Source organism: Anopheles cruzii, chromosome 2 (assembly GCF_943734635.1).
Source record: "Anopheles cruzii chromosome 2, idAnoCruzAS_RS32_06, whole genome shotgun sequence".
NCBI lineage: Eukaryota > Metazoa > Arthropoda > Insecta > Diptera > Culicidae > Anopheles > Anopheles cruzii.
The window spans coordinates 34,198,917-34,312,947 of NC_069144.1; the positions used below are offsets into that span (position 1 = coordinate 34,198,917).

The window sequence follows — 114,031 nt, forward strand, 5'->3', positions numbered from 1 at the left end:
ATTTGCTTCGCTCAGTGTGTTGGCTGGCACAGGCAAGATCTATATATCAGATGCTCTACGGAACTGCTACTATGTATCTTCGCGCGTTACACTCTGTTGGTGACGTGACATTGACATTCGTCTTATTTTAGACATCCAATCGACCGCCACACTTGAGTCAATGGCAAATGCCATCGGGCTTTGGTCGATTTGCACCGTCGATCTTATCGCTTGTTCGTAGTTCAACTCATCACTTGCACCGGCTTTAGAAATCGGTGCCTCGATGATGCGAAAACTCTCAACGAATTGGAATCTATACTTTTCCGTTTTATCATGTTTTTCTTATCCTCTCGGGCCGATGGTCTCTTGTGAAGGGTTTTCATTCGAGCTAAGAATAGCGGGGATCGTATTCGTTAAACATTCAGTCTCAATCGAATTTTCACACGCACCTTTGCCTAGCTTCTCGTTGGCGTCCGACGAAGGACTACTTCCAACACGCATTTCGAACTTGACGCGAACTACACACACAGTCTGCCGCCGCACCGCCTTGAATTGTTCATCGTGACGTAGACTTCCCTGCCCACTGTCAAATGTATCCTTTTTCAGTGTCCACGTTGTATTAACTATTTTTTCTCTTTTCCAGATTGCATGAAGTTTGGTCGCTCTACATCTGGTGGTGGTGGAATATTCTGTCCAGGTTCTTAATTTTTTTTCTTTTAATGAGATTTTTTTTTCGTTTCTCTCTGCTGCGAGAAGTAACTTGTTGTGCCTGAGTCTCGTATGCGATTGCTTCACGAGTGTGTTTGCCAAATTTTATAACACGCGTCGCTTCACGCATTATGCTTCTGGTCATTAGATTATGTTACATCGATATATTTCCCCACTCCGGCCATCGATATTCATACAGATCCGACCTTACACGTGTTTGTGGCAGTGCAAAAATAATAGAAACTTCGAGAAGTCTCAAGAATTTCAGGGCACAAGGCTTACGGCCGAGAAATCGAAAGTGGACTCGTCCTTTTTGCTTTCCTAGGTCACTTCTTCGATCTCAACACGCGCTGCTCTGATGCTGGGTGAAAGGTTGTTGATTGTCGCACGAAGATATAAAAATCAAAGTAAAGTCAGAACACGACACGGATTGGTTGGATCGGGCGTTGCGGCACTAGGAGATTCGCCGGTGAAGTATTTATAGAATGTCAGTAGCCGAACAGCCAGATCAGAGTTACGATCATTACGACGAAAAGAAACCCTTCATTGATAATTGTTTAATTGAGATTGTTTATTATTCAATTTTTTCTCGTTCCGTTTTACTTCATCCACGAAATGGAAGCAAGTCACGAAAAGTAATACAAAACGCCTCCGCAATCTCTACGCCTCATAAATAGCATAGGCAACAACGAAAACATGCGCTATCCTGGCGACGTAATGGCCTACAGAACGCACACAAAGTAACGTTTCAACAAACAAAGAGCATCAATCGGTTAGAAAGGAAAACCAAGCGCCCCCGAAGATGATCGATGATGTTGGTCGATCGACGACAAACCCCAATTGGGTGGATATGATTGCGCTTATGGCAGTTGATGGCGATACAAGTAGATCGCTTCTTTCTGTGCCATAAATAAATTTTATTGAAAAGTAAAAACGGTGCCGTGGCCGGTGGAGATGAGCTCGGTTTGATTGTGCTTTTTTTATTACTTTGGTTCATTCGGCCGTTCGCTTTGGTTCGTTTTGTAAATAAAAATTCTTCATTTTGCTCACTTTAAACTATTTTCCCTACCAATCGAATACATTCGTATCTGGCAAAAATGAAGCAGCTTCTGAGGAGGAATGAAGACTGCGATGGGTGATGTAGTGACGTCGAACGTACCATGTGATCTCTCGTGTTTTCAATTATAGTACAAAGGAACACAAGAACGGTCTACAGACGACACACTCTGCAGGTTTTTAATCTTAAAGTACAGGCTGAGCTGTATTATTACTAGCTTACAGTTTTTCCATACACGTTAGTGAATTTTCAAAGTTCGAACTTTTGTAATGCACTACTCATGACACACGAATCAAACGGAATACTTACATTCCTCAATGATGGTGAATCTGGCAAATTCCTTCACTCAATCGTCACAACTGTAGTTAATTAATTTTGATTTATAACTATTTATCACGGTTCAGGAATCTTTGTATTTCCTTGTAAAAACTGAAGCTCAAATGCACTTAATGTCGCGTTGAATATGTTGATGCTTACTATCAATCTGCTTGATGATAGAAAATGATGATGTTTGTGATCGTGTTCTATTCTCTATTTGTTTCTTCTGTTTCGGAATGGATCACTTCTGATAGAAACTGCCTCACTTCCATGACAACGCCGGGCGATCCGTCAGCGACGACTGGACCTGACAGACCGTGCGGCATCACAGCCCTGCTCCCGATTGGTATGTCGTGCCGTGGCCGCGCCGAGGCCTTCGCTCGGAGCTTACAATCACGCCTTCGGAATCTTGGTGTGCAGGTAAGATAGGCATGTTGATAGCTGACCATTTTGTCCCAGCCTGAGCCGTGTTTCTATTCTCTTCATTCAAAGATCCAACCATCTACATTATCGAGCTATTGTTCACCACCATATTTATACTAATGTTTTAACTAGTATTATGATACAGTAATAAAAACCTCTTTAATTACTTGTTTACCATTATTATTTCATCATATACTTACCACTCCTATTTTGGTTACAGGGAAGTGCCGGTGACGATGGGGACCTTACGGCAAACGATGAGCAGCAGCATCATACCGAGAACACGTGGCTATCGGCAACTTCAAATGACGAGCAGCAGACGGTCATAACCAGCCCTCTCCAGCCCCTACGAATTGTCCCTCATGAGGCCGACTCTTTCTTCGACTTTGGCCTGGAAGCGGAAAGTCCTAGCTCGCCAGTCGAAGAATGCGAATATATGAGACTGATCGAAACAGCATCGGCCACACCCACAGGACACCCATCAGAACACGCTCCGTCGGTTGTTGATCCTACAGCACAAGCACCCGAGTCAGGGTACGTCTGTTCTTCACCTTGCTCGACACCACAGGGGTCGGCCGCAAGCAGCCACAGCAGCTCATCCGACTGTCAATTCTACGATCCGGATAGTTCAGATCCCGAACAGCGTTCTGTGGGAGGCTGTGAGTACTACGACTGTACGATACCGGCGCTAAGTGCTAGCGGGTTGGTTGTTCCACGGCTGCAGACTATTGGTGCTGTCCACGCTTACGGTTCAGCAACGATAGGGACAGACTCAGTGGAGGGTACAGGGGCTAAGTCTACCGCCGACACACGAAACGATGTAACTTCATCTACCTCACCATACAATCCATTCACTAGTCAAATCGTTGGCCACCGAGCTTACAGCGCCAACGGACATGTAACCACAGGTTTCTCCGCCAGCAACGTCGACAGTGACAGCTGTTCAGAGTCACTTCCGCCGTCACAATCAACGGAATCTAATAACTCCACCTTTACGGGACTAAGTTCGAACTCCAACAGCACGCTACAGGACGTGACCATGGAACCGCTCGAGGAAGCACAATCGGATTGCCCTGGCACTTCATCGCAGGAACAACACACAGGGACGGACGTACCGGATGGAGGCATACGCCATGTCGGTAACGGTCATGCTATTATGCCACGTGGAACGATCATAAACGCTGATACCGAGATTGAGCTAATGGCAAGCGGGTTGAAGTACGTTGAACAGAAGAGGTCTGATGCAGCTCATCAGTATAGTGATGGGAATGGGCAGCCGGGGGCTCCGTGTGCTGTTATTCAGATTGCGGAAGTTGAGAAAATTCTTAAAGATTGCACCATTAGCGATCGATCGTATGAGCGAACAAACTCAAACGATGATGGCGTGCAGGAAAATAAGAGTGAAACGAAATACGATCGTCGATCGGGCCTTTCTTCGGGTGATGAAGATGAAGAGGAATCGAAACCACAGCGCATTAGACGCAGTTCGTCTCTCAAAACGGGCAAAACTCCTCCCGGAACACCGGGCCGAAAGAAGATAGTACGCTTTGCCGACGTTCTGGGGCTTGATCTAACCGATGTACGAACGTTTATGGACGAGGTGCCGAAGGTGCCGCCTTCTGCCTTCGAGGACCTCACGATCGTGCAGGCGACTGAACCGACCATGCCGGAAATTAGTCTAGGGCCGAAAGCGGACAGGGTTCTAGTGCCACTCTTTCAGCAACCTGGAGCCTTACCATGTTTTCTCGATCGTGTCCGCGAGAAGCAGGTAAACCTGGAGAACGCAGCCGTCACCGATCCGATCACATTGACGATCACAGGAACAGTTCGCGTGCGGAATCTCGACTTTCACAAATCGGTGTACGTGCGCTATACACTCGACAACTGGCGCAGCTACTCCGATCTGCAGGCTACATACGCTGAAAACTCATGTGACGGGTTCTCGGACAAGTTTACCTTCACACTTCACGGTAACTCAGTACAGGTTGGTCAGCGCATCGAGATGGCAATCCGGTTTCACTGTCGGGGCGAACAATTCTGGGACAGCAACTACGACACCAACTATGTCTTCCAGTGTTTGCCGATAACGCAACCAACGCCGATAACTGCGAGCCGGCCTGTACCACTTCCGTCCTCCATCAGTGCTGGTCACAATCCGCTTAGTCCCGTAGGTTGGTGTAGCAGTTTCTATTAAATGCCCGGTCAGTGTTTTGTTGGTTCTTTGCTGACCAACAAAAGATGTCTGAGAGAAACGGAAGCCACATGAAAGCACCGCTAATATGGAAGTCGTTCATACCAACATTAAACCAGGCTCTACCGAGCTGAATATACCTTGTTCAGCGTTCGTCTATGGGTCTTAGTATTATTGGAATGTTTAAAAATTCGCTTACGATGATCATTGAGCATCAGCGATACTTCCAGGAGCTGCTAAAAAGATCATAACACATTTGAAAGAAAAGTTACAAAACGATGCCAATAATGCCGGAAAAATGTGCAACAGTAATCACTAAATCGAACCCAAAACCTTTACTTGAACAAAGTCAAGTATTGGAATAATCAAGAACATTGAGCAGCAAAAAAAGATTCAGCGATTATATATGGTTTGATAAAGCTTTAGTAGACTAGCGAAAGTGAAAATGTAATGGAATGTAGGAAAATAGTGACTGAACTCAGGATGATTGTGGGCAAATAGCAAGTAATTGCACCGCCTGAGAAACGTAAAAAAGTAAAAGGATTGTTATGTTTGCGAAAATTATATACGAAGAAGCAATGTGTGACAGATAATTCAAATGAAAACCAAAAAACTGAACCGATCGACGCAGCCCATTACTATTTTTTTAAATACTTAGGAAACTAACAAACGAAAACGCAATGAATCGACAAATGGCTAGTGCTTTGAGCAGGACGATGTCACAAGTGAAAATTGATAATGTTTGTTTGCCCCAACGGACGGTCGTTTGTGTGTCTTATGATCTTGTCCCTAGAGTCTAATATCATCCCAAAGTTTAGTAGTAATAATAAAGTTTATGGGCGACTGTAGCAAATAGTGCCGATGAGCCGTCTCTCGAGATCGATCGTCAAGTGTAAAGAAGAGCAATCGACATTGTAAAACATGAACGTGCTGTTCAACATTATCATAGGGGCTGCATGTTAGGAGCATCGTTGGTGCACTGAATATTCTGTATAAAGGACAGTTTCATTCAGTTTAGAGTTGAATAAAGTGGGCATAACTTAAGACTAGGGAACGTGTTTGAAATATTTTAAATCAAAAAGGAATGCTTGAGACATAAACTACAATGACTTTATTGCCAGAATCACTTCTTTCTAACTTATCAATCCTTTCTTGGTCCCAGCATTATTCTTCTCTTCCCCACTACTGATTGCATCCAGATCTATCTTCTGGATATAATGTAGCTTTTTTTTCTTATGACGAAGCTTCAGATTTTTTACATTTTCGTACCCCGCAGCTTGCGGTTCCTTAAACTGTTCCCAAGGATGACTGCGTACGATTCCTAGTGCCTGGTCCAATGCTAACCCATGCAATCCCATGTGCTCACGCCACGCGTCCAGCTGCATCCGGTAACGGTTGTACTCCATTTTAAACACCTCACGGTCCTTTTTGTTTGGCTTTGACTCGTATTCACGATCTCGCTTTTCACACACCTTCGTAAAATCTTCCAAGTGGCGCAAAAACTGTTCGTTCGGCATTAACCGTTCGCGCTTAACGATGTTGAGAATCTCGGTGATGTAGCGAAAGTTTCTCCGTGCACATCCCTGCCGTAACATAGCACCAAGGATTTGTATGTTAACGCGCACGTCTACTTCGTGCATCATTTTCAGCAGCGACCGTGCTTCGTCCTGTGTCTGGCAACCGAGCGCCAGCACACCGTAGGTAACGATGTCCGGTTCCAGGTTAGCAGCCTCGATCATATGCAACACATCCTAAAAAGAACGCATTAGGATTTTTTTTAATTTTTAGCAAACATAAGTCAGTGCAGATGCTAAAAATCTTCAATTCAACTATCACTTGCCTTTGCACCTTCGTAATCAAACCGCATCGATCGCTTCTTGATGAGAATATTGAAAAAGTCAATATCGCAGCGAAGCTTTAGCTGCTTTATCGTTGTTAGTATATGTTTTTCTGCTGCGTACGTCGGTGGAATGACATCCAGAAGTTCGGTCATGGTTCGAATATCTGGTTCAGCACCGCATTTTGCCATTTCGGAAAGCACTTTCGCAAACCCACCCAGCAGCAGCAATCGATCTTCCGGTTTTCGTACCTCACCTAGCTTTACCAAGCTTCCCAGATGAGGACTAGGTGACAGTAAATCCGGAACTCCTTCAGATTGAAGTGGTTTGGTAATGTTCGTTTGGACGGCCGTCGGTTCTGCTATTCTAACATTAGGTAGGTCGTCCATTACGGATTTTTCGCTTCTTGTTATCATGTTTGACCCCAGGTTTCCAATGCTATTGCTGAGGATCTGTTCGATGCACTCTTCCATTGTCTCGATCGGTCCCATTTGGCAATCGCGAACACATCGCAGTAACAGGTTAAACGAGTAACGGTTCGGTGTAACCTGCATTCGATGCATCCGATGCCATACCAACAGTGCATGCCGAAAGCCGTGCTCGTTGTCGCTTATGCATGCTTGCAGAAGAAAATTAAACGTGTCCGTTGCAATTGGCAGCTGACGCGACATCATTTCGTCAACCAACTGGAAAGCCGTCTTCAAGTCCCCGCAACGCCCGTATGCCTTTATCATTGCGTTGTAGTTTGTCTCATTCGGGTCGTACCCTTTTTCCAGCATCACTTCCCGCAGCTGATTGGATCGTTTCAATCCGTCTCCGGGGAAAGGTGACATGGCGCACGCATTGAAGAGAGACGTGTACGTTCCGCCTGTTACTTTCAACCCGTGTTGTTTCATTTTGTTATACAGTTGGAAGGCCTTTTTACTGTACCCCACACGAGAGCATCCCCCGATTAGCAGGTTAAAGTGATAGTTTGTCGGTTTCACGCGATCATTCTTCATAGTAACCGCCACCACGTCGATGGCCTCTTGAATGCGGTTGTTTTTCAAATGATCCTTGATCATATCGGCGTACTGGCGTATGGAGAACCTTTGTCTCCGGAGGGTTCCTCGCTGAAGAAACTCCTCCTCGCACAGGTCACCTTTATCAGGCGTTTCCGGTTCGTCGACCTGTGGTGAAAGCGTCCCGAAACGATCGGCATCATGATGTGTCGCTTCCAGAAGCGAAAACTCCTCTCGCTTGTGTTTATTCTGCTCAGCGTAAGGATGCCTGAGCCCAGCGTTCTCACGAAACTCTCTCAACACTATCACGGTGGTGGGTCTGTGCTGGACGATAAAGGTACGAAACCGACACAAAGCCTCCCTGCGTAGCGTATTCAATACTATTGACGACATAACTTGAAAAATGTTCTGATAATCACTTATTTCTTGTGTAAAAACATTTCTTTAATCAAGCCTGAACAAATGTGCTTTTGTTTACGTTCAAATGACGTTTAGAAACGGCAATGAGATCGGCTATAAGCAATGTTGTGCCGTGTCGACAGGCTTGAAGGTAAATGTCAAAACACTTATTTTGAAATATTATTATAAATCCTTATTATTAATCTCGAGAATCTTAGTTGCGCTGTTCCGATGCCCACACATAGTTGGTCGGTAATTAACCGCTCGTTCCAAAGATGGCACAGCACAGCACGGTCGATGGGTTCTTTGCAACGGCTTACAATCGGTCGTGGAATTGGGATCGGTGTTTCCGGTAGTGTTGCCGCTGGAGTTGCGATGGATGGTGCGTTAAATGGCTTTGAAAACGTACAAGGTGCGCAACGGTTCCTTCGCTCGTTCGTGATCGGACTGAGTATATCAATCGATTATGCATGGAATCTGCGGCAGCTTAAGGAAGGCGATGTACATTATGAGACGGTGCTGTCAGAGATTCATAGACGTTCGGCGAAAAAAATACTGGACGGATGCTTGGCAAACGGTGGCTTGTACATCAAGCTAGGACAAGGTGTAGCAGCCGTGAATCATATCATTCCGAAAGAATATGTTGAGACCCTGCGGCAACTGGAGGACCGCTGCTTAACCCGTGCACCGGACGAGGTTCGCACGATATTTGTAGAAGACTATGGCGCCCCACCCGAAGAGGTGTTCGATAACTTCCACTACGAACCGATAGCGGCTGCAAGCTTAGCACAAGTATTTCGTGCCGTTACCAAGTCAGGAAAACACGTAGCTGTGAAGGTTCAATATGCTGATCTGCGGAAGCGATTTGATGGTGATCTGCGAACAATCAGCTTCCTGCAACGACTAGTCGCTCTTGTTCATAAGAACTACAATTTCGGGTGGATCATCGACGACCTACAAGGATCGTTGCGCGAAGAACTAGACTTTGTGCATGAGGGCAACAACTCCGAACGATGCGCCCAAGATTTACAACACATACGCGCCGTATATGTACCGAAGGTTCACTGGGATTTAACAAACGCGCGTATCCTTACAACGGAATACATTGATGGTTGTAAGGTAAGTGATCGGCACGCTATCGAAGCGCTAGGCCTGAACTTGTCGGACATCGATCAGCAGCTGTTCATAACGTTCGGGCGGCAGATCTTTTCAACCGGTTTCGTGCATGCCGATCCCCATCCGGGAAATGTGTTCGTACGAAGAAACCCTGACGAACCGCACCGCATGCAGCTTGTGCTATTGGATCACGGATTGTACGAGCATCTGGCCCCGGATGTGCGACAGAATCTATGTCGCTTTTGGGAAGCGATCGTGTTGCGCGATTACGAGGCAATGCAGCGGTACTCTAACGCGTTAAACGTAGTTGATTATCGTACCTTTGCTGAAATACTGTTACAACGACCACTTGAGTTAAAAGGAAAAGTATTCACTAGACTTACAGATCAAGATGTAGCATACATGACGAAGCAAGCCAAGGAACATTTTGATAGAGTCATGATCACATTGAAGAATATGCCACGTAATCTGATTTTGGTCATACGGTAGGATTACCGGTGGCAAAAGAAATGGCGATGAAATAATCATTACAAACTTCTCTTCATTCTAATTTAATTTTAGCAACCTAAACACAGTCCGTGCGATCGCTTGTGATCATGGAGACCCAATCGACAGAGCCCGAATCCTAGCTCGTTGTGCTCTGGCGGCCCTATGTCCATCGAGACGGAATTTAGCTAATTTTCTGTGGGTCAGCTTTCGGGTGCTACGTTTTGAGTTCTTGCTCTGGTATGTATCTAAGCACTGCGAAACGGCTTTGATAGGTATGGTAATATTACGTTTTTTTCTCTTCGGTAGGCGACAATCATTGCATTACTGGATAGTTGATAATTATCTAAAATTATTGACGAAAATTGGCCGTTCGCCAGATACTTCACATTTGATGAACTATCATCTCGGCGTATAGAGCTCAATCGATTAATTATATTGATAGGATGATTGCGATTAATCAAAGTGGATTGAATCCCATTATCGGTCATTTGGCCAATGGCCATTATAATAAATAAAATGGCCAGACAAAATAAAGATGTACCTATCGAAAAATATGAAATTATTGATAGAGCAATTGATTTTATTTTTGTAAGGAAATCATTCCTTCCGGTAGTGGTTAATAGTTGTCTGTTGGCTTTGCATATTAGTACAAGAAAAGGAAATTACTATACTCCACGATTCATACTTCCACACAAACTCGGCAAAATAACCGTCAACGACGGTTAGCAGTTAACGATGGTTATATGGAATACGGTTTATATGTTTTATTTTTGTCCTGTTCTATTGCGAGTAGCATAAAAAGATGCATTCAACACATTTAAAGTATTGTCTATCTGTGACGCAAGATCCGACGCCTTTTCGAAGATACTATCACAGATGGTCAGTGCGCTCAAAGAACGTACTCAAAGGTATCCATACACCATATGCACTAGTAGTAAACAAACGATTAGTTTTTTTCCACTAAAATAAAATACTACAATATATTGTCCTTCAAAACTGCAATATAGTCTTAGAACGCCTTTCTATTTATATTGCTACCTATGTACGCTACTGGTGTTTTGCAAAAACACCATAACCAAGCACAAAAAGATCTCTAATCCATCAAAATTCTCAAAAATCACACCGCAAAGCATATATCATAACCTTATCTAATCAGCTCTTTCCACCCAGCGAGCAGTGATCAATACCATTTTCAGTATCACAATGGCATTTGAGTGGAGCACAGTGTTTTCGTCCGTTCCGGTACCGGTTGCACTTTTCGTTTGCATACTGTTTCTGTGGACAGCTTGGGATGCGTTGGACAAGCGTGGAACAACTTATAGGGCCATGCGTCAGTTTCCTGGGCCACCGGTTTGGCCACTGATCGGTACAATGTATTACGCGAATGGGATGGATCCATCCAAAGCATTCGCCACACTTAGAAGATTTCGTGACCTATACGGTGATTCTTACATATTTTGGCTCACTAGCAAACTCTTTTCCCTCAACATTATACGATGTCAAGAGGCAGAACCGTTTCTGAACGGAACGCGAAACACAGACAAGAGTATGCTGTACAAATTTTTGCATCCGTTTCTCGGTGTCGGCTTGCTAACCAGTGGTGGCGAAAAATGGCTTCACCGAAGACGTATTCTTACACCTTGCTGCTTGATCAGAAACATCGATGGGAGTGAAGCTGGACGCAATGGAAGGATCGCTCGAGTACCGAAAAGGACTGTACAAGGTTGGCGAATCTTTGCTACACCGTGTTGTGCGGCCGTGGTTGTACATAGATTTTATTTTCTGGATATTGGGATATGCTGGTAAGCTGGCCCGTCTGCTCAAACCTTTGCATCAGTTTACAACCGCAATCATAGCTCAACGGCGTCAACTGTTTCGAGAAGGCCTTCTCGATGATGAAACTAGTGCTACAGCCGGCTTAGCTGATAACACTTATGGCATCTCATCGGCCAGTGGTAAGAAACGATACGCTATGCTGGACACACTTCTGGCTGCAGAAGCCCAGGGCATGATCGATGATGCCGGAATTCGAGAAGAAGTCGATACGTTTACATTTGAAGGTCATGACACCACTGCAGCCGCTCTAGTATTTATCTTCCTAACGTTCTCTTGGGAAGCAGAGATACAGGATCGAGTCTATCAGGAACTATGCCAGCTGCGCGAAGAACGTTCATATGGCGATGATCAACACTTTCAGCTATCTGACTTTGGTTCTCTTAAGTACTTTGATCGTGTAATCAAAGAGTGTTTACGGATGTGGCCGCCAGTAGCGTTCATATCTCGTACCGTATCCGAAGACATTTTACTCCCAGATGGTCGTCGTATACCCTGCGGATGTATTGCAAACCTGCACATTTTCGATATGCATCGAGATCCGGAATATTTTCCCAATCCAGAACGGTTCGATCCGAGCCGTTTTCTAGCGGAGAACGTGGCCAAACGGAATCCATACGCATATGTTCCATTCAGCGCCGGTCAACGAAATTGTATTGGACAAAAGTACGCTCTACTTGAAATCAAAGCTGCTGTGGCTCATCTGGTTCTACGATACCGAATTTTGCCCATCACGAAACTGCACGAAATACGGTTCATCGCGGATTTAGTGCTGCGGGCATCCAACCCACTAAAGGTTCAATTTCAACGACGCCCTGCTTAGCATTTATGTTATGTCCACATAACATCGATCAGAAGCGTTCATTCATCAAATTGTGAATATCGTTGAACAAATATTTCAATAACAAGAAAATAAATCGATTGAATAATGTTTTTAAAATGATTTATCGAACTTCTCTATCGAAATTCTTTTGTTATTTCAGAAACTATAGGCAACTTGCCTTACAATTATTTATCGTAACTATCCAAACATATAATGGGTTCTTTGATTTCGTTAAAATAATACCAGGAACTTTTTGCAAAAATTATCAGACCACATATGATTGATTTATGAGTCATTGTGTTCAAAATGAGTCATGGATTTCCCTAGGGGAATGGTTCGAAAGTTTCAGGACAACATTGATTGTCGAATTATTCATAACCACAAATGCCACAGGGATGAGGGTGCCCTAATCGACACTGTTTGCTGACTTGCTGAAAATATAAATCCTGCACTCTCGGGTCGCATGACCCACAACGCCTTATGTTGGTAATCAAAACTCTAAGAGCCTACTATCATCCCCGACAGTGCTATCATGTGTTGTGGAGGAACATTCTCATTCGTCACGCTCTTCTATCAATCCGAAGTCCGTTGAAGCATGTACAAAATTTGGTAAGCCTATGAACAGTTTTGCTGTGCAATCCGAATAAGATGGACATCTTAACGGTGGTTCTCTTCGCCATACTACTACTGCTCGTGCTGTGCGAACTGCGCTTACGCACGTCGGCAACATACCGTGCAGCAAAACATTTTCCCGGGCCCAGGATGATTCCTCTGCTTGGCAATGCGCACAATTTGATGTTCAACGATCAGCGGCGCACATTTCAATTACCTCGCCGCTGGGCAACGTTGTACGGCGATACTTACCGCCTGGTGGTACGTGGATTCCTTACGCTGAACGCATTCCAAGCGAAGGACGTCGAACCGCTACTATCGAGCACGAAGTTGATCGAGAAAGGCATGATCTACCAGTTGACGCACCGTTTCCTCGGTTTAGGGCTCCTAAACAGTGGCGGCACAAAGTGGCAGCACCGACGGCGTATCCTAACGCCGGCTTTTCATTTTAATATTTTGCCTAGCTTTCTGCTAACATTCCAGGACGAGTGTCGGAGTTTGATCACACATCTTGGCACGACTTCTGATAAAGGAGAGATTGTAGCATTACAACCGGTTGCCACAAAGTTTACGCTCAACACTATTTGTGGTAACGAAAGGATTCCAATTTTAAGAAATATCAGACCGTCGGTGAGATTCCTTTTCGTTTTCCTGCAGAAACGGCTATGGGAATTAAACTCGATTCGGTGACAATGGCTAACGAGTATCGTGGAAAAATAGAAGCGATCGGAACTATGCTTCTGCAACGACTGATGAACCCGTGGTTATTTGAGAATTTTAGCTACAAGCTAACTGGTCTCGCCGCTAAGTTCAACAAACTACTTCAACCAGTTCACGCCTTTACGCGCTCAATAATCAAGCAACGACGCGAATTATTTCATCAGAACGTACGGAACATTGGTGATTTTTCTGAGGAAAACATGTGAGCGTGGCTAGAATTTTGTTTATAGGATATGAATTAAAATATGGTTTACTTTTAGCTACACTAACATAAAGCAACGCTATGCCATGCTCGATACGTTGTTGGCAGCCGAAGCGAAGCAACAGATCGACGAGGAAGGAATCCGTGAAGAGGTTGATACGTTTATGTTCGAGGGCCACGACACCACGTCGGCTGCCCTTATCTTCACGCTGTTTCTCGTAGCACATCATCCCGACGTGCAGCAGCGACTGTATGAAGAGATTCAGCAACTTCAGCGGCCGGATTCGATACAAGAATTAACGCAGAGTGACTACAGCGAGATGAAATTCATGGATAGGGTACTGAAAGAATCGCTCCGCTTGTACCCACCAGTGCCCTTTATTTCCCGTACCATCACCGAAGACACACTGTTTGGCGAGCGCCGCGTTCCGAAGAAAACCCTTTTTAACGTGCACATTTTCGATCTGCACCGCGATCCGGACGTGTTTCCTGATCCGGAGCGGTTCGATCCTGATCGATTCCTGCCTCAAAACACCGAAGGCCGTAGCCCATATGCGTACGTACCGTTCAGTGCGGGTCCGAGAAATTGCATCGGACAACGGTTCGCCATACTGGAACTTAAGGCGGCCCTATCGGCCATCCTGGTGAACTTCCGCGTCCTACCGGTTACAACTCGCGAAGAGTTAGTGTTTGTGGCAGATATGATTTTGCGCACCGAAAAGCCAATTTATGTGAAATTTGAACGTAGACGTTGATCTGTCGTTGTTCTATTAAATGCGATCATAAAAACACAAACTGTGCCAGATATACTTTGATTGGTACATTGATGATGATTCTTTCAGATACTTATTTTGCAAATAGTACATACCCCTCTGGAACAAGGCAATGAAACACAGAAGACCAACACAACTGCTTAGTACTAAAACGTTGCTAGCAGTTGTACAAATTTTGACAAGTGTGGCTCACTATACACTAAGTATATTTATCGTTCGATGCTCGAAAAGATAAAACATTTAAATAACGAACATTCACGTGGTTTAGGTGCTTGTAGTATTAAAATGTATCACTTGTGATGGAGATATACGGAAAACTTAGTGATGGGACTGCATGCCCTGACCAATCTGCTGATGTAGCTGCTGCTGGAGCTGTTGCTGCAATGTTGTATTTTGGTTAGCCATCCCGACTGTCGACTGCTGAGCGGCAGCTGCGGCGACTGCTATGCCTGCCGCCCCCGGTGCACCGGAGGGTACTAACCCTGGCGGTGCACCTGTCGACCCTCCACCGGTGGACACTGTTGTGGATTGTTGAGATGATGTCATCGCACTGCCGGAAACTCCCGGTGCCACAACGACGGTTGCCACACCACCAGCACCAGTGGTTGCCATTCCCGTGGCTATTTGATCAACAGCGATTTCTTCCACGTTGAGGCGCGTTATGAAACGTAAACGCATCTGCAGTGCTGGCCTCAAACGGCGTATGATCGCTTCCAGCTCTGTTTTCATTGTATCACCAACAAACATGTACTTGATGTGGTACAGAAGATCGCAGATCGGGTCCATATAGCGCAATGGTTGTGTTGGCTGCGACTTGTCCACCTGCTCGAGCAACTCGTACAGCATCAGTGTAATATCCGAGACGGCCCGTGCTCTCTCCACACTTAGCCGGTTCAAGAACGGACCAACCACGTGGCATAGGTAGATCAGCTGGTACTCGGTGTAAACAAGCGGCTTCAATTTTTCCTTTATCGAGCTTTTGAAAAAGAGCGAGAAAAACGTGGTTAGAAACGTGGTCGCTTCAGCCGAAACATGGCTATTAAATCCTACTCCGTAATGGTTGCCAGCTGTCCAATGCCGAAGTGATGGAAAATGCTGTGCGCAATTGCCAGCACTGTAACGTAGCTGCGATCGAGCATCGCTTCACGCACCACCTTGAAGTTAAACATTTCAAACGGGCTTTGTCGGAACACCCACTCTTTCATCGCCTTCGACCCAAGCGCTTCCTGCATTCGCTCGTAAATAACGCTCCAATACGCTTCGGGCAATGCCGCCATGAGCAGACCGATTGTGTTGATCCAATTGTGTAATATTCCTGTGGGCACAACGGTGTACCCTTTCACGAGCACATCTATGATGCAGTTCGCTACGACGGTCGGACCGACCGGAAGTCCGAGCAGTTCGACACAAGTGACATACAAAGCGTGTGCTGGTGGATTCGGGAACTCGTTGAAGCGCCAGTCCGTACCTGAAAAGATGTTTTTGCCGTCCATTGCTGTGGAGCGAATGTAATGTTAAGGAACTCATACAACTGAAACGAGATGCTTCGCATGCATTTAAACTATTGCAAAAAGGATACTGTCTTGCATTCTGCGCACTAAATTGATGTAGTAACTCAATTCTGGCACCCAGTTAACATTTTCGGTGTCCTTATTCATCATATACGCCTGGTACGGTTCTGTGAGCGACCAATTGTCGGGTCGTACATCCTTCAACGAACCAACCACCGTTCCAACCTGCGAACAGTACAGTAAAATAGTGAATACTATCAAAAACCCACATTTTTCAGCACACACACTCACCAGCCGTTTCTTCAGCACCGGACGGTCGCGAAGCTTTCGTTCGTAGTAGTGCAGTGTGTTATAGAGATAGGTGATCGGACGGTCATGAAACTTGTATAACGATCCCAAGTGATCGAGAATCACATCGAGCGTTTTGCTCATTTGTGTCGGTACCTCCAGATACCGATGCACAATGATGTCCAGGACGGGCAAAAATCTCAAACATACATTCCCAAAGTACACCGGCAGCGTTGGGTGAGAGACTGATTCGTCCGGAGCAAACTTTTCCGGAAACTTCTGATGGAAAGCCAGATGGCGTTCATGCCAGTTGTTTTGTTTCCAATGCTCCGGTGAATTGATACTGATAAACTCCTGGACGCGATTACGGAACTCGGACGTTTTCAGCAGCAGCAGCTGAATGATATAGAAGCTAACCTGCGCCTCATTGCCGTCGAGCGTACGCAGTATCAAGCACAACACCAACCGATCAATCGTCACGATGTTGTACTTCCAAATCATGTCGTTGATCGTGTCGACACATTTATTAACGTGTGCACCTCCGCCGGAGTTGGCTACTTCGAAAAGCAAGTAATCGCACAGTTTCCGCAGATGCGTGGACAGGGCGCGGGCACCGATGCGTTCCAGTATCCTGTGGGGTAACCAAACGCTTAGAATATCCCTAAAAGGTAGCACCAACCAAGCACTCACTTGTAAGCTACCGGACTGATTGCATCCGTTTCAATAATCATCTTGAACACGAGACACAGAAACAGCGGAGGATTCACGGCCATACCGAAATGGGCAATGATATCGTTTTCGTTCGTCATCGAAGCCCAGTTGCGAAACTCTTCGTCGACCGTTTTCTTCAACAACTGCTTGCTTTCTTTCGGTATGCCGTGTTGCAGGAAGAACTCATTCAGCACCTGCGGAAAGCAGTACAACGTATGCTGTGGCCAGGCGTGCGGCGTGTTGGCCATAATGTTTTGCAACAGATCCTTGCACCACGCACTCGATTGCGGATCGCTGCCGGTGCCCGTGATGTGCATCGAGCGGGCTAGCGTAAGTATGAGTGCACGGTTTAGTTCCTCACTTTCAGCCGAAACGATATTGCCGGGCGGTTTTGGCTCGCTGACATAGCGTGAAAGCTGAGCTTGCACCTCCACCGACCCGAGACCTATGATCAACCGAAGGGCAGTGGACTCCACGCTGCAAGAAGAGCAAAAAACGGTGACAAAACGTCTGATCCAACTGATCTGCTTGGGGTTTTTTTTAACATTCTTACCATGAATGCAGTTGCATTTGGTTCGTGTGCGGTACGGAAGCCAGCGAATGCAAATGGGTTAACAGCTGCACTCGGTAGTGAGAGTGAATGTGGTGCATCCGATAGGAGAACATTTCTAGCAGTGTGTACAGTATTCCCCAAGCATGCGATTTGAACACTTGCGGTAGGAGTTGACCAAGAAAACCCTTGATACCGAGCGATTCAATCTCCGTATAAACGAGTAACCGCGAGTAGGTTTCCACCAGTGCGGGCGCCATATTGTTTCCGTTCGGAATCGAGTTTTTATTCTGCGCCTGCTTGATCATATGCATCACGATGCTGTGTATCAACGACATTTTGCTGTGAATGGTCAGACTGTCCAGTACGCGCATGGACAGAGGTGCCGTGGGCAGTGGTTGGCCACCAGCACCGGCCATGTTTGCTTGCGGATTCTTACTGTTTCCGAGGATCGTGTCGATCAGTGCTTGCATCGGGCGTGAGAAATAATCAGTTTGCGTTGAGTAGGCATTGCACAACAAAGCAAAGCGATACTCGGACCCCATGAACAGCGTCGGATTATTGCTAGGCATCGCCAGCTGCTGCAGATAATCGAAATGTGACCTCAAAGCAATGGGTATCGGCCGGTTTATATTGTAATTTTCCGTTTGCGCACGCTTCATCAGATGAATCCAGATGCAGGTCGGTGCCATCTGGTGCGTGCAGTACGGATTGTTATAGTCCGGCACTGGCAGAGGTTCCTTCTCCGGGTACAGTATGTCGTACAGCTTCAGCACTGGCAGGAAGTTAAGTATGGAGTGCTTTTGGATGCTGCCCGAAATGTATTGCAAAAACACCCACATCAAATGATCGCGGCCACGACGAAGGTTGCGAACGGCCAGCTTCTCGTGGAGTGTGTTCACGATGTTCTGAAACGTGGCAAATTGAAACAACACGAAGTAGATCAACTGTGAGCTCAGGTGTAGCCAAACCCATTGCGTGTGGCTCGAAACTCCATCATCGTGCTCGCCATTTGGGCCTGTTCCGGCCACCGTTTGTGATTCCTTTTCCGAATATTCCATCGCGTTCAGAACTAGCCACACAAGTTGCTCCTCCAGTGCCGCACATTTCTGCTTTTGCTGCTTCTGGAAATTCAGCATTGAACACACCATGTCCCGTGAATACGGCTGCTGGAGGACAAAGCGTAACAGTCGAGCCTGGCACTGTAGCAATTCGTCGTCATAAGGAAGATTACCACGCAACGATAGCTTCAGCGTGTCCGGGTCGAGTTTCCACGGTATTATCAGGTTGTCTGCGTAGGATGAGTGTTCCACGATCGGCAGCATAGACGAGTGGCCAATGATGGAGAGCATCTGGGCGACCGCAACAAATTCTTCGATAAAGTTCGCAATCAGATTCGAGACCCGCCAGTGCATATTTTGATAGTCGGTCTTTTTAATCTCGTTGATGATGAAGTATGCCGGCAGTAGGCACGCCGATCGATTGAAGATGTGCTCGATCAGTTCGATCAACTCGTGCAACTGAGGCAGAATGTTGACGCTCACATTAACCGGGAACGAAAGCGCTTTCTCTTTGCAGCATTTCATGATCTCCCGTACACCCTTGTAGTCGACGCCACCGATCACCTTACGCACCAGCTGAAAGGCCTCAATCCAGAAACACTGGTTCTTGTAGGTCAGCTTTTCTGAACCCATAAGCTGATCGCACAGAAGCTTTGCGGGTATGATGTTTAGCGCCACCATACGATTCATCACCTGCAAATATGCGTGCACCCGGTTCTGGTGGTTAACGGATGCCACATATCCGAGATATGTGCGGATCGAGGCTTCTTTCACCTCCGGTGTCATCGCACCGAAAAGTGTACCAATCTTTTTAAAACCCTCCTCAGCCCGCTTCCGTTGCTCCTCTTCATCGCAAATTGGTATAATATTTTTGTCCTCCTTGAAGAGAAAACGTAGCGTCAGGGAGAATATTGTGCAGTTTCCAGCTGGAGAATTAGTTTTCCTACCAACACTTCCTCGAAAAGTTTCACTATTCTCGATTCGGACGACATTTTCATGCTTTTCTTTGTACAACGTTTATCAGATTAATCGAATTTAGGACATCTTTGCAATCGATTACGGACCGGCAGAAAACTAAAACAAAGCGCAAGCCGGCACAACACAAAAATATACTGAATCCTTCACACGAGACCAAAAGAGACGCCCGTGTGTGTGTGTGTGTTACACCCGTTGGCTTTTTCTGCTCATGTCAGAAAATATGGCTAACTCGATGAGTGTTTGTAAACAGAGAGAAACTGTCAAAAGCCAGGTCAAGAACCAATGCTGGCTGCGTCGTTAATAGTTTCAAACAGAAAGCCTGTTGGTTTTGGTTTTGGTTTGGATTTTATTTTCATAGCAAACCACTAATATTATCATTATACATTGTATGTTTAGGTTCGCACTTTGCGTCAGTAAGTGCCGAAAGGAGAAGGAGGAAAGGATGTCGCTTCACGCAACCTTTTTAAGGCCAGTGGCCGTTTTTTCATTCGTTGCAACGAAAGTTTTGGACGACGAATGAATGGGAATCTCGGCAAGATGATCGTCATCTGAGCGGAACGTTTTAAAACTACAGTACATAGCTGGTTGGCCGTTGAATGAGATGAAACAAGCTTAAAGTCTCTCAAATGCTAATAACAATAACAATTACTGCCCACCTCTTTTTATACATAAATGCTTGGTTACATAGGAGTACAGAGATATTCCACATTGGGATTGCAGCTATTCAATTATTCTAAGGCATCAAATGAAAATGTTTCGATTTAAACCTATTTAAATTGTATGTTATGCCGCGTGGCATTGAGTAATTTTATCCTACTTATCACTAATAACTAACAACATCTTACAACTAGTTAACTTTAAAAACTTCAGATAATTAGCTCTCGAATTGCTGATCTCTAATATTGCTTTGACTTCTAAACTTCTGACTGGTTCCACCGTAATTCGACAAGAAGAGACCAGAAAGGCAGCGCCGAGAAGGTAGCAGAAGAGTGAAATAACAAAAAGGGAAGAAAACGGAGGAACCGAATGAATAACCTGTTTTCTACCTGTTCAACGTATAGCTGTGATTTTATAGCCGATTTCGAACAGAAACGCGCTGTTAAACAATGTTTTCAAATCACAGAATCAGCTAGCAGGTGTTTATAACTGTTGTAGTAGTACGACAACGGTAAAATAAAAATATGCAACAAAAAAATGTGTAAAACATCAACACAATTGTCAGGACACGAGCTACACAAATCACGATTCCCTGAACCGAAAACGAATAGCTTTATATTCATCCCGCCTGAAGCAGCATGATAATATTCTATTTCTTACTCTTTAGAAGAAAAAAACAAGTCTATCGTCGCTCATCGGGTGATCGACTATCGAACTCTTGCAATGTTCGATCTCGCCCCTGTGCTAACTCTGTGCTGTTGCTAGCAATAAAAGGTAGAGCGAAATACAGAGGCAGACATTAAATATGAGAAAGCATAGCACAAAAGAGAGTTAACAATTCTACTTGATCACCTGCGCGACGGGAGATAAAACGTCTCAAATCGGTTCAGCACAAACTTTGCGTCGCTGGTTAAAAAATGATTTAAAATGTTTGGCTGAATATTTATTTTGCCCTTAAGCGACGGAACCACCGGGGGCTGTAAAGTTTATTGGTATTTTGGAGGAACCAACCTAATAAAAAAGACGATTGAGACCGCATCATTGAGTCATGTTTGCGTTTATGCATTGTACACTGCCTGCGGGTTGTAAATCCTCGTATTTCTCATGCAATGGGACTCTCGCCGAGTGGAGTTCGACCGATCAGCACTCACGCCGCGACTGAGCGTCGATAGTGACGCAAAAGCCTGCGTTCTTTTCTGTTCGATTCAGGGGCATTTAAAAAACCAAGAAGGAGCGAGAAGCGCAACATCAAAGTATAATGTTTGAATAAAAACATACAAAAATAGAATATACATTTGTGTCGCATGTGGTGCGGAAAGCTAGTTTTGAGGACTCACAAATTCCGTGAACTTCCAACGCCTTTTCTCATCATTTTATGTCTAACGATTATGAATATTCATTTTTCAATTGCAATCCGAAGAGATCTTACCAAGAGGTTTTGTATTAGTTCAGTCTTTGCAAGTGTACGAAGCCATACAGTAGAGAGGGCCAGGGCCTGTTCCGATTCTGCTGCCCCGTGGCTGGTTTCACTGCTAACGCTGGGCTACATGAAAACGCGAAAGCGCTAGTGCTCCCCAGTCCCGGAGCGTCTCTCAACCGCGTAAGCCGTGTGGTAGTACAATTAGGGACACAGCGAGTTGTGTCCAATAATTCTTGTAATCGGTGTGCATGTTGATCACGCGCAATAGAGTATATGTGCTTCTGGTTTGTCTGAAAACTAGAGTAGTTGCTAAATTAAAGCGCATTTTTTCACAAGCGCTTGATCTGATCAATGCGATCAATGCGGTGTGGATGCAGTTTTTAATTCATTTTTATGAAATAACTCTTTGGAAAATAACTTTTATGGAAAAACAAATAATCCGTCCCTGCAAAACACAACACCACGTCAACAACAACTCGAAGCAATACGCAAGCGAAGAACGTAAAAGGAGAAGAGAGCCAACGAAAACACACATTAGAAGGCGTCAGCGAATCTGGCCGTAAGACGAAACAATCAGCAAAGCGGGTGTACGAAAGAGTGAAAAAACGCTAAGCCACTTCTGAGAGGAAAGGTGTACTGTCGCCGCGAGTAAATGTGTGCGTGGGGCACTGTCGAGGAAAAGATAAAGCCACACAGAATGAAAAAGTGAATAACAGAATCGCTACGGTTAGCAAACACACCGTAGAAAGGTGAGCTCGCGAGTTGGACAAAATACAAGACTCGACCGAAAGATCCTCTCCGCACGCACTGTCTCCGTGGGCCGGTGAGTGCCGCATTCGGGGCTCCGATCACGCTAAGGTGATCAGTCGCTTCGAAGACTTCACGTCGGTTGGCTGTTCTTGGTTGGTGAGCGCTGCTTTATTTCGTGGTCGTGCAATAGAAATGAAAAACCTAACAGGCTCCTACGTCCAATCCGGTTTATATTGTTGCGATTGCGTGCGTGAGTGAGCGTGTCATTGTTCGTTCATCGTTGGTAAACTAATAGAGTGTTAAGGAGGAAATCACAGTACCGAAAAAAAAGCAAAAACAGACAACAATGCATTCTTCCTCAAACCAAGAACACAGTGACGAAGAAACGACGTGGAAGAAAACTGACCAATAGAGGGCAGAGAAGCCGAGAGCAAGAAAAAGTAGAACAGAATAAAAAGCGTGCGAGATGTAAGTTGTACACATGTGTGCGTCGAAGGCGAGGGTCCACAGGCCACACGAAGCGATGCTGCAGATAAACGAATCAAAGAGCCAGCGTTAAAGATGACGGTGCAGAGTGCTATGAAACGATCGCTTAATCATGCGCACGTCATCGACACAACTCTTTTGACGTTGTGCAGTAAAGTGCATTTCGTAGGGTCGAACATCCTCCTTTGCACTTTTCTTGTGCATGAAGCAAAGGTTCAGATTTTGTTGTGATCAGCTTATATCGAACGGTAATAGTGTTAACAGTTGGCGTGAAGCAATAGGAGACCCTATGTAATGATTTAGATAAATGTGAGCAGTTGTTGTATGTCCAAAAATGTCGTCTCCTTCCTTGCGGCTCACTTTTCGTCCTGCTGTGGAACGGAGCTACGATAGTATTGGTTGGTCGCGCCCAGGTCGCCCAGGTTTTTGTACGCAAACCAATGCCTGGAGCAACCCGCCCAACAACCACCCAACGATCCGCCCTCCGCCCTTCAAACGCTACGTCGCATACGGTGCTTTGCCATACCACAGACCTGTTTCGAGTTGACTCAAATGGCTGTGGTTGGGTGCACCCTTCGGAGCGGCATTAATGATGAAGCTGCTAATACTAATATCTAATATTGTAGTGTTGATCATAAGTGGAACTCGCTATTTCTACTACCCTTAACGCACACACTCGCAGACTGGTGACTCGCGGCGTTCTCGCGCAGAAAATGACTTACACCCACCACCCCATCTGCTTCGTGGTGCGTGACTCTCTCACTGACGCGTTTACTGAAACCCTTTCATTCTCTCTTCACCTTTCATAACAGTTCCACAGCTCCTTCATCTTCTCTCTTTTTCTGGCCCATGCTGCCCACTCCTTTTTCTCTCTCTTGTATCAGTTTTCTAAACCCGAACGGGTTCTCGTTCATTAACGAAGGCGGTGTGTGCGTACCAGAAGTAAATAGTAGCTGAATTAGTAGGTAAACCCCTTTCAGTGCTCGCTGGTGTGAGTGCGACGCCAAATCGGTTACGGTGGTAGTAGTGAATCGGTGGACCATCATTTGCTCAGACTTTTCCTCCCCAGAGTGTGGATCAGTTTTGTGTGGACTACGGTGGTGATCGAGAGCGTTTTTGTGCTACCATCAACCGGTTGATCGCTTTTCATCCCTCCATTTGCTCCTTTTTGCGCCCTCTTTTTTTGAAAAGTCAATACCATTCGTCATTTGCTGAAAATTTGGCGATACTTTCAAGTGAGCAAAAACGCACTTATGGGGAGCGCGCAACACCGTCTCGTCTGAAAAGTGCGCAAATTCGAGTTTAAAAGAGTTCGCCTAGGTATTCGCCTCGTTTGGCTGCGGCACTGCTATTTAGTAGAACTTCGCAAAAAGTCCGTGACAGTGAAACTTGCAGACTGCTCCTAAATCAACTGATTCGACAGAGATCATCAACGAACTAAGCATCTCGGTATATGCTGTTCTGCATACGTGGAGCAAACGTTAAATCAAGTGCGCAGCACAGTAAAATAGCGCTGTACTAACACAACACGGGAAGTGGTATATTGTACATGAGGTGGAGCCATCGGGGGAATGATTACCAATTTCCTTTGACATCCCTTCGTTGAAATCGTAAGCTTCACAACCAATAATCTCTAAACGTAAGGTGCAAAAAACAGCAGAAACATTCTTGGCAAGTGTTCGTCAATAATTCGACATTTTCTCCTATATATTGTTGGTCATTACGAGATATCAAGCTGGAAAATGCGTAAATCCGTAGGCGGAGAAATTCATTGTTACTGCGAAGGTATCAGCAACCAGTAGCCTAGTTGGTGTGGTGTGGCCGTATGGAAAATTATGTCGAAACGTGTTGTGGCTAATGATAAAGTAATCGACGATCGCGAAGAGTATCTTAGAAAGCGAACGAAAGCCGAAGGCGCTTTGGAAAATTAGTATCACAGCTTGTGTCGACTTCCGTACTGACGCCAGTGAAACGAAACCCAGAACCACGCTTCATAGCATCAATTGATGTTTTGTTCCCCAAATGTGTGCACAGTTTTCGTGATACAGAATTTGTAGGCCTACAAGCACCAAGAACGGCAGGAACGCGAAGTCGTTCCTTAGCCAGCTAACCAGCCCACGGAAGCTCTCCCAGGACCGGTGGGGCCAGTGGGAGCGAGCAAGTGAGAGATAGACACAAAAGTGCCGCAGTGCAAAGGTGACAGACAAGGCAAAGGCAAAAACGATCGTTGTTCAGTGATCGTTGTGCGTTATCTACACCGAAGTGAACAAGCGGCGTACCGCTCGTAAGTGAAGAAACGAAGAAATAAGGTACCGACGGAGGAAGATAGTGGAAAAACCAAGATGGCGTTTAACGGCAACACCGCTGGGGGCAATGCGGCGGCGGCAGCGGCCGCGGCGGCAGCTGCGGCAGTAGCCGTTGGTGCGTCGGCCGCCAGCGAGGATAATGATACGGCGAGCGCCACGAAGAAGAAGAACCTGATCATTCTCGTCGACAAAGATTCGAACGATAAGCTGAACGAACTGTTCGACAAAACGCTAAGCAATAAGCTGCCACTGCAAATCCCGTACCGCATGCGAAATCTTCCGGAGTCCTTCTTCCTACCGCCGTCTTCCGGTTCGAAGTCACCGTCGGTCTCGCATTCGCGCGAAAACTCGGCTGATTCGGCGTTCGGCTCCGGCACGACCATACTCGGTGGCGTTGGCGGTGTGGCGACTGGCCCGAACGGACTTCCGATACACCACAGCAGAGCGCACAGCAGCCCAGCATCGCTCGGAAAAATCCCGGTTGGTCTCGTGGGCCTAGGGGGTGGAGCCGTTGCGGCGGCGGCGGCGGCGGCTGCTGCAGCTGCAACCGGAGGTGGTGGTGGTGGCAGTATTGGAGTCGCCGGTGGAGGTCCAAGCGCCGGAGGTTCTGGGAGTGGGTCCGCGGCAGTAAATGCAAAGGTGGCACAGAGCACCTCTCAGCAGAGTGCGGCTGCCTCCAGCGCCAACGATGCCAGCAGCTTGGGTGCCGCCGTGCTGCAGCAAGCCGCCTTGTCGAAAGCGGCCATTCAACATCTGCACAGTCGCGGTCGTTCTTACGACGTGTCGAACTTGCACGTCACCTTCGGAGAGCTGCCGCCCGGCTGGGAACAAGCAAAAACGCAGGATGGGCGGATCTACTATATCAAGTAAGTGTCCCTTGCAAGTGTTATGAGCTGCAGGCAGAATTAAAATACTGGTGGCCGTGATGCAGCAGCCCTGCATCAGTTTTCTCTATTGAAGGTTTTGCGGCCTACAAAACCCCAAAAAGATATAATTGACTTGAAAATTAGAAAACTGTTTCCTAACCTGGTTTAATGATTCCTGATCTTGGTATTGAAACATCATTTTAGAAATTTTTACGATCGAGACGGGATTTTCAATCGAAGCTCAAGTTACGGGTGATCTACTCGTGAGCGTGTCGTAAAGCATTATGGCGGAAAATAAACCCTTGAGCGGCTTCAGTGTATAGCAGGCACAATTGATTTTATCATTTACAGCGTCAACTTTTTTATATGGGCCTGCAAGTGCCGATTACAACAATTGAACTCCAACAATAAGTACATTGGCTTAAGAGGAAAACAAAATAAACCTGAAGTGTCTTTGGGTGCTACTGCGAACCTCTCCACGTCCAACTGTCATGCGCTGTTTATTTTGAAGTGAAGAAGATACATTGTAATGACTGCAAAGTTTCATGTTGCTAGTTCCAAGTTAAAGTAGCTTTAAACCTATGATAAACCATACAAATAAAAACTTGTTCATCAACATCGACCATTTACTTACCATGCGATGCTCAATGAAAATAGAAGTGAATAAAGTAGAGAACATCGAACTGGACTCTGCGTGTCTCTTCATTTCTAAACACATTCCTCCGGGACGCTCCCGACCACCTTGGGAAAACAATTTATTGGCCCTTGTTCTGGTGCCTTACACCAAAACAGGCTTTCCTATGCTTCCTTATTAAGTTACAAGAATAATGAACGCTAATAGAAAACACCGAGCGAATCGAATGAATTTGGCTGACAGACTAGTTCGACGACTTCTTCGTCCCGATTACGTTTCGAGTTTTGTTCCTGCCCTCCTGTTCTGCCCAGGAGCGTTCGCCCTTCACCTGGGTGTATCCAGTCCAATCGTATGTTGTTATTTGCACATCGAAAATAATTAAACTTTCCAGGGAAGCAAAACAACCCCTTTTTCGGTTCGGATGTTAATCACGTGATTTTTGGGTTGCTAGTCTATGTTCAATTGTGAAGGATTTTGGAAAAATGCGTTTAATCAACAGGTTGGTATCTCTTTCGCATTACTGTCAGACAAGTAATGCATATAGGAGAGACAGACTAGTTCCTAATGCAAACGGTCATACAGTAAATGCAACTTTACGACATACTCAATCAGCTATGATATTATGCAGCTTCGCACTCATCTATCCCGAGTGAAGCGAAAGTGACGATTCTCGAGTTGCGTCGAGGACCTGCCACGTAAAGAAACTGCTTACCAGGCCCAGTGTTTGATGCCGTTATGAAGAACGTGCGCTGACAAGTCAGTTGTATGCCATACTCCGCAGCCAAGGAGAACAAATCCGTCCGCAAAACCTTCCTATAACTCTTAATCAAAGAAAGCAATACAATTATTTTAAGTACACCAGGTCAGGGCACAGGTGGGCAATGGGCACAGATTTCCGGCATTTCCGGTCAACCGGCAACCGTCTCTATCTGGGACGTCGTGATGTGGCTCGAAGTTTTTTTCACCATTCTCCCAAACAAAAAGCGTGCGACTGGACGCTGCAAAATCATAGTGACGGAAATAGATGCTGCTGTAATTGGTGCTTAAGTTGCCTCGTTTACCTCACGTTCGCGTCGGTTCAGTTATGATGTTTGCTTTCAATCCGGAACACTGCTTCTAGTCTGCGAGAAAATGTGGCATGGAAAATGTGCCTATTGGTTCGACTTCTACGCGTTATAGTGTCCAGGAAGAATATTAACCAACAGCCGACTGGTCACTTGTTCTAACAGACTAGCAACACAAGCAAGCAATGCGACAAGATTGATTAGCTGCCTTAAGACACTACCCTAGCTGGGAATTTGTACATTGAACAGTTATTCTTGATTAAGCCCGTTGCTCTTGACCTCCAGATTAGTTGCCAACGAACTAAATAAAATGATCGGAAGCAGGTTGTTGACGAATGGTTTCAGAAAAACATTGAAGGCAAAACTCTGCCCGAAGCCCGAAGTCTTCATCGTTTTAAAAAGAACTCAAAGAAGAACAAGCTTTCTAGAAACACGGAAGCCACAGGTTTTCGTTTTATGAATACGTCTGTGTTTAACTTTTTTGAAAATCGTTATCCCATGACCGTTAACACCTGACACTGGTGCCATCTACTTTCATCAGTTGTATCCGTTTGCTAAAAATACTCAAGAAGATCCTCGTCATCCTTAGCTGTGACCGTGGCCGAGTATTCCTCTCCAGCACTTCTCTAATATACTAAATGAACAGAACTGCGAGGATGACAGTAACTCCTCTGGGGAACATTACCAAAGTAATGGCAAAAACAGAGAAATTGAGCGACAAATAACTACTTGGATCAAAAGAACCTCACATGCTGCTGACGAAAGCACATATTCAAAGACAGCGTTGTTGCTGTAACCGTATATGGTTGGAATGTACCGTATCTCCAGTATAGGGATAACTAAGTTATGTTTACCTGGTAAGGGATAAATGTTCAGACGCTTGGCATTTGTGTTAGTGACGAGAGCCGATTTATGGCACTTCGTTTTCTGTCGTTCAATATAGTTGCTTTGATTGTACTATAGTACAACATTGTATTGTAGCTCAAATATGTGTGTTTATGTCTCCGTTAGCCACGTTTAAGTCCGTCGACTGGAGAGGCTGCATCAACTCTCTTTAACTCGATTGCGGACGATTAACTCTCTACTGTGATATTCTGCAGTGCCTACTCTGAAGAAGGTAAACTGACCGTGATCATAAGGCATATTGTTAAACTTTCCTTTCTATTTCCCATATTTTTCGGTCGCGTTCTTAAGTTCAGTTCAGTTCAGTTCAGTTCAGTTATTGTAAGTTAAATAAAGTTAACTTAACTGATGGTTAAAAATGGCTCTCTGATACTGATAAAAATGGCTCTCTGAAACCAACTTTTATCACCTACTTCAACGCGATCCCTTTAACAGTTCTGCAACGGTAATGTACCTATCTATCATTCGAAAGGTAATGAATCCGTTTTTCATATGAAATAACGAAATGTGTACGTTTGGCGTTGCTTGTACATTTTTATCGGGAATTAGTAAAGAAAAATACGAAAAAATAGAGTCTATCGACTTACCAAATGCAGCAAAATGTTGTCCCGACTTGGCGCAACTAAACTAGACATTACAATTAAAGTTTAGGTAATTTTAAACTATTTCCAGCAAGTTTTGCAGCCGGCACGTGTCCGCTAGGCTTATTTTAAGAAAACCCTTCCTGATGCATAAAGTTTCTATGTAGTCTACGAAATGGCCATAAAAAACATATAGTCGTGAACTTTATGCCTTTTCCATTGTTTAGGTTAACGAGGTAAAATATTTGTCTTGTATTCGAACAACGTCACCTGTTTCAGAATATACGTTTGTATAGAATTCTACCTTTTACCATTTTTAAGCATTTTCGATGTGCAGTATGGGTAATTAATATATGTTGTGAGCTCACAATGCTGCGCCAATGGGTGAATAAATAAAATAGAATATATCGTTGAAAATGTTTCTCGTTTCCATCGTATTATGTTTGATAAGAATTAAATCATAATGCATTATATGAAGTTCTTAGTGACAGTAATAATCAAGGAACGCGTTTTATTATAATACTTCACAGTAACATAAGAAGCGATCGTTATTAGGTCGCCTTCGCTTATGTATGAACAATTTACAGCTTCTCTCCCGTTTCCAATTTTGTGCTTCTATTGACTTTCTACTGTTGCGCAGTCCTATAGCATGAGTCTCTCAAAACGCTTGCTTTTACCAAAAAGCAACAAAAGAACAGTCTAGAACACGTCGTTCACATATGGAAACAACATTAGGACCTAACTAAATGATCCATCACACCGGAGAAAGCGACGGAACGGAAGCAAAAAAAAACAAACATCGAAATACTGTTGAAACAAAACAAATTTCAAACGTCGGACGGTGCTATTTTCGGGGTCGGCTCTGAGGACTTTCTGGCTTAAATATAAAATAAATTTAAATTTAAATTCTGTCACTCGTCTTCCGCCGACCGACGAACGCGTCTCGGCACGCGCACATCTTCTTTGCAGCGCTAGGGACAACATCTAAATGTTGTCGAAACGTTTACAGAGATCAGGAGAATTTCTTCGTCGTTTGCTTTGGCGTCTGGCTGCACCTTCGGTCGAAGCCGTTAGTTTTTACGTTGTCTAGAGTTTGCAATCTTTCAACAAGACCAGCTTTTTTTTTTTAGTCGTCGCCTTCTGTTAAGTATGTGTTATGCTCCGGGGATTCTGGAGAGTACTTTAAAGAGGTAAGCATGTGTTCCGATGGTACAATATGCTGAAGATTGTTAGCCAATTTGCACAACCAATGACTGTCTGAAAAAAAGCGTCTTCAGAATATTTTGTTAAGAATTTTGTTGTACAGAAATGTAGTGGTAAAATGCGTAGACAGTGCAACAGTATTTCCAGCCATTTTTTCCCTTTGATAATGCTCCCTCGAGTCAGCAATGAGTGAGAACCAATAAAAGTTCTTTATGATGATAAACGAGAGGTAGAAAGAAACTCCTTCGGATTGCCAACAGGTGACCAACGAGCAACAATGCACCTTGACGGAGTGATCAAGGAAGAATAACGATTTGCTTGAGCGGGCTACGATCACATTGAGCCGGCGTTTTTTATGAATCAAAGTGGGAACTTGTGTAAAGAAGGTATAATACAATTCAAGTGTGAGACATTTTTTATTTAGTTTTTCATTGTTGTACATTTTAGCTATGGGTTTTTTTGAATGGTTTTAATTATATCATGAATTTTAATTTATGTGAGTTAAAGTGTATTTTTTGCTAACCATTCCCAAATAGAATCCGAATGAAAACAATAAATAGTATCCAACACGATCAGGGACCCGAATGGGACCCAACACATAGTCTTTGCAGCAACTGATTCGTTTGATTATGCATAACTCCCAATAGTGTATTCCTTGTACTGGGTAAATGATTTAAAACTAGGGTCCGATAAAAGGTGCTTTTTTCAAAGTTTCGCTCTTTAGTTTTGGTGTTTGCTTACCACCTCGAAGGAATCGGTCGGTAATTCGACCACCTCCCGCATCACGTTGTCCGCAACATGACAGATGAGTAACCGATGCCGGTGTGGAATTGATGTTTGGCCATCGAATCGGTTAACCGTCATGTCTGTTGGTCGTGTTTGTCTTTTCTGTTGCAAGAGGAAATGACTTTGATAGACAAAAAAATTAGACAATAAAAATATGACGACTCGACGTTCAGCGTTCGTGGATCGACAAACATATTTTGGATGCAATTTGTTTGCAAACCGACCGCTTATCGTTTCTAGGGTTAAAAACCACATTCTGCTCTGATTCACCGAGCGCAACATCAGGTTCGCCATCGGCCGTAGCGCGAGTGTTGCCGTTGTTAGACGAAAATAAATAACACCACGGTTGTTCTTCGGTTCGTCTAGCCGGCATATCAAAGGCTACTGTGGTCAGTCTTTCGCCTCTTCCAAAAACTTGCAGCAGCATCTGTAATGGGTGTTGCAGCTGATCAAAAACCCACTCCTACGGACAATTGTAGTAGTTGGACGCCGACAGTGCCACAGATCAACACCAGTGAAAACGGCGTACACTATAACCCAGCTGCTGATACAACGTGCATTACATTAGGCATTAATGGAATAACAGTTTGCCAAATGGTTCGGAGCTGAGACCTGCTGGCATAAGCTTTTGAGAGCACACATAAACATTTCTTGTGTTAGTCGTATCACTCACTCAAGTTTGATTAAAAAAGGTGTAACCAGCTTGGGTGTAAGCAGAATTTAATTTTGAAACAGTGTTTTCGGTGACACTTCCTTCGAAGGATCGCCTTCGAATCACTGGCCAAAGGATCGTCGCAAATAGTCGACGAAGACCAGGAAGCTCGTCGCACCGTACAGCACTCAATTGCACGCCCACTGTGCGTTCTACTTGCCGCAGTGCCTCGCCCGTATGGGTGCGATTTATGGTTGCTTTCATGACGCGTTTCAAGAGCAATTCCAATTAAATTTAACTTTCATCCGGTCGTCTAGCTTAATGGTAGTCCGTCAGGGGCGCTTTCGCCCTCTGGCCAGGGAGTAGTAGTACTGGTGTCGTATTTTATCGGCTGTTGAGGTGGCATTTTCCTGTGTTTTTTTTTTTTCAAATGTTCATTACAACCATTCAACAACGACCCATCGGTATCAGCGTCAGAAAACAGTATCAGTTAAGTTGAGACCGACGGTCGAGACCCGCTATGGTTCCTGTTTTCACCCACCGCCCAAAGATCACCCAGAGTGTTGCTGAGCGTGGTTTGGCAACGGAATTTGGTCCCTCTTGAAATATGATCGGCCATCTCAATCACACAGACCTTTGAGCGGAGTAAGACATTTTTTGCATACGACTCGAAACGGCCACGAAACGGACCTCTCGAAGCCACGAGAGGTCTCGAATTTTATGTCAACTGTTGTTTTTCTTCTACTGCTGAGCCAACTTTGCAATCACTGTACGCCTCCGATGCAGCAAAGCAGACCAGACCGAAAGCGACAAGTTTGTCGCTAAGAAATGACCGCAATTTCAACGATTGATAAGTGGCCGTCCTGAACGTTTTCCCATCGCACGAACTCCCGCTCTCCAACCATGCTTTCCCGTGGACCACAACAATCCTCAGAAGGATCCTTTTCTACGGGAATTATGCTATGCAAAGTGTTTTGGCGCGCTCGCTTTTGGCGTTTCCTCGTTTGAACTCGCAATCGTCTAGCTTAGGAACGGCGTGGCGGATGCGCTCGATGGTTTTTCGGAAAATTAGATTTCTATTTCTGACACACGAACGGTGGTGCCGACCATCGCGCCACCGTGCGACATCTTTCCCAAGAGCTTCCCAACATCTTGTCGCCGCGAGGAGGAGGGTTCATTAGTCAAACTGGCTTGGTTGACTATCGTCGTAACGCCGCAAGCCGAACAACGTATATTACGCGTTCCGTCGCGCACTTGCTGTCTATTGCTTTGGCTGTGTTCAACGCGGCTTGTTTTTTGTGTCATTAGCGGGTTTCTTTTTCATTTTGCAAACTTACCGGTGCATCTTTAAAATCACGCTTATAACAACGCCACGATGCAGCACCACTATCTGTTTTTATTGTTACAATTTGTTGTAATGGTAAAAGGTGTGTGTCAGTTTGCTTTTGGTACAATCCCCATAACGGTATAGGCTGGCTAGCTTTAGCCTATCAGATCCCTTTGCGCTCGGGCGCTGCCAGCAAACGATCCCTTTACAACTACGACTAAAGTATTGCGGCTTCTGCGTTTAGCGTCAAACTTGTTGGATTTGCCCACGAGAAAGCGTCGTGTTCTGATCCACCACGAACGCATAGACGGTCACTAGTGCCGGGCCACTTTTGTCGCCATGATTTCTTGGCGAACTTCCGACCGACCAATAACGATGATGATGATGATGACGGTACCGAGGCGCCAGCAAAAGTCTACTGCTGGTCGACTTCGGTTGTGTTTTATTTTACTATTTACGATTTGTTACTCAACCGGCGTTCACTGGCGTGGGGTCGTGTCCCACAACGATTGTGTGAGTACGAGTTTCGAGGCCTTGCCTGATTTTTGCAATGTATATGATTCTACATTGCGGCACGTGAATCGGTATTGGAAATACGATACTTATTCATTGGTCAATTAACTAATTAACAACTAATATAATTTGACGAGACGGAAGCGAGAGCAGGTACCCGGTTTTGGAACTGATAAATGAAACGGCATGAAAGTAAACACCTTGCGACACTGATTAAGGGACATATAAAAATAAAAAAGTAATGAGAAATAGTTTTTTTTGGTAATCTTACAAGAATGGGCCGGACCGTATTTATAACGAGAAATAGTTATACATGTATTTTGTAAAGCATAGCAGATTGGACTTTAGGACATCAAGCGGCATAAGAAACGATTATCACTCGAACGTCACAGATTAAACGTCGGCCTCAGTAGCATAGCTAAACAAAACGCGTCATTTGACCCAAGAACCCTCAGCAGAGCTTGTACATTTCGAGATCGCAAAAATTAAGCTTGTACCCAGCGGAGGTACCGGCGAACTGTATGGAGATCACGGACACTCCAATAATAGAACGAGACGGTCTAATGGGCTTGCGGCAGACGAATCCCAACCATCATCGAAAGCCGTCGAAGTTGACGCCGTCTGCCACTGGGAAGCAAAGTTAATGGTAGACATCATAATGGGGATTGTGGATTTGCAAACGCTGCTTCAAAGATATAAGCGTTTTATAGCATGTGCTAGACATTCAAGCACACATTGAAGGAAAATATCAGAAGCTCAGGTTGCGATAGTTCTTACAGAACAAAATGATATAATTTCAAGCAATAAAGTGGTGACGGGCCAGCACAGGAGTACGAAAACCTGAGGGTAGGTGGCCGTATTCTATACCTGTTCTATACTTGGCAACTTCTTCCCTTGGTGAGAGTTAGTTCCGGAAAGTATTCCCACGTTTATGGTCCAACGAGGACCGAGGCCTCAGGGGATCCCATTTTTTGAGACTAGATTTTTTATTCTCTTCGTTTTAGTTCTGCGACGCCAAAGTCATGACGTGTTCTGCGTTGATCTGGATCTGTTCTGTTGATCTGTTTCGTTTGCGTCTGGACATGCACGTCCGTGCGTTGATTCTTTTTCAGATTGAGAACTTCCAGGAATATCGGTTGGGAGCAAGGAAGAGCGCATCGTGATGGAAGAAGAAATACGGTAGAAAAGTACAATAGAGAAAACCTTCCGAAAAGGAGCCTCCGACAAGGCCCTCACTATTGCCCGCTGTGTGTAAGCCCTTCGTAAAAGAAGGATCGTTCCAAAGGTGACCCTAAACATTGCGCCACACGCTTACAGACAAATCTTTTCCCTTTACACTGGCCTTACCCCTTGCCCTAGGCCGAAAGGAAAGGAAAGATTCTTGTGCGAAATTTGCGAATTTGTCGAGTTTCGGCAAGCATTTGTCTTCAATGGCAAAATGTAAGTGTTTTAAGCGTCAATTTTATGTTGTTCGAAAAGACATTACATTCAACACACGCAATCACGCCAATAATTGATAATCTTACATTTAAATCGATATGAAACATTCAACCTGTTCCTTTAATATTTATAACTTGTAAAACTAAATACAACATTCCCACAAGCTATTCAATCTTCATGTCGCAAACATACTTTGTTCAATTGGTATCGCGTATGATTTTCATACTTTCATGACTGCATTTATTACAGTGTTTAAGAGTTACTGCGCGGCGATATGCCGTTTGAGGTAGTGTTTAGACAACGAAGAAACGTATTTCATGACGTACAGGTCTAAACAAGGGGAGGGAAAAAGGGTGTGTTGATCATTCTTTTCCACTGACAGCAAATCATTTTGAACGTTGTTCTGGATCGTTGACCCTTATGGAACATTGTCCCGAACATTGATCATGTTTTATTCTCGAATCCAAAATAATTGCATCGTTAATTTATTTATCTTCGTTACCTTGGATCGCGCTTAATGTGCGCAATCGAATGCACATACTTACATGAGCTTAGCGACGATCTGTGCTGTATTCTTTAAAACTTATTAGCAACATGAATACAGCATATTGATAGGAAAACAAAAAAAAACAACCAATCGAATACGTTGTCGGCGGCAAACTCAATGACGGGTTTCGTAATAATCCAACCAATGGATGGAAACTACTAGCTCTGGCATACGCAGCACCAAGCGAGCAATTGTTGGTGTCGGTTCTCGTTTGAAGCTGACTGGCTCCAGCGGTGCAGGCTCCGCCACCTCTCACAACATGCCTGGTGATGAAGGCGATTGCTGTCAGAGCCTAGAAGGCTACTTCACAACGACGACAGCATCACCTCCAAGAAACGCCACGTGAAGGGTGAAACCAGAGAGAAAAAATTACCAGACGAACCAGTGCGCTCACTGGTAGATGAAAACGCTGTGTGGCAGTTTATTGGTTTTGCGACTATTGCTATGTGATGTTGGAACGATCCGTGCAATAGGATTATGCACTCAAACCACTAAAACATACCGTTTAGTTTTTCGCTTTTTTCGGAAAGTTGTACACCCGGCAATGTATTTTCTGAGGAATTCTATTCTTTTTGTCACGGTCATCCACGAAGTCTATCAAGAAATGGTGCTTCTATATAAGTATTATTTAAATGTTTTCAACAGTGGCGATTTCTCGCTCCAAAACAATAAATGCGATCGATGCACATATTTTCAAACCACAATTGCCTGTAGAAACCTATACACATCAAATCTGTTCTAAAGTATGGACACTTAAGTGCAGTCCCTTTAGCCGTATCAAACCTATCAAATAGCATCCTATCAAATATATGTATATCTTCTGCCAGTGTGGACTGGAATAGTGATCTACCAACTTCTGATTCTTAGACGGGAGTTGCAATATACAACTCTTTCAAATAGTTCGTCGATTTCCGGATTGGTACCCCATACGAGTAATTTCTCGTATGTTAATCAAAGTGTTTAAAATTTTCAATTCAAAATCTCAAAAATGAAATGGTGAGAGAGCTTAAACGCCACTTCGATCGTTGTTATTGCTCTATGAATCGCAATGCTACATACTGTCCACAACCTTCTAGCAGAGGCCAACATCAGCACTGCTGCCGCCTACAGTAGCAGAACGATCGGCAGAGCGATCGTCAGGCTTGCATTTGTGTGGCGCCTTTGCGGGACCGCGCACCACGCACCACCGTGGCGTGCGGCTATTTTTGGAGTTTCGTTGAGAAAATCTAAAACCGAGCCAAAGCTGCTCCCGTGTTACTGCATCATAACCATGGACGAAAAACAAAGAGTGCAAAAACGCCCTAAAGAAACATAACATCTCTCTCTCTCTCTCTCTCTCTCCCTCTCTCCCTTTCTCTCTCTCTCTCTCTATCTCGTTCCCACAGTCTAAGAAACGATACGAGGATTGCTGCTGCCACCGGTTCTAGCGGCGCTTGTGTAAACATCGCCAAGAAATGGTGGGCTGCTGATCTTGTGTGCGTTTGTGTGTGTGTAATACACAATGTTTTTTTCTTTGGTATTTGCCCAAAATTTTGCTTTTCTTATCTACATTTTGGTTGGTTATGGCCGAATAGTACATGCAGAACAGTGCCCGGGTGTACGTACACTCGCACACACTTTCGCGTATGATTTGTGGAAAACTGACACATGTCGGTTATGGGGATTCGGTTGTTTATTCGACCAGCAGCCGCGCAGTGCTGATTGTGTGGAAAAACAAGAAAATGTGAAAATCGAAAACACCCAACTTTATGAACTAAACTACGCAGCCAACCGTCCCGTTCGAGAAACCGGGCTGTTTGCCAACGTTTAAATTTTCGTCCGTCAACAACTTTCCCGGCCCACGCACGTTCTATTCTCGGGTGTCGGCTCGTCGGCGGAAAGTCGGAAAATTGAATGAACGTTTTGTGGGACAGGAAAGTGCGTAGGCCAATGCTGAATTTTCCAGACCCCCCATGCATTCACTACACAACAGTCACGATTCAGCGATCGTCAAAAAGGTTTTCATCCTTAGAGGGCTTGTAAGACTTTGATCGAAAACCAAAAAGAGAAAATACGAGAAAAACCCTCTTTCCCCTATTGTCTCTCTTCCAAACCGAATCGAGCAAGGGAATGAAACAAATCGTAATCATAAAAAGAGATGAAAAATAGAAAATGTAACTGAATTTATTGAAAAACATACAACGAGCAAGGATACAATGAGTACCGATACTACCGATGCCAGTTGCTGGCATTTGAACGCATCGAGTACATCATGTTTAAACTTTGCACCAACGGCAACACCAAAAACACATACGAAGAAGATCTTACATTAGGCCAATCCAATCAAACAATAACTAGCTGCTCTTGTGCTGCCCACACACTATTCTATCACACTTTTATCGCCAGTTGCGGCGAAGCGGAAAAGCAATTATAATAGAAGAAGGTCTTACGTTACGTTGAAGATAAGTGGTAGAGAAGGGGAGAAACGAAGCGGAAAATTTGCGAATGAAGGTTGAGCACCAATGCGCCACCCGAAGAGCTTTTCTTTCACGAGTAAGAGTATTAACTTTAAACAATTCCTAAAAAATTGGGTTTGCAAATAGATTAAGATTTATGTCCATGCCAGACCACCTTCCCATTTGTCGGGTTGGATGCAGGCCGCGAGCCAGTTAATAATTCAAAACATTTTAGCTGCCGACACGCCAATTAACCCTGACTGGGCGCTGCTTTTCTTATGCACAGTTTGCGATGGATTAGCGTGATCAAGCTTCGGTTAAACGCATCATCAATGCACCATTTGATACCGCTCATACTACTACCGCTAATTGAATTATAGTGTACACTATCATCACTACCGCCACCTTCTTCGCCCAGGACCCAGATAGTTTCTGGTGTCTATCGCATCGTTATCACGTCTCATAGGAGAAATCGTCTCGTGTAGCGTAGCATGCTATGCGTGCCACGTTTTCGGTGCGTTAGCTAATGTTAGCAAAAGAGCAATGCGCACTATCGTGCCCTAACAATCGCGTTGGTCGATTTGTGTTTAGTGATTGTGGTTCAGGCGTTTTCCACGAAAGATAGGGAAGCTGACGGCCGGCCAGATTGACAGCAAACGACACTGGACTGCCCAATAAAATAAAGCCCTTTGATTGTCGGCGGCTCATTTCAATCATGGGATTAACCTAATTTTGTAGATAAGGGCAGTAGTACTTCGTAATCCGAATCTTTTAACATCTCACAACAACATCAACAAAATCTCTTTTTAATTAATTCGTCCGGGAAAATGGGAGAAACCGATCCCTTTGATAGCGGTCGAGTGTTTTACGTAGTCTCAGGTTAGGAAAACATCGTTAGCCTCGTAAATGTTTTAATTTGTATCTTTGTACCATGCGTTTTGGATTTGTTCGTAAAACTATCACATGCAAAGCACAGGATTGAATTAAGTGCCATATCTGCCTACCGGAACAATGGACGATACGCATGGGACGAGTATGGTGGTAGCGACCGTTCTTTTGCATGGAACAATAGTGACAAAAGACCTATCTGTGTTTTGCTTTACTTTCACGACGAAAAGCAAAACATTTCAATTATCTCTTCGCACTCCGATAGAGTGACCGCTGATCAACATTACCCAACAAAGCCACGATCAGCAACGGGTATCCAATATGTTTAAGGGATTTACTGTCGAATTAACGATCTCTTAACGGCCGTCCGACGAGCCTTACCGATTGATCACTGGCGTTCCGTGGGCGAAGCACCTGCTCCCGAACGCTTTGTTATCAAGTGAGGACCACCTTGAACTAACTGACGCCATTCGGCGAAAAGCACGTATGAGTGGTGGTGGTACAGCGAGCGTGCCTTCGATTAGCGGGCGAGATAGACGCACTGTGACGTTCCTTGGCAACTTCACGCGCCAGTCACGTTGGGCGCGATACCTCGCCATCGATGGAACAACACTTTTAGTTCACATCACAGGAAGCACCTTGTCGAAGGAGTTGTTTATCTGAGCTGCAGTTGTTGCAGTCACCCGATCCACTTGAACAAACGCTCCAACGCGACAACAAACTGTACGGTGACGTCATGTTTCGCGGGTGACACGTGTATTGTCGGCCGCCGAGAAAGCAAAGCACAGGGAAAGCTGCTCCATAACAGTCTTCTTTAAATTGAAAGAATTGCTGTGGACCATTGACCGCCCCTTGATTGATTGGAGATTTTGTGGAAACGTAATAATTTTTAACGTGTGTAGCATAATTGTGCTTGGTACATGGGGATGAATAAAAACCTTCCAGCAAATCCGCAACATTTCACTAATTTGAAAAAATCCAAAAACAAATGCAAACGAAACCGAAGTTTAAGTCCCGTTGCCGTTGCTGAAGTAATAACAAATGAGCCGAGAAATAAACAAATTACTGTTTATGTCTCAGCTTTGCCTTCGCCGCGGATGCTCGACATTGCATTTTGGCTTCGAACCCGCGTCTCGAGCTCACCGAAAGCCGACCGAGCACAGCACTCACAATCACCCGCCGCGGCGTTGAAGGTTCAACCAGTCTGAATTGCTCATTTGATCAGTTTTCTTGATTGGAATCGTGAAACATGTGAAATTGTATCACGAGCCGGCGACGAATGCGAAAAAGGAGTACTGCGAAAACGGACTAACGGCGGACAACTTATTGGCGGTTTTGAGTGTGTCTGTCGAAAACCGAAGGAGGGTGTGGGCAAGGCTTGAATGTTGTTTTTTTTGCCGCGACGTTCGACGCTCTGCACTAAAAATAAATCGACTGTTTTCGCCATTTTTCTGCACGTTGGACATCAACCACATCGCGGTGTGACGAACGGTGCGAATCAAGTAGAAAAATGAATACGGATGTTCCTCAGCGCCGTCGAGCCAACGCACCGTACAACTGATCGTTATAATAACACAGATTTTTCGACGGAGAGCTCTACTAACTCGTTGCCCTTCCCAGGTGATATTAAATGTATTTTTATTCATTCCAATATCCAGGCTATTGTTCTGTATCTGAATAAACAACAATGAATCTTTGCTTTGCTTGCCAAGTGCTACCAGATTTACACACCCCAGTCTTGCCTAGTTCTCGCAAGTTTCTTGCTTCAGACGATTTTTTTCCAAACAGGACCAAATCATATTCTTAAGCCGAAACAAGGCGCGTCTAACGTTCCGGTGCCACGAGGCGTTTTTTTTTTCGTCACTCTGTTCGGCAGTCTCGTTTAGGGAAATCCCCAAGTATCATCCTTGGACCTTGACTGCGCATTGCTATACTAAATGTCACAGTATCAGTCTATATTTCTCTCATTCGTTCACATTCTTCACAAGAGTCGAGTCACACATATTGTCGTAAGCTCTCAGTAGGTGGGTTATGGAACATTTGTTTACAAACAGACTGTAGCCAAGGGAACGGAACGAACCCGAGCCGAATGAGTTTTGGGAACTAATCAAAGCTTTTTATTTCTCAGCCACAACACCAGAACTACCACGTGGGAGGATCCCCGCATAACGGCCATGCAAGAGAGTCTTTTCCAGCAGCAGTCCAGCGTGGAAACACTTTTTAATACCGGCTCGCAGACGTTGCTCAGTCCCACCATCTCATCGCCGACACCAACAAACAATGGTAAGTACTGCTGGTCACACCGACAGTCGCACTGTGAGTGGCTACGAAGGTCCTGTTTGGCACATAGCCACGCTGCTATGTAACGAACAGATCATACTGTATAGGAGAGGAAGTAACACTTTGATGATGAGTTTATGAGTGTCGATATTTTCACATGAAAATCTTTATCATACTGAAATCTTTTGGTTCGGTTTCTTACACAAGGAAAACGGCTTGTGACTAACAAAATACCGCATCATGGCGGAACAAGGCAAAGAAACACGGTTCATTATGGTAAAATAGGACTAATCAACAGGTTTGCTACCCCATAGAATTAAGCATAAAACGTGTACAAAGTAACAACTCTCCAAAAAATTACTTAATCACCGAAAGTAAGGACGCTTATCCATTCATTTTTATTATTTCAATGGACGGTACGCAACGGTATGGTTATCGAAGGGATATGGTATCCATTTGTTTTAAACAAAAGGAAACGTGTGTTGATTTTCGACACACGAAATAATCACCACCACTATCGGTAAAAGCAACTACCCTCACCCTCATTAACACGACTTTTTTCGTATCCAACAGCACAAATCTGGTAAATGATGTACTTTAACATTGTGCAATACGTATGTGGGTTTTGCTAGGTTACTAGATCACTTGTAAAAACTATTAGCTTTTTCGTCATTTCTTCCTGCAGAAGCAGCCGATTTATATAATGTCCGAATGACTTAATGTTTCGCGTTTCGTTCTCATGCATTGACAAATGGACGAACAATCTTTTTATCGGTGGAAATGAAGAAAATGTCCCGACTTTTTCTCCCGACCTCCTGACCCGTGTGGACTATCATCAATAGCTCACCGCTCAAAATCTCTATAAGACCAAGAATAACAACAACGAAGTTGATACAATAAAACACTTCACAGTGGATAAATTCACACCACGATCCGCTCCAGCACAAACCCTAAAACAAATTTAAAGGTGAACATATAAATAAAAGCTCTCTAACGGTTTACCGTTGGCAACACTGATTTGTAGAGGAACTGCCCATGTTGAGTCACTCCCTGAGTTCCAGTCGAACAACTTCACCAACCTCGATTGAGGATCTCAAAGTGCCTACTCGCGACATCCATCAATGAAATCGTCATCAATCGTCACCGATGCATTTCATTCATAAAACTTTCTTCCCCTGGAAGGGAGTCCCAATTACGCAGACCGTGCACGGAAGAGAACCGACATTTCGTATGAAACCTCATAGAGGAGCCAACATGAGCCTCATGAACACATAGAGAACAAAAACGAGACATTTTGTAAGGAAGCTGAACAACCGGTGTTGAAGTCGACAAGTACCCCGTACGTGGCCCTAAATCCACACATCGGGACCGGACCGTTCTATGTTGCCCCATTCGCTCACAAGGCACCTCAACTACGAGAGAGAAACTGATTGAAATTTGCTTATTTATTTGCCACTTGCCTGCTCCATTGCTTCACACTTACTCGTTGTGGAGGGGTCTAGAGGTTTCATTGTGCACCCGTTGTGCATCCATTGCGTTTCATCCATTGATTCATTCATGCGATCGACTCTCTAACACATGAAATGCAACCTTTTATAGACTCTATCGTTATATCGGCTGTGCGTTGGGATTTCGGTAGTATATGTGGACACGATACCGATAAGACGCAACGATAGTGTCAACTCGAGCACTGATTAATCGATTAGGTATAGAACACCAATAACAGGCAAACAAACTGCCTCTTTATCCACTCTCGCTCTCGTTTGTATGCACAGGCCGGAAGTGTGTCAGCAATGTGCGGAGCCGGAGCTGCGTCAAACGAAAAGTACCCTCCGCAAACAGAGATTGCAGAAGAACCTTTCGACTTTTACAGACATCAGTGTTGATAATGGTCTCGGGGCATGATTTAAGGGTATAGGAGTGGACCTCTCAGCAAATAAAGTATAAATTGTTTAAAGAAATCATATAATCTTTCGTCGAAGTATAGTAAGTTATTTTCCAACAAACTTCCCCTTTTTTATTGAGAATTACCATCGGAACCATGTATTTCTCTTATTTCAAACTAAACAACCCAGCATTTTGGAAACAAACCGTGAACCGTTTATTAGAATCAACATGTTACTGTTTATAATGTTCGATGAACATTGAACGAACTCCATTCATCTACTGAAAAGTGGCCAAGATTTGCACCGATAATTAAATATCTTAAAAGTAGAGTAAGTGAATCGGTAAATTAATGTTCAAGTTTGTGAGATTCATAATGGATTCGTATACTTTATTAGTAACATTTGTTACCTCCGTTTCGTTGATGGTCCACCAACAACTGCTCGCAAAGTATTGCGGTGCTCTCGACTGCAGACGATTTGTTTAAAAATCAATGTACCATTTGATCGAAGAAAGATTTGACGTACAATTGATATCCGGAAATTGGCGCAGTAGACACAATCTGGCTTATATATATACACTCAACATTCGGTGAAATAATGCGCTGGAGCAATGTACTGATTATAGCAATCAAGGAGAAGGAAGGTTAACACTTTTAAACGGTAGCGTCATCACTGCTTACACTTTTCTATAGCTACTAATGAATGTTCCCAGCCACAAACCTCGGCTTTATGCTGTTCGTGAAGCGTTGATATTACTGATGTATGTACAGTCATGTTTCGCAAATGTGCACAAGATGTACTTGACCATCATATTCTACGGGACTTGTAACAAAACATGAAAGCAAAACAATCGTGGTTAGTCCGGAATTCTGTCTCTAAAATGTCAATTCAATACCCAAGCGTAAGAGAATACCAGGTATTTGGCGGATCTGAAACTTGGCTAGCGTACCATAGTGAGCTCGAGAAGAAAGTGGGATCCTATCTCTCTACCTTTCTATTGTTTCTCTCTCTCAGTGGTATTTCCAGATACAATTCAAATGACAAATGAGAGCCTCCCGCCGTCGAACGTCCCACCGGCTTCGATGCTAACCGGCAGCAATGTTGATCTGGGCCCACTGCCGGAAGGATGGGAGGAAGGAATCACAGAGAAAGGCGAACGGTACTATATGAATCACGTTACGCGATCGACCACCTGGAGGGATCCCCGATTATGTACGTGTCACGTTTTCTTTAACTTGTTTATTTGTCATTCTGTTCTTAGGAGTTACATTTTCGCTTCTCTAAACCAAAGAATGGGTTTCATGCACACTTTTTCCCTGACTTTATTTTGGATGCTGTTTTGGATGTAAAACCTAGTTTTTAATGCTATAGCTTGTTTATGCACGAAACGTTTGCGGAACCGTATGGTCGATTATAGAATTTGTAGTCAACTTCGAATCGAACAGCAATGTCCACTTAAATAAATAGAGTATTGTAAGATAAACAATGAGTGAGTGAGCGACAGTGAGCATAGGTACTAAACCACTTACGCTACTAACCACTAACCTTGATTGTGCAGGCCGTTTTGTAGCACTATTAACGAATCGATTATTAAAAACATACTGCTAAGCATCTGTATTTCCGCGGCCTTTTTGTTATGTAATAGGCAGATTAAGTTAATACCATGGCTCTCTTCTTCCGGTCAGACGAAGTATTATGGGATCAGCCAGCCGCAATTGAATGTTCGAATTTTAATGGTTGGCTTGTCATTATTAGTAGCATCATAAATGAGACAACGAGAAGATCTGCTCTCATTAAATTTTCACCATATCTTCATTACATTTTCCATTATTTCTTTGCCATATCGATGAATTTACAACAGCAAACCAAGATTGGGCGGTACAGGAGCAAACCGTCAGACTATATAATCTCCAGCTGGAACGGGAACGGCTCCGGAAACGTCAACAAGAGATCAAATCACATGTAAGTATGCAAAAGAATAAAATCCTGCCAATTGCACATTGAATCATGCTTTTCGACAATGTATTCTCCTCAGATGGGAGACGACCCGTTCCTGTCCGGTATTGCCGATCACACCCGTCAGGAGTCTGGTGATAGTGGTCTTAGCGAGTCTTCAATGACGCAGTCAATGCCTCACACGCCCGACTTTCTCTCCAGTATAGACGACAGCATGGATGGTTTGAGTAGTAAGTGTCTTTTTTGTCAATTTTCGTTGATATATGTATAGTTCCTTCATAATTCTGCGTTACACTTTTTGTCTCAACAGTGACAGACAACACGATGGACACCATAGCATTTGGAGACAACTTGGAGACACCAGATGAGTTTATGGTAACAAATCGTTTTTCATTTCATCATGTTCAATAAAACAAGGTTTACATTGAGAGTAAAATAGTATATCCTTGTCGTCGTCAATGTTGGTTTTACGTGATGATCACGATGGTTGTCGAGAAAACATAATATTAACTGCTCACTGGTTGATCAGCGCACAGCAGATATATGCAATAAACGTTCACACTATTGGTGCTTTGACAACAATATCGAAAAAACGCTGAATAGTTGGTTAGTAAAACGTTGGTAGTAAACTTTGAAACCACTTGGTATTAAAGGTACTTGGCTGTCTGCGAAACATTGAGACGTACAATAATGAAGTCTGTAATTTATGAGAAATGTATGAACCAGAGAAGTTATATTAGGTCTCCAAAATTTTTAATGTGATTTTATATGTCAACATTAATTGTTCTTAATTAGTAATTTCCTTTGCTTTTTACGGATTCAGCTGGACGATCCTTTGTTGCTGGAAAAAATCGATGCTGTCACCAACCTGAGTCTTATAGATCCCACGAGCAGTAAACCAGAGAATTTGTACGACATCATTTAACCGTTTCGTCCGTGTATGAGTTCAACGGTATCAAATAGATACATACACATAACCTGTCATTTTCAGTTGCAATAATCCAACTCATTCGACTGCGTTCACTGCAGGAGAAGTAGTCTTGGAACCCGGCATATACTCTCGCAAGCATCTTCCTTTTAACTTGCACTTTTGACCATTTTCTTTTTCGTGTCAGGCGTTTCTTTTTCAGTTATTATGATTAATTTATGTATAAACAACCGTTCTAGTAATAAGATTAGGTACGACTTACTACTGTAACGATTTTATACATTTTATCCCATTGTCCAACTTAAGTCCTTAAACGCAAGCATAAGAGAAAGATAAGAGGAAGATAGAATACCATTACAAAACACAAACGAAAAAGTAAGACTCGAATTCGTTTGAAATCGCAAACGAAAATATAATCAATTCAAGTGCCTTAACGAAGTAATTAAATGGTGATTGATGGATGATCGTCGCTTATGGGGCACAGGTTACAGCAGCACAGTAAAGTTGCTAGCCGCCATTGAGTGTCACCCCCCAATTATTTATATGCCAGTGTGTCAGTTGTGCATATCGCAATGTAACGTATGCAGAAACATGTGCAGCTTATTGCTCAAAAAAAGTTAAAAATCAAGCTAAACCAATGCGCAGCTTGTTGCCGTGGATTTGAATAGAATATGTCGAATGGGAGTGAGATGGTAAAAAACGAATGGCAGAGATATGTATTATACGTTATGAAAGATCGAATGAAACAGTGAGACAAAATAGATAGTAAAATATAGAAAGAAGCCAATTTTCATAGCTGTACAATCCGTAATCCATACGTTCTTTTCCGTTCTTGTGGGTCCTACTAAAAGAAAGTATCATCATATTGCATTGAAACGAGAAGAGGAAAATATAAGTTCAATTCATAGTATAACCAGCAGAACAAAGGGCATGTTTCTTAGGAAGAACGCATGCAAAAATTAAATTCAAGCAACTCATGCACTCATTCAGGCAACCCTTTGCTTTCATCATTTTGATGTTATTAAAAACTAGACGCTAAATCTATGATATTACCTTAAATTTGAGTGAAAAGTATTTGAGTACTATATTATTCTATTCTTTTAATAGTAGTATCCTTCAATCCCAGGCACGGCGTTGAACTTCCGTGAGTCGTATTCGGAAGCAGTACATCCGAAACGAAAGTTGCTAATAGGTGCTTTTCCGAGCACCCGATTTGTGTGACAAAGAGTGGCTTTGAATTTTTCAAAACATCAGCACGACAATAGCATGACGCGCACTCACTACGTTTCTCAACGAAAAATTACACAACATAGGTTGATTACGTTCCACGGGCTGATCATTTAATAATAACAGTTCTATCAGCTGTGAGCCGAAAAGCGAACTGAAGAACATTTCAAAGGCGGGGATTGAAGTATTATTACTGTTTTCTCGCAATCTATCTGTGGAACGAATCTTTCGTCAAGATTTCGGAAAAGAATTGCAGCCGAGCACAGACAATCATAGATGGACAACAATTTTCTATTTTTTCTGTTTCAACAACTGAGTTCTTATAGGTAGTTTAAAATATATTTTATTCTTATAAGAAAAAAATGCAAACGAAAAACCTTGCAATTTTCGTATCCAATTTTATTAGACGCTAATTAATATTTTACATAGCTCAGATCTAAACATGTATGTGTTATTTCCATTAAAGCAACCACCTATCCAATTATCGAAGAGGTCCTTACCTCTTTTTAAATTAGAGAACAATATGTTAGCTTTTTTTTAGAAGCAGCAACGTATATTGCACATCAGGAAACCAGAGACGAATGTTAGGCTATTGCAGCTCAAAGTCTCTATAATTCGAAAAACAAACAAACATCAGGAAATGTATTTTTTTTCTTAGAAGAACGGACCGGGCCGTATTTATATCAGGAAATGTATTGCTTCGCATACATGTGTGGTTCTTTAAAACGTCAAAAATGTGTGCCTCCGTTGAGAAAACGATTTTGAAGAGAAAAAATAGAAGAACTACTGAATATTTGAAACTACTTAACGAGCTTCGGTTGGAAGAAGGTATGGCTAAAATCATGAAAAGCGTGTAGGAGGTCTTTAATGGATTAATGTTACTTTGGTTCAGTATTTTTATTTATTGCACAGTTAAGCAATGAAAAACGAAATTTCGTAACTGTTACACCAAAACCTAGAAGAATTACCAGTTTAATTTAAAAACTCTGCTAGATTCATTCTCATGTCTTCCTTGAGTCCAAAAGTCCGATGACCGATTGTTATGCATCCGCCGTACATGCTAGTCATGTCGCAACAGTCTTTTCGTCATTACTTTTTAAATAGGGTGGTTGCAGTAAGAAAAGGGTAGATCATCATAAATTCATTGTTCATTGTAAAGACACTATTTACACAGGCAAAGGAAATATTTTATTTCAACAGTATCATGAATAAACCAAGCCATCGCAACCAGTCCCGGAAACTCAAACGAAGTAACGTGATTGCCGTCCAAATTGCATAGAATGAAACAATTCAAAACGCTAACGTAAACGTAATGTAAAATATGCAACACTTATAGCCAGCAACAAAACAATGCTAAAGAAAATTGTTAACCGTAAGAAAAAAGGAAGAAAAATAACGCTTAGAAAATTTAGCAACTTTAAACACTGCAAAGAGCAATATTGAAAAAAGTAACACCTCAGTGCGCAAAGTAAATTAGCTGTCCCAAGTGCTCAACTCGGTAAAGAGCATTTCGTACAAATGCAATAGTTTGAATTGAAATCAATATAATTGGTTGGCCGATTCATAGCTTTTAGAAGTACTCATCAAGCAATATTTGTTAAAAAATATATTCTGCGTCGATGAGTTTCTCATTCTCTGTTGCTACTTAGTCAAAGTTTTATTCTACACAAAACTATCAACCGATTAACTACACTTTTGCAATCAACATACAATATAATTAGTAAGATAATAGTTGTATTTCGATTCGTTTATCGCCGGAAGTAGAATCTTTCTGCACTGGGACACCTATTTCTCTATGTTGAATGATTCGCGATGTTGGGAATGAGAATGTTTGTTCACTAGAGCTCGGCAAGCGTTTCATCAGAGTAGAGAAGCTAGCGTTGTCCTATAAGACCCTCAACACGAAAGGATAGAATCACTTTTATCCCAAAGTAGATTCTTAAAAGAGAGGAAAACACACGCGAACTAATTAAGCAAACCTCTTGAATGTTGAAATAATGTTTACAAAAAAGGCAAATACATTTAATTCTCAACTGAAAATAAATGCCACCGATATTGAGCGCCTTACTTTTATGTATACACATCTTCGTGTTTAAAAAAGGTACAGCATGGTAGAATTGAAGGATTCCAGCTAAGTTGCTGGTAAAAGGAACGCAATGTCCTGACAAACTGTGTAACGATAGCAATGCATATCACAAAACGTTAGCATAGGCAACAGAATTTATTAACTGAAAATTAGTTTGCACAAAGGGTCTGCGTGTTGGCTTAGTTCAGTTTATATACAAAAACCTAGGAGGGTGGGTTGCGATTATTCTTTATCTTCCGAAAACTGAACATAACATCATACTGAAAATCGGAACAAAAAACAGAAAAAGATGGAGAGAGTAGAGTTAAATAACGGAAAATGCTGAATAAAAAGAAAAGTTAACCAACCACATTTTTCTCGTGCAATTTTCTTTAAAGTTTATAAAATTGAGTGTATAAAGATGATAAAAGACCTATCAAAAGTATTTTAAAAATACAAATTGGGATCTGGCGAATCTGTACATTTTGGTGTAGGAAATTTTACTGGATGATTGTACATCATTCGTATGCTTGGCTTAATGGTCTCGGGTGTCATCCAATTTCATTATTTATTTTATATCATTCTTTCTTTTTCTATTAATCTGGCATTATTCAAAATTCTTGATGATGATGATGACGGCTTTGCTGTGAAAATGCTATTGCTAATTTTAATGATTGTATTTTTATGAGTATAATATATAATCTTTTATTTTAAGGTATTTAAAATATTTAAATATTTTATTTAGGAGCATTTCTGCATATCGTATCTAGATAACGAGGCAGTGAAGCAGGCGATGTTCGAGGAGTTGGAAAAAATACTAAGCAATGACTCGGAGCAACTGAAATCCGCTGAAACACGGTTGGTGCAGCTCAAGTGTACGGAATGTAATGGTGCTTTATAAGAACGAGGAATTCCAGACGCTGTTTTGCAGGGTACTGTGTAATCTTGGCCGAGTTTACCATTGAGCAACAAATGGACTTCAGAATCCGACGACTGGGCCGACGGTGGGAACGGCTTACTGCTCGTTAACGATAAAGCTAAACGGCGTATAAAGCAGATTCTGCCGGAAGGATTGTACGACACGAATAGCAAGGTAATAGAAACTGATGGTACTCCTGATCAAGCAAAAGTTTCTAATGATCTCCCACCATTCGTAGATTCGGACAGTCGTCGCCTACGCATCTCAAACATCGCACTTTACGATACACGTGCCAATTCTGACCATGATGCGAACGATTCTGAGGGAAAAGACACAAGCGAAAGGCGCATCCGCGTGTTGGTTAACGCTACGGCAGAATACTAGAAGTTGCTCTTAGTTTCACAAACGTTCCTTTTTCCGAATTGAACATTTCTGCCTGCAGCTCTTTGATGCGGCCCTCTCGGTTCGAAAACACGCGGAACAATCGATTCCGCTTCCGAGCTCTGTTGCAGAAGCTTTTTGGTGAACACTTTTTTCGCTTTCTTCTTGCTTACCCGCTCCGCAATATCATTCCCGGAGTAACCCAAAATATAACTCTTTCTGGGTTATGTTTTACATATAGCTACATAACTCAGGCCATTCTGGAATCCAAGGTAAACTGGCCAACTTGGCTTGACCAAATACTAACATTATGAACCCATCAGGACACGACATCAAAGCAAAACTCCACGAAAACATAGCCACATTTGCACGATTGAAGAGTTGGTTTCAGTCTTACCGTTGTACAGAACATTAGAAAGAGATATTTCAATGTTTTAAAGAATCATTTCATAATAATCTTTGTCGTACAGTTATAAAACAAGAACAGTAAAATTATCGTAAGTTTTTGGTTATTACGTAAGGCTAATAAAAGACTGAAGACTGATTGATTGATTGATTTAGTTATTATAAGCTTGGGCTGAAGACTAAAGCGATGTATTAAGGCCGATCCAGACGCAAAAATATATCGATATATCGTTGCGTCTGGACCGGTCTTTAGCCATTTATATATTTTTAAAATACGTCTGCGTTCTTATCGTTTCATGTGCAACAGTACGCAGCTGTTTCAAACTTGCTTGACAGTTCAGTGCCAGTAACTTTCTTGACAATTTTTGGTTCGTTCGTTTTGAATATCCACATTTTTTTGACAGTTCATCTTCCGAGCTCAAGGTGCTTAGAAGAACGGTTGAGTTTTAGAGCAACACAAAATAACAATTATATAAAAAATGTTCTCGTAGAAACGGCCACAAGTTACGGATTACGGTGTCGACGAAACTCTAACCAGTGCAATCTTTATTAATCCGGCATCATCGTTGGTTTCCGTTCGATACCTTCCAGAATTCCGCACGTAAACATTGCGCTGCTCTGCTCTCTCGCTGCATTTCACTCGCACTCTGTCTCTGTCGTCGGTCAGTCGTTGTTAGATATGTCCCGTGTTATGTTCGACGCGAGAACGTGAAATTTAGTTTATCAGGTCTGGTAAAAAGCTTGATAAACATTTCTAACTTTCGTGAACACTCTCCTGTTTCGTGCAGCAACTTGCAGCAATCCAATACTTATCCATCACAGTGCGTCAATCCGCGGTACACAATACTCTCGTAGGGAGCTCCGCTTCTTGTGCATTCCTGCACCAAATGATGAAAAAGTGCCAGTGAAAATTAGCAACTACATACGGTGTGGTTGTTTTCGAGGCAGTTGCTTGCTGAGAACCATCGGAACGTCACATAATTCGCATAATCGTAGCGCGTTGAAAAGTCTAGCCCACCTTTTAATACACACCCTTTTATACGAAGTCATCATCGGAAAAAAAACCTAGCTAATTCGTCTGCTGTTCCATTCGAAGGTTTACGAGGAGGCGAAACACTCGGCCAGATGGATCCGAAGATAGGTGATAATTCTCGAAAAGCTACAGGCCCAGTACCACTTGAAAAAATCATTTCCATGCGCGAGAAACAAAAGTTCATCTCGTACCATTGAATGCATTTTATGCACCGGCACACACACTCAAGGATTCGTTCTTACCACTTCGAGGATGTAAGAATTGGCACTGCCGCACCTTAAGTAGATAAAATCCGTCCGTGCTCCGTTCGTTAAATTACAATTAACAACATAAACAACTGCATAACAACATAATTGCATGTTGATGGCAGTGGGAATAAACTTTATAAAAAACGACAGTGCACAAAAACAATACATCGATTGAATTATCGTTGTGTCGTTAATTGTTATTAAACGAGCCGGAATATTGTCTGGGCAAGATACGGGATGCTAGTAGCCAACTGACTTAAAATGTTATGTACTACAGCAGGAGGAGATGTGAAACAATAATAAAACTCCGTATTAACGTCCCAGACAAGTGTAGACAACTTAGCTGGCGATTAGTGAAGCAAGTAAGCAAGCAAGAGCATTAGTGAAGAAGATAGTGCTTGGAAACAAACACACTGCAACCCTGCAAACTAGTGTCCTGCAACAACAAAGTGTGACAAAGGAGTGTGTTCATTGAACTCTAAAAGTGTCCGCGTGCTCCTGCGGTGTGAAAGATTGTGTAGATACTAAATTTAGGTTTACAAGTGAAATGAGCGGCTGAGATAAACAAAGGGAATGGACTATTTAATCAAACAGTTACCCCCTTACCCACCGATGGTTACGAAAGTGTGAATAAAGTATACTTTTTCTGTTCCGGTTTTTATTTTTCTTTTGAATTCCGTTTCCAGTTTACCGGTAGCGACTATCGAGGCAGGCGAGTGTGCGATTGTGGGGTTTTGCAGTGTTTTGTTTTCTTAAATTTAGTTTTTCCGGTAAGCTGTCTGTTTTGTTTTGTGTGTGTTGATTCCCTGGTGCGATTGCGTTAGGTTTTTACTTTTTTGTATTCGTGGTCGAAACGCGTGTGCCGCTCTACTGTTCTGGGGATTATTATCAAACCCATTTCGCTCTGACGACGTTCCTTCGCCTCCTTCTCACAATCAGCATTTAGTGCCGCCGGAAACCTTATACGGTGCTTATCTACGCATGTTGGTGGCGATGTCTTCTAAAAAGTAAGTATCCAAGGAACCTTTGCCGCTCCTCATCTTCCTGAAGAAATCCATGTTTCTCTTTGCTTTTGCTTTTACTGACGAAAACCAACGGTAACTACAAGAAAGTATAAAGATAAAAAGGGAGTACGTCATTATTCACTTCAAGGGCCTTAACGTTTGTGTGTGTTTTGATGATGCATATGCGGTTGACCCTGTTTGGTCGCCAATGAGGGAATATAGCTTGGTTGCAAGGCTTTTCGTCAACATAACTTCCAACCATTCTCCCCACTGTAATGGGCGTTTTTCTATTTTCGTCTTTTTATTTGCTGAACATACTCTGCAATGTTTCGAGAGTCCCGACGATCTTAGAGACAAACTGTCACGTACCACGATTATGTACCGTTTTGTTATGAAGAACCTTCGCCCATGGCGGTTGCTTTTCACTGTAATCCACCGAGGCAAGCACCTACAACAGTAAAGGCCGGTAAATTGTCCATGTTTTACTTTTTTTTCCTCGTAACATTGGGCAAGGGTCCAAACATGGACTCAACCGTGTTTTGAAACTAAACAGAGTCGCTGTTTCATGGTTCGAAAAGGTTTCATGAACAATTCTTTGTCAAACAATTACTTTCTTGAGCTGAGCATTTGATAAGCCTAAGTCCAGAGTTAATTAATCCTTTTCTTTCGACTACAAGTTTTACGAATTTGGCACTGGTTCTTGTTCCAAAAGCCGTGCAATATTGCGCTATTACTCTTTGAGAGTACTCATCACGCACTTCTTGGAAAATATAATGCTTCTCGCGAAGCAACTGATCTTTCAGGTGTGAGCATTCTCCAAGGTGGAAGAATAATGTAGATTATTGAACTGCAAATCATTTTCGGGACACCGGAATGGAACTTGTGATTGCAAGGTGCTCAAAATGATTATCGATTTTAATTGCTAGGTAGTTCATATAAGGTATTTATGTGTATTAATGTAATGAACATTCTCGCAAAATACGACGGGGAGTGTTATTCCCAATCTGTCGTATGTCGGTTGTTCTTCAAAGAGTCTGTATAACATCTTTGAAAAAAGATTAAGTAGTGGTCGCTAATGTAGAACATTAAGGCTACTTAAGGCTACTCAGAATAATCTGTGCAAAACACAATTATCATAATTTGTTTAAAGTGTGAACATACATTCCCAACTCCATTTGTTTTCGATCAATGGCGGTTAGTATGACTTACATATTTCTATAATCGTTGGAAATTGAAGAATTAGAATACAATAACTGAAGAAAAGATTACTACAATAATTAATTCCAATTGTTATTATCATTACGATTCTATAACCGAATGCTCTGTTTTCCATTTTTCGTTATTTCCAGTGAGCTGAAGAAATTGTCGGAAGAAAGCTTAACTCGCCAACCAGACGAGGTGTTCGATATCCTTTGCAAGCTCGGCGAAGGTAGCTATGGATCGGTATACATGGCTTTGCATAAGGAAAGTGAGCAGGTGCTGGCGATAAAGCAGGTCCCCGTGGACACGGACCTCCAGGAAATCATCAAGGAAATATCCATCATGCAGCAGTGTGATTCGCCGTACGTCGTCAAATACTATGGCAGTTACTTCAAAAACACCGACCTCTGGATCGTGATGGAGTACTGCGGGGCTGGTAGTGTATCGGACATAATGCGTTTGCGCAAGAAAACTCTATCGGAGGACGAAATCGCCACGATCCTGATCGATACACTGAAGGGATTGGAATACCTACATTTGCGACGAAAAATTCATCGTGACATTAAAGCGGGCAACATACTGCTTAACTCGGAAGGTCACGCCAAGCTAGCTGACTTCGGTGTCGCCGGTCAGCTGACAGATACGATGGCCAAACGGAATACCGTTATTGGTACGCCATTCTGGATGGCACCAGAAGTTATCGAGGAGATCGGATATGATTGTGTTGCGGATATTTGGTCCCTTGGCATAACGGCCCTAGAGATGGCTGAAGGAAAACCTCCGTACGGCGATATTCATCCTATGAGGGCAATATTTATGATCCCGACGAAACCGCCACCATCATTTCGTGATCCGGACATCTGGTCACCGGAATTTATCGATTTCGTTAGTTTGTGTCTTGTAAAGAACCCGGAGGAGAGGGCCACTGCCACCGATTTGTTGACTCATGAATTCATCCGTAAGAAGCCGAAGGTGACAAGAAAAATTGTAGTGCGATATCATTGCTGTGATCTGTATTCTGTATTCTAGGAAACGCCAAACCGTGCAGTATACTTAACCAAATGATTGCGGAAGCAAAAGAGATCCGTGAAAACCAGAGCTACAGGCATGCAGCAGCCATCAGCCAAGCCAACAAGCAGCTGCAAAACAACAATAATAGCAATGGCAATAATGGTCACGACGGTGGTGGCGAATCGGATGATGACGACCAGCTGAACTCGCGTACGATGAAGGAATTTACGGCAGACTGCGGCACACTGGTGCCTGGACGGGGCGACGAGGGGGATGGCACTATGATTGCTCATACGGACTGCGGTACACTAGTGCCGGACAATGGCACCATGGTTGAGCTCCAGTCGAACCTAGGAACGATGGTGATTAACTCCGACTCGGAGGAATCGACCATGAAAAGTAACTTTCACTCCACATCTAGCTGGTTCTTTCGCCATCTTTCATATCTATTTTTTCCGCCACATTCTAGGACACGATACGAATCCTGACAAACCAAAGTACCGTCCCTTGTTTCTCGATCACTTTGACAAGAAAGAAGCAGAAGCGGCCAGCTTCGGCAACAGCAAGGTGGCCGAAGTCAATAACCACCATCATCAACAGCTGCAAATGGGTTGCTTCGACGACGATGGTTCGCCTGGTGATCTGAACGTTAATCAATCACCGGATAGTACTCCCATAACACTATCAGCCTCTCCTCAGAATTTGCAGAAGGAACAAATACGCCTTGTTGAACCTATAGTGGCCACATCACAGCAACCTCAGCCACAGGTGCAAAAATCTGGCAACAGTCCCGTTTCAGCGAGCCCGAGCAAGGTCACTCCTTCCGCTCCGCCACTGTCGCAGGGCTACGACGAACATCAGCTGCAACAGCACCAACAACAACAAAAGGCACAACAACAATTTAATGAAGAACGACAACGATATCAATCGCACCTGCAGTTGCAACTGAACCAAATCTCGGGCGTGAGCCCAAACGTGCACCAGATGCAATTCCTTCAGCCCACGGCAGCAGAATACGATGCGGTAGGAACGAACGAAGAGATGGGATGGGAGACCGCTTGCTCTGATGCTAAAAAGGAGTCTTTATATTTCGCAGCTTAAGTTTCTCAACTACGAACAGTTGGAGCAACGCTTGGCCAGCCTTGACAAGGAGATGGAAAAGGAGCTGGCGGAAACGAAGAAACGTTACACTGCCAAGCGGCAACCAATACTGGATGCAATCGAAGCCAAGCAACAGAAGCGCCAACAGAAACTGGAAGAGTTTTAACGCAACCCGCCATCGGCAGCAAGGCACAGGGGTAGTGTGTAGTGTTTTGTTCCGTCTTGTTTTGTAACCGCCAAGCTGTGTTTGGCATCTTCAATCTGTCGTCTTTTTGTTGTTTCCTTCTACAATGTTTGGATGAAAACAGACAAATGTGCAGATTAGCCATTTATTTTATTTCACGTAACAAGCTAAACAAGTTTTAGGGATGATTTACATTTTATTTGCTGTATCAACCTTCCTTCATTATCCCTCTCGTTTGCATTTGCTTGAAATTAGCTAAGTTAATTAGGTTGAGTTCCGACCAACCGAAATGATCTGAGAGACATCACGGATGTGTTCGTGTTACTATTTGCTTATTTTACTGTTTCAATTCATTCTATTAACGATAATCATCTGTGAAGTCAATGAATCTGAAGATGGCGATAGATAGAGAGTTTGTGATTTTGTGCGATATGTATGTCGCCCGGTTTTGTCGGATTCCTGAAATCATGTTCCGTCCCCCATCACCGAACGATCTGGTCAAACAGTTATGCTTTGCGTAGATATATCATCTTTCGTTTTCCTGCATCCCCCATTATGTGACTGTAGCAAAAAAATTTAAAATGTTAACCGTAATCGCCTGCAGCACAACGTGAGCAAAATAATGCAGTTTCCAGGTGTAATGCTCAAGCATCCTCGAAAACAGGAAGAGCGAACGAAAACAAGAAAGGGACGTAAAAAAATGTTCTAAAACACAGGTGCCAGAAATTGAATTACCTTGAAAAGTTAAACCTCAATCGATAGAACCCAGCAAAAATGATCAATACAATACAATAAAACCTAAGTGGAGAACGAAAAACGATTATACAAATACATGAAACCTCTCTAACGTGATTAATCTTCAAGCAAATGGAAGTTAATCTATATGCGTATTGCATTGTATTGCAATATCGAAAATTAGGGTGATTTGTACAGAGATAACAGAAGGAAAACATTAAGGAAGGCAAACACTCACATTGATTAAAGTTCTAAAAAAGGAAAGAAAAGAGACGTAATTTCAAATATTCACTCTCGTCGAGTGATTGGTCGTGAAGTGCGATGAACAGGGTGTTTGCAAATATTGAAAAAATACCTATGACTGGGAAGAATCCGTGGGAATAGATGAATGAAGAAAAATAAAGTTCAACTTTAAGATTGCCATGCATTTATAGCACAACGGGTCCATGGAATTTCATTTTACGTTACACCAAACAATCGGTCGGCAGTAAATTTGCTTACTTATTTAAGCTACAACTTCTTGAAGAGTAGAGGAATCCTGTAAACGATTCTCTTATGCCACAAGGTCTAAACATACCAACACACAACAAACTCTTCGGCATCGTGGCTGTCAAAACAACTGTGCATTTATAGATGTGTAGGTATGTTTTCCGGCACCTGTAAGAGCTAGAAAGGAAGAGTACATATCACATCTCGCTTACACCACCAGCTTCGCGGTCTCGTTTACCAGTTGCACACAGGCGAGACCGTAGTTTGCACACGAAACCGAGTTGTGATGGTAGTTTGGAAAGGATTTACGTGGCACCGTACAATCTTCTGTGGAATTATGCTGCGGTGGGCGTATATTTTGCTACTTTGCCCTCTTGTGGTTCTTGTCGGAACGCAGCAGCAGCCGCAACAACAGCAGCAGGCCCCGCAACAGCAACAGCAACAACCACCGCCACCACCACCCCAACAGCAACATGCTCCTCCGCCACAACAGCAGTTCCAGCAACATCCTCCTCCGCAACAACAACAATTCCAGCAACATCCTGCTCCGGCACAACAACAATTCCAGCAACATGCTCCTCCGCCACAACAGCAGTTCCAGCAACATGCTCCTCCGCAACAACAGCAGTTCCAGCAACATCCTCCTCCGGCACAACAATTCCAGCAACATCCTCCTCCGCAACAACAGCAATTCCAGCAACATCCTCCTCCACAACAACAGCAATTTCAGCAACATCCTTCCCCGCAACAGCAGCAGCAGCAACACCACCAGGCTCAACCACAGTTCCACCAACAACAGCAACACCCACCAGAAATGATGGGTCAGCATCATCCACCACCACCGCCGCCAATGGTTGCACATCATCAGCCCCTAGAGCTTTCCGATTCTGACCGTGCGTGGTACGATACTCTGCCGGCGGTGGCCATGGACTACAAGGTTCATATTGAAGCAGGTAAAGAGGACTGTTACTTCCAATACGTGCGGCAGGGCAGTACACTGTACGTTAGCTTCCACGTGATCCGAGGTGGCGATGGAATGGCCGGATTCGCCGTACGCAATCCGCGTGGTGAAATCGTCCACCCCTACGAGTGGCAAGCTTCTAGCGACTACACAGACGGCGCGGCTATGGGTGGATTCTATGCCGTTTGCATCGACAATCAATTTTCACGGTTTGCGAGTAAACTGGTTAATCTCTACATCACCGTCATTCGCTATGAGGAGTGGGAAAAGTTCACCAAAGAGATCGAGGATCTGAACGTGAACATGAACAACTTTACGGTAAGTCGCACAACGGGCGTACGTCCTATCAATGTTTGCTGTTAAACACGAGTGTTTCAAACTCTCTTTTCCCACAGAATACCATCTCGACGGTGGAACGCAACATGAATGCGATGTTCCAGTATCAGGCGCATTCGCGCAACAACGAAGCTCGCGATTATGCACTTATTGTGGACAACAATGCCTATGTGTGGAAGTGGTCTGTACTGCAGATTCTGGTTATCGTTTTCACCACCTCGGTGCAAGTGTACTTTGTGCGCAAGCTGTTCGACATCAAGACGGGCACCAGCGGCAAGAGCCGTATTTGAAACTATGTACGCTGTGCTGCTGGGTGACCGATGTGTAATTTTTCATTCCGTCTTCGGGTTTGTGTGTTTAAGCGAGATGTTGCAGTTCCCGGACCATTTCTGCCTCAGTTCTGGTCGTTATGAGCATCGATCATGTTGAGAAGATAAGGGAAGCCAAGCGAGAGAGTGCCCGCGGACCAACAAGACTTTCTTCCATAATTTTGTGAGATGTTTTGATCTCTTATGTGCGTAGCCATTATTGCGCTGATAGTGAAATTGTAGGAAATACACGCAGCACCTCAATTACAGCCGAGAGAGCAAAGTATTTAGGCACGATGACGACTGTTAATTTTTCTACTCGTACTTTAGTAATAAACAAATTAACGAAACCGCATTATTTCAGTGGAGTTTTGTGTCTATTGCCACATTACATGCAAAAACTGTTGACTTGCAATATACTAGTACTAGTCAGGCATGTAAAATGTCTACGTAACAGCATTTGTTTCTTATAGGAACATGTTTCAACATGTTATTGAAGGGGATTTTACAAATAAGACTAGAAAGTTGGTTGATGTTAAAAAACGTTTGTTGAATGTTTGTATGTTGTTTGACTAGAAAATTGGTTGATGTTAACCAGCGGAACCCAACGATGTTTTTAAACCATCGAAGCAATCTATCAATCGTGGGATTTTCTTACTGTCATTCTTCAAGCTAGCCAGTCGCACTTACACTATTGTAATGTGGCACTGTTTCCCATTTTTTTTGTATTGTCATCCTGCTCACTCTTGCTGAAGCAGTTTAATCCCATATGCACACCACTACCTACACTACTACTACTGCAATAGCCATCAATGAAGGCATATTTCAGTACCTAGCTTCAGTACCATCGCAAACCATCGATCCATTATTGTTGAGAACGTGGTTTGCTCATTACGTTTGCTCCGTTGCTTGTGTCGAGTTGCTTCGTGTGGCTGGTGTTTGATGCGGAAAGCATAAGGAGCTCTGGTTCTTTCTTCCGATGGTTCCAAGGCATTTCACGCATCGATCTTAGAGGTGTGCACAGCTTCTCGACATCACTTGCTCTGTGTGCTGTGAGCACTTGCTTTCGTGTAGTGCGTTAAACTAAATATGGTCGTCTGCAGAGAAGGAAGGGGTTTTTCTCAACAAACAAAGCAACCATTCGAAGAACAAGATGAGAACAACAAGGAAAGACTATCAGTTGCTGCCGTCTCCACGGCAAGAGTGTATATCTTTATCTGCTAAATCCATTTTTTTTCTTCATATTTTCCACCATTTTTCTTGCAAGTATTACTTATAAGTATTGAAAGCATTACAGTATCCGAAACGAATTCAACTCGGCAAACGGTGAATGAGAGTGTAAAGAGCTAGTGCAAATATCTCATTTCATCTATGTTTTTCATTTCATATATGTTGTTAGTTAGGAAATAGCATCAGTACAGCATTTAGCTGCACATCGTAGCAATATCTTGTGCATTGACGTTAGATAACGAGTATTGAAAAGATTGTGATGAGAGCGTATGAAGCAATCAAGTGTCCTGCGAAAAGTGAATCTTCTGAGGGGTTCAAAAAAGGAAGTTTTGAAAACAATTCCAAATCGGTCGTAGTTTTGTTGGCGTTCTATTCCCATCGTGTATCTGTGTAGTCGTGGCCTATGTTGCCCTACTTCTCGTTTTCTTCGTCGTATTGAAAACGCCTTTAAGCTTTGGTTTATTTGCTCGGGCGATACGATAAACATGATTTTCTAGCCTTAAGGCAAAAGCAGTACCGTTTACACCAACGGGTTTGTTTTAAGTAGCAGGATGTGGTACGATAAGTTGCGTTATTCGATGTGCGTTTGAACATTTGTGCCATTGGAAACAAGGAAAAACTGGTTATGTACCAGTGGAATTACATGTGTGCGTTTGCTGCCACTCTCTAGTCCTGTTCATGAATCAGCAAGAGTTGTGAAAGGAAATATGTATTTTACAAAATGTTTTCTTTCTTCCTCTCTTTCTCCTTTTGCTCAGCAGCACTTACACTACTACCAATACAAAGAGCGGACTCTTGTTCGCCAGTGTAGGTGTAATCGGTAGGTGGTGGATTAACAAAGAAATAAGTGTCCTTTGAGATAGTTTCATACAATGAAGTCTCATGTTTCATGAATCGATACTACGACTAAGCGTACAATCGTGTGCGTGCTTTTGATAAAAAACAGGTCCACAGAAATATGAAAACGTAAACAAAAACATTCGTAAAATCAAATGACGAATTTCACCATCTTTACCCCTCATGCTACTGTATAATGATACATTCATATCAACTTCAAGCAAACAGACGGATAATTCTGTGCATGATGTGCCACCAGTCGAACATGATCTACTACATGAAACATTATTGATTGAAACAAAGAAGCAGAAATACTTCTTGATAATAAGTGACATCTGTGCGGAACCCTGCCAATGCACACTGTGTTGCGTCCATGCGTGTGCGTGTTTCACATTACAGCTAGCAGTTGTCAGATGTAGAAAAAATAGTTTTCATTAATTATTTTGTATCGCATTCTCCATTTCATCACTGCGTCAATATACATCTAGTGAAGAAATGTTTCCATCTTTTGCAATACAAACTGTCTTCGGTTACTCAAAGGCAACGAAAATTAATTTTGGTCCTCAACAGATTTTCATCGATTTTGTAAGATTCTTATTTATGTACGATGGTTTGCCTGTATGGCTTAGGAATGGAAAATGTTCACTGCTGTCCAAATAGTTTTTCATTCTTCGTTAACGTGCGACTTTTTAAATGGATGGATGTAGCTTTGGAATCAGAAAAAATGCATTCTGTCTCCCTATGCACCCCACACATTGCCTATCATGACATCAGATCAGCTGGTTGAAATGCTGAATATGGAAACCATCCGCGTAGAGTGATTCATTCATGCTTTCTCACTCTTGCATACTCAATGTCATTCCCCAATTCCGTTTATAGTAAAAATAATTGATGCTAGCTCCAGGAAGACTAACTGGCGGCTAATGCCCTGGACTTCACAAAAACGATGCGAAGCATGCAACACAGATACTGTAGTGGGAATATCTCCATTTTTTTCCATTTTATGCGCGATACTTTTTCGTTCTCTCTCTCTACCTCTCGTACTGTCTCTTTCACACACAAGCACTTTGTCTTTCTCTGTTGTTTTCTTTGCTGCGTATCACTGCGCTACGGTTTTTTACTTTTGTTTCATTAAAATTTTTTGGTCATAAAATGACGCTTATTCTTATTTTCTTTAACTTTTTCCCATCGGATTCTGCAAGTGAGCAGTGCGCGAAAGTGTTGTCTACACCTTCGAACTGCTTTTGTAGTTTTTGGGTAAAGATTGTACAATAATGTGTGGGTGTTTTCGCATGCTTAGTCGTCTGGTGTATGAGTGTCAGGCGGTCTCTAGATGAACCAGTGCAAAAGGAGGAGGTATGTCAGCAAAAGTGAGTGAGTGAGCAGGACGACAATAGTGTTTACGCACATCTTCTAGGCGATTGGATACGTCAAAGTGAAAACGAAGGAAAGCACCATCAGTTGTAGAGGTGTTGGTGTGGTGTGATGCAGTGTGAAGCAGCAGCCGTCAGCAGCAAGCAAAGCATTAGATAGGTAGGCATTGAAAGAAAAACTTAGCAGAACCATAGCATAGTAGTTGACAAAATATTGCACATTGCTACCAGTACTACTAATGGTAGGCTCATCAATCGTTGCTGTGTGTATTCTTTGTTGGTGAAATTGGTCATAACGCGATTGTGACGTACAGTAATACATAATTAGAAGCTGCACTGCACAGCACTTAACTGTTCGTGTCGAAAACAATCTAATTATTACGCATTGAGCAAATCTTACTGTGAAACGGTGTTGCGACGACAAACCGAACGGAAGAGGTTTCTGAGGCGCTGTGCGCTTTGCCACTCTTAAAACATTTCGATTTGCTTTTGGATTACTCTTTCAGATTGCAATCTCGAACCCAGTCGAGTTGTCGCTTGTCTTCATCACCCAGCCAAGTGGAGACCAAACGTAGCATTGCATCGCATTCCACAACGCAACGCTATCACCTACAACGGGGTACCCAAACCAGCAGTGAGATTAGTCGCAGTAGGCTAACCAACCCCGGAACTGTTCAGTTCGTGTTTCCATCAATATTTTTCCTTTTTGGTAAGTCCAGACTACCATTTTGCACGCGAGGTTTTAGTTTGAATTTTCTCAAAATATCTAATTTTTCACAAAATTTGTTATCAGGATGTCATTTGTTAGCATGAACTTACAATAAGATTGTTTCTCACATTTTTTCTGCTTTCGATTGCCTTAAAAAATACAACAGATTTAATGGTGCCCTCAATAGACAATCAAAATTGATTGCGTTCAGAACACGAGAGGCGGCGGCTCTTCGGGAAGGTCCTCCTCGTCGGACGAAGACCTCAATGAACGTCCACCGGCGAGAAAACGCGCTCGCAAGACTGATCCTGACCCGCCGGCGGAAGCAGCAGCATCGGATCTCCTCCATAGCTTGCCACCGTCCTCGGTCATCGTCGTCGTTGTGGTAGAGCAGGGGGAGGAACAGCAGCAGTCGGAAGGGGAGCGCGCAGCGGAGGGAAGTATCGAAGTGGCCGCACCCAGGCAAGAGCAACACCAGGAGGAACAGCTCTTGGCAGCGGTACGCTACGCGGAAGCACCTAGCGAGCAAGTCAGGTCGGCAGCAGAGGTGGAGAGGGAACGGGACGGCGGTGACAGTCGTCCTGCTGCTGCTACCACCGCCGCTGGTCGTCGAAGGTCACGTATCGGCAGTACAATCGCTGCTGCAGAAGGTAGTGGAGCTGTAGGTGGTGGTGGTGGTGGTGGTGGCAGAGCTGGTGAAGCCGCAGAAGATACCTCGACAACAGTAGGCGTTGCAGTGGAGGGGATTAATCGAGGCTTCTGCAGCAACAAGAGACGAAGTTCACGGGGAAGATCGCAGTGCACCGGTAGCGGAGCAAACAGAAGCATTGATCGCCACGGGGAAGGTCGGCTGCGTTCCGCCGGGCGCCAGGAAAATCAATACCCAAACGCCTCCCATTCCCGATCCGTTCGTTTCGTAGAGACGCACGAGTCCAGCATTGGGCGCAAAGACTTTGATAACGAAGATATTTCCGAGGAGAGCGAGGGGGAAGAGCCGAACGTCGACGAGGGTCAGGAGAACGCCGCCGTGCAACAACAGAGCGAAGAGTCTACGACGAGCCCCCAATCGAAACGACGAAAGATGTTAAACGACAACAACAATCGCAACGGCACCGGTTCCCTGGCAGATGCGGCCGCAGCCCCGTCTTCGATGGACGAGTCAACGAACTGTGATCTGAACGGTCACAACAGTGTGGCCAACAGTAGCAGCAACAGTAGTAACAACACGACCACCGTTAACAATAGTAGCAACGCTGCCGCCGAAGCCGATGGCAATGGTGTGCCAACCAACAATGGACTGATAGCACGAAACGGGAGCGATGCTGGTGCTGGTGGGGCCAATTCCTCTTCCTCCTCCGGTGGCTCAGCGGGTCACTCGCAGCAGCGGGCTACGGTGGTGAAGCTCGATCGCACTAACCAGGATATCGTACGGCTGATCGGCCAGCACTTGAAGGACATCGGTCTGGAGCGGAGTGCCGAAATGTTGATGCAAGAATCGGGCTGCTGTTTGGAGCACCGTGCCGCGACTAAGTTCCGATCGCACGTCCTGTCGGGCGATTGGACGAAAGCGGACCACGATCTGCAGGAGCTGCAGTCCATGGTGGATAGCAAAACGGACCGTACCAGCCTGAACGAGATGAAGTTTCTGCTGCTCGAGCAAAAATATCTCGAGTTCCTGGAAGAGGGCCGCCCGATCGACGCCCTACACGTGCTGCGTAACGAACTGACGCCGTTGCAGCACAAAACTCCACGAGTTCACCAGCTGTCCTCGTATATGATGTGCACGAACAATCAGGAACTGTATCAGCGGGCCGGCTGGGAAGGTCGAGGCGTTAAGTCGCGCACCCGATTGATGGATCGATTGCAGTCTTACCTTCCGGCAACGGTGATGCTGCCGCCGCGTCGACTCCGGTCGCTCCTGGCCCAGGCGGTGGAGATGCAGAATGAGCGCTGCCAGTGCCACGATATGGCCTGGAGTACTAGCCTTGAGAACGTGTCACTGCTGGTCGATCATAACTGCGGGGCGGACGGGTTTCCGCTGCAGGCACTGCAGGTGCTGAACGATCACTCGGATGAGGTGTGGTTCTGTAAATTTTCCCCGGACGGAATGCGGCTGGCGACTGGTTCGAAGGACAATACCGTAATCGTGTGGGAAGTAGATCCGGTGAAGTTGTTGCTGCGAAATAAGCGTTCTTTTGAGGGTCACACGTACGGCGTATCGTACATTGCCTGGAGCCCGGACTCGAAACACTTCATTGCGTGCGGTCCAGACGATTGTCCCGATCTGTGGATCTGGGATGTGGAGCAGGAGAAGCTGATCACGAAGTTTTCTCATTCCACCGACGACAGCTTGACGTGTGCGGCGTTCAACCGTGACGGGACTCGGTTCGTGACCGGCGGTACCCGTGGTCAATTCTATATGGTCGATCTCGACGGCAGCTTGCACGACAACTGGGAGGGTGTTCGTGTCAACGGGTTGGCCTTTCTGTCCGACAACAAAACGGTGCTGGCCGCCGACACTCACTACCGGATACGGGGCTACAGCTTTGACAATCCGCGCACCGACTACGGGATCGTGCAAGAGCAGTGTCCGATCATGACATTCTCCGTCAACGGAGCGGACCGGTTGGCGTTGCTCAACATATCGTCCCAGGGGCTGCACCTGTGGGACTTGCAGGACAAGTGCCTGGTGCGGAGATTCCAGGGCGTCACACAGGGCAATTACACAATCTACTCTTGCTTCGGCGGAGTAAATGAAAGCTTCGTGGCCAGCGGTAGTGAAGACAACAAGGTCTACATTTGGCACATCCGGCGCGAGGAACCACTAGCCACGCTCATTGGGCACACTCGCACGGTCAACTGTGTCAGCTGGAATCCGGTGTATCCGTCGCTTTTGGCTTCGGCCTCCGACGACGGAACGGTTCGTATCTGGGGACCACAGCAACCGCACACACAGTGGAACTCGAATGGTGCTGTCATTCACCAACAGCCGACCACGGCCGGTGGTGGCGGTGGAGGATTAGTTTGCGCTAACGGCAACGGTGGTGGAGCCGTTGGCGCTGCGGCTAGCGATAGTGCCTCGATAAGTTCGACCGGTTCGGCTACCTCGTCGTCATCATCGGCGTCATCTTCATCCGGCGGGGGTGGTACTGGCGGCGGTGGCGTGGCTGGAGTTTCCGGTGCACCGGGTGGTGGAGGAGCCGGTGGAAGTATTGAAGTACTATCAACCTCATCTTGGAATATCACATAATGTTAAGGTGAGTCTCTTCGATTGCAGAACGCAGAGGTATGGAGACATGTTCTATCCGCCGTTTAAAAAACTTACCAGCTGAAGGACTGCAATCAGCACCGCACTCAAGAGCAATAGTCCAACGATGGCAGCGATTCCAATTATAGGTTATGCTTGAAGAAACATCAAACAGAGAATAAAATCGTACATCGACGCATCGCTGTGCAGCGGTGATTGATTGGTATGAACTAGGGGCTAAGGGATTAGTACCAATGCTAAGTGAACAGACAGTACGACGCAGGCGCAGAACATTTTGCTCAACATCCGGTCACCTGGCGTCACCTTTTCAACCGTTGCCGAGTTGGTAACTTCCAACATCCGCTCTGCGACAAAACTTCCGAGCGGCCCTCGCGTTAAAAGATACTCCCTAGAGGGAGTAGAGTAGTTAGCAATCACTCCATCTTAAGCCGGCCGAACTACGTCTCCTTTGTCCTTCTAAATGGCTAAGAATCCGCCATTCTCATTACATGACCCACCAGTCATATGCTGCGGTCTTCGTGCGCAAAGTTCGCTATTGAAATTAGTCCTTGATGGAGCGTTATGCTCTCGAATGCAAGGAAAAGAGCTTTCGTCAGTTTTGGACAAAGTCCATGTGAAGTCCATAGGTCAAACTCTAGATGTTTTCGAATTTTCGGTCATCTATTAGTATTACCGTATTTTTCCGTGTATAACGCGCATTTTTTTGCCAATTTTTTTAGCTCTAAAATCTGGGTGCGCGTTATACAAGGGGAGTAAAAATTTTGTCTCCTCTAAACTTACAAATGTGCCCTTTTAGGTACATATTTTATGGCATTATTGAATAAATTATGAAATGAAACATTTGTTAGGTGGTCCAAATGGCCTGGCGGACAGTTAAAGAAGAAATCGTTGCTGGTTTATGACCAGTTCAAGGGCAACTTAACACAAGAAACGAAGCAAATAGCCAAAGACTTAAGGACTGAAATTGCTGTAATTCCAGGCGGTCTTACCTGCCAATTACAACCTCTTGATGTATCAATCAATAAGCCTTTTGAGACCTTATGAGAGAGGAATGGAGCAAATGGATGCAAGAAAGCGAATCTAACTTGACGCCAAGTGGTAAAGTTAGAAAACCGAAGATTTGTGAAGTTGTCGAGTTGGTCATTAAGTCATGGCAGGGAGTTAAAACAGAAGTTGTTGTGAAATCATTCAAAAAATGTGGCATCAGCAACGCTATGGATGGATCTGAAGATGTCGCAATTTATGAGGACTCTTCAGAGACTGACAATGAGGAGTACATTGAAGAGCAATTAGAGGATATCAATTTGTCAGACAGCAGTGAATCTGAGTTTGAAGATTATTACGAAATATAAAATACTAGTATGTCTTTTGCAATGTATACGCATTTTATCTTTAGTCTACTTTGGAATATTTATAGAATAATATAAAATAATATACATGTAGAATAATATAGAATATTATTAGAAAATTTTCAAATAATACATTATGCTCATTGGGATGTTGGATGTTACATATCTGAAAAATGTATAATGAAAAACTTTTTTTTCCAATTTTTTTCTCTTAAAATATGGGTGCGCGTTATACACGGAAAAATACGGTAGTATTACTATTACTACACCGCCACGTACGCTCCATGCTGGTGTTAGTAATCCTGCTGATGATGATCTATCATAAAAATGATCTTGTTCTTGTTTATCGTCCCTGGGTTCTTCAATCCAGAGTCCCTAATGACCGATGCTAACGCAGTGTTGAATTAAGTTAGGAATGGAATAAAGTTGCGAATGTACAAAAAAAGTGAACCTGCATATATCGTTCCGTATCGCACTCTGTATTCCTCAAGTTTACGTATTTCCCAATCGTAACATTTTGAGTATTTTTTTCTTTTTTTTTCTGCGATCCCTTACCGGAATTCACAAAATTTGAATTAAACATATTTACACATTTTTAGTTTAATGGATTAATGCATTTTGTGTTTTTCTTCGACAGCTTCGAGAAACGTTCGACTACTCCAAGGAAATTGAAAAACGCTCGCGTGAGTGTTCTGATCTTCAAATGGGGGAAAGCTGAAAGGTACGCAGGTACGAGAAATCGGCAGAGTTCTAGGAGGTAGCTAAGCGCTGTACCACCAGATTATGGGCTAAGATGTATTTAAGAATAGAACAAATAAATATAAAAATGTTTTATTACATTGCCTCTGTTATTACGCACGAATCCGACTAGCGGCAGAGAAGGATTTTTATTTCACTTTCAGTGAGCTGGCTGAAGAGCACTTTAAGCACAGTCTCTCAGATTTTAATGCTTTCTTCCTACCTTTCATATTGATTCAATTTTGCCCCGTTAAGACGACATTTGTTTGGAATACTTTGTAGATATTCAACCAATCAACTATCGCCTCAACGAAGAGGAGAAGAAATCGAACAGAACCGACACCTGGATGAGAAAATGACAACCGAGGAAGAAGTATGTAGACACACCAAGGAATGAACAATAAAACTTGAGCAAGCGAAAGGGGCAGGGAAAGTAAAAGAAAACACACAGACACACAATTTAGCGATTTATGGTAGTTTTAATATTTGAACTTGATAGCAGAAGCAGAGCCCTTAATTATTAGATTCGTATTAAAGCGTTACACTAAGGCATTAGTGAGATAACACGGGATGGATGGTGTTGGAAGAACGATTGTTGGAATTCGACTGTTCCACTTGCGCAGAGCAAAAACGATGAAACCTTCCAGCACAGTTCCCTAAGAAGTGAAGAAAACAATTGTAGCAAGTGGATAAAAACAAGCCGTAATCGACAGAGAAACAACATAGCGACATCTGTACAGCGTCTTCAACTAGCAAGCAAGAAGGGATTTGGTGGAAGGCTATTGCATATAGTAGAACGGAATTCGTTGATGATCTGCAGCAAAACGAGCGAGCGCTGAAGCTACGGTGAATAACAAAACGATTATTAAACTTTCGTAGTCGATAAGGATCGAACGAAACGGTGCTCTACCCAAACATGTGTAGAGAAACTGTTGGCAAAGAAGAACAATGGCAAATAAATATTAAAACCACACTGAAATATAGATAAACGATCTTGAAACTCATGGTCCTTTGTGGGGGAGCGGGGCGTGGCAGGGCGTCAAGGATGGACGAATTCTAATCTTATTCGGCAACGAAAATGGTCTTATTATTTTACTCTATTATTACATTTGAAGATTTTATTATAGCAATACATCAACCTTGATCGTGGACCAGTAAGTCTATATTTTGCATGAAACGAAAAACGGAATCCACCAAATAGAAATCTCCACCAATCTAGCGTTACATGCCCGATTTTAAGCCACAACCATTTTCTGAACCATAAACGTGCATTAGAAGCATTTAACCGAACATTGAAAGATCTACCCAACAACTCGAGATGTTTTGTAAGCGCAATGATTTTACTGTGTGGAGATTTCCGCCAAACATTGCAGTAATTCCAAGATCAACGGCTGCCGACGAAATGACAACACATTGCCAACAAAGTATTTCCAAACATCATTTCGAATTACAAAAATAATGAATGATTGAGTGAGCGACCAATTTTAGCGGCTAAGAATACAGATATAGATGACCTAAACTAAAAACTTCAGAATGAGATCATTGGAACAATGCATTCATTCAAATCTATTGACTGAGTAACAAAAGAAGACGAAGCCACCAACTATCCAATTGAATTTTGAGACTCCTTGGATGGGTCTGGCTTAGCACCGCACAATTTACGCCTAAAGGTTGGCTCCGTAGTAAACATGCTTCGAAACATAAACCAACTAAAACTGTGCAACGGTTCGCGTTTGGTGGTAAGAAAATTGATGAACAATGTGATTTACGGCACGATACTTGGAAGAAAATTTGACGGCGAGGAAGTTCGCATTCCGAGCATCCCGATGATTCCAACCGATATGCCGTTTGATTTTAAAAGAATTCATTTTCCGATCCGTCTTGCATTCGCTGTGACCATTAACAAATCACAAGGCCAATCCTTGAAAGTTTGTGGTTTGAATTTGAAAAATCAATGTTTTTCCCATGGTCAGTGGCATGTTCACGGGTCGTAAGACCATCTGCGTTGCTTGTTCTTGCGCCTGTATCACAAGGTGCTTAACTTAATTGAGAAAAAAAGAAAGCCTAAAAAGTTCGCTCTCATGAGCTGTGTTCATTGAACGGTTATTTTAAAAACCTAATTGACAAAAACGTTAACAACAATCAAAAAGCAAACAAAGCAATTTACATTAAGGAAGGAACGCATGAAAACGAACAAACTCTTGCGCATCACAAAATCTAGCTTATGTGTGTTTTATTTGTCTCATTTAGCTTAATTAACGAACATTACAGCATTTCCTGTTTCATATATAAATGTTTGCATTACGGTTGTTCTCTTACACCTTGCACTAGGCTAGCTTTCTCCAAAACATTTTTTTGCCCTTTTAATGCCCTTGCAATTGCAAGTTAATGGATACAACAAGACGAGGTCGGGACTGGGTATTTCCCGTTTCCTATTTTGACGAAGTGAGCGAGTGAGACACAGAGCATAAAACATACCGGTATGTTTGCATATTTTTTCCAAATACCTACGTACTGTGAACATTAATAATGAAACATTGAGAGGTGTACGTTTTTTTTTTCTAGATTATCACATAAAAAGCGTCATTTTGCGGCATGTATTTCATGTTTTGCTTCCAACATATATCTTTATTTTCTGTTTTTACAGCCCCCGGCTGCTAAGATGAAACATTTCAGCACCATCACTTGGCAGATTACCAAACAACAAAAATTGTAGAAACGGACAAAAAGAAATTTAAAAATAATGCAAACAACACTCCACGGCCCACTCACCCAGCAGTAGTTACTGGGAGATTACATTTTTGGTCTTTTCTGTGGATTCAGGGACAATTTAGATTGCGTTTCCTCTCCATGCTCTCCTCTTTTTATGCCATAGCCAACCAAGCCAGAAAGATGAGCGCCACACAAACAAACACTTGCGACAGAAACTGGTCCTCCTCCGACTCGCGTGTGTTTTCTCGCGGAGTGTTCGCGCCACGAAAATCGCCAAAGTTTAGTGTGGAGGTGAAGAACCCGAACGGAAATGCACCGATACCGAACGACATGTGGAAACCACCGTCACCCGTAAAGCTCTGGAAGCCGTGCGGTTGTTCCGGTTCGGTACGTTGACCGGCCGGGCGCGGCGGAACGGTTTTCCGCGGATCCTCCTTACTTCCTCCCCGCCCATAGAGGGGAATGACCTTCTCCTTGCTTATCGACGACTTGCACACCGGGCAGGTGTTACGGTATCCATTCATCCACTGGTGAATACAGGGCCAGCAGAACAGATGGCCACACATACTGACCACTGCATCCTTCGCCGTGTCTAGACAGATGTTGCATTCGAACACGGAGTCGTCTTTTTTCTCCTCATCACCACCGTCGGTGGTGGTACCTGAATTGGTGGCTCCACCGTCTGCTGCAATGCTGCTACTTTGCAGATTGTCCTTCGATTGATCATCAGCGTTAGTGCTGTTATCAACTGTGTAGACTGGCCTTTTCTGACTGCTGTTGTGACTGTTCGAAGAGGAGGACAAAATGGGGTTATGCTTGATTCCGTACGATGTCGAAGCCCTGCTAGCGCTGCTTGTGGCTGACGAAGTTGCACTGCTGTAACTGTTCGAAGAGGAGGACGAAGTGGGGTTATAAGCGTTGACGAGCTGGATTCCATATGATGACGAGGCTCTGTTAGCACTATTTGTGGTCGACGAGGTGGACGAAGATTCCGGCTCTTCGATGAGGTCCTCCAGCAAGGGGGCGGAGGCTGAGGTAGAGGAGCTTCCAACCGAGGTAGGAGTTTCTGTTGTCGAAGCCATGGCCTACAACAATTATTGCAGTAGCCCTGGTTACCTGTAAGTAAAACAACACAAACATTTCATGAATAATTTATTTATTTATTTCGAGAAAGAATGCTTGGCCCTAGGAGCGGACATGAGCACATTGTTTTTAATACAGTTCATCAAGGCAACATGGCGGTTGCTAGGTAAATATTAGTAAATTAGTGATAAAATATTGGAAATATACAAAAAAAAAGGTAAGTAAAACAAATTATAAGTTGTAGAGGGTGATTCAATTAAAATTCTATTTTTTATTTGGTTATAAAAACAAAACACGTTATTTTCGCTGGAAAAGCCAATTGCCGAGAGCAGAATAATGAAATTAAACTATAAAAAAGAGAATAATGAAATCTATGAAAGGTTGGTAACGAGACTAGTAACAAATTTGGGATAATATGACGTCGTCCTTAGCGTTGTCGCGCGCCAGCATTCGTTTTCGCGAACATAGTGTTGTTACGTGTACGTGTTTTGGAATGTTTTGTTGTTTTGGCCTGTGATCCAGTATCGCTAACAAGTCACGAACTTACGTGTCGGTCCGTTTCGTCCAAGGACTGGGCTTTTTCACTGTGTAAGTTGGGAACTTTTTACCCCGGACGAACCAAGAACAGTTCGTTGGGTCAGTTTTGCATATGTACGTGACCTGGCGTCATTGGCATCAAATGCACCAGGCAGGCACCCCAACGTGTGCGTGTGTGATTCCATTATTTAGATAGATTACTTTTAATATCACGCGTTTGGGCGTTTGTCAGCCAGCCCTTTAATATTATGTTGGATTCAGCATTTTCATTTACTGAAGAAAATTTGAACAGTGGGCTAACTTAACTAGTAAGACCTCGTCATAAGAATATCAAATAGTCGAGCAGCACGGTCGGGCAGCTTCGTCGAGCAGCGTTAAAAAATAATATCAAGTATTCATTGACTGTGCATTCTCCGTGCAATCGAAGATTATTCAAAGTAGTTTATTGGTGACTCTCAACGAATCCGGACATACAATTTTTGATCTCCCGATCATAAATATAAATATTAGGAAATTACAAGATTGCTACATGTCCTTTCGACTCTTCTGCGGTACGACGAGTAGTTTTCGTGAATATTTTGAAGAGATGAATATAGAAAGACAAGTTTTTCCAAGGTTTCGCCGTTGCGAAGTATCGATTCCACCGCTGGTACAAGCTTTTTGGCTTTTAATGTACATTATTACATTATTTATATGCTTATTGACTGCGATAAGCAACATCCAGTTCACTCCACAAACCACGTGACCATTTCAGACGAATTCTCCGGCGCGTCGATGATAAAAAAATAATACTATAATAGTGTGACCTTGGTTTGCACGACCACTTGCTGGAGTTCTAGTTTCGTATATAAATTTGCTGATTTTACGGAAGAGTGCATGAAATATCACCAACGTCACCATTTGTTTCCGACTGAAACGTAAAGAATTTGTTGCAAATCGCGAGAAGACCAGCAATATTTCGCTGTTCAGATAGAACCAGATACGCACTGTGGCAGCAACAATAGGACTTCAAAAACTTTGCGGTAATACCAAAGAACAAATACCAAGCTACAACAGCAGAACAGCAAATAAAAGAGAGCAAATCCAAAATCGCTCACGAGGATACCCATGGAGATATGGGTTATTATCATTTGAGATGACCTGGAGATGAAGACAATAAATACTATTTTATCGGTAAAAGATAACAACACCGGCAAAAATGGATAATATTCTTCTTTGAAAGGGAAAGATTTGTTAAATTTTCCAATTGCTAATGGTAATTGGTTCAACGGTTCATGCCTGCCTTACAGAGCGAGGTGGAATAGTATTTCAGGTTGCTTTGATAAATGTGAAATTTGTTAATTATTTTTCGTTTTGGATTTACAACATAGTAATCGCTCCGTTAGATACACATTGTTTGGTTATTTTGATACGCGTTCGGGTGACGACCGCAATTCTCGTGTAGCTAAAAAACAGTGCGATATTTTATAAAGCACAGGTATTAATAGGTCACTTTCTGTATAGGTTCTGAACACAAATAATACAACACATACTTTTTCAGTCACGGAGTTAGAGATAGTCCATCCGACACGAGAATATCGCGTGTTTTGATTGGTTTCCTATAATATGGTCAATGTGTCAACGACACATAAGCCGTGTTCCACTTAGTACATTTTCAGGCAAATAATGTAACAATTTCCCAAACAAACCAGAGCCAGGGCTCGTTTCATGGCAATCACGAATAGTCCTTGATTTGCGCAACTTGTCCCGTGGTTTTGGGTGTAGTTCGAATTGTTTCTACATTTGCAAAAGTGGCCAAAACTGACACACTGACGCGTGCATGCTACAATTTTAATTCAAGTAATCCTTGGCGGTTCGCAGTGAATGTGTTTCGCGACGTTTCGATTGCCATATCGGTCCTGTTGCTTGTGTTGATGGATAACTAGGAAACGGGCACAATCAACTTTCATTTCAACACTTTCATACGTTTGCTATTGCGACGATCAAGTCATGTGAGATGATGGTTTCAGTCAGAAACTACTCCACAGCAATGATATGTTTTCTAGGGGTTGTTTTTTTCTGTGTTATCTAGGTGCTGCTGACGTTAGTTCCGGTTTCACGAGGTTTAAGGTTTGAGGATTTTTAGAGTACAGCTTTTATGAATTGCCTCGATACGTGTAGCATCGATTCGAGTGCAAACTTTAGGATGTATTCTGCGCGCATTGAGTTTTGGTACATTAACATTAATATTTTGTTTATCAGGTAAATGGTTATAATTCAACATAATAAAGACTGTGACTTCGTGATTTTAAGCTGTTACAAAAAACACAACGTTAACAGCCGGGTTAAGATTTCTTTACTTTTGTTTTATTGATCAAAAGCTTTGCGTGATAATCACAATACTTTTCTTTTCATTTATTCAAGATGTTTGCCTGTGCTAATGGGTTTAAAGCTTAACATCCCTTCATCATCTAATAACTAGCCGCAACTAGTGTGTTGATGTTTCTTGTTTTACTAAATGCAAGAAGTAATTTTCATTTAAATATATTAAATAGTATTTGGTTTTTTTTTTGCTCAAAGCCTCAACAAACGATGAATTACATAAGATTGCACAAAATGTAATGACGTGAATTGCAATAAAAGATAAGCTTGTGATACCTAAACGAGGACCAGAAAGTCCACTCCACCAGACCAGAATAGTTTTTGCGTGAGTACATGATACAGTTTTTAAAGTATATTGCTATTTGAAACATCTTGCTTACAAGCCCAGACGCATCCATTTATTTAGAAAACCTATACCATATTTTTTATTGCATTTACTGCTTATTGAATTGCATTTACTAAATGACCAAATTTGAAAACTATGAAAAGCTTCGGGCGTTTTGTTTGCAGGATGGCCAATGTGAGGAGCAACTGAATTTGTGTTGAAAAAAACTGTTTTTATCTGTTCACTGAAGAAGAAATTTAGCTTTTGCTTCGGCTTCGAGAACGACTGTGATAGCTGCTGCCGCTTGACGGGGACGATGGAGTTGGTCTTCGATACGGTATGGGACGCTTCCGAGCACTGTAGGTTAGTTAATAAATCGAACGATGTGGGCACACGTGCATCCCGAAGTGGCCGCGAAGTGAATTAGAAGAGTAGCAAAGGAAGTGGTATCAATTTTCATGGAAAATTATAGACTTCACAAGTTGCTTTCAGAATATTACATTGCGAAAATGAAACTTACCACATTCTACAAACCGAACAAGATGATCTAAACGAAATCAAATAAAAAAAAGGTTGTCCAACGGTGCTGAAGAGCTCTTACAGCTTCTAATAAAATACTGAACGTAACATAGCTTTTCGGAACACAAAAAAAACGTAGCATAAGGGGTGTTTATATCAGCTATATTCTACTTAAATAAATCATACGAAAGAAAAGTTTGCGATTTACATTTTATGTGTCAAAGAACATAGCAATAAAACACACACACATCCCGCTGGTAATCAAAGAAGAAATGGTGGGACAACACGTATGATCATGTCTGTGGAGAAAAATCTATAAGGTATACCGAAACTTATGCATAAAAGTAGATCAGGCGTAACGGACGATGCCGATTTCACAACTAAATTATTGGCCCAACAGTTACGCCAGGTGACCTGCGAGCGACCAGGCACGGTTGTAGATGATGGAACACGTCATCGACGGCGCGCCAAACGCTCTGGGTGCTCCCGTCGGGAGGATTTGGACGAAGGGTGAGCGGCCGCCCCCAACCGTGGTCTGTATTCACGCGATCGTGATCTTTCGTCACGGCTTCGTTGCGGCTGACGGCGATGTTTCGCATTTTTCGATTCGCGGGATCGATGTGAGCGCGATGAACGCGAAGAACACGACGACGAATCGGACGATGATCGTGATCGCGATTTCTTGCTTCTTCGTTTTCTGGAGTCGGTCACGGGCCGCCCACCGGAACGCGTTCGATATATTGAAGGTCTAGCATTCATTCGGAACAACGGAACGGTTCGGAACGGTGATGCAGATGAAAATTATAAGAGAAAAAAATGTGCGAAAAATTATAGAAAAGGTAACAGAAACAAATAACAAATAAGCGAATAATGTTATGATTATACGTTGGATCGTGCAGCAAGCCTTCAAAATATTTCTAGCGAATAAATAGTTACACAAAACGACAACCAAAAATCGATAAAACACTGCTCAAGAGCAATTTTCTATCACACTTACCTCGTTATACGGCGTCGATCGAGGAATGATGGTGATCCGGCCCGACGAGGGATTGAGGGAGACCGTGATCCAGTGCGGGATCGGGCCACGCTCGAACTCGAACTAGAACGACTTCTCGAACGACTGCTGCCGCGACCCGAAGAGCTGCGGCTGTGAGACGATGACGATCGACTTCGCGAACGGGAACTGCATGTATCGCTGCTGGAACTACTGTAACTGCGTGATCTTATGGAACAATAACAACGAGATAAATCAATGCTTGCAGCGAGCGAAGAACGTATTATAGACTGTTTCATTATGTCTAAGCACGATTTTAAATGAACGCCAAAAATTCAAATTACAAGCAAACTCCATTTTTCTTTCTGTATTTAGCGCTCTGTTATCTTACTTAACAGTACATTTTTACAAAATTACATTCCGGTTAACCGTATGCCAATGATCGAACTTTTAAACGAACACTACGCATCTGCTTTTGCACAGACTGATTTGCAATCATTTTGGACACTTTCTTCCAATCTTTGGCGAATATTTCAATGGTGTTGGTTGGCTTTGCATGTTTTCTCAAGTATGCCTTGGTAAGTGCCCAAAAAGTTTCGATCGGTCTTGCCTGTGGACAATTTGACGGATTCATCTTCTTCGGAACGAACTGGACCCCGTTGGATTGGAACCAGGTAACGTATCCTTGGAGTAATGCACGGATGCTAAATCCGGCCAAAATAGTATCGGGTCTTTATGTTTTCGAATCATAGGCAGTAGGCGTTGATTCAGACATTCGAGGATGTAAATTTCGGATTTCATCGTCTCTGTTGTCACGAACGGTTCGGAATGCATGCCAAACTCGCAAATGGCTTACCAAACCATTGCCTTTTTTCCGAATTTTTTAGTAAAAATGGATGTATCTGCATCATCAGCATTCTGGCGATCCAGAACAGTGTAATACTGAGGACCCGGAAGAGTTTTGTAGTCAAATTTGCAATAAGTTTCATCGTCCATGATGACGCAAACTTGTTTGTCATGAAGCAATTGATCATACAATTTCCTTGTTCTTGATCTAACAGATGCAGCTTGTTTTGCACTCCGTTTCGGTTTTTTCTGCTTCTTGTATGTCTTAAGACCTAATCTTACTTTGGCACGATGGACGGTACTCGCAGTTGATCCCACCTTTTTAGCCACATCTCGGACGGAGGCACTTTTTTTGCTGGCGTAAACACGCATGTCTTTTTGATCCAAATTTTTATCCACAGGACCCGATTTCCACCCAGATTTCATTTTATCCTGAAAGCTGCTTTCTTTTTTTAATTTCCTTACTGCGTTTCGAACCGCTCCAATGCTTATTTTTCCTGTTTTGCCAACTGATTCAGTGAAATGTTGGGAATAGTGCACCATTTGTGCAGAATCTGTTTTCCCTTTTCTGGAGAAATGCTTCGCATTTTCACAAAAGTTCAGGAAACCTGTACATATTATACACCGTTTTTTAAGTTAAAGTGTATACTAAAAGAATCTGTCGAGTTTGACACTTAAAACGTCATGAGGAATGAGTAGTGATCTGTCAAAATCGTGCTTAGACATAATGATGTTTCATGTTTTAGACTGTTGTCTATACTTACTTTTGGGAACGGGACCGTGAACGAGAATGGGATCTCGAACGAGAACTTCTGGTTGTGGTTCGCTCTTTGTGGGATTTGTTGGGTTTTCCGGATATTTTCTCCTTCAAAATATTGTCCACAGCTTGCAAGATCGTCGTTTTCTTCGTAGTACCTTCCGAACCGTCCGCTGCAGCACACGCACCAACGGTGCTAATAATTTCATGAATCTCTTTCATAATCGCTGCATTATTTGTATTGTTGCTGGTTGCCTCTAGTGCAGACGTAGACGCACTCATCGTTGTTAACGGTGGCATCGCTGGTGTTTCGATGATGACTGCAGAAGCGGAGTCTGGAAACGAACTGGAACTGGAGGTTGGATCGAGCGGTTGTTGCTTGGTGTGCAACTTTTGCAATTCTCTTTCCCGCGATACTCCATAGCGCGCCTCGTATTCCAACACTCCCATTATGGCACCATTTGGTGCTATTATGCTTTCGGACACATGTATTCTATTTTCCAACCTCGCCTTCGCCTTGGCGGCTAGGTCTTGTTTCAAAGCTCTCATCACCTTTGCGCGCTGATTCTCATATCTCGGAAGGAAGCCATCCCAACAAGTGTCTTCAGTCACTCCATCACTGTCAGTTGCAGGATTACGATTCCAGGTATCGTACGATTCGGCCGACGAATGGGATGACTGCGGTGAATGTAGTTTCACCACTGGTTGCTGCAGGATTGCAGTTGCCGTACCATGAGATTGCGCAGACGATAGCGTAGTAGTTTTCTTCGGTTTCAAGTTCTTTGAATCACGTTCGCCAGTGGTGGATAAAATTTCAGCCCTTCTTCGCTCGGGACTACTGGAGACACGACGCTTGTGGAGCTTTGTTTCGCGCTCATTCTTCCGTTTGTTGCCGGATTTTCGATCACTACGATCTGAGCGGGAGGCTCTGGGACCAACTTTAAACGGTTCCTCTTTCGATGGAATGGCGTGATCGTGATCAGAACGCCGTTTCTTAACCTCCGGGGAACGTGATGCGTCGTCGCGTCTTAAGCTATGACGCGATTTGGAGGTGGAAGAAGACGCCGCCGAGACTGACGTTAGTTTGTTGTTCGACTTTTTTGATACAAAATTAGAATCTGCCCCCTCAGCAGCAGCTGCAGCAGCTTGATGAGCATGTTTAGTTTCTGAAGAGGAAATATGTTGTTTATTCGGTGCCGTTGAAGACGACTCGCCGCGACTTTTTTGGGCGGAAGGAGCAATGGAACGCGAACGAGAACGTGATGAGCGTTCCCGCGGAGAACGTGACTGACTGTCGCTGTTTTTCGTTTCCCGATCATCCTCCCGGCGCTTAGGTTCTTCGTTGGGATAAGTTCTTGTCGCACTGGCGGACCTATTTGCTCGCTCATTATCTATCACCGCTGATCCAAACGAAGCCCCGGTCTGTTTGTCACCATTCATTTTTTTAACTGGATCTGGATTTCCCATATTTTCGGCAGAGGCTTGATGTAAGATGTCGTGGTAGCGGTCAGGGTCTCGTCTAGCAGGTGAATAGCTTAAATCGGAAGCTGCATCGTCAGAAGATAGCTGTTTTTCAGCTAATAACGAAGCGTCCGGTATACCGCTACTAGCTGAGCGTTGTGAAGGTGCCAGTGCTGAAGGGGACGTCGCTTTCGTGTTTTCAGGGCGTTTGCGAGTCTTTTCGGTAGATTCTTTCGGTTTCGACTCAGGTGATTTGTTGCGTTTTTTGCTTCCGGTCGACGATGATTTGTCCATGCGCTGAGGCTCCCGGGGCGAGCTCTTGACATGTTGTTTTTTCGATGAATCGTCAGCGCGCATGGACCAAGTATTTGAAGGTGCGTTGTCCTGTTGCTTGTCGACACTGCGCGATGACCGTTCTCTGCATCGACCAGCAGCCGAGCCCTGATCCCGAGCGCGGTTGGGGTTTCGTTCACATTCTCGACCACGATCACGGTTTCGTTCAGCGTCACGTTCACGTTGGCGTTGCGGTTTTCCTCGATCACTTTGCCTCTCGCATTCACTTGGTACACGACCAGCATCATTTGGTTCATGATGATCTGACTCACGATGACGCCGTTCTGTTTTGTCCTTTCTTTGTGGTGTATAATCGCGTCGCTTTCTATCACGTGATCTTCCCAAACTACGTTCCGTCGTGGGAGAACCACGATTCTCGTGCTCTCGACGACTGCGACGACTCTCAGAACGGGAGCGTGACTTATGTTTGCGTTCCCGATCTACTGAATGCTCCCGGCGACGATGCCTCGATCGACTACGCCGTTCACGATTTTCATCTCCCTGTTGCATCATACCATGATCATCATGGTGACGGCGCTGGAACCCTCCCCTAACACTCGTACTTCGGCCAGAGAAGGCATAGCCACGATTACTATCATCATCGCGATTATAGCTTCGAGGTCCTCTACTTTGGCTATGAGTATTGTAGTGATCTCGACTACTATCGACGACTACATGTCGGTCGCGATCGTTGAGAATTTTGTTCTTCTCATGCAATACTTCTGCCGACACTACGCGTGAATCACCGTGCACGTCCTCACGTCCTCTTGGCCCTTCCATTAATGACTTTTTGCCCGTCATTGGCGACCTAAAAAGAGATACATATTTACAGTTTGCTGATTATCCCTGTCTAAAAGCAATTGAATACTAACTTTACGCGGAATGGCGAACGAGACTTTGCTTTCTTCTTTTTCGATGATTTCTTTTTCTGTCGAAAAAATAGAATAAAACTTGAATAAATTAAACTTGCAAAAGAAAAATGGCGTCAACAATGATTTCGAAAAATAATTAAATAATTATGGCCACGAATTAGACAAATGTTGTTTGTCATGAAGGCGCAATATTGATTACATTCATCCGCCCTAGGGACGTACCTTGTCCTTCTTTTTTGTAGACTTTTTCTTTCGTTTACTGCTGCTGCCGCGCTCTGAACTAGACAATGCATCACTGGCCATTGAGTTTGAGTCCGAATCTGTGTCAGTGGAATCGCTGTCGTCATTCCGTTGAACCTTTTTCGAATGCTTTTTTTTAGTTCTATCGATTTGAAACGCCGCAGACAGAAACCATCAACGGGCCAGAGCATCCCGCGGGACCAAAACCAAAAAGTAAAAGTAAAAAAACAAATCGCACAAAATCAGTCAGAATCATTTAAGTCAGAAACGCATGAAAGAAGTACTCGTGATCCGTGTTTGAATATTATTTGATGCATAAATTCGTTAAGACTGTGGAATGTGATGCATTAAATAACGGATTGGCTGCTTAGGTTCATTACATTTTCTCCACACGTACAGACGACAGTTTGAAGGGGAAATCACTAAACATTGGACATTGTACATGGGTATTCCGAGAACTACGTCGTCGGGGGTTCAGTTTTGCGTTTTTATCAAATTAAATCAACGTTGTAGACGCATAAAACGAAAAATGAAGTTCTTGCACACGCGACAAATTTTCTACAAGCCTTAAATTTTCGAAATCCTAAATTTGGAGTATGAAATCGAAGATGAAATATGTTCATAAACGGACACGCGGTCTGCTGCACATCCGCTGTGTTGCTGACTCAATGGCGAACGAAAAACGGACAATAATTTAGCAAATGACAACAGAAATTGAAAATCATTGCAGATGTGTCGTCGTTCGGTTGCAGGAAAAACACGATTTACTTCTTCAAATGTACACTCCATATTTCTTTTGTGCATATGCAGAAGTTTTGTCCATTACGAACATCCGGCGAACATTACTTTTTTGGTACTTTCTTAAAGAGAGCACAAGAGGGACCTTTGTAGATATGCTAAAAAAAAGATGCCCCAGACGGATAAGAAAATGTTTGTATTTAAGATAACTAGAGAACCAAATGAGCAGAACAGAATATGTTATTCAGCTTCACTGTGATTGCACATTGTGCACAGAGATCTTACGCATAGTTATGTCAAAGAGAAATTGATCGGGTCCGCAAGCAACAATATCATCAGATCGTGTATCGTCAACATTGTTATGATCACGGCACTTACTTAATGACGACAAATAAACCAAAGAACAAGAAGAAAACAAAACTCTTCATTTATAATTCAGAAGTATTGATTGCAATATGTTTTACCATAGAACATTTGATATGTATAATAGTAAAAATGGGAAATCGCAGCTGTTTAAAGAATAGATTATTTTTACCTTTCCATCATGATAAATATATTTTCATCATATTATGGTCTGTCTTTAGGAAAAAAGGAGAGAAAAAAGAATAAAATAAGAGAGATTTTCTTTTTTTAAGACTCGATTTGCAAATGCGACAAGAGGGGGTATTTTGCTGAGAGGATTTTCTCAGTCGATTTGTATTATTTCGAAACCGTCTATAAACAACTCAATTGTTGTGGTAAAGAAATATCAAATTAGGAATAATGTTAGCGAAAGATCAAATGATGGACATACAGTCAAAGAAATAAAAAAAAAAACCATTAATGCTGTTGTAAACTTGATTCTATAAAGAGGGTCAAAACATAAACAGCATCTGAAGAAAACGGAATGTATTTCGAATATTTCGAAAAACAAAAACATTTTAATTAACTGCATCATAAACATCATATTATTGTCTATAGATCACGTGAAAGAAAAAGCATTCGAAACTATGTAGGCGGTATAGCTCGTTAGTTAACTATAAAAAAACACAGAATCATAGCTATTGAAATGTATAATTATTACGAATGCAAAAGAAAATGCACAATTCAAAACAAATGATTCATGGTTTACAGTGAAGTAATGGAAACAAAATGAAGAGACGTAACAATAAGAAAATAGTACGAAAAACTTATATAGTTAGGCAGGTACAGCACAAATACTTACCAACTAGAACGCGTGATAGAGTATTGATAATATTGTTTGAATAGGTTTTGATTCAAAAGGTGGCGTTTGTTTTACATTGGTTGTAAATGTAAAAAACATACATGTAGAACGAAATGCATTTTACACGTTGTATTTTGATGTGCAAAGGACCACGTTTGCACGTTTCGTTAGGTGTTGTAGCATTAGTGTGTGAGGTAGGGTAGTATTTTTGGTGTTATTATGTCGTTTTAAAGAAGATACACAATTGTGGAACGCAATCGGTTCGAGAGGTAGTTTAAGAGAGCAAAATTAAAATGAGAGAAGATGGTAAGATAGAGAGAGATGATGAGAATTAGTATTTTTCGAATAAAAGTATGCGCTAAGTTAGTTATTCAAATGAGTTCACCAGCATATTTGCATTCGCACAGCACAGCAACATCGTTTGTGAATGATATTAAATAGATGTTCATAGCCAAGTGGCATTGTCAAGTCAAAGTATTACTACATATTGAAACAATTTTTGTTCGTTCACAATAGTGTGACCATATTATTTTCCTATTATTTCAGACATAGGGCAATATAATATATTTCCATAATGCTGTCTGTCCTCGTGATGCAATGACATACACATACCTCAATGGAATATGCTTCTATCAGAGGTGTGAATCGTAGCAAAATGGGTCCCGTTTCAATGTTTGTACAAACACTGAATTGCTTGCACAACAAACACTATAGAAAATATTCAGCTCATAGAAAGAAGACCTAGTCATCTATTAGCTGTTTAAACGAGATTTTCCGCCTGACATTCACATTTTGTCATTTCATCTACTGCACACAACTGGCGTGGATTTCAAAACTTTATAAATATCTATCAACACAAATTTAGTCAAATTATAATTACCTGTCTTTTTTGTTTTTCTTCGATTTCTTCTTTTTATCTTTCTTGCGATTTGGACTTGAAGACCTACGAAGAAAGTGTCATTAGAAAAAAAAAGAGGTAAAACATCTCGGTTTTTTTTTATTGTTATCGTTTGCATTGATTCAACCTGTTTGGAGTTACCAATACTTACATATCCCGTGCTTTTTTCTTTTTCTTTTTCTTCTCTTCCTTGTTGCGGAACGCTCTCGGCACTACCTTTCCGCTAGCATTGCCCTCATCATCATCTGTCCTTTCTCTAGCTCCGTCATTATCACCACGATCAACGGCCTTTCCATTACGGCTAGTCGCTTCGGAGCCGCTTCCTTGCTTTTCAGGTGATGGTGTTCGCACGAGTGCATAGCGTTTCCGATTGACCCGTTCCACTTCCTTGACCTTTTCTTTCTCAGCCAACTCCTTCTGCAAGGCTTCCGATTTTGCTAGATCTTCCTTCGCCTTTCGGTCCTGGTCGAAGCTGGTACCCTCGACAAAGTATTCCGAAATGCCGAATGCATCGCGGAGTTTCGCGTTTTTTTCCTGCTGGGCCTGGGCAATGTGATGAGTTTCCCGCACACTATCAAAATTTAAAAAAGGGTAATAAAAAAAGTAAGTGAAAATGTAGTTTATGAGTACAGTAATTTGTATCAATTTTTGCAGTGCACTTGTAGCGACCTCGTCATAAGGATATCAAATAGTCGAGCAGCACCATCGAGCAGCACGGTCGAGCAGCTTCGTCGAGCAGCGTTAAAAAATAATATCAAGTATTCATCGACCGTGCATTCTCCGTGCAATCGAAGATTATTCAAAGTAGTTTATTGGTGACTCTCAACGAATCCGGACATACAATTTTTATCTCCCGATCACAAATATAAATATTAGGAAATTACTAGATTTCTACACACTGTTATCATGTTTGAAAAAAAAGAAAACAATATAGTTTTAGGTGTGCTTCACTTAACGGAAAAAATCGGAGGGAATCGGCACAATTAATGGCACATCAATTTATGCAGTCGCACATATCAGTAAAGGATTTTTTTCGGAAAGTTGTATTCATCAACGTAATTCATCCTTCAAGAGCCACACAATCATTCCAGCGGCATCCTAACATTTTAATACCACTTCTTTAGATTGATTGTTTGCTCCAAAGTAGGCCTTAGTTTCAGCAGTAGCTTCTTCATTCGAGCGAAGTCTGTTACTGGTGAGTATTTTTGGGTTTGCGAACATCAGTAGTCGCTGGAAGACTTCGCAATCTGGCAAATATGGTGCATATGCATATGTCTACGACCACGTTTGAAGTTAGCAAATCAACGTATCATTGTTGTTTCTGATGGAGCGGAGTCCTTATAACACTTTTCAAGCCGTTGCTTCGCTTGAACGGTATTTTTCCCATCAAGAAGCAGTGTAACATCAAAACACGAACAAAAGTTTTAGATCCATGGTACTGAAGATATCTTAGCTGAAGTTACTATTGACCCCCGCTGATAGAGCAGTCGGTAACGCTCTTCGCTGTCAGCGCAGCTGGCCGTGGTACGAATCCCGGGATCGGTTGTAACTCAACCGGCCATGGTTTCGATTCCCGATATCGGCGTGACAGGGGGGTTGGCGCGACGCTAACAATCCCGTCCGTAAAAAAAAAAAAATTAAATGTTACAGAAGAGGATCAGAGATTAACATTGTCTCTGGTGCCAGGCCAAGACTGCTCAGCGCTTGTAGCGCCAAAAAGAAGAAGAAAAGAAGTTACTATTAGCACAATAACTCGCAAACTTATGAGTAGAATATCATGAAATTTCATCAGCTTTCTCTTGAAGGTTACTACTAACTGAAAAAGCGATTAATGCAATAAGACTAGCGCTATTTATGGGTTCGGCCCCACTGACCATGCAATGAGAGAACAATCCGGTTTCAATGGTACGCCTCCAGTTTATGTGATCTGATTCCGATAGTTTTAATTTTTCCAGGACTTGTTCATTTTCGACCTTAAGCACTATGCTTTTGGGCTTATCGAATTCACGCTCGCTGTTAACAGGCGATGAGGCGATGAAACACGATACACCACTAGCCACTTTACATGCTCGGAAATGACTTTGTCGTGGGTCCGCGACTGAAGCAAGCAATCGTCCACATCAGGCCCATTTACGAAAAGCTGTGCCCATTAGGCTTGTGAGACGCAGAAAATTATCTAGAAATCACAATTCCTTTTAAAAAAATGAACGCTAAGGCTGGCAGGCAGCCGGTGTACAGCCAATGCATAGGCCTTCGCAGCCTGCACGAGTTAAGTAACAATAATGGTGCAGATTGATGCAGATTGCATCCCCAAGGAACCGGAGAATTATTTTAAACTTAGTAGAACGGACTCTGTGCCGTACTCTTGACCTACAGCCGCTACATCAGCGCACGCCTCGCCAGGGGCGGACGACAAATTAGCGCGTAAAGTTTTTCTTAGGACACGCAGAAGGGCAGAGGGGATGCGGTAGGCATCGTTTCCGATGCTTCGATGCGTCGACTGTGATGCTCTTCAGCGTACTTCAATAAACTAAGTCTAAGTAATATTTGTTGACATCTGCAAAACATGTTCTGCACCCAATGTTCTGTAACGAATTTTCGTACATTTTCTACATTACTGTACATTACCTTACAACACTGTGCATAGCCTGCATGCCAATCGGAGTTATAGCGGAAATTGTGCTACCACCGGAAGAGGCTCCGGTTGCAGCGGCTGTAGTTGTCCTTATGCAGAACCTACGCTGCTGTTCTTGTGACAGATGATGATGTGGGTTACTGGGCTGATAGTAATTGTGCCCAAGATGATGGTAAGTCTGGTTAAGCTGTGCCTGGTTATGTCCGCGAGACATCATAGTTCCTTCCGGATGATATTGGCATACAAAACTCGCCGAATTTTGTGCCGGAGGAACGCACGCAGCGTCTCTTAGGTGACACAAGGATGCTCTTGGTTTCATCAAGATTCCAAAAGTAACGGAATCACAGGACGAAGAACGGGACACGGAATCGTCCTTGACGTTGCGAGATTTTTTATTTTTCACCACCGGCTTCTCCAAGGGTACAACATTCGGACAAGCCTGCTGACGACGTAGACGATGTACGTCAGGCCCTGGTTGGGAATCAATCGAGCTTTCGCATCGCCCATTCTGAAGCATCCGTTTTTGTTGGTGTTGTTGTGGATAGTTTTGTTTATCGCCCACGTTATGGCATGAGATAGCGGCGCGATTTTGTACGGTTGCTTCGAACTGACAAGATCTCAAAGACACGGGATGTACTGGTGTAGCACATGCGCAGTAGCAATGACGGCATCCAGCGTTATCCAGCATTTCATTGAGTGGGGTGGTCCCGATGGACGCAATTTCCAGCACGTCCTCCTGATTGCGATCTCTACGGGCTTTGGGAGACATCGTTACGAGCGATGAAAGGCAAAGTCCTTGCAGCTGGAGTTGTTGCTGTAGTTTTAGTAGCAACCGTCGGTTATGCCAACTCTTTGCTCTGCCGGTGCCGGGCCTGGTTCTTCGTGCGGGAAGAGTTTGGGTCTCAGTGGACGGTCGAGTTTGATGGAGGAAAGCGGAACCTTTTTTCATTCGCCGGATGCCGGTCGAAGGTAGCTGACTCCTTTCGTTTCCCTTGATATCATTTCTATGAACTGTAGACTTTATCCTTCGCTCAGGACTTGGGTGACGATTATAATCTGATATTGTCAATATTTCTTCTATTTGTCTCCCGCCAGCCTCTGTGGTTCTTTCTTGTCCATGTTCCAGATTAGTTGATGAATCCGAAGCATTCAGTAGCCCGTTCTGTTGCGGTGCATCTTCCGCATTGCAGCGTATGTCGTGTTCAAAAAATTGTGCTTTTGGTGGTTTTCGATTACCATCGTGTGGTTTCTTTTTCATCGCCGCCAATCGGCGGCGGAATTTCGCCGCTGATGAGAGCTTTTTATTCATCGCCGGACGTATTTAGCCGGAGGTTCAAGGAGTGTATGCAAAAGGGCCGAATGTTTTTATTTCCAAGGGCCCTTTGTGGGGTAAAATAACAATTGTTTACCACACTTTCGAGAACTTATTCTTTATGGAAGACGTAGATTTTGACAAGTACTTTTTAAATAATCTCATATGCACACATGCGATGCAACTTTAATGGAAGACAGTTGATTTCTATCGCTCGACAGTTGCACTTGTTATTGACTCATTCTATCATAAAACGCCACCGTCACAAACTACCGTAATACAAATCTCTGGAAGACTTCTTAGTGATTTTGTTAGCATTCTTCTCCTACGGTTTCACATGACGATTGCTTTCATTGTTATTGTAAGATCCATTCCGACGGCGAACGCTTTTTAGTTAACAATTCGCACAATGGCGCACATTGTCACCTTATGTGTATACACGCTACAACTATTGCTACATCTTTTCGGGCTTTTCACATCACATTTCCGTTTGCTGCTGATGGTCCATTTCTCCACAACTATCGGTAGCGGATAGGTTTTCATTTTGTCATAATCGATCCGATGGTTCCCCTTCAAGGGCCTCGAAGCGAAGCCATCCTTCTCATGTGAACTAATGTGAACACATTACTATACCGAACATTCCTTTTGACGTCAATAAGGATAAAATAGCGAAACTGAGCACTTTCGGCCACCGCCATTTCGGAAATCTTTCCATCACTAGGTATGCAGTAGTAGTCCACGCTGAAACTCCACAGTACCCCATGGCGGTGGCCATATTGATACTATAATTCTTCAACTAAATTTATCCCAATGCTTGATTTTTGCTAAAGTCTGAATTCTTCCGCACTCGTCGTTGGTACAACATGGCGGGTGTAAAGCGTTTGAACAGATCCGACTAGTTTGGTCTGAAAAATGCTGAATTTATGTTGGTGTGTGTGTGTGTGTGTGTATTTGGAGCGCTATTGCGCATGGTAAAAGAACGAATGAGGCATTTGCGAACTGGATGCTGCGTACTACGTGAGATGTTCCGTGTTTGGAAATAGTTTTCTTTGTCACGGATTGTACTTGATGCTTCTATTTACTAGCTCCAACATCCAACCGGCCGTATCTTGTCATACATTGCCAACTTTGTGATGTGATGTTTTATCAAGGAAAGGAAGAGTATAAATCAAAACAAAATAAACTTGAACTTAAGTTGTCTTTCCCTTCAGGTTTCATGGAAAAAAACATTGTCAAAAAATGCTGAGCATGGAGAGACGTATTAATCCATGATTTGTTTATTATTATCGTTCATAGCAGTCATACAACGAAGAAAATGAAACCAATGAAGTGAGGGGGAAAATGAGAGAAAGAAAGAAAGATAGAGTGAGTGAGAGTGAGAGAGGGGGAGAAAGAGCGAAAAAAGAGAGAGAAAGAGAGAGGGAGGGAGCGACAGATATCTGGCTCGTGTGGCACAATCAATCTGCAATCAAAACCAGTTGTGATGACAGTTTCGAGCATTGCTCCGAAAGATGCTCATCCGAAGATTATGGAGCACCGAGACCAATGAGATTGTGGATTGGTATTTAACAGGATTGTGGGTTGGTTGCAGCAGCAACGACGGAAACGGAACGGTTTAATGTGGTAGTCATGAGCTGAATCTCAACATCGGTTTAGTTGTTGTTCCGTTCGACGCTTTTTGAAGTGCTATTTGGATTGAAGTTTTTTCCCAATCACTAAACCACTACTAGACGCAAGCGGGTGTGTCGCAAGTTGATAGTGTTCGTTTTGTCATTTACTAGCTTACCGAAATCTCCTCTTAGTCACACGCATTCCTTGTCTCGGCCGCGAGACTCATCTGGCGAATCTTGCGGTAAACTTTGTTAAAAAACTATAAAGGATTTTCCAATTTTTGTTTTCATTTTACGTTATTTATGCTCCTACACACTCATTCAGTAACAGGAAATCCTCCAAAAAACAAAAAAATGTAATTCAACAATAGCTTAGATTGATAATATTTTTAAAGATATTGAGCGTCTAAAACATCGGATTGGTGTATTTACACTCAACATGAATGCAACATAATTTTCTGGATCATTGTCATATTGGCAAGGATCATTGGAGTTTGTAATTAAACGTACAATTAATCTTCACGTACTCAAAATCTTTGTACGAAATACAACATCTTTTGCTGGCACTTTGCGTTTATTGTTTTCTGATACCCCTTTGTTCGTTTTTTGCAAGCATGAGGGGTTTTTGGCGTATCGCACCGTTAGCAACACCACCAACAGCCACCGCACGCTAGATGCACAATCGTCGTCGTCCATATTGCTGGCGGCACTACAGAGAGAGTCCAAGCTAATTTGCCATAGTATGACCAACGAACGCACACCGTAAGAATACACGGTCCAGGGCATGCCCTGATAGAAATAAAACGTTCACCCATCTTCATGCCTCTTCTTCTTTCCCTCCATTTGGCCTGTAGTCAGACAATGATATCCTTCTTTCCATCTCTGGATCTAGCTCGGTGCTTTGGTCAGCTCTTTCTGATCACAAGTTACTATGATCTTTTCTGCACGTTCGTTTCTTTTTTTCTCATGTTTCGCATTGCATTCCCCAGAACGGTGATGCTGTTTGTGCTGTGTTGTTCTCCTTCAGTGCTATTCGGCCCATTATGATCTCCTTGCCATCATTCCCTCCTGCCTCAAGCCGTTCGGCAGAATGGACGTGATGATACTTACTCACATATCGAAAGGTTTTCATTTCGATTGCCGAACCTTCCATCGTTCGTTCCTGCTTCTATCGCTTTATCTCTCATGCTTATTCTCTGCCGTATGTTCCCTACGACGCTGAGGTTCATGTAGTTATATTCCTCTCTTGACTAAATGCAACTCCCGTGTCCCTGTGTGGTGCCCGAGTTCTACAACGAGTAGAAGCTTTAAGAGCGGTAACCGTCGTTCCTCCGGGTTATCCTTCCTGTGTATACACTTCTCATTCTGCCGTTCCGTTCGTCTACAATTTCGAAAATTCTACACGCACACACACACGCGGCAATTGTGTGTCCGTAAAAGGGCTTCATCTCTACGCATCGCGTTCACGCGTTTTGTCGTCGAGCTGGCGACGCATTGAGGGTAAAAACCACGTTTTCTCTCTACGTTCTCACTTGTACGTGGTGCACGTACCCCGAGAGTTATTTTTGAGCATTTCAACCACTCAAAGGCGGGTACGGTAGACTCGTTTCCTTCACCATTTACCATGCCCCGTAAGACTCGGTCTGGTTTTTCACCCCGCCTTTCTTCGTGTCCTCTTTCTCAATCCTTCTCTTTCCGCTGCTCTTGGTATATCCATTTATGGACGAGGCGTTATGTTGCCATTTCATCTGCCCGAAGGGTATAGGTATGGTCGCAAAACAGTTCCAGATGCACCTAAAAAAAACCCAACCATCTAGAGACGATAACAATACCAACCAACCAACCAACTAACCAACCAACATAACCTACCCAAACGAATTAAACGGGCGGCGGCCGAAGGATGGCGATGTGTGTAAAAAGGGGAAGGCAAGAAAAGACCCCCGTGAATAAGTGGTTATAGGAACCACGCTACGTTAAGGTATGTGCCCGTATGTACAACGTTGTGTGCACGTATATTGTGGTGGTACCACGGAACGAGCTCAATTCAATCGCAGTCGTCATTGAGTTTGCTTGCCGGCGAAGCATAGAGGGTATTTGGTACCGGTACGGGTATGAGAGAACGGGGACTAGCAAGCTCATTGCTCATCGTTGGTAGTTTTGTCAGTTTTGAAGTTCTACTCAACCAGTGAGCATCAGCATCGCTGTTTGGACGATATTTCGTACCGTTGTGATGTGAAGTTACTAAACGAGAGGTCTGTGATTGAACGTATTAAGTGACTGTATTATGCGCCAAACTAATGCACGGGTGACGAGATAGTTGCTTGGAACATTCTTTCACTCTTCTATTGCTACCGTACAAAAGGTTTTGTGAAGTTTGGATACTCTTAGACCCGTAGTCTAGGTGTACCAGTGAACATCATGTCTGAACGGAACGAAGACATCAAAGAGGAAGATCTCGGCGAGTACGATCGGTACGTCCTGGAGCAGCTGGTCGTCAACGACTGGGGTCTCAGCGTAACGACTCTTAACCGGATGATTTGTAAGTATAGGAAGGCAGGTAAAGAGCCTCTTCTAACAGTGAACCAATCATATTTTCATCTCGTGTTTCGTTCCGTGCAGTTAGCGGGGTGAACAGAAAACATGTTACCGGCTTCTTTCCAACACACAACACACCACATTATGCTCATCAGTCATCATCATAATCATTGTTTTGAGCGATCATAGTCTGCTGCTACGGCGGTGTCTGGGTTATAACTGTAGTTGTGCGCGCCGCATGGCTTTTCTTTCAGTCTCGTTCTCTCTCACTCACTCCCATAGTAACTGTCACACATAGCGAAGAATCGTCGTCGTATTTTTTTACTGGCGCATGCGTAGACTGTAATTTAAATCAATGTTCTTCGAGACATTCTTCGTTTGACGAATTTGTGTTTTGCACAGCAGACATGCGTTGAAGACTAATTTTGCAATGATTTGTCAATAAAAATATAACCTTTGATTTATTCCCAGGCAGACTTCAAAGGTATTGAATTATTGTCTCATCTTTCTACTTTTGCCTGTCCCTAGATTGTGGTGTTAATGAAGTTTGTCTTCACGTGATCGAGGATGCCGAAATCAGCGAATTGTTCAGCGACCCGCGATTGTTGGGACAGAAAATTATGTTCAAACATCGGCTCAAACAGTGGCGTCTTGGCGAATTGTTTAATGGCAACACTAACCACCATCTCACCCATCACGGAAGCCAAACCGGAACGGGCTCTGGTACACCGGCACCTAGTGCGGCGCAATCGTTGCTCCATCATCACCAGCAACTACTAGCCGCTGCTGGGGCTGCTCTCAACGGAGCAGCAAAACGACAATTTCCATTTTTCACCGATCCGGGTCAACACCATCTGCCCGCGGATGACGATGTCATCGGCGCACGTGCAGAACTTTGTGCAACCGGAGGTACTACTACGCCGAATGGAGATGGAGTGCAACAGAAACTGAAACGGCGCCACCAGATGAATTCACCTTCCACCGGGATAGGATCATCATCGTCATCCTTTGCCGCTGGCCCCCCACAGACCAAGCGAAAGTTTGAAGATCCAGCTCTGGCAAAGGGAGGCCTTCCTGGGAGATCTGGGGCACTTGGTGATGTGCCTGTTAAAATCGATCGTGACGGGCTGCTGAAGATACTACAATCGAACCAATCGGGTCGCTCTGTCCTGACGGCATTCCAGCCCCATGAGCACCTGGATCGTCGAGCACAAACCATCATCACGCATTGCATTGTGGATCAATTCCTGCAGTACAATATCTTGTTCAAGCATCGACTAATGAGCCACTACGCAGAAGTCATAACTGAACTATTTCCGGCCGAAACGAAAGAAGTATACTATGCACCGAGGAACACGGTTAAGCGCAACACATCGGGGAAGTTGTTCGATCGCTACACCAACCAGCGGTTGCGGCACAAGGATCGGTTACCACGCGTTAAACCTTTCATCGTAGACGAATGGAGCGAAAACAAAACGTTCGAGCATCTGGCCGCTATCAACGAAGCTGCACAGTTGAACGGTAGCCTTCTAGCTGCGGTGGCCGGAAGTGGCAGCATAGATGTGAATGGTGCGAATGGTGGGTTTGGTGACGATTACTCGAACGGGACAATAATTCCGGGCGGCAATGGAAGCGATGACGGTGGCAATGTGAGCACTGACTTTTTGCAACCACTTGCCACAATGTTCGTTGAAGGTGAACAACCCCTGACCAGCAATGGGAATACGCTGGTAACTGCGGTGGACTATTCGACGAGAGAGGAAGAAATCGACGATTAAACGATTCATCTCAAAACAAGTGCCAAATTCTCAGTGTAATTATTAATTATTTATCATTTAAACGGAGGATATACGACGAAGCGCGCGCCTTAATTTTACGGTTGAATGTAAAAACTTCCACAAAACAAACTCTTAAAATGACTTAGCTTCCTGAAATATTATAGAAATGACATTTGAAAAGTACACAGCTACGCGAAAAGTAAAATTGTTAAAACAAGAAGTAGAAATAAAGTTTTAAAGTGAATGTTTTGAAATATTTGCTCGAACCATTTGAGTATTTGATTATTCTCAAAGGATTGTTTATAACTGAAAGAAGATCAAAAACCGGGGAAGTAATTGATGTCAAAATTGTAAACGGCGGCGCCCATTGCAATTTTGGTAGCATCAAAAACTAAGAAACGGCAGTAGCTTAATGAGCCTTTTGTAGCGAATATTCATCACAAAGTAGGCTAAGATAGGTATAAAGGTAGTGCTTAAGAAGATCATGAGTCAGTCAGTAATCGGTAGTTAAAGCCGAAGGTTGTTAATAAAAAGATATTATTAAAGATATCACACTTTTTTCATTTTGGTATTATCATAACACGCCGTAGAAATGACCCCTTGGAAAAAATTATCGCTGGGCCTCTGTCCTTGCTTTGTGTAAAAACAACACTGAAGCAAGAACAGTAACCGTATAAGGTAAAGGACTGCCAATTTTCCTGTGTTCAGTAGGATTAACCATCGGCCAACTTTGTTCACAGGCTAGACCTGAATACGGTTCGACAAAGGTACATCCTGGTCCTGCTACCACGGGTGAATGGGTGCATACACATAATTATGCCATTCACTGAAGGGATTAGGATCTTGGTGCGAAATCAGTGCAACTTATATTGCAGTAAATGTAAATGTAGGTTCCTTTGAGCTACTTACAGCAATCGGCCGAATTCGTCTTTAGGCAAATCAACGGTCCCTTGGTTCATTAGCCTTGAGCGGTAAAGTTCAACTTTGGCACGAACTTCATCCTGACTGCGACTAAAATGAAAAAAGTGAAGTATAAAAATATCGTCAATTGATGATAAATCGTTCCTCATTTTGCAAAACACAAAGTAAACATTCTTACTTACCCTTGGCACTCGAGGACCTCCTCCAATTCGGCACACTTCACCTCGATCTTGCGTTTTCGTTCGTGGTCGAGAATGCCTTGGTTCGGCTGCCGGTTTGACTGGGAGTCCAATTTAGCCAAGTCGTCCTCCGTGCGATAGTTGACGTTGTCCTTTTTGCCCGGGCGAACAAATGCAACGTTTCGTTGGACATGACCATTTGTGCCGGAACCTCGCGGTGTCGTAAGTCCAATTCCATTATACATTTTGGCGATAACTTCTCACTTGCATAAATAAAACGTCGGAAAAAATTCACCACCTCCGCCGTTGAAAAATGATCCGTGCGTCAAACCAACGACGCACCTTGCCAGCGAAAATCAATAATAGGCCTTCTGCGTACTCCGTAGGAGCTTGACGATTGGACTGCGATACCGGCAGTAGCAGGGGCAAAAACACACTGATTCTTTTCTGCAAAAACGGATCGAACGCTACACGTTTCAGAGATGGGTAATTATAGTCCACACAGTGTTCGATAAGTCTATGAAAACAGCACACCGTTTATCGATAATACGACAACACAAGTACGCCCGATTATGACTCGCGAGCATACACTTTTGCGTCCCAAGTAAGTTCGGCCATCATAGTTTTTTTTGATTTTTTTCCTTGCGAATACTTTGACAGCGAACAAGAAGTACGACTGTCAAAATTTAACGTAACGAAATCTGTGAGTTTCGGCGAAATCACCGTCAACAAATCTCAAATCTTCAAATCTTCAAATCTCAGTTAACTAATCTCAATCGTTCAAATCTCAGTTCTTTATTCTTTGTTATTAATGTGGATTATTTTTGCAAAACAAACAAGAACGAACAAACTGGTGGAAAATGACAGCGCTGCACATGCTGTCGGTTTTGGTGGGTACTGACAGCATAGCGAAAGCGATGCTTTGGTTTAGATAGAAAAGCAATTCATGTTCGTTCTAGCTCATATAACTATATAAATTATTGTTTTTTGCCCATCCTAAAAAATGATTCACGTTTCTTACTACCCTAATTGTTTTCACAGTTGACTGGAACATCTTTGCTTTCCTCGTCTGCACGTGTTCTTTGACAGCAAGCAAAAACATGTCATTGTCAAACATTCCTTGGAAATAGAACGAACCGTGCCTGTATGCAAATGGAGCAGTACCGCGTGCCCAATAAACTCCCGTCGGAGGAAATCAACATCCTTGCTCAGCGCAAGGGTCGCTTAAAGCAGCAGGCGAAGCGAAGCGCTCCGCTTGCACGCAAAGTTAAAAGACCTCGTGACTTCGTGAAAGCGACCATCTACGTAGCCCAGCAACGCCGGGCAGTGCAGGATGCCAAGCGCATCAAGCGCAACTTCCTCAAAACAGGATTTCGTCTGCCGAACAACGCTATTACCGAGGGCCGTCTGGTGTTGGTGTTTCGTCACCGTGGTCTTCACATAGCCAACAAGGACGTATTGCACTCGCTTCGCACACTCAGACTACCGGTTCTTCGGAGCGCTGCTTTTCACCTTCTCACCCCCGAGATTCACGCGCATCTGAAAGTGGTTGAACCGTTTGTTGTATGGGGTTATCCGGCTGACGCGATCATCCGGGAGTTGATCTACAAATACGGTGCATTTCGCGGAAATGGTCCGGACCAGAAATCTGTTCCAATGTCTTCGAACCAAGTGGTTGAGCAGCGACTTGGACACTGCGACATCATCTGCGTGGAGGATCTTCTGAATGAAGTCATAACTGTAGGACCACATTTTGACGAAGTAAGACGAGCCTTACGCTGCTTCACACTCAGTCATCCGGTCGGAGGCTGGAAGGAGGCACCGAAAGGTAAGCTACGCTCGATCGGCGGCGAAGCTGGTTTCCGGGGAGATGAAATAAACGCCCTCTTCAAGCGACTTCTGTAACTCACGGTGCCAAAGTGCAATCCTGCAGTACTTTTTCTATTTTTCTGTAAATATCAATAAAGGAGGCTAACAAAACCTCAGCAAAAATGTGGCATTCAATAAAGTATGTTTTTATTCACTCTTTTTGTATTGGTCCTCTTCCACTGATACCCGTCATTTGATTCCATAGCACCTTGCCAAACTTATCTATTATAATTGTGTACGCGTTATCGCTATCCCAACAAATCCCTTTCTCACCCTGATCACCGCGCCCGATTGGCACATTAGAGAAACCCTGCACGTGAAGCGCTACCCACGGCAGCAATTTGGTTTCTGATTCCGAAACTAGCCTTGCGAGTAGATCAATAGTACGATTCACTTCCTCCGGGGTGAACACTCCTTGACCATGTAAAAGCCACGTTGAGTCATTGGCGCTAATTGCCGACGTCGTGTCGAAACTGTATTCGTTCAAATAGTCGTCGGCTACAGTTTCACAGCCGAGAACAATCATCCCTATGTACTCGAGAAGTTCCACAACGGTGCAGAAATCGTTTTTAACACTGTCTCCTAACATGGGTATGAACTCGTCACGGCGTTCAGTACGTATGAAAGTGTTGATAGGTAGTGAAATAACAGTCAACCTTCGAAGAGTTGCCAGATAGTGCTCAAGCGACGTCGAACTGACGACAACGTCGGCAGCTGTGCCAAGCAGCGTAGAACAATGAATGGGCGGTATCCAACGAATAAGTAGATCGCATGTGAATGCCTCCGCCGTTAAGCGGTCTCTTAAACGATCCACTCGCTGCACATCGTCGCTTAAGGTGGACCGTAAATCCAGTTTCAAAACTAGAAATATATTGATTAGTGTGATTGTAGAGAACAGAACAGGCCGATGTTTTACCATATTTTCCATTATGATGGGTAACGAGACTATCGCCTAAAGCGAGACGTTGGTGGGTTTCACTGTGCAGACTAAGATGCAGAACTCCGTCTGGACGGAGTGCTACACAGTCGTCGCTTTCCAGGCGTCCCTTGGCAGTGATTGCGTAAATGGTGCCTGCAAAAATGGCAAAACTCATTTGTTATATGACAATCGATTTTCACAGAAGGGTAAAGAAGTATGAACAAAATTATTCTTACCCTGCCTAACAAATGCTTCGCGAAATTCATGCCTTAGCGCCTCGATTAAAGGAAATTGGCGAACTAGAGAGCAGTGGCCAGGATCATTTGCGACACTGAGCTTTTCTTCCAGCTCGTTGGCAGTCGAACGTCCGCAAGCGGGCAGAATTATCGAGAGCTACATAATTAAAAACCTTTTACAAACCTAGGATTACATGGCGGACGTCTGTATCTTGAATTTACCGTATGGTTGAAGTGACGCGAGTTGATTTCCTTTCGCATTTTGTCTGATCTTCGATCATTGCTCCAGCTCGAGCTTACGAGGATCGTGTTACTATATGACGGTGGTACAAATCGCCATAGGTCCGGGCATAACATGATTTTTCTTACTAAAAATCCGTACAGTTAATTAGGTGTATAAACGCAGTGCAAATAATAAACGAACGAACCAAGTTTCAACGAACACTTGGATTTGTTTGATAACGCGTGGTGTTTTCGTATAGAAATGTTGTCAAATCTTGACATCCTTTGGGTGACAATCAGTACGAATATGACTGAAATGACGGTTAAATGTTGCTCATACATAGTTGGTTTTTCACTGGTTTTGCAATGATGCTGGCCTAAAGCATTTGAATATGGTATATGGTCCGAGTACTACTGAGGAATAAAGGTAGTAAAGCAGTTTTCCGAAGTTATTATTTAAAATATTCACATAGAGAAAGAACATTAGCAACACACAGCTTGAATTTCGACTTTCTAATTATAGTCGCTGTTACACCAATTAACGTTGTCGCTGTTGCAGACCAAGCCGCGCGGCGGTTGTAAATGCTGGATAAGAATCCTTTTACTAACCCCTAACTAACTAATCCTTTTTATAACATATCGGATGTGTAAGCTATGTGGCTCAAGGAATATGAGCATTTTAAACAAAACCCCTTTGCTACCAACAAAAACACAAATGATACTCATTTCAAAAAGTGTATTTTATAATCGCCCTCAGGGATGTTATATTTTCATCATTCCTCGGATGAGTGTTACAAACATTATTGATCAATGCTTGAAGCAGTTTCCCACCAGAGTATACCCACCCACTTCTCATCCGAAAAAGAGAACTGAGTTGGAACTCCTTTCTGACGGCGCCGCCGGTGGTAGCGCGATTAGATGATGCCAATCTTGTTGGCAACGTCTAGTGCATCGTAGTCGCGGGTTAATCGCACGTACGCCTTCTTCTTGCCATCTGGTCGCACCAGCGTGTTGATCTTCAGCACCTTGACGTCATACAGTTTGCGAACGGCAGCCTTAACATGGTTCTTATTGGCGCGCAGGTGAATCAGGAAGACGAGCGTGTTGTTGTCCTCAATCTTTTTCATCGCTGCTTCGGTTGTCAACGGATACTTGATAATGTTGTACGGATCCATGCTTTTGGGGTGGAAAGAATGACATAGAAAAGCAATTACGAACAAATTGCAGAAAGAATAGAGTTCGGCGAGATTTAGAATGCAATGTCTCTTCCTTGTAGTAAACTGTCTAGTATAGGTATGGTAGAAAGTAGTTGCAATAAAAAGATAATTTGTTCTTGGCATTTTTTAGGCTTGCACTCAGTGAACCCCACAACAAAAGAGAAGATAACCGAGCGATATTTTTCCAAGCCTGGATGCCGTAAGACTCGACGGGAAACTTCATTTCAGTTTAGTAACGGCAACTTACCGACTACGCTTAGCCACCGACTTCCTCGGGTATTTTGGTCTGCGTGGCAGGCATAGGGTGCGAGGTCGGCGGAACTTCACGGAGGTACGGATCTTACGCATCACGGTTCCGTATGGGCCTTTGATTAGCTGGATTTGAATACATAAAAAGGTTACAGAACATTAAGGAGTTGAATTGACTTATCGCCAACCTTCGTATTTTATCAAGAAAAATGAATATTATGGCTGTGGGGCTTTCAGATAGAAGTATTGCAGTTGATTTCAGGTGCTAGCATCAATGAGATTCCCTCTTCAACATTTCATCACAAGATCACGTCCACAGACACTCGAAGATGGTTTTGTTCATTGCCCAACGCGATGCAATAATTTACAGTGCAGTGCTTACCTTAGTCTTCGCGCGCTTAGCACGAGCCACGGCGGTCGCCCGAGCCTTGAGCGTTCCCTTATGGATTTTTGCCTTCAGCTCTTCCTTAGTCAGCTTTCCTTTCTTGACTCCCTTCTTGGCACCAGCTTTGCCCTTTACAACCTTGCCACCTTTGGTAGTAACCTTCTTTCCGCTAGCGGTCTTCTTGGCACCAGCTTTCGTTCCGGCAGTTACACCAGTGGCAACTTTCTTGGTGCTCTTAGCAGCGGTTGCAACCTTCGCTCCCTTAGTGGTTGGCTTAGTTGCACCCTTGGCTGCTCCCTTCACCGTTCCCTTAGCAGCGGCAACCTTGGCGGCTCCTTTTGGTGCAGGTTTAGCAGCACCCTTGGTGGCCTTTGCCGCAGCCGGGGCGGCAGCTGGAGCCTTCTTTTTTTCAGCAGGCTTCGCTGGCGCCTTCTTTCCGGCAGTAGCAGCAGCAGCAGCACCGGTCGTAGTTGGCTTTTTGGCATCCTTCTTGCCGGTGCTGGCGGCGGCCTTCGTTGCTTCGGGTGCCGGTGCTGGAGCCTTCTTCTTGCCAGCAGCCTTGCTATCAGCAGCAGGTTTTTTCTCACCCTTCTTTTCACCCGAGCCGGAGGCTTCGGCTGCTGCAGCCTTCTTCTCTTTCTTTTCGGCCGGTTGGCCGGCTAAAATGGAAAAAGGAACAACAATGGGTTAATATAGGGTTCAAACGAGACGACGGGTTTACGGAATCGAAAGAATAAGACGTAGAAGTCAGTAAACTAGTTTAAATAAACATCTCTTTCATGGTAGTTTTTCAGAGAGATTCCCTCTAGTAAAAATATCATCATTTTTGAACATTCTTTTGCATTAGGATCATCGCATCAGCGCGCGTCGTTTTTCATGGATAGCTTGCTTCATTACATTTTCGCCCTGCTCTAAAATGGGACAGGTTGACACTCGGTAGTCCTCGTGGCGTACACAATGTAATGTTAGCTCAAGATTTTGCTCGAAATAAATACCGATTACAAAAAGCAATGAAACCACTGGAAAGTGTTGCGTATCGAAAATGCACTTGCACGGATTCAGCGATGATCAATTTGCATTTTCAAGCAGAATTGAAAGAAATTTTGCTTACCGGGCTTCTCAGATGGTTTCTTCGGAGCCATACTTGTGATGGAAAAGAGGTTGTCACAACGACGCGAGTTCGCTCGTCTCGTCGGTTTCCGGATGGCTGACAGTTTGAAGCAGGGTAGAAAATTATTAACTCATTTTTGAGTTCAAGCGAAAAGTGATGCAACGTTTGCAGTGCCCCTAGCGGAATATGTCGAAAACAAAAGGTGACCGCTTGTTTTAAAATAACACGAGTTACAAGATTTTAAGCGATGTTACGATAAACACGGAACGCGTCCTTTTAAAATTGTTCCTGATTCGGGGCCGTAAAGGGCGGAGGGGCAACAATGCAATTGTTCCAAATTCTGCGAAATAAATGATTAAATGCTGGCCTGTTTAATCATCGTTCCTTATTAGTAAGCTTAAAGCCCGGTCTACACGTTACGACTTCACTGCTACTTTAGTCTGCGCAGACTAATGTTATCGTATCGTAGTAATCTGTGGAGCGTCCACACGCTACGACTTCATAACGACTTGCGTCGCAAACCCGATACGTTGTGCTCACTTATCGGTCATAGTGGTCGAGGAAATGGCTTTTAAAGCGAAGCAATGATTAAATTTCGATAAACTCCGTAAAAAACTCGCGCATCAACATGTATGGAAGTCGTACGACTTTAATGGTCGCCGGCTTTAATTTTCTAAGTCGTAACGTGTGGACCGGGCTTAAGTTTCGATTCGTTCGCCGCCGCTCTGGTGAATAATTTGAAATGTTTCTGTTTATGCTGTTGGTGGTGGTGCATTCTGTAAACTACCCATTATCTTAATTACTCACAACTTACCCATCGGTGTCGACCGGCCTGATGTGCTAATAGTCACAAAGATTTAAACACGTGTACCAAACTACCGACATTTCGTAGATTTTCAGGTTTGTCGCTTGCACAGTGGCTTTCCCATCATCGTTGAGCTGGTCATCAAAATGTAATAAAACAGACCCGTCGACGATGAACTTCATTTTGCGCGGTGTTGTTTTTGATCTCGAAAATTAATTTCTGTACGGTATAACAAAGTTAAAAAGATCACCTTGGCGATCGTTAATGGTGTCAATAAAAGTAAACCCTAAAAGTAAAAAGTAACGCTGAACAATTGTCATAGAATGCAATAAAAGCACACGTTTCATGAGTTTATTTTGGACCCTCATTCGAACGTGGAAGAAAAGCTAAAAACAAAACAATTTGTTTAATTTATTCATTAACAAAACAGAGAAAAATCCGTTAAAACTGTCTCAGTTGCCTTTTTCCGTGGCTGTCCATGTCGTACGCATTCGATTTGGAAAGACGTTTGCTTTCTTTTTCTACATTTTGGGATCGTTCTTTCGAAATCTAAAGAGTATGCCACCACCTTTTCACCAGTCGATCAAGGGGTGGGATAACAGCAGAAGTGGCCAAGTGATGAGGAGCGAACGAGAAGCAAAGATTGTTAAATATTTTTATGACCAAATTTAAAAACCGTTTAAAACCGCTCGTAAAGTCGCTCGCGATCGTAATGTCGTCTGAATACTGGTCGCGTTGATCAGTAGAAATCTGCTAGCAGCCTCATCGGTAATGTGAATCGCGGGGCTATTATCGATGCTTTTACGCTTTATGGGCAACAGAGTCTCCGGAGAAATACGACCGATAACAGCATTTGGAACCCATGTAAATGAGTTCGAGCGTTTTCGATCGTGTGAACGATCGCACAACCATTCTTCGCGACCACACAAGGCGTAAGGAAGAAACCTGCCTTATGGAACGTGTGCTTTTCTTTCAGACACGCCGCCCTGCGCAGGAAGTGTCCTCCTTAAGGACGTCCTTCAATAGCCTAAATCACCCATTCGACGAACGCGAGTTAAGAGTTCCGGCCTGGTGACAAGTTTAGCATAAATCGCTGCTTGCAGCTCGCGGTACTGAAAGTGTGGCGGAAATGGCATATCTTCTAGCGCGCAGACATGACCGTTCCCCTCGGCGTCGCCCACCAACACGCTTCGGCCACAGTTCGTGAAACGAATGATGGTAAGCGGCGTCGTGAGACTACCAAGTGCCGTTTCGGAGGCGGGCTTAGAGCTTCGTCGTTTCAAATCCCACAGCTGAACAGCGTCCCTGGTAACGCTGGCTATTACGGTGCTGTTCGTGGGTGACCAGTAGGCCGCCTGAATTGGCGCGAAGCCCGTTGTAAGTGTGACGACAGGTTCGGCAAGCTCCTCAATCCAGATACGGATGCTCCAATCGCCGCTGCAGGTGAGAAAGATTTTGGGACTCCATGGTGAGTACTCGATGCAAAAGATGCTGCGGCTGTGCATTTGCCAGACGCCGAGGTGTTGGAAGGGATCGTTGATGCTACACCAATGCACAGCTCCTTCGTCCGTGCCGACGTAGTATTTGTCCTTTTGCAACGGGTGTATGGTGACGCATAGGGCTTGCGGGTGAATATCAGACTCGATCGGACAGGACGGTGTTTGCTGCTCACCGGAAGGGGTTGCCATCACTGGACCTTCAACGACTCCTTGTACTCTATCCAAGCGAAGCAACGGATAGGGCAACAGATACTCTCCCATCGTAAGCGAGTACTTCATGACCCAGCCATTCTGTGAGACAGCGATCACTTCGTCCTTTCCCTCGTTGTCAAACTCAACCCACTTCAGGTCCCAGATCGGCTGATAGATCGCCAACTTGTCTCGCTCTGCCACGGCTAGTGGACTCTGGATGTCGTGGGTTATGTCACGAATCTGTACTCTACCATCGTACAGTCCCACGGCCAGTAGCTGGGGTGTACGCGTGGAGAAAGCGACGCAGGTGACCGGGCAGTCGAACCGATAACGGCGCTCCGGGTTGACCGGGTTCTTGATATTCCACACATACACGAAACTTGTGCACCGATCGTCACTGGGTGTATGGCCGTAGATGCCATACGCGATCGCAACGATGTCTCCGTTCGCTGGACACCAAGAGGCACTAGCGACAGCTTTTCCTAGTGTTTCAACGGTTCGGTAGCGCCACAGTGTGTCCAAGCGATACAAATACTGCACGTCTTCGCGGCACGGGTCCGGTGGGTACATGTCCCGGAAGCGCATCTGTTGCTGACGGTACACGTTGCCCGCCAACAATCGTTGCAGTATCATCGCCGAGAGATGAAAATTCGGATTGCGATTCAGCCGGTCGTCGATGTCCTCCATGCCTTCGCGCAAGTACGTCGTGATCTCCATCTTTGCGGTCGATTCGGCCACATTGATTTCCTTCGTGTGCCGCTCAAGATCGTTATACGTGTCGTACATGTCGTAGTTTGACACGAATGATGCCACATTTTGGCGATGAATGCACTCGGTATTGACGGACCGTGACTTACACGGCAGATCGATTGTTTGTGCTTCGGCATCTGCCGCCCGGCAAGCTTTGGGGCGCGTTTCGAAAAGACGATTCTGCTCTAGAACCAGCGCGGCCTCCTCAGCGTCCGCCGATACGACGTGACTCGGACTCTCATACAACACAATATCGTCGGTTTCCGTTAATCTGATCTTCACATGATACATTCCCGCGCATGGCTCCAGTGAGGGACTGTGCCGATCGGTGATATCCTCGTAGTTTGGCTGATGGTTCACGTTATCGAATCCTTCCGCCTTATCAATGGTCTGCTAGTGAAGGGAGCAGAATTTCTGATTGAATTAACTTTACTTTAGTGATTTCCATAAAACCACCCACCGGTACCGCTCCAGTGTCCATTGTTGGTGGGGTCTTGTCTTCTGGAAAAACTTCGTAGCACTCTTTGAATCGACTCCAAACGAATGCTTCACCCAACAAGGGGGGCGCCAGATTCTTTGGGGTACGGTCGACCCCAGTAACTACAATCTGTTGTTGCAAATCAAACAAACGCAGTTAAGGTTACGGGCACCATGGTGACTCAACGAAGCAGGCTTGGTCCACGCGGTCCAGCCACCACTGTTTTGAGCACCATGTCCAAAAACACGTACGTCATCGACACAATCGTCTGCGCAAGTGGAACTTCGTTCGCTTACTTGTTTTTAACTGTTATAATCGCTTACTTGCTGTTTGTTGCGCTCCTCCAGACGACGTAAAATGTCACGTACGAACGCCCCAGCACGAAGAGAAGCGGAGAAAAACTTCACCGACTTCGAGTTATTGTATTGGTGCTGTTTGAAAAGCATTTTACTTTAAATTTCACACCCAGTTTTAAACTGATAGATTCGTCATACACATAAGAAGAATCAATGAATGGTTGCTTGGATTGGCAAATGAATAGTTTAATTTATTGTGCAATTGAAGCATTTGAGAAACTTCTTCTTCTTCTTCTCCTTCCTCAGGAAGTAAAGATCTAGAGAAGTCGGAAATAAAAAAGAAAAATTATAGAACATCGCGAATGGCGTTAGGGCGGAGTACTCACTTAGCAAACTATTTCCGGTTGTTTGCAACAACGTGTCGTTGGTGTCCATCGCCCGCTGCACGCTATGGTCGAAGGCAAGGGCTGTCAGTCGGCGGAAAAAATCGGTAACATTCTCCCCGGTCCGCGCGGACACCGGCCAGTATTCGGCGTTTATTTCGTACGCCATTTTGATCGCTTCCAGTTCAACATCACAGAGCGCTTGGTTGTTCTGCGCAGCAGCAAGTTCAAAAATAGTGAATGAATACAGTGGCTTTACACTCCGGAACGGGTCCCAAACTTACGAGAAGATCTTTCTTGGTACCGACGAGGAATTTCAATACTGGACCAGAGTTTTGTCGTAGTGCCTCCTTTAACCATCGTTTGCCGTTGGTCAGTGATTGCGGACGGGTCATGTCGAACACTACAACGATGGTGTTTGTATTCCGATAGTACGATTGGGCGATACACTGAAACTGCTCGTGGCCTTTGGTGTCCCAACTGCAAAGGAATGACGCGATGGGTTGCTAGGAAATACGTGCATTGCTCCTTAGTGTCTGTGGAGGACTTACATCTGTAAGGAGTAGGATTGTTTGAGAATCTGAAACCGTTCCACCTCAAAGTCTAGTCCAATAGCGGCGGCGTAGTGATCATGGAATGTTTCGTGACAAAATCGATTCACTAGCGATGTCTTGCCGGTTGCCACATCGCCGATGAAGATGGCCTTACACGGTCCCAACAGGAATGGAACGACAGCCTGAGCTGCCCGTTTCGTTCGCCCGCTGAAATCCACCTCACGGTACGGTGTTAGCTGGCAGCTATATGGCCGGGGAAACTGCTCAATACTGCGCGTACCGTAGTCCACGTTATTTTTCAGCACTTCGTAGCTGGCCGGCTTAGGCCTGTTTCTGTTTTTACGAAAAATTGGCATCGCGACTGTTTTCTCGATCGGTATCCCTAAGGTATTCGGGAGGATGTGTAACGGGCTACAATTGGATAACGACTGGAAGGTATACGCGACAACGAGATGCAGCCGCGGCAAGGACCGCTTGCGCGTGCCGTCACAGAAATGCAGACCGTGTGCGAGGAATCGATGAACTGCACGCACGCACACAACCACGGCTGCCGATATTGGCAAGGCAACCGGCACAACACCACCATAAAAGTCCTGGGCCAACGTTCGGTTCAACCGACAGACGGTATTCCGGGTTTGCCCCGTGAAACTCGCGCCAGCTTCAAGCGGGTGCCAGTATTTGTTTTCGGGTTCTAGCTTTACATGGAAAAACTCCACATCCCGATCGCCTATACTAGGCCGAGGGAGAAAACGGTGAGACGGTGCATTAAATGCGCTACGCTAGAACGGTTCCTCGGACGCAAGGTGTGCACAATTCGTCAGCCGCTTCGGATCGAAATAGGCTCAACCCAAACGAAGGGTATAAGGGTAGAAAGACGCAAAAAAAAGAAGGAGAGAAAGAAGAAGAAAGGAACACAAGTGAAGTGAATAAACTATCGTCCAATGCTAGGATAACGCCACCTTTCGTCCTTTGCCATATGTAGAAGGACTTCGTTCGAGCCACGATCGTGTTCGTAGCTCCGAGCATCGATCGTTGACGAAAGAGAGCACGCACACGAAAAAAAGAGTGAGCAGTCGCAGCTGCTCTCGAATGCACGGCGATAGACCGTGATGATCGTACAATTGCTGCCGGAAGTCATGGGTTCAGCCGTAAGCGAATGTGCGACGTAAGAAAGTTTGAGAAATTGAAAGCCTGGTTACGAACCATCGAGGATCGTTTATTCGTTTCATTGCATTCGTTGCATTGCATCGTTTATTGTTACATTTGCCAGCTGTTTTACTTGTCACCAATAATCACGAATAAGTAGGCCCGCTTACCCGTAATGCGCGAAACTTCGAGCAGGATTTTCGAACTTATAGAAATCTTAACGCGAGACAATTTTGTCATCAGCATTGCAAAGGAGACAAAAATAATGAACAGTTTTAGTGGATTCAAACCACTTAGTTTGTTGAGCAAAAAGTGCCCTGGTTTGTTGCAAATCATGAACCCCTACATTAGGTGGATTAGCCACAAAGCATTGCACTCTAAGCGCATGCGACACAAGTTTATAAAAAAATATTTAACTCGAAATTAAATGTACTTTTTCGTAACTATTGGCTGCGAAATGTCGCATACATTGTGATGCACCAAGAAGTTCGTAGCGGCCGGTGGCACTAATCACATTCAGGTGTTGTATCAAGGGAACAGGAGCCTCAAGGGCATTCAGGAGCCTCCGGTATCAAGGGAACAGCCTCTGTTGATATAGTAATGCTTGTGGTTGTTACGCGCCTAGCTTGTGTTAGACCGACGCCACCCTTAAAAACACAACGTTACAGTATGCAACTGATGAGGAACGAACGGAACCAGATGCGACAAAGCCGGTAAGTGGTAGGATGTTATCGGGTGATGTGGTACCATACAACATATTTCACAATGCGTTAGGAATTGTTTAATGTTGTTGTTCCATCGCCGTGGAGCATACGAATTGGAATCCGGACGTAGTTTTACTGGAGTTTTATGGCAGCCGGTTGGTTTGGTGTGGGCCTTAGTGAGTGATTAGTGATCTATAGCAACGTGGGAAATATTCGAGACAGAAGGCGGTGGATGACGGATGGTAACGGTCGTAGCTAAGCCCGAGAGGCTGCCTGCTAAAAACGCAATTCTACACGGTAATATTAATCAGATTAGTGCAGTGCCAGCTTCGGCTGTGATAACGACGGAGCAGATGACGACGCAAACAGTGCATACAGAAAGGTTTCCGCGGATTCTCGGAATTCGCGAACAGCCAGTTGTCGGTCGCCATGGACCCGAGAAGTGAATTAATCAGCGCCAGCTGACCTTCCGGAACACATTGTGCTGTTTGGATTCGTACGATGTGTGTTTGTCGTGTGCCAATTGTTTGTACTGATGCCTTGTTTCTTGTCCGGTTCCTCCTGCTGGGAAAACATTGAACGCCTCCTATGAATTGGTTCAAACCCGATTGCGGATCCTCTTCGCGCTGTTCTTAGTTAAGAGTGCGTGGAAGAAAATGATTCTCTGACACGTGTTATTGGACCGTTTTTTAACTCATTTATGTATTAAGCTTTCATTTTGTTACAGAAAATCAAACAGCAATCAATACACGCAATTGGTCACCTAAACGTACAAGCAGGACTTCGCAAAGAAAGACAAGTGACACGTGACTTAAACGCCTTACGGTGGGAAATAATTCAAGAGATGAACCTGAACTTTCGTATTCTTTCAGAAGAAAAAATATAATAAAATAGGATAAAAGAATAAAGAGGAAAAAATATAATTTCATTGGAACTTGAACTTTAGCGAGTAACACTTCTGGCATCTGGTTTTGATGAAGAGGTGGCGCATAAGAAGTTTTGCTAAGATTGGTATGCGTTACTTGTAAGCTTGACGGTCTCATCTTCGTTACACTGTCCTTCGTTTATAATTAGGCGAAGAAAGTAATTCGTCGTGGAATGGATGAATGAATAAATGCGCAAAAGCTCCAAATTTACGCCACGTTGTTTACTACATTGCTTGTTGCTTCGGCTGAGGAACTTTACGTTTTACCATTTACAAGGTGAACGCATACTGGTTTCTGAAACAGACAAATGTGCATGTAGAATTGCAGGGGTGCAGGTGAATTGTAAGTGGAATGCGTTGAATCGACTGTCACATTCCTAGGGCGATCTCATCATCGCCGGTAACGCCTTTTATCATTTTGTTTTCGTTTGATGATTTGTGACGCGGTTTTGCTGATGTACGTCGACACACAATACGTAGTACTGCAGTAGCAAATGTACGTTGGCACATTGTTTACTCGCAAAGCGAAACTCATGTCCATTACCAGCAAAAAAGGGTTTGCGGCAGCTGGTAGTGGCAGAAACCACGATGAAAACTAACTGATATTGGCATTCGCTGCCGCCTGTCAGTGCTTGAGTTGACTTCAGTTGACGGTTTGAGAAAGTAGTCAATTATTGAAGGAGGTCGCATCGAACATCCCAAGGTAAGGTAACTTCTCTTCTGCGTTGCTTACACCCCTTGAAGCACGTGGATTGAGAGCATCCTTTGGAGTGCATTCGAGGAATAAGGTGTATTCGCATAAATTTCGAATCATTGAAATGCATGAGTGCTGTGGGCATGTATACCAACCAAAAATGGAAACCTGACTAGATACAGCTTGCCTCGAGGAATTGTCGAGCGAAATAAGCTTTATAACAGTTTACATGACACTGTGCGAACCTACAATGACTGTCGGCTCTATGGAAGCTTCGTTTACTCTTCGCTGATTGAATTTAAATCATAATCTCTCCCTCGTTCTACGCCACATGCCTCCATCGTTCCATGCACCACGCCCAAACGGAGATAGAATGAAAACATAAGTCCATAACGCTCGTACCCTTTCTTGAGAATGGCGTCAGTTTCGTGACGACGGTTCCGTTTCACTTCCGACCGGCTAAACGCCGGCACAAGAAGCGTTCGACTAATTATAAGAAAATTTACCAAAACCTTTTCTGTAGACCCACTACGGGAGACGATTACATACGAGTACTAATGTGTGTCATTATTGTGTCGCAGAAAAGTTATTTTTTTATGCCACTCATAGACTACCATGCGTTTCGGTTTGCGTTTCTACGCCCTAGTAACTTCTGTTTAGAGATGCAGATAGCTGAACAGTCGGCTCTTAACAAAGACGGTTCAGGTACATTGGCCAAGCGTAAAATACTGCGCCAACATTTCACATCAACGGATTATTTTTGAGTGTGTGAGTAGACCCTGGTGGCGTCAGTCTACTTCTTGTACGGTATGTTGCCACAACACCCACCTTAATAACGTTCTGTATTTCTGATAATTGCCGGTCCTCCCTGTTTTGAACAACTAGTGGTAGCCTATAGAAAGATGACTGATAAATTTTGAATTCTCGTAGTGTTCGTTTACTTTTGGCAAGTTGTTGTCAATGCCCAAACAGTTCGAAAACAGTGGTTTACCTTGTGACTCTGCAGTACCGAGCACCCAAACGTACGGTAAATCTGGCAGTAAAATGTAGTATTTTATTACGTAAACAGCAGTTCAGACAATCATACACCCCGCAGCTAGAATCTAGGCGCCTACGGGGCGGACTAGAAAGCAACCTTCGGGGACGTACTGGGTTGCCGCCTTTTGCCGGGCCGCTGCTGGTTTCCAGCGGTACGATTTTTGGGAAGATTTTATTACCATCTCAATTTAAATAGAAATTGTGGTGTCACAGCGATCGGAACACCCAGATCGATTCCCGCATTTCAGAAAGTGCGTGCCATGCGCGTGTGCAAGAGGAATGTTAGGCCAAGTGGCCGCATTGTTGTTCTTTTTTTCAAGATGGTAGTCGCTGCCGGTTGGTGCGTTATTCATAAGACTATGGTCAGCATGAAGCACAACGTGAAATCCGGCTAATCTCGTAACTCGAATGATTCTCAGCGGTTCGGTCTTGAATGGGTTACCGTGAATAAGTTTATCGGTTTTTTATCGATCACAGATCAACGGCAGGCTGTAGCAGTCAGCGATCGAACTTGGTCCGCAAGGTTCTACGATGTTGCCACTTTGATCCGGGAAACGTGAAGAATCGATAGCAACGTGCGGTCCTAGATTAGTTTTTCGTTCTATAGATGAAGCAGGTTGCGGTCCCTTTGACGTTTCAAAACCATATTTCTGATTGAAATAAAACCGCCCTGTGCGCGTCGTTTTCCAATGGGGCTGATCATCGAGAAGGATTAGGCGTATGGTGAAATCGAGAAGGGTATGATGTGGTTTTGTATTATTTAACGATCAGTTTTGATGACATGATTTGGACGTAAACTATAAACAGGAGGAACACGATAAATTATTGCCAGGTACGCGTTTAACGGGAAACTACCAACCGTGCTACCATACAATACTTAGCTACATTCTTGTTATACTTTCCACACTGCCAGCATGATAGTGACTCAACACTCGGTTTCTGTAGAAAATGAAGGCCAGACATGGTATTTCAGAGATGTGTTATTGTAGAATGTAAAATAGTTGGGTTTGTGTCGATTGCGTGTGAAAAAGTAAAACGAACGATCCATCTTGACGATCTGCTGCTGGCTGAGATTGGTCCACCGTGCAGTCGTTCGTTTGCTACTACACACAGCATTTGCCGCACAATCGGGAATTATTTAGCATCCGCCCTGGCACGGAGAACTGAGTCTTCCACAATGAACGTGAGAATGCTATACTGCAACATCGAGCCAAATTCACTCGACCATCGCATCCATTTATGAATTAAACATAAAACACCACACCGACCAATCGAGGTACCGCTTCTCGCCGTCGTAACAATACCAGTACATAGTAGGCTGCCTTTGGAGATGGCGAAATGCAGTGACGACCTCAAATATGTTTTAATGCACTTTTAACCTATCGTAAATTTGGAATCATCAGAATTTAGAACCGCACAGACAAATAAACACATCAGAAGCAGACATGTCTTTTCGCATCCCCTTTAGGGATGGTGGGACAGGTTCATATTGGAAGTATGACAAGCTAGTCCCGTGTTCAAGCAAGCATAGCGCACCTGCGTGCGTGGCTACCTGTTCATGGAAGATACTTTCCACGCCGTTGACCAGCGGGGTTCGTTGGACTTTGTAGCCATCTTCGAAGCTTTTGTACGGTGCCAGAAGGCGGTTTCCTGCGCTCCCACACCGAAGTCTGTTAAGCCATCGCCTGTTTCCGGTACGGTACGTGGGTTTCCGGCAGGCAGCCCCTGCATGTGACGGGCCCAAAGATGAAGCAAAGCGGTAAAGACTCGGCTGGGGGTTTGTCGGAGGGGAGCTTCGCACGTGCCATTAATGGACCTCAACCATCTCGCAGGCTGCTGACGGAAGAAGCACTTCTAGTGATTCATCGATGCGTGTCTTCAGTAGCTTCGGTCGTTGCGGTCAACACAGACCACAACGATCAAGGAAGACGTTCCGGTATCGCCCAAGAAACGTTGCGGGGGCTGCTGGTTGCTTAATATTCCATAGAGCACCCGAACGTGACACGTACCTACACTGCCAATAGTTCTTGGGCTACAACTTGTAATTTGGGACCCAGTTCAACGTGTCCCTTGTGTGAATGTACGTACGTTGTTGGTTAAATTTCTCTCTATCCTTTTCTCTGATTTTTTAAATATTCTTTTCTCACTTTGTCAAACACAGACATGTACTGCCTGTGTCTTTCTCTCCTGCTCTCTCTTTTCCTTTTCAACCTAGTTTGCCCCACTGTAAGAGTCGCCACTGCATACATGCTGCACTTGCCGCTATTGTTTTAAATTACACACTCTAGCACACACACAAGCTATATACA

General features: G+C 43.8%; 17 protein-coding genes and 1 pseudogene across 21 annotated transcripts in view; 10 read left to right on the forward strand and 8 right to left on the reverse strand.

Annotated features, from left to right (window-relative positions):
- LOC128268953 (glycogen-binding subunit 76A) overlaps positions 1-5,719 on the forward strand; it is an 11,835-nt gene extending 6,116 nt beyond the window's left edge. Inside the window, exons 3-5 of one of the 2 annotated variants that reach the window (XM_053006270.1) lie at positions 623-676; positions 2,317-2,482; positions 2,706-5,719. In XM_053006270.1, coding sequence (XP_052862230.1) covers positions 2,333-2,482; positions 2,706-4,679 — 2,124 coding nt within the window. In that variant the 5' untranslated portion in view covers positions 623-676; positions 2,317-2,332 and the 3' untranslated portion in view covers positions 4,680-5,719. The remainder of the gene's footprint in view (positions 1-622; positions 677-2,316; positions 2,483-2,705) is intronic. The other variant, XM_053006269.1, reaches the window with a different exon arrangement.
- Positions 5,720-5,809: 90 nt separating this feature from the next.
- Positions 5,810-7,908, reverse strand: LOC128278924 (pentatricopeptide repeat-containing protein 1, mitochondrial). Its single transcript, XM_053017647.1, has 2 exons — positions 6,517-7,908; positions 5,810-6,427 (listed from the first exon to the last, which is right to left on the reverse strand). Exons 1-2 carry the CDS (start codon positions 7,906-7,908, stop codon positions 5,810-5,812), a joined length of 2,010 nt encoding a protein of 669 aa, XP_052873607.1.
- Positions 7,909-8,165: 257 nt separating this feature from the next.
- Positions 8,166-9,990, forward strand: LOC128268004 (uncharacterized aarF domain-containing protein kinase 5). The gene is made up of 3 exons (XM_053004990.1): positions 8,166-9,515; positions 9,592-9,756; positions 9,826-9,990. Exons 1-3 carry the CDS (start codon positions 8,212-8,214, stop codon positions 9,932-9,934), a joined length of 1,578 nt encoding a protein of 525 aa, XP_052860950.1. The 5' UTR covers positions 8,166-8,211; the 3' UTR covers positions 9,935-9,990.
- A 732-nt stretch (positions 9,991-10,722) lies between these two features.
- LOC128278925 (cytochrome P450 4C1-like) lies at positions 10,723-12,231 on the forward strand (annotated as a pseudogene).
- Positions 12,232-12,823: 592 nt separating this feature from the next.
- Positions 12,824-14,464, forward strand: LOC128268005 (probable cytochrome P450 4ac1). The gene is made up of 3 exons (XM_053004991.1): positions 12,824-13,376; positions 13,445-13,709; positions 13,768-14,464. The coding sequence occupies exons 1-3, from the start codon at positions 12,824-12,826 to the stop codon at positions 14,462-14,464; spliced, it is 1,515 nt and encodes a 504-aa protein (XP_052860951.1).
- Positions 14,465-14,745: 281 nt separating this feature from the next.
- LOC128267014 (mediator of RNA polymerase II transcription subunit 23) lies at positions 14,746-19,595 on the reverse strand. Its single transcript, XM_053003805.1, has 7 exons — positions 19,551-19,595; positions 17,546-19,482; positions 16,972-17,469; positions 16,285-16,912; positions 16,062-16,218; positions 15,533-15,977; positions 14,746-15,458 (listed from the first exon to the last, which is right to left on the reverse strand). The coding sequence occupies exons 1-7, from the start codon at positions 19,593-19,595 to the stop codon at positions 14,801-14,803; spliced, it is 4,368 nt and encodes a 1,455-aa protein (XP_052859765.1). The 3' UTR covers positions 14,746-14,800.
- A 4,721-nt stretch (positions 19,596-24,316) lies between these two features.
- Positions 24,317-47,360, forward strand: LOC128269118 (transcriptional coactivator yorkie). Its single transcript, XM_053006487.1, has 7 exons — positions 24,317-26,066; positions 41,168-41,322; positions 44,220-44,417; positions 45,067-45,167; positions 45,241-45,391; positions 45,472-45,536; positions 45,985-47,360. Exons 1-7 carry the CDS (start codon positions 25,237-25,239, stop codon positions 46,084-46,086), a joined length of 1,602 nt encoding a protein of 533 aa, XP_052862447.1. The 5' UTR covers positions 24,317-25,236; the 3' UTR covers positions 46,087-47,360.
- A 5,518-nt stretch (positions 47,361-52,878) lies between these two features.
- On the forward strand, positions 52,879-57,027 carry LOC128275441 (serine/threonine-protein kinase 3). The gene is made up of 6 exons (XM_053013941.1): positions 52,879-53,137; positions 53,307-53,374; positions 54,721-55,529; positions 55,601-55,981; positions 56,052-56,605; positions 56,679-57,027. Exons 2-6 carry the CDS (start codon positions 53,349-53,351, stop codon positions 56,847-56,849), a joined length of 1,941 nt encoding a protein of 646 aa, XP_052869901.1. The 5' UTR covers positions 52,879-53,137; positions 53,307-53,348; the 3' UTR covers positions 56,850-57,027.
- A 1,401-nt stretch (positions 57,028-58,428) lies between these two features.
- Positions 58,429-60,044, forward strand: LOC128278926 (uncharacterized). The gene is made up of 2 exons (XM_053017649.1): positions 58,429-59,370; positions 59,448-60,044. Exons 1-2 carry the CDS (start codon positions 58,429-58,431, stop codon positions 59,676-59,678), a joined length of 1,173 nt encoding a protein of 390 aa, XP_052873609.1. The 3' UTR covers positions 59,679-60,044.
- A 529-nt stretch (positions 60,045-60,573) lies between these two features.
- Positions 60,574-70,174, forward strand: LOC128268798 (WD repeat-containing protein 26 homolog). Of its 4 annotated transcripts, none has more exons than XM_053006021.1 (5): positions 60,574-60,710; positions 63,064-63,296; positions 63,643-63,845; positions 64,012-67,102; positions 69,100-70,174. In XM_053006021.1, exon 4 carries the CDS (start codon positions 64,927-64,929, stop codon positions 67,093-67,095), a length of 2,169 nt encoding a protein of 722 aa, XP_052861981.1. In that variant the 5' UTR covers positions 60,574-60,710; positions 63,064-63,296; positions 63,643-63,845; positions 64,012-64,926; the 3' UTR covers positions 67,096-67,102; positions 69,100-70,174. The 4 variants fall into 4 exon arrangements, with proteins under 4 accessions (XP_052861981.1, XP_052861982.1, XP_052861979.1 ...); XM_053006022.1 differs by lacking the exon at positions 60,574-60,710 and having other exon boundaries at positions 63,025-63,119; positions 63,181-63,296; XM_053006019.1 differs by lacking the exons at positions 60,574-60,710; positions 63,064-63,296; positions 63,643-63,845 and having other exon boundaries at positions 64,062-67,102; positions 69,100-69,191; positions 69,483-70,174.
- Positions 70,175-71,677: 1,503 nt separating this feature from the next.
- On the reverse strand, positions 71,678-73,651 carry LOC128269001 (E3 ubiquitin-protein ligase RNF185-like). Its single transcript, XM_053006328.1, has 2 exons — positions 73,543-73,651; positions 71,678-73,028 (listed from the first exon to the last, which is right to left on the reverse strand). Exon 2 carries the CDS (start codon positions 72,992-72,994, stop codon positions 72,065-72,067), a length of 930 nt encoding a protein of 309 aa, XP_052862288.1. The 5' UTR covers positions 72,995-73,028; positions 73,543-73,651; the 3' UTR covers positions 71,678-72,064.
- A 2,333-nt stretch (positions 73,652-75,984) lies between these two features.
- On the reverse strand, positions 75,985-96,660 carry LOC128268999 (serine/arginine repetitive matrix protein 2). The gene is made up of 9 exons (XM_053006326.1): positions 96,054-96,660; positions 95,860-95,961; positions 85,232-85,651; positions 85,063-85,125; positions 82,223-82,382; positions 82,001-82,056; positions 79,342-81,936; positions 77,735-77,959; positions 75,985-76,575 (listed from the first exon to the last, which is right to left on the reverse strand). The coding sequence occupies exons 1-9, from the start codon at positions 96,293-96,295 to the stop codon at positions 76,476-76,478; spliced, it is 3,963 nt and encodes a 1,320-aa protein (XP_052862286.1). The 5' UTR covers positions 96,296-96,660; the 3' UTR covers positions 75,985-76,475.
- Positions 93,056-94,950, forward strand: LOC128269000 (uncharacterized). The gene is made up of 2 exons (XM_053006327.1): positions 93,056-93,176; positions 93,701-94,950. Exons 1-2 carry the CDS (start codon positions 93,056-93,058, stop codon positions 94,948-94,950), a joined length of 1,371 nt encoding a protein of 456 aa, XP_052862287.1.
- A 542-nt stretch (positions 96,661-97,202) lies between the features above and the next one.
- On the forward strand, positions 97,203-98,042 carry LOC128267819 (60S ribosomal protein L7-like). Its single transcript, XM_053004754.1, has one exon. The coding sequence runs from the start codon at positions 97,203-97,205 to the stop codon at positions 97,953-97,955; it is 753 nt and encodes a 250-aa protein (XP_052860714.1). The 3' UTR covers positions 97,956-98,042.
- Positions 98,043-98,070: 28 nt separating this feature from the next.
- LOC128278927 (ribonuclease P protein subunit p40-like) lies at positions 98,071-99,431 on the reverse strand. Its single transcript, XM_053017650.1, has 4 exons — positions 99,297-99,431; positions 99,075-99,231; positions 98,836-98,991; positions 98,071-98,780 (listed from the first exon to the last, which is right to left on the reverse strand). The coding sequence occupies exons 1-4, from the start codon at positions 99,429-99,431 to the stop codon at positions 98,071-98,073; spliced, it is 1,158 nt and encodes a 385-aa protein (XP_052873610.1).
- A 602-nt stretch (positions 99,432-100,033) lies between these two features.
- On the reverse strand, positions 100,034-102,321 carry LOC128277399 (transcriptional regulatory protein AlgP). The gene is made up of 4 exons (XM_053015853.1): positions 102,259-102,321; positions 101,145-101,806; positions 100,761-100,888; positions 100,034-100,472 (listed from the first exon to the last, which is right to left on the reverse strand). Exons 1-4 carry the CDS (start codon positions 102,287-102,289, stop codon positions 100,211-100,213), a joined length of 1,083 nt encoding a protein of 360 aa, XP_052871813.1. The 5' UTR covers positions 102,290-102,321; the 3' UTR covers positions 100,034-100,210.
- A 1,761-nt stretch (positions 102,322-104,082) lies between these two features.
- LOC128278928 (dynein axonemal intermediate chain 4) lies at positions 104,083-106,428 on the reverse strand. The gene is made up of 3 exons (XM_053017651.1): positions 106,306-106,428; positions 105,965-106,111; positions 104,083-105,897 (listed from the first exon to the last, which is right to left on the reverse strand). Exons 1-3 carry the CDS (start codon positions 106,426-106,428, stop codon positions 104,083-104,085), a joined length of 2,085 nt encoding a protein of 694 aa, XP_052873611.1.
- Positions 106,429-106,524: 96 nt separating this feature from the next.
- LOC128278929 (ras-related protein Rab-34) lies at positions 106,525-107,571 on the reverse strand. Its single transcript, XM_053017652.1, has 4 exons — positions 107,213-107,571; positions 106,946-107,141; positions 106,665-106,872; positions 106,525-106,595 (listed from the first exon to the last, which is right to left on the reverse strand). Exons 1-4 carry the CDS (start codon positions 107,569-107,571, stop codon positions 106,525-106,527), a joined length of 834 nt encoding a protein of 277 aa, XP_052873612.1.
- Positions 107,572-114,031: the final 6,460 nt, after the last annotated feature.

Excerpts from the sequence above, each read along its gene's own strand:
- LOC128278924 (XM_053017647.1), bottom strand. The coding sequence starts at position 7,908 with ATGTCGTCAATAGTATTGAATACGCTACGCAGGGAGGCTTTGTGTCGG. Across the intron at positions 6,428-6,516 it reads TTGATTACGAAGGTGCAAAG|GATGTGTTGCATATGATCGA; the intron begins GCAAGTGATAGT and ends CGTTCTTTTTAG.
- LOC128268004 (XM_053004990.1), top strand. The coding sequence starts at position 8,212 with ATGGGTTCTTTGCAACGGCTTACAATCGGTCGTGGAATTGGGATCGGT. Across the intron at positions 9,516-9,591 it reads AATCTGATTTTGGTCATACG|CAACCTAAACACAGTCCGTG; the intron begins GTAGGATTACCG and ends ATTTAATTTTAG. Across the intron at positions 9,757-9,825 it reads CGTTTTGAGTTCTTGCTCTG|GCGACAATCATTGCATTACT; the intron begins GTATGTATCTAA and ends TCTCTTCGGTAG.
- LOC128268005 (XM_053004991.1), top strand. The coding sequence starts at position 12,824 with ATGGACATCTTAACGGTGGTTCTCTTCGCCATACTACTACTGCTCGTG. Across the intron at positions 13,377-13,444 it reads TACGCTCAACACTATTTGTG|AAACGGCTATGGGAATTAAA; the intron begins GTAACGAAAGGA and ends GTTTTCCTGCAG. Across the intron at positions 13,710-13,767 it reads GATTTTTCTGAGGAAAACAT|CTACACTAACATAAAGCAAC; the intron begins GTGAGCGTGGCT and ends GTTTACTTTTAG.
- LOC128267014 (XM_053003805.1), bottom strand. The coding sequence starts at position 19,595 with ATGTCGTCCGAATCGAGAATAGTGAAACTTTTCGAGGAAGTGTTG. Across the intron at positions 19,483-19,550 it reads AACTTTTCGAGGAAGTGTTG|GAGGACAAAAATATTATACC; the intron begins GTAGGAAAACTA and ends TTTCTCTTCAAG. Across the intron at positions 17,470-17,545 it reads CAAATGCAACTGCATTCATG|CGTGGAGTCCACTGCCCTTC; the intron begins GTAAGAATGTTA and ends CTCTTCTTGCAG.
- LOC128269118 (XM_053006487.1), top strand. The coding sequence starts at position 25,237 with ATGGCGTTTAACGGCAACACCGCTGGGGGCAATGCGGCGGCGGCAGCG. Across the intron at positions 45,168-45,240 it reads AACAAGAGATCAAATCACAT|ATGGGAGACGACCCGTTCCT; the intron begins GTAAGTATGCAA and ends TATTCTCCTCAG. Across the intron at positions 45,392-45,471 it reads CAGCATGGATGGTTTGAGTA|TGACAGACAACACGATGGAC; the intron begins GTAAGTGTCTTT and ends TTGTCTCAACAG.
- LOC128275441 (XM_053013941.1), top strand. The coding sequence starts at position 53,349 with ATGTTGGTGGCGATGTCTTCTAAAAA. Across the intron at positions 53,375-54,720 it reads GTGGCGATGTCTTCTAAAAA|TGAGCTGAAGAAATTGTCGG; the intron begins GTAAGTATCCAA and ends CGTTATTTCCAG. Across the intron at positions 55,982-56,051 it reads GGAGGAATCGACCATGAAAA|GACACGATACGAATCCTGAC; the intron begins GTAACTTTCACT and ends GCCACATTCTAG.
- LOC128278926 (XM_053017649.1), top strand. The coding sequence starts at position 58,429 with ATGCTGCGGTGGGCGTATATTTTGCTACTTTGCCCTCTTGTGGTTCTT. Across the intron at positions 59,371-59,447 it reads TGAACATGAACAACTTTACG|AATACCATCTCGACGGTGGA; the intron begins GTAAGTCGCACA and ends CTTTTCCCACAG.
- LOC128268798 (XM_053006021.1), top strand. The coding sequence starts at position 64,927 with ATGTTAAACGACAACAACAATCGCAACGGCACCGGTTCCCTGGCAGAT.
- LOC128269001 (XM_053006328.1), bottom strand. The coding sequence starts at position 72,994 with ATGGCTTCGACAACAGAAACTCCTACCTCGGTTGGAAGCTCCTCTACC.
- LOC128269000 (XM_053006327.1), top strand. The coding sequence starts at position 93,056 with ATGTCTGAACGGAACGAAGACATCAAAGAGGAAGATCTCGGCGAGTAC. Across the intron at positions 93,177-93,700 it reads GACTCTTAACCGGATGATTT|ATTGTGGTGTTAATGAAGTT; the intron begins GTAAGTATAGGA and ends GCCTGTCCCTAG.
- LOC128268999 (XM_053006326.1), bottom strand. The coding sequence starts at position 96,295 with ATGTATAATGGAATTGGACTTACGACACCGCGAGGTTCCGGCACAAAT. Across the intron at positions 85,126-85,231 it reads AAGAAAAAAGCACGGGATAT|GTCTTCAAGTCCAAATCGCA; the intron begins GTAAGTATTGGT and ends CTTTCTTCGTAG. Across the intron at positions 82,057-82,222 it reads CTACAAAAAAGAAGGACAAG|AAAAAGAAATCATCGAAAAA; the intron begins GTACGTCCCTAG and ends TTTTTTCGACAG.
- LOC128267819 (XM_053004754.1), top strand. The coding sequence starts at position 97,203 with ATGGAGCAGTACCGCGTGCCCAATAAACTCCCGTCGGAGGAAATCAAC.
- LOC128278927 (XM_053017650.1), bottom strand. The coding sequence starts at position 99,431 with ATGTTATGCCCGGACCTATGGCGATTTGTACCACCGTCATATAGTAAC. Across the intron at positions 99,232-99,296 it reads CGCGTCACTTCAACCATACG|CTCTCGATAATTCTGCCCGC; the intron begins GTAAATTCAAGA and ends TTAATTATGTAG. Across the intron at positions 98,781-98,835 it reads CCATCATAATGGAAAATATG|TTTTGAAACTGGATTTACGG; the intron begins GTAAAACATCGG and ends ATATATTTCTAG.
- LOC128277399 (XM_053015853.1), bottom strand. The coding sequence starts at position 102,289 with ATGGCTCCGAAGAAACCATCTGAGAAGCCCG. Across the intron at positions 100,889-101,144 it reads CTAAGCGCGCGAAGACTAAG|CTAATCAAAGGCCCATACGG; the intron begins GTAAGCACTGCA and ends ATTCAAATCCAG. Across the intron at positions 100,473-100,760 it reads TCGGTGGCTAAGCGTAGTCG|CATGGATCCGTACAACATTA; the intron begins GTAAGTTGCCGT and ends CCACCCCAAAAG.
- LOC128278928 (XM_053017651.1), bottom strand. The coding sequence starts at position 106,428 with ATGCTTTTCAAACAGCACCAATACAATAACTCGAAGTCGGTGAAGTTT. Across the intron at positions 106,112-106,305 it reads AGGAGCGCAACAAACAGCAA|ATTGTAGTTACTGGGGTCGA; the intron begins GTAAGCGATTAT and ends TTGCAACAACAG. Across the intron at positions 105,898-105,964 it reads TGGACACTGGAGCGGTACCG|CAGACCATTGATAAGGCGGA; the intron begins GTGGGTGGTTTT and ends TCCCTTCACTAG.
- LOC128278929 (XM_053017652.1), bottom strand. The coding sequence starts at position 107,571 with ATGCCAATTTTTCGTAAAAACAGAAACAGGCCTAAGCCGGCCAGCTAC. Across the intron at positions 106,873-106,945 it reads GTACCAAGAAAGATCTTCTC|AACAACCAAGCGCTCTGTGA; the intron begins GTAAGTTTGGGA and ends GCTGCTGCGCAG. Across the intron at positions 106,596-106,664 it reads AACCGGAAATAGTTTGCTAA|ATCTTTACTTCCTGAGGAAG; the intron begins GTGAGTACTCCG and ends CGACTTCTCTAG.